This window comes from Camelus bactrianus, chromosome 8, assembly GCF_048773025.1.
Source record: "Camelus bactrianus isolate YW-2024 breed Bactrian camel chromosome 8, ASM4877302v1, whole genome shotgun sequence".
NCBI classification, from domain to species: Eukaryota; Metazoa; Chordata; class Mammalia; order Artiodactyla; family Camelidae; genus Camelus; species Camelus bactrianus.
The window spans coordinates 60,675,677-60,819,855 of NC_133546.1; the positions used below are offsets into that span (position 1 = coordinate 60,675,677).

Consider the following 144,179-nt stretch of genomic DNA (forward strand, 5'->3'; position numbering starts at 1 on the left):
CTGATGCTGCCGGTTGGAGAGCACCTTTTGAGAGCCACCAACCTAGAAAATGACCAACTCTGTGTGCACTTCCAAACCACCACGGACTTTTCAGACTGTTCTTTAAGAGGTGCACTGGAACATCTAGCCTGTGCTCAGCTATCTTATTTCCTAATTCTTTATCTTCACGCCACGTTTTCTGAATAGTTTCGGTTCCTCCATCCTGTTCAGGATATCATAATTGTATCACACAAACCCTGATTCAAGATCCAACTCTTGAACGGCTACAATAGAACTACCTCGTGCCTTCAATGGCATAAAAATTCTGTACTTGCATCCAATTTGTCACTGCATTTCCAAAGCATATTTTAAATCTTTACCAAATCCAAGTTCCTCTAGTTTGGTTTTTTACATTACTATTTGCATATTGAAAGCATATTTTTCTGTTTATATCTTGCATTGTTAGTACACACTGAAAATTTTTCAGTAAGGGAGGTGACCTTCAACTATAGTAGGTGATAGGTAAGTACCTAGTTTTTAAAATCATGTATAAAGGGAACCCTGAACTTACACAACAATAAAAACACTGAAAATTGTTCCAGGGAGTAAACGGTAGGAAGGAAGTGGAATTACCTAGAAACCTGTATCCTTACCTTGTATGAGTATTTGAACAAATATTAACTTCTTTTGTGAAATATTCCATTTTAGCCTCTGTAATAATAGAAAATAATTTTCCATTCTTTCTCGTCACAGAGTTATGACCTGTGTTGGTGATTTTGTATTTGAAAATTGGAAAGCCAAATGTTTCATAAAACAGAAATGAGTTGAGTTTGTTATTAGAATTGATTTTGGGCTCCTGAGACATTCCCTTCTTACTTTTGGCATCTCTTAGCATAAACATGTAATTTGTTTTCAGTATAACTACTTTTCTTTACTCACTCTTAATGACTTTCTTGAGGCAGAATTCCAAATACTCACAATTAATTTTTACCAATATATTAAATTTTCTCAACACCCTTTTGCCTCAGAAAAGCAATTAGAAATTTCATTTTTGTAGGCAATCGTAATAACCCATTTTAACCCTCCGTAGCATCTTTTCTTATTTATGTTGAAATTAATTCAGTTGTAAAATGCATAAAATGTTGCAGCAGGAGAAGAAGTCGCTCAACCAAAGCAAGAACTATGTCCATTAAATAGAGTAACAAATTGATTCCTGAGGGCTTATAAAAGCCACTCCATCTAGTGGTTGAACTTTCACATAACTTCTCATGACAAGTTGTTTTGAAAACACTTGCCCACGGAGAAACCCATTTGGGAAAGGTCAGTGCGTAAGAGCGTGCATTTGAGGGAAGGAAAAAGTCCAATATAGTCATAATTTCATATATTGTCTTTAAAGATCTATCAGGATTCAGATTCGTTCATGGTTTTGCATCTCAAAAAGATCTCTTTGTATACCGTTGTTATGTGGCAAAACATTGAGGTTCACAATACCCACCCAGGCTGCACAAGGATAGGAATAAAAAGTAAATACCTGTTCTTTGTCCGTACCTTCCACTTGCCATCAGTATAACTTCTGTGGGATACTGAGCTTGAAGATGCTGGGAGAAATAGTTGTTGATGCCTTTCATGTAAGTTTTATGTCTGGGCAGTTTTTTTCAGATGGATATTTGTATGAGACCAAGACTCAGGTTTACTTCCCTAATGATCAGCTGGCTTTATCCACAGTTAAAAGTCATTCTGTTAGGATAGCTCTGCCCTATTGCTGATGGACACCAGTGTTCATTTAGTAAACAAGTATTAAGTACCTACCCTGTGTGAGGCGCTGTGCCAGGCAGAGGACATACAAGACCATGTAAGATAGGTCCCTACTCTCTAGGTGTTCATGATCTGAAGGGTTTAGACACAAGAATGACAGCATTGCCCATCATCTCTCCAGGGAGAAAACCTGAAAGCCCACGTAGGAAGGGGATTTACCCAAGCCAATACAATTTGATGATGAATATCATGTGCCTATTACATGTATTCATTTCCTACTGGATTCTTCCTTCCACAGAAGGGGAAGGGCTGATGAGTGGGCTTTGTTTGATGGGTTGGTTGGGATGGAGAATCATTTCCTTTGCTTCCTTGACCCATATCCCTCACCCAGGTAGGAAACAAGGATATATAATGTCTGCAGCACTCAACGCGGAGCACGCGCCCAATAAAAACGTGTTACCCAAAGCACGTAAGGGGCCTGTGACTTAATCGCCATCTGCCATGTTGCTGTAGTCACACAGCTCTGTGCTCTTCAGGCACCAAGAGCTGGTCATCAACACTCCCTTGTTGGAGCCCTACTAAGGTTTACTTGGTTTATTCTGCCTTGATCCCAGGCAGGATCTTGGGAACTAGCCACAGAGAAGTACCCTACCTCCAGGCCTAAGAAGACCACACTGCTCGTGGTGGGGAGTTGGGTGATTTCAGCTGAGTTCGAATTTCTCCGTATGGGGAATGGGTGTTTCAAGCTTTTGTCTAGTAATCACCATTATGCCTCATTCAGACCTAAAGAAAGCACCCCCTCCATTCCTCACTGGTGTTGTGGCGACTGTCATGACCGTCTGCAATCCTTACAATTGATGCTGGAAGAAAAAAAAAAATCTGTGTAATTTTTTTAAATAGTGGCAAAGACAAGTTAGACTTTATTTATCATTTGCCGACAGACACTGCAAATAAGGTGCTAATCCAGGGCTAGGATTTATAGCTTACAGTTAATTGTCATACTTTGTCCCTGAAGACTATGGGACAAGGATGATTTGCAAGTACTCTAGGCAATCTTTTTACTGTCAACAGATTATTCCTTCAGATTTTAGTTGTTCATTGTGTAAAATTATTACATACTATTGATTACCTCCTCTTTCAAAATCAATTCTTTCCCCTTCCTTAGAAACGGTAAAAAGAGTGTCATTAAATGGTTCTTGGGCCTTGAAGTTAAGAGCAGGGAAGCTGAGTTATGCAGACCTGGGTTGAAGTTCCAACTCCATCCTCTTTTGGTGGAAACCTTGGGCAAAGCATTTTACCTCTCTAAGCCTCAGTTTTCTTGAATGTAGGATGGGGTTTGTAATGGCACCTAATTCATGTAAAGATGAAATAAAAATAATACATATCCTTAGCATGATGCCCAGCACAAAACATAGAGATCTTTTTTATTGAAATTATTTGGGTGTTGGAATGTTCTCTGTTGTGCATTTAACCACCCAGATCACCCAGTCACTCTGAGATTTGAACCTGGGGAAACAAGACTTGGTTTTCAGTTGGGCTTCATTTGTCTGTTCATGGATTCAAAAAGAATATACTTTTTTGTTGCAAGATGAATGAAGAAACGTAGAAGTATGCTGCACCAAAGGCCAACATGCAGCACACTTTAAACCATCGCTGTCCTTGGCGATGAGCTGTAAAAATAAGCTACCTTCTGGGTTCCACGTATTGCTTTTGGCCTTTATTGATCACACCTCACATGCAAGATAAAGACAGCCTTAGGGAGTATTTTTACGTGGACCAGGGCTTCTGTGGAACTGAAAACTTTGCAAATTCTATTTTAAGGGAAAGCCGCTCCATTTATGCTCTTTACAGATTCTACAGAAACAGTATCTCCTCCACCCCCATCCCACCCCCCAAAAAGCAAGGGCACCTGGTAGGAGGAAACATCAAAACAGCAGAGCAAAATTAAGTGGGTAATGAAATTGGTTATAAAAGTCAACAAGTCTAACAAATCACTTTATTTATCTCATTAATTTGCCTTTGTGATAGGCTTTCCTTGTAGTAGCATCACCTAATAGTGCTTAATCTGATGTAGTTCAAAGGCATCATTTCTTGAGCCTTAAAATTCTTTATGTTTTAACAAGCCTTTAAATGTTAAATAATTAGGCATACTTCAGGTTAAATTAGACCAGAAATATAGCCTTCTAAGTGTCCTAATGTCTGTTTAGTTCACATTAATTGATATATTTTTATGAAAAATCTAACACTTTGTTAGTAAGAATAGACCAGAGAAAAGGGTGCATTTCATAACTTAAGCTGTATGTACATTACAAAGTAGAAGAATAATAGCAAAGGCTTTCAAAATCAACCAAGCATGACCAGCATAATGGAATTTTCTTTTATGTATGGGAAAGAGAGCAAGCATTATCAACAAGAAAGAAGGATTATGTGTGTTTGCCTGTATTATCAGGATTATTAAGTCAGTCTTTGATTTCATCATGGAAGATGATGCAGTAAGTGACCAGACTACTTGAATAATTCCAAACCTCGACTGGTTAGGTAAGAGTTCGAAAAGACTCGGTTGCCTGCTCAACTTTAGCAGAAGCATCCTTCATCGATGTTGGCAATGTTGGCCCGTGAGATCTGGCTTGTATATTAAGGACATGCCTTAGACATAATGCAGTTATGAGTCAACTACAGTTTTCCCTACTAACGTTAGAGAAATACATTAGCAAGTTATTTTTCTTGATCAATTTAACAGAAACCAGACTTGTTCCCAGAAATGAATGGAAAATAACAAACAAATATATCCACTGGCACCTTCTTTCTCTTGAACCATTCACAAGGCTCTTTTATAAGGTTAGCCAAGCAGAGCAATGCAGAACCAGCAAACGAAAACAACACGATTAATAAAAGGCCTGGGACTCCTGCATTTGATATCCTGGACGCCTATCAATCTAGACAAAATTAGCTCGGCACTGTCTCCTTAAAGCATTTGTAAATTTAGAACACTAGAGAAGGAGCCTGGTGGGCTGACACAGTCTGTGATTATATGGGGAACACCAGTGCTTCTGGTGCTTCTGGAAGGTTTTCTGCCTTCCGGGCCATGACATCCTGCGGGAAGCAAGTACTATCCCCTGCCTGTTCCCTGGGAGATGCTGCAAAGATTTTGATTCCAGAATCAAAAATGACAAATATCTAAATTATTGAAATGTCTCTCTCAAACAAAGAATGTCTTTGGTGGGGTAAGGAAGACTAAAATACCCTGCTATTGAAGTCACAAAGAGAAAGATAAATATATGATATCACCTATATGTGGAATCTAAAATATACAAAAGAACTTATTTACAAAACAGAAACAGACTCACAGGAGCAGAAAACAAACTTATGGTTACCAGAGGGATAGGGGGTGTGGGAGGGATAAGTCAGGAGTTTGGGATTAGCAGATACAAACTACTATTATATAAAATAAACAACCAAGTCCTACTGTATAGCGCAGGGAACTATATTCAATATTCTGTAATAAGCCATAATGGAAACGAATAAGAAAAAATTATATATATATATATATGAATCGCTTTGTGGTACACCAGAAACTAACACAACTAGACTTGAACAACAACAACAAAAGAATCCTGCTATTAAATTACACTGGTATAGCAATGACTCTATTTGAAGTCCTGTCTGAGAACGTACTCCATACTCACCCTAATCAGAACATGGACACTTTATACCCTTAATGGGTATAGAAACAAATATATGGACTCTGGGTGGACTTTAAAAACAAAAACAAAAACAAAACTCCATGCTGCTACCAAACCATAAAAATTTCTTGATGATACTAAAACCTGGTAGTTGACATATATGTTTGGAGGGGTGTGTGCAGAAGCAGGTGTGCACAGAGAGAGATGGGTAAAAAGAACAAGTGATGTTAATCTAAAAAAACTGAAGTTTTAAAAAAATAATAGGTTCAACGTATTACAATATTTTTATTGTTATTACTATGAAGGTGCGATTTAGAGCCCAAATTGTTAGAGTTGTTTATATTTTTAAAAGCAGAATTCTAGGAAGATCCCCTTAAATGTCATTCAATCATTCTTTTACTATAATGCTAATAAAAAACCAACTGCTTCTTTAATAGGTGCATCTACGCTTCTCGCTGGAAGTTTCCAATTATGATTTTCCCAGTAGCAGACAAAAACAAAATTAAAGACAGCTGCATCCCCCAAAGCCTCAACTATATTACTAATGAACTCTCCAAGAAAACTCTCAATGCAAAAAAAATTATCAGGTGGAAATTGCTGTAATAATCCAAATGTAGAAATAAAGGAAAGAATTATTGAAATGCAGAGAACAGTCTTCCTGCCATGATCCCATTAATTGTTAAAGTAGCCTGTGCACAGTGGTATTTTGACATTACTAAGATCCTTGAACTGCACAAAATCTATGTACATTTTTTAACTGTATTTTTTAATTAAAGTTGGCTTGTATTGGGCAGAAATTACTGTGTATTTCATAACCACACCATGCCCTGGCTCAGGTTTTAACAAGTAGTTTGTTTTAATGAAACTGCTTGGTCACATTAAAATGGGAAATTGTGATCACATATGTGGTGATCTTAATATAGAGTCAATCACAGGCACACGTTTTGCATTACTGAAATAAGATCTGTGATCCTTTGTCTTTACTGAAGAAGCTTTATAGCTCTTCCAAATACTAAAATTTTCGCTCTTGAGGACATGCCAGTAGGCAGATTTACCTAGATGGGCTGGGATAGGAAAGAGGGATTTATTTGGTGGGAGGTAGTCTTAATTACTATTGGCAAAATGCCTTAATTCGCGCTGGTAAGAAGCTGGAAGACTTGAATAAACTATAAGATGCAAGATGGCTTTATACTACTGTTAATCCTTAAAACATGGCATAAAGTCCAAATGCAGAAACTCTGGAGTCTGAGAGACAAGGGTTCAGCTACATATTCTGGACGATTTATTTAAAATCTAATGGTCTCCATTTCCTTATCTGTGAAATGGGGATTATAAATAAGCACCTGATAGAGTTGTCATGGCAATTTAATGATAGAATGCATGCAAAGTCTCTCAAATACCTAGAATGTAATAGACATTCAATAAAGTTTCCTTCTCCCTCACCCATGTGTAATATCTTCTATTTCCTTCATGTTTTAAGTGCTGAGACAAAAATTAAAATTTAATTAGCATCCTATGATCTAATTAAGGCAATGAGTTATCTTGAAGTGTAATTAATAATATATGGCAAAGAGCCTTTATACTAAGTAATGATAATAATTAATATTTATTGAAGACTTAAATTTTGTGCCAGGTACCAAGTTAAGTACTTTACATGCACTTTTTTTTCATTTAATTTTCAGAACAGTTCTATGGTTGAGGCATCCGCCTTCTCCTCCTCCTCCTTCTCCTCCCCATTTTACAGGTGAAATACTGAGTCTTAGAAAGATTAACTACTTACCTAAATACAGATCTGACACTAATCTGGGTTTGCTAACTCCTGATTCAGCATTCTCTCCATTACTAGTGCTTTGACTTTTTGGAATCAGTAGGGGGGAAGAAGGTAGTAGCATCCCTGCCTTAGGTTAGGGAGAAGATGTATCATAAAGGTTAAAAGCAGCTCCAGGCCTACAGTGTCCAATATGGTAGCCACTAGCCACATGTGGCTATTATGCACTTGAAGTGTGGCTGTTTCCACATGTTGAAGCAATAATATTTCGGATGCATTGGGTTAAATGAAATATATTATTAAAATTAATTTCAACTTTTACCTTTTCCTTTTTACCTAGATACTGGAAACTTTAAAGTTGCATATATGGCTTGCATTTCATTTTTATTGGGCAGCGCTGCTCTAGAACCAAACATCTGAGTTCATTCTGGCTCTGCCACCTATAGCCCTGTGAATGGCAAATTACTTATCCTCTAAGTGCCTTTCATCTGTAGGGTGGGTTTAATGATGGCATCTACCACACAGGGTTCCTGTGAAAATCAACAATTTGATATACATCAGAGGCTTAGAGCACCACCCACACATAATAGGCTCTGCATAAGTGCTTCAGAAGGGAAAATCAGCAAGGTTTACCTGATCGTAGAGGCCAAGAAGGAGGGGAATCCAGGGTAAGTCCGGGGTGTGAGCGTGGACAACTTGAAAGATCATTCACAATACTGTAAGAAATGTGAAAAACGACATGGCCACATTATTTGTAATAGCAAGAGATGATAAATAACCCAAACCTGCATCTGTAGGAGGCTGGTCACATTCATCTAAGAGATACCTAAGGCAGCTACTAAATGAGAAGGGAGGTTTTGTGTACTGATGTGGAACTGCCTTCATGTATGCTTTTAGGTGGAAAAGCAAGGTGCAGAACAGTGTGTATATTAGTGTTAAAAAGAAAATGGAGAGTGACTAAATGCACACATATTTGCTTGAATATACATTGGAATATCTCTGGAAGGAGTAATAAGAAATTTCTTGCCTCTGAGGAAGAAAACTGATCAGAATGGGAGAGATCTGCTGTATATCCTTCTGTACATGTTGAATTGCACGAATGGTATATATGCATATAAATAATCAAAATGTCAAATAAATTAGTATTTAATTGGCAGTGTGAAGGGTGAATTAGTAACTCGAGAGAAGGTGACTTATGGGATGCAGGTCATGGACTGGCTCCCAGTAGCTACTTGAAAATATTGGGCTCAAGCTTTGGTCTTCAGGCCAAATGTCCATTGAATTAATTACCCTTCTCTCTTTTAATTTTAAGAAAAGGCAAATATGTATTATTAAAGGACTACTTTAACCCATCAGTTAATAAAATTCAACTGCCACTTTATTAGGTTCATGGGGACGTTTCTAAGGGATCCCAGCCTTCCCTGCCACCCTCTTTTGCTATCATGTTATCAGGCCAATGAGTCACATGAGAAAAAAAAAAGACACCGTTCCTGTGCTTGGAAACCACATTCTAGCTATGGGAATAAACATGTAAACTCATGATTAAATGCTAGGGTGAGGCTCATCATAGAGGAGAAAAATTGGTGGGAAGGGCACGTCAAGGAGGTCTCAGAAATGGCTTTAGGCCTTGGAAGCTAAATTCAATAGAGAGCTTGGAAATGAATGTTTCAGACGGGGGGAGTTGGGTAAAGGGAGAGGAAGAAGGGATGCAAAGATGATTCAAGGAGCAGAGAGTCATCTCCTGGGCCGATAAGCTCTGTGTTTAAGCATGGGTGGGCATTGAGAATCAAAGTAAGATTTGAGGAGATGCTGGGACCATTAGCAGCTCTCACAGATTGTGGCTGTCTTCTGTTTCCCTTCTATTACATGAAAACTTTTGTATGTAAATGGTGGTGTTTCACGAATGTAAGTTTGCACAAAGAGCAAGGCTGACCCAGGAGAGTCGAAGCCAATGGTGGGGTGCATGTAGGACATCTCCTGGAAGAGCCGAGGATGTGAGAAAGGATGTAACAGACACTGGGGAGAGATGTTTATAACCAGGGAAGCATCCTGGCTGTCGGACTTTGGTCTTTCATTTCTGCATCCTTTATTTCTGCATCCTCGGCAACTGGCCTGGGACACTTCGCTGGGCTTGCCAGGCTCTCGGGGCTCACTGGGTGTCTGTATGGTTGGTGCCCTCGTATTCCTGCCTCTGGTTAAGCAGTTCCCAGCCCCTATGAGAACGCAGGAGGGTGTGCAGAAGTGGCTCAAGAACCCTGACTAAGGGAAGAAGCTGTGATTTCCTGAGTGATGACAGAAGTTACCCATGCAGGTTTCAGGGCCTTTGGTCTGGTGTCAGTAGAGGCCACACCGATCTTGCAAAAGGGCTACGGGGCCATGAAGGGGCGCAGGGGGCCCTCCTGGCTTACTTGTACTTGCTTTGTTCACCATCTGGTAAAACGTTGCCGATATTCTTTTTCATCTCTGTCCAGCCAAAGTTGCCTGTGCCATGTGGCTTGTTCCACGAGTCTTTAGGCTAGGTAACCAATAACTCCATCTAAGTAGAGCATTTTTTTTTTTTCTAGCACGAATGGATTGGGCAACTAGGCTAGATACTTTGATTCAAGCTACGTGCTTCTTTATTCCCATTATGATTGGGAGAATCCCTTCTCCACCTTGGATAGAAAAGGAATTTTTTTCCAATGTTGAAATACATATATTCAATCAACCATCTTCTTTAGGGCCCCCTTCTCTATGCCAGGCAATCCACTAAATGCTCTGAATACACATGAAGATAAACAATGCTCCTTCCTTCAGTGAGCTACCATCCAGTGGGTGAGTGGAAGGGGCAAAACCGACACAAACATAGAGAAATACCAATATGTTTAGTAAGTGCTGTGAGAGAACTCCATTTGGATATTCTAGGAGCCCCAAAGAGGGTACTTCGTCTGACCATGGGAGCAGGGGAACTAGAGGAGGTGATGACTTCAGGCTGAGGGGATGGAATTGACCAGGTCGAGGAAGGGAAAGGGTGTTCGATCAGAGCAGTCGGAGCAAAGGTACCAAGATGAAAAGCAATGGGTTTGGTGTGTTCGGGGAACTCTATCTGGTACAGCCCAAGTGGTAAGTCCAGGGGTGGTGAGAGGAGGGTTGGAGAGACAGGCAGGGGCTAGCTCCCCGCAGGAAGCCCTTTACTGGACTTCATCCCGTGGGGGTGGGGGTAGAGTTGGAGAGCTTCCTGCTGGGGGAGAAGAGAATGTGGAGCACAGAGAATGTGACAAGGGTCGGATCTGAAAGGCGTTCCGCTGGGCTGACCCGGGAAGCAAAGAAAAGGGCTGCCTGTGACAGTCTGGAGAGCATGGGTCCGAAAGGGAAACCTCGTGGACGAATTTGAACTCGGTCTCTCGGGCCAAGAGGTTGAAACATGGGAGTCACCTCCTCAGCCACATACTTTATGAGGACCACTGCAGCAGCTGTTTGGCAAGTGATCAAAAGGAGATACAGGTCCAGGGAAGCAGGAAAACCGGCCATGAGGCGGGTGCTCTGGCTCCAGGGAGCTGTGATGATGGCCTGGACTTAGAGGTGGCAGAATGTGGGAAGTTGGTCACATTTTGCACATTGTACCTATTCCAAGTTACTAAACAAACAGAACAAAAACCACATCATGACACTTAAGGTATTCATTACATTTTTTTCTATGCCTCCGTGTCCTGTCTCCACCCACACTAATTCTACATACTCCTGGCATAAACATTCTTTTCGGAGGGAAGCCTCCTTCAACGCCTCAGACTGGCAGCTCCCACAGCATCCTGTGTGTCCCTGATTATAGCTGTGACCACATTTTCTCGCACTTAAAGGGTCAGCTGCCTGTCTTCTCTGTTACACTGCACTTCTTGTGGTCAGGGACTCTTCCCTGCAACTGTTGTGTTCCTAGTGCGGAGTACAGTGCCTGACACATAATGGATACCCTATAATGTATTGAATTGATGAGTAAATGAATTATTAATTCAGGTAGATAGGACCTCTGTATTTTAGCAAGAGGATTCAGAACATTTTAATTGGGTCCAAGGTAATGACTATCCTTTCTCTGCTCCCTCCCCCCAGTCCTGTGTGATATGTTTAGGAATATCAAAAGGACAATTAGTAAATAAAATATTGGGTTTTGTGCTTTTAAAAATTATTGTAGCTATCACTCAGTACTTCTAATATGATTTATTTATGTATGTATTTATATTGAGGTAATTGACATCTGACACATGTTAGTTTTAGGTGTAAAATCATGATCTAGTATTTGTGTGCACTGTGGAATGACCACCACTGTAGGCCAACTTAGCATCCATCCCCACACAGAGTTACAAACCTTTTTTTCTTGTGATGAGAATTATTAAGACGTACTCTCTTAGCAATTTTCAAGTATGCAAAACAATATGATTGACTATAGTCACCATGCTGTACCTTACATTTCCATGACTTATTTTATTTTATTTTATGACTGGAAGTTGGTACCTCTTGACCCCTTTAACCCATTTCACCCACTCCACAACTCCCCTACCTGGATATCTGTTTCCTTCCCTGGGTTTGGGAAGTTTTCTTATTTCTTCAAATACATTTTCTTCTCTTTTCTTTCTCTCCGTTCCTCTGGGACCCCCATAGTGCAAATGGGATTCCACTCGATGTTGTCCCATAGGTTTCTTAAGCTAGCTTTCCTTTTTAAAGTTGGTTTGTTGGTTTGTTTGTTTGCTGTTCTGTTTAGGTGAGTTCCACGGTCCTGTGTTTTAGATCACTGACTCTCCTGCTCCATCCAATCTGCTATTGAATCCCTTTAGTGGATTTTTCAGTTCCATATTATTGCATTCTTAAGCTCTGTAACTTCTGTTTGATACTTTCCTCTATTTTTTATCTCTTTGTTGAATTTCTCACTGTGTTCATCCATTCTTCTTGGCAAGCATCTTTATGACCATTACTTTGAACTCTTTATCAGGTAAATTACTTATCTCCATTTCAAAGATGGCACTTGCCAGTGCCTCTGTTCCCTGAGATAGAGTCCCAAGGGCACCTGTTCCTCCAGCAGATCAGCAAATGAATCTCCTTCACATTTACTCCAGGTGCTTTTCAAATTACTGCTTTTGGCTGAGCCTCGGAGCAAGTGAATCTGCACGTGAGCCCTTTAAGGGCAGTATCTCAGTTCCCTACAGCCCTTTGGGTCTTTTGGATTTAAGCTCCGTTGGTTTTCAAAGCAGACATTTTGGGGGCTTGTCTCTCAGGTGCAGGTCCCAGGGGTTGGAGTGCCTAATGTGGGGGGCACACCCCTTGCTCCTCAGAGAGAAGCTCCAGATTCTGTGACATCCCTGCTGATTGCGGGTCACCAGGCCAGGTGTGGGGTCTTGGTGAGACCATGTCTCTGCCTCTCCCACCCGTCTTGATGTGACCCTTTTATCCTTTGTTGTGAAGTGCTGTTCAGCTAGTTTTTAGGTCTTTTTCAGAGGGAATTGTTCCATTTGTAACTGTAGACTAGGTATGCCTGCGGGAGGAGGTGAGTTCGGGGCTTCCTACACTGCCATCTTGGACTGCCCTTGGTATTTCTAATATTTTTTTTATAAGCTAAAGACCCTAATAGCCACATTTTGAACAAACATTTCTAAATAGTAAATCCAGTTCTATGGCTGTTTATTTTCAAACAGAACCAAATTACTTAGCTTAGAATTGAAGAGCCCTTAAAATTTTGCCCCCTTCTCAGTCCTTATTTCCAGTGCCGTCCACTTGGAAAGCCTTGGATGCTCAAGCCTGTCTCCTGTCTTCCAGAGTGCCTGTGTCCCTTCACCACTCGTGGGGGATGCTATCAAGATGCACTGTCCATCATGTCACCCGTTTCCAGTGGTAAAGTTCTTGGTCTTCCCATGATCCTCAGGGCAAGTAAAACATTTTTCTTGGCTGGTGTAGACTTTCCAGAAGTTCATCTCAGCCATGGCTGAGTTCAAACATCTCCTGTGGGTGAGGAAACTTGGCTGACAGAGTCAGGTCTAGCACCTAGATCTTCTCACCAAGGCCAAGGGCTTCTTATAATTCTCAGCAGCCTCTTCCCCCTGCTTCGTACTCAACACATAGGCCACCCAACTCAACCTACTCAACCTCTGATTCCACACTGTCTCATTCTTTAGTTGTCATATGCTTGGCCTTACCTGTGTGACAAGGTGGGAAAGAGCAGAGATTGGGTGACATGGGGTTGCTTAGGACTTGGGAAGGGGATGGTGTGTGGTGGTGCATACAGCTCAGTGGTAGAGCGCCTGCTTAGCATGCATGAGGTAGGTCCTGGGTTCAATCCCCAGTACCGCCATTCAAATTTTTTAAAAAAAGGATCCGGTGTGTGTGTATGTGTGTGTGTTTGTGCGCACGCATGCACGTGCTAGTAGTAGAAGCCAGGTGGCAAACACTCCCTAACACAACTATGAAATGCATGCCCTGCCCAAGATACACTGCCTTCACTTGACCAGCAGACCATGGACATCCATGCAGGACACACACAATGACTTACGTCCAGAGGGCAAAAAAAAAAAAAAAGAAGAAAGAAACACATGTTTTTCGTATGTGCCACTACATCACCAACTTTGGGAAGCTCTTCTTTAAGAGACTCATTTTGTGGACTGAATCAGACAAGGATTTTACCTATATTCAGAGACAGGAATGAAATAACATAAGGGTACATATTTGGGATGTTTACAATAGTTCTTCAGGGTTTTTTGTTTGTGTGTTTTAATTCTCCTGGTTTTCTCACCATCCAGCTTATTTGTGTTCCCTCCTGTCAGGATTCCCTGCTGCGGGGCTCCTTCTCAGTCACTTTGAGTGCGGCCTAACCCAAGACAGAGGGTATGAAGTCGATCCTCGATGGCCTTGCAGATACCACCTTCCGCACCATCACCACGGACCTCCTCTATGTGGGCGCCAATGATATTCAGTACGAAGACATCAAAGGCGACATGGCCTCCAAATTAGGGTACTTCCCACAGAAATTTCCTTTAACTTCCTTTAGGGGAAGCCCCTTCCAAGAAAAGATGACTGCCGGCGACAACACCCAGTTAGTCCCCGCAGACCAGGTGAACATCACCGAATTCTACAACAAGTCTCTCTCGTCCTACAAAGAGAATGAGGAGAACATTCAGTGTGGGGAGAACTTCATGGACATGGAGTGCTTCATGATTCTCAACCCCAGCCAGCAGCTGGCCATCGCCGTGCTGTCCCTCACGCTGGGCACCTTCACGGTCCTGGAGAATCTGCTGGTGCTGTGCGTCATCCTGCACTCACGCAGCCTCCGCTGCCGGCCTTCCTACCACTTCATCGGTAGCCTGGCCGTCGCTGACCTCCTGGGCAGCGTCATCTTCGTCTACAGCTTCGTGGACTTCCATGTGTTCCACCGCAAAGACAGCCCCAACGTGTTTCTGTTCAAACTGGGCGGGGTCACGGCCTCCTTCACCGCCTCGGTAGGCAGCCTGTTCCTCACGGCCATAGACAGGTACATATCTATTCACAGGCCCCTGGCCTATAAGAGGATCGTCACCAGGCCCAAGGCCGTGGTGGCCTTTTGCCTGATGTGGACCATTGCAATCGTGATAGCTGTGCTGCCTCTCCTGGGCTGGAACTGCAAGAAACTGCAGTCCGTGTGCTCGGACATTTTCCCTCTCATCGATGAAACCTACCTGATGTTCTGGATCGGGGTGACCAGTGTGCTGCTGCTGTTCATCGTCTACGCCTACATGTACATTCTCTGGAAGGCTCACAGCCATGCCGTCCGCATGATCCAGCGCGGGACCCAGAAGAGCATCATCATCCACACATCAGAGGACGGCAAGGTGCAGGTGACCCGGCCGGACCAAGCCCGCATGGACATCAGGTTGGCCAAGACCCTGGTCCTGATCCTGGTGGTTCTGATCATCTGCTGGGGCCCTCTGCTCGCCATCATGGTGTACGATGTCTTTGGGAAGATGAACAAGCTCATTAAGACGGTGTTTGCCTTCTGTAGCATGCTCTGCCTGCTAAATTCTACCGTGAACCCCATCATCTACGCTCTGCGGAGCAAGGACCTGAGACATGCTTTCCGGAGCATGTTCCCCTCATGTGAAGGCACCGCGCAGCCTCTCGACAACAGCATGGGGGACTCAGACTGCCTGCACAAACACGCCAACAATGCAGCCAGCGTCCACAGGGCGGCAGAGAGCTGCATCAAGAGCACGGTCAAGATCGCCAAGGTGACCATGTCTGTCTCCACGGACACGTCCGCTGAGGCGCTGTGAGCCTGCCGCCTTCCTGGCAGCGCAGGAAAACAAATTCTTCTTCTCCTTCTTCTTCTTTTTCTTTTTAAAGCTCAAAATCTGGATGAGTCTGTCGTCTCATTGGTTATACTTTTTTAAGTTTACCATGCTCAGTGCAAAGGTGATTATCACTGTCATCAGCTCTCAGTTCTCTAACGGTTCAATAGTGTAGTCCTAAAACTCAGTTCTCCAGGGATTTACAGTGAAGAAAGCCTGTTGTTTAAAGGACTGGAAGGAAGGTCCTTCAAAGTCTCAATGAAATAGGAGAGAAAGCTTTGGGTACACAGTTTGAAGCCTAAGTACCCATAGAAAAAGGCCATCAAATTTGTAATGCCTTTGTAACCACAACTTTTCTTATCATGTGAAATGTATTTGTCTGGAAGTATCAGAGATGTCCACTTTTACAGCAGTTCTAGTACTATAGTAGAGAGATTTTGTAAAATGTATTGTGTCCTGTGAGATGTGTATCAGTGTTCTACTCTGTGTTATTTATATCTGTCTAGTTCAGCAGAACTGAAAGGTGGACTCCGATGAGAACAATGGAACATAAGTAGTGGATATATGCCAATGGGACCACTTTTTAAAACAATTATTGCCCACGATGTAACTTTAGAAACCTTAATATTTTTTCAAATATCTCTCTTTAAATTTGACATCGAAGTAACCATAAAGGTTTATTTTTCTGTTAATGCAACAAGAAGAATTTGAAAGTCTTGAGCAGAATTCATTGACACAAATTTATTAGTCCTGCATTTTCATATGAGGACAATGTATTATCTTCTGGACTATAGCTGTTCTGTTGAGTGATGGATTACAATCAGAACAGAAGAGAGACGGCATATTGACTTTTGGCTGGCACCTCTGACTTTCTTTAGTCTTTAGCTATTACTGGACCTCTTAAGACAGCATGTGTCAATCTTAATGTATGTTGTTATCACTGTGCAGTCGCTGTTTACTTGAAGAGTATTGCATTCCTTTAGTCCAGGTTTAAGTAAATTTCATGCCTGGGTGGCCAAACAACAGTCTTCATTTTTTTTCTTAATTGAGAAGAAGTATTGTCTGGATCAGTAAAATTATATTGTGTGTGAGTGTGAATATAAATATGTGTATGTTTGTGTTTCTATCCTGTGACTGTTCTAAAGTGATGTCATAAAGTGAGCAAACTGTGACCACGTGTAAACTGTACCATTGCTGCACTCTGGCCCATGGATTCAGTTTCTAAAATTGAGTTCTTCCGGAAATCTTGTTGATAAAAATACTGACCATAAACCTTCAGAACCCTCCCCTTTTGAGACTGCCTCCAGTGATTACTAAACTGACCTTTAGGTATTTCATAAGAGCAGTGTTTAGCAAGGAATCATTAATCATGAACATTCAAGTTCAGGTCTGTATTTACAGTGTTCATGTCAGAAAATGGGAGTGTTTTGGTTTCTGAGCACCTAATATCGATCAAGTCCATGGAGATGTAAGTCATTATAAGGGAAGTGGTTCTAAAAAACCCCCAGTGGTAACATTTTAGTTGCAGGTGTAGGCAGTGTGATTCCAGTGTAAGTAGCACTAGACACAGTTCGCTGCAGTAGGACTACCAGATCCGGCTCATGTGGTGAGAAGGCTGAGCAGACAGTAGGTGAGACAGAAAAGGGCAGTGAGGAGCCGACACGCTCGTGATTGAGACCTGGATGTCATATGGCTGCTTCTGGGCTTCGCCCAGATCCCCTTGGTGATACCTTGGCACCAACTTTGTCTGGATAAGTTTGGGCCAAGGAAGAGGCCTCTCCTTTGCTTCTGGGTAGCAAGATGTGCTAAAGCATAATGATGAGCTTGGCCTGCTTTCTTCTTCTGCCCCATTTCATACTCCTGAGTGGTGCCGTGGGTGCTCTGAATGAGGCCCTCTCCCAGGAAGCATCGACAATGCTAAAGAAGACACTTGACTCTGAAAAGTTTACTTACAAACTATCTTCTCCCTAAAAACAGATAAAGCCTGGCTTTTGCAGGACCCGGAGGCCTGTGTACCAGAATGTAAAGTGGAGAGCTAGCATTTAGCTGGTGATTTCTAGCTAACTGGTACCCCAGCAGCCTGATGGGGCAGTGCCCTTTCTAACAGCGTGAGGCTGAATGTGGCCTGTGGTCCAAGCTGGGATACTTTTAATTGTCTGTCTATGCAGCTTGAATCTGCCTGCTGGTTCCCTCACTTTACCTCTCTGTGAAATGCAGATGCAGATGAAGGCTCAGTGTGCTCGGGGATGAAGAAGGAGAAAAGACTATTTATGAACAAAACTCACCAGGGTCTAGTTTTCATTTAAGAGTTGCCACTCTTTTGTTCCCAATTACCCCGAATGTTAATCCACACATCTCAGAGCTCACCAGGCAGTACCTCTGAAGACCTGGTGAAGATATAATTCTTGTTAGTGGTAGGTAAATTCTAGGATTCATTTTTGAAACTGTATTTGTGTATATGCAATGTAGATTTTATAGTGTGTTGTGCTTTCAAGAGCTAACTCATATATAATAAATTAAGGGACAATGGGGCTGATAGCACTAAACTTGGTGCTTATTGATATTCTACGAAATATCTGTGAAATATCATCATGGATGTGTTACACCACCTTCATTCCAAAATGTTTAAATGAGTTTGATCCACTCTGACACTTATAATATCATTTCCTAACCCAAGTGACTCAAATGTTCTCCCCAGTGAATATACTCATTAGAATCATTATTTATTAGTATCATTCATTAATTAGTCCCTTAATTAGACTCATTGGTTTAAATATAATTTAGATTTCAGTAAGTTCTGTGGGGTCTGAATTCAGAATCATCCACTTTCCTCTGAGGCTGACGTATGTGTCTGGACCATGCATTTCACCATCACATATGTCTTCAGCAAGGGCCAGATTGCCAACCTGTTCAATTTCTTCAGAGTGATGATGAATCGTTCAATCCCAGACCAACAGTTTCATTTAGATAAGGAAGGCTGCCTCCAAGAACCTCTGATTTTCTATTACATATGAAAGATCTGTAAAAGAGAGATGGAGCTGGAAGAAGCTACAGACCATACCCACACTTGAGATGATAACCAAGCATCCCCATCACCTTGAGTCAGGTCTGTCTGGCATTAAGTGTCATGGCCATCTAAACCCACACTGCAGGAAATAAGCCCAACCACCAGATGAGAATTAGGCCCTTGGTGAGCGGCATTCTAATTCCTGTCCTGTTGATTAATTTCTGCCATTCCATGTTTGTAAAAGAGACCACCAATATCATGCGCAAAATTAGATTTCTCATAATCTAACTGTATATTTGTATATTTGAAAATCTCCTAAATGCTGGGCAATGGCTATTAACAATTGTCTTGCCCTGGCCTTCTGATGAAATGTTAACAATGCCTACTATAATATAGACAAAACATTTTATCTACTGATTTGGGCTGAATGTATGTAAATAGGTTTTAAAAAAAAGGTCAGATGTTTAAGCAGTGGCCTACAAATCAGTAATTTTCAGATAGGAGAGTTTCTCTACACTGCTGTGGCATCCTAAAAGCTAGCTTCACGTAAATTTAGTACACTAGGCCTGCTGGGGATCTGGGTCCCCAAGAAAGGAAAGCTTTTGTGTAACAATATGAATCAAGAGACCAGATTATCTGGATTCTTATTTCCAATGTTTCAAGTGGAAAACATAACTCTTTATTGTCTGTAAATCTAACATGATTACTTTTCCTCTTAGAAGACTATCGTATTGTTAGATGTTTGTTGAGCTGGTAACATCCTTGCAACTGCTGCAATATCTTTGTTAGTAATAAAATTTTGTACACAAGTACTAGTAAGGTTGTTATTCAATGTAGCTTCAGTCATTAAATTGCTATAGCAAAGTAGTACTTCTGTAATATTTACAATGTATTAAGCCCACACTATATTTTATTTTAATGATGTAATTAAATTGTTATTTATTCAAAGAGAAAACATCCCATCATGTCTATTGTCCAAAGTTACCTGGAATCAAATAAAAATTCTAGATTACCATCAAGAAAATATGTCTTTGAATTCTGCCTTATTTCACAGTCTGATGTTAAAACACTTGGGGTTTCAGTTCTAAGTTTGATTTGTTCCCCAAAAGCACTTCAGACTTTATTTAAGAAATGGGGACAGATTGGATTAATATATTTATTTTTAACATAGGAAAAACATGAAAAATGTCAAAAAAAAGCCTGCCATACCTTTTTAAAGCATTGTTTCCATGAAGAGCTTAATGATTTTGCAGTAAATTAAAACAAAGGTACTATTCACAATGTATAAATTAAATTGGAACTTAGCAGTTTTAGTAAAAGTATATAAATCTAAAGAATTTATAACATCTTATATTCTGAACCATGTGAAAGAGATAATCACTTTTCAACATAACTCATAAAAATACATAATTTTCATTTGAACAATAAGAGAAAATAGTTTGCAAATTTTATAATGAAGTAAAAAAGCATTACAATTAAGTTTACGCATCATTACTATCTGAAATAAAAGTTGTGTTTGCAGTCAATTTTGAAAGAAGGCTTTAAATTTTCCAAATGATGAATTGGCAAATATTTGAAAATAGATTATTTTTTAGTAACGATAATTAAAACTCTTCATCTTCTTTTTAGTAAACACTGTATTTAACCACATAAGCTGAATGTGTCTAACAAAGAGCAAATGACATGTTCTTAGTTTTTAAATTTTATATTAGGAAATGAAAGGGAATAAAATATTTATTTCAATATCTTCATGTAGTTTCTTGAAACTCAAAACTGATCCCCAAGCAATAATATATGTTCCCATCTATAGTTAAACATACATTAAGAATGATGTAGAAACAGAAAATCAGCTGAGGTATGCAAGAAGCTCCAAGTATCTCCTGTTGATGGTTCCAACTGGAAGAATTTTACCCTCCCCTCTAGAATATTCTAGGATAAAAGTTTCTCCTGGATTGAAGGTGGTAATGTGTGAAGATCTTGGCTCCACCGTGGAATATAGAAAGTGAACAATATGTGTCATCATTGTTCCTCAACTCCCTGTCTGTGGAATGCTGTTAAGGGAAATTTGGAGTGTACATATCTGATTAGTTTAGGAGGTGATGAAATGTGCAGAGTGGGCGGGTCTCTGAACATCTCAGAAGCACAGGTCGTTGGGCTACTTCTAAACCAGTTCACACGTTTCTGGGTAAGGCTGAGTAATGAACATAGAGGATTCTAGGATACAGGGTTCTCTGTGACATATCCAAAGGGAAAGAGAGTGACAGGAAGGAATGACAAATGGGATGAGTAATTAAAACAATACAGTTTCTGTCTAGGATTAAGAGACAAATGAAATGCTGGGACTCCTCATTATTAAGTGCAGCACCTTATTAATTGCTTTGAACATGGGTGTTCAAATGTTTGTAGAGCAACTGAATAATTTTAGCCCTAAGAAATTAGATGACTAATGCAGGACTTCAGTTATTTATTTATAATAATAATAATAAAAATAGAATTCCTAACATTGTCGAGTAAGCCTGATCCATTTGAAAATGTTCAAATGTTTCTTGTCCAGTACACAATCTTTTTGGCTAACAACAGAACCATGACAAATGTCAAAAATACCCAGCTCTGACTGACAGCGGCAGCTATTGTGCTGGAAAGAACTCTGGAGAAGCAACTATTAGACTCAGGATATAGTTCTGAACCAGTCCCTTTCTAGCTGTTTGGCCCTGGACAAGCTACAACCTCTGATTTGGTTTTCTCATCAGCAAAAATGCCAGCTCTGAAAAAATCAGTAGCATCAGATGATGTAAAGTGTTTTGAAGAGCTTTGAAAACTCTGAAGGGCTATACCAATGTAACATATTAGAATTAATCCACATTTAAATAATTTATTTTATCTTACTCAGTCAATGTCTATACCAGTCCTTTAGCTAATAATTAGAAATAAAGAAGCTGCATTTTTTTGTGTCTACTGAGTGTCGGGCATTGTACCAGTCCTCTACATTGGCACTTTATATATACATTAATTTATTGTATATAATGTATTATAGATATATTATATTATTTATTATATATTTATCCATGATTTAATATATGTTGACACTTTATATATTAATTTATTATATGATATAATAAATAATAATAATAAATTAATAATAAATAGTAAATTAATAATTTATCATATAATTTATATATTTATATAATTTATAAATATAATATAAACATATTATGATAATTATAATAATATTATATACTTATATTATTATAAATTATAATATTGTATAAAATATATAAATAAATAATTATATTTATAAATTACATATATAATGTATTATATCCAAAGAATATATATTATATAATTTGCTATATATTTATATAAGTTAATATACATTGTCACTTATATATATTTAATTCATCATATATATATATAATTTAACCCTCAACAACCCTATTATGTGTATATTATTAACTTCATGTTATAGGTGAGATGAAAGCTCAGTGGGGTAAAGACTACATAGCTAAGGCTAGAACCTAGGCCTTCTTGATTCCAAAACCCATATTACTTTTATTTAACCACAGCACCTCCATTAGCTCATCCATTATTCATTTAAAGTCATACATTCCAGAAGTATTTATCAAAAACTTTCCCTGTGCTAGGAAATGCAATGATGAACGTACTTGACTTACCAGAATGCCCAGTACAAGTAATGTCCAAAGTTCTTGTGTTTTACAGCACATTTCCTGATACGTAGGCCTAAGAACCTTGCTCGAGTTTACATGGATCGTTAATTCACTCTCGAGCTCAAACCCAGGTCCTTCGGCTCTGAACTCAGGATATTTCATCACACCACTTTGCCAGGTTGCACGGGGTGTGCTGAGGTGCAGGGCTGTAGCCAGATACCTGTGTTTCCCTTCCTTCCTTCTCCAGGCAGCAGTGATTTGCAACTTTATCAAACTCATTCTGAATGTCAAAATAAATTAAATTTGTGTTCTTTATTGCTTGCCTAGTCTGAATCATCACTCACCTTGGGTAGCTGAAACAGTGGCTGAGAAGTTTCATTTATTTTTATCTCCAGAGCTGGGTGCTACAAATATATTCCTGATCCCACTTATAGTATCTGTTTCTCCTCAGCTCTATGACTATTGCTACCACAAACTTTTCATTTTAATTCTTTTAATTAAAAAAAAAGCTTGCTTTATTTTTAACTTGTATATAGAACAAGGCATCTAGGAAATAATACTCTACTAGTCAATGAAATATAGCTATTAAAATTGTAAAATACATTTTAGCAAATTTTTACTGAGAACCTATGTCATACTTAGCATTGATAGTGATGGTTAGCATTATTTAATTTATTTTGAGGTGCATCATCTCATTCAAACCTCTCAACCAGCCTGTAAAGTATTATCATACCCATTTGACAGACAGTAAGCTTACCCAACAGCCATTAAGTGGTAGAGTTCAGATTTGCTCTGAGTGAACTAATGTTACTGAGTTGATAACCTCAAGCCAATCTCCTTTTAGCAAACTGTACTGTGTGTTTATTCTGTTCAATTCAACCAACATTTGTTAAGTATCTACCATGATGAGACTTTGAGATCTAATGAAAGGAGATGAATACTTAAGCAGATCATCTCAGTGCAACACAATCAATGCTAAAATAGACAAGACTATGGGAAACCAGAAAGGGCACAAGTAGGTGACTATGGAAAAAGAAGTGACATCTAAAATGAATATTGAAGACCACATGGGAGCTAGCCAAGAAAAAAGGAAAGGGGAAAACTAGAGATAAGGCATGTTACAAGGAGAGAAATACGAGTGGAGACAGGTGAGAGATTTAAGAGAGTGTGATATATCCAGAGAATGATACACAGTCTGATGCAGCTGGGATGTGGTATCCGTAGGAGAGTCAGGAGGATGAGGGCCAGGGACCAGATTCCCCAAGGGCCGCAGATGCTAAGGAGATTCATTGTTCTTGGTGTATCTCACACATGATTCACAGAGACCTGAGCAGATTCATAGTATTAGTCCAAAAAAGTCAAACTTTACATAGCCTTTTCCCCAGTTCTGCTGGTTCAAAGGGATTTTTCACAAAGCATGGTATAAATATATATATATAAACACACACACACACATTAAAGTATCATTTCTTGCTTGGCCCAGTAGAGTACCCAAGGGTGGGGGTTGGGGCTCTGTATCCTGGTTCCTCATTAGCTGGCCACATATCTTCCCTCCTGATGACATTACTGTCAGTACTAGAAAGAGCATTATTCACCAGGAACTGAAGGACATCAATTAGCTCTGAAGCAGAGCAGTCATCAGTCACAAAGTGTTCCTGGTCATTAGTCACCTGGGCTGGGGCAAGCCCTCTGATCTCAGGATGACAGGGACGATATTGAACGCCAGCCCTTAGGGCCTCCAACCTTGTGCCCTCTTGCCCCCTTTGTAAATAAGATGATTGCTGCTGCTACTGCCTGGTTTGCCCGAACAGATACAGAAATCCTTCAGGGAGCAGATAGTTAAGGACTAAGGGGGAGAATCTTTCACAACTGTCCAGAGCAACCCAGCCCTACACCTGACCCAAGTGTAATGACTTCATTCATATTGAATAACGTAGACTTTTTTAAAGAAGGGTTTGAGTTTACACAGGGAAGGAAAAAAATGAAAACATCTTTGAATTATGCAGTGGCAAGGGAAATAAAGCTCATTCTGGCATTAATTCTTTTCCAAATTAATTGCATATTTCACAGTTTTTGTAAAGATTTCACTATACCTACATTCACAAAATCTACACAAAGAAATTTTGTGTCTTTTTAAGGGAGGGGGAGCTTCGCCCTAAATTTTTTGATAGATTTTATTACTTGCACTTATAAACCTAACAACAATTTTTCTGGTTTGTGCCTCATTTAAGTCTCTGATTTTTCTAGAAAGGGACAGAGGCCCTTTAGCAGTTCAGTTCAGCCTCTGATTGCTTGTCTTGTCAAATCCCAATCTTTCTCGCATGGGTGGCTATGAACAGTTTGTCTTACTTAGTCATCCAATGCAAATATTTTCAAGTATTAATCCCTTCCCACTGGTTGAGGAATTAGAGATACAAAACCTTCATAAATGCCCCCTGTTTCCTACCAGAGGGAAAGCCCCTGTGTATTTCAGTGTTATTTACTGACATCAGATAAATCCAAATATCCCTTTGAATGACCCAGAATAGGTCACACTTACTACAGAATGCCACAAGTTCCCAGGGACAGCCTTCAAGGAGAGAGGATCAAGACTGGACATGTGGCTGTTACAGCAAATATGAGTCAATGAAGGTCTCGGCACTGGTTGCCCCTTTGAGAGGCCCCTCCAAGAAGGAGTTGGGGGCACATTTGCTCCCCCTAGAAGCCTAGTTCCAAGGCTTCCGGGTTGAGCTCCCCTACTCCCATGGCCATTGGCACGTTCATGTGGAAAGGGGAAAACCAGAGTTCACACATGCAAGAAGGACAGCTGGACAGTGTTTCTTTAGCAACAATTCTGTTAAGTCCCAAAGCATGAGCGCTCTTTGGTCTAATCACATTATGTCCAAGCAGAGGGAAATAGGAAAAGGAATACTGATTCTGAGAAACTGATTATGAAAGTAAATTCTTTAACTAGGTGGCCCCAGGAGACGCCTGCAGTAGAACAGGAAGCTTCTTGAGGCTTTGCGTGCTTGTGAGCAAACCACCCTGGACAGTTTGAAGCTAAAAGCAAACAATAACAGTGGTTCAAAGGCAGTGTCCACCAATGGAATCAGCTTCCCTTACAAGAACTTGGACTTCTTAAGGTTAAAGGACAACCAAAAGCACTTCTGGGTCTGCTTCTAAGGATGATTCAGCATGTAACCAACACAGGACTTTTCATCTTAGACACAAAGATGAGAATGAATACCAAAGCCAGGGAACAGTCACGAACCAAGGGACTTGGCAACCAAACTTAATTCTCAGTGCTATCATCTCTGAGAGTAAATAGATAACAAACCAGCTGAAAAGTCAACCTCTTTCCTTTGTGTCTAGGGCTAGAATATGCAGATGTTAGGCATTGAGAAATGAAAACTGTGGGCAAAATCAGCTTCACTGTACTTTAAGTACACATTTGGGGGCTTGTTTTTCATGGCACTGTATGTTTGTGTTGGGATTCTGAAGCCATTTGCACAAAGGAGGCAAAGACAGCAATTATCTGGAAAATGCAAGCTAAAAACACTAGCTTTTATTTCCAACAGATAAGAGAGTAAGGAGAAAGTATAAAGAGCAGAAAAGAGTATGAAATTTATAAACAAAAATGAGCTTATTCCAGCTCTTCGGGTCTAATGGAAATTCTGTAAGTGATTAAAGTGTTTGCAAAGATAATAGATTTAGAAACTTAAAAACAAGTAAGTCTTTCCTACCCAAATATATGTAAACACGATAACCAATAGATTTAACATTACATAAAGCACAGGGTTCTAAACCTGGCTATATAAATAGGTCCATTTGTTTTTCTCCCATAGGTGGAGTGAGTGTTCAGAAGGTGTAGGAACTTAACCAGGTGTGGCCCATTAGAAATCTTATGTCCAATTTACAATAAGCGCTTCCCACCTTTGAAAGTGGAAACAGCAAAACAGCTTCTCAAATACCCAGGAGAGAATGAGTTCGTTCATCTACCAGGCAGTCAATGGAAAGCATCTTGGCAGATTTAGCTATACAGGTGTTTTAAGACAACTTGATAGATTCAAATGTAAGTTCATAAAAAGACAAATGGGAAGGGAATTATTTCCTCACAGAAACAGTTTCCACCTGCAAAATTGTTTGTACCAGGGTGTGCCTTGAGTTGTCAACTCCTCTGGTGGATTTAGCATGTAACTAAATGTTCATAAATTCAATTTTTAATAACTTTTCAGAAATAGCTCTATGGTGCAAAGTGAGATGTTCCTGTAGTTTAAAACTTTCTCAACCCTCCTACCCTCTAATCCTACACAAGTGTTTCTTGCATCCTGTATTCTTGTAACCCGGAAGTGTTTGCCGTGGATGGATGTGATGAAATGAACGTGTTCCGTTCCTCAGGGCATTGGGCCTCTCTGCAAACTCGAAATTGTGTTGGGGATATAGGCAAACCTCAGCTCTTCCCAATAATGGTGAATGGACTAAAGTGAGTAATGAAATCCATAAATAATCCCTGGATGTCCGAATCCTCCAGGGCCAAATATGAAACATTCTGCAAAGATTTTTCAACTGATGCTAACAAGTGGGAGAAGAGGCTGATTAAAGTCTGATGCCTTCTCTCACTGACCTCTGTCTGCTGACAGAAATAATAGGCAGGGGCAAATGTCTGGAGAACGGGCAGTGCGAGGCCCAGGAGCAGACACTCAGCAGACTGCATAATCAGCTCCTAAGGAACGGGGCGACGACCATCAACAAGGCAGCAGCAAGCCAGAGGGGATTCTGCTTCCACATAGCAGTGATTTTGTCTGTGTTCCCTGGGTGCTGAGAGTAAGCACTCAGCCTGGGACCTCTCCAAGGCTCCAGAATGGCCATCAGCGGCAGCTGTCCCCTCACTCAGGGGCTCCCTAAGGCTGCAGAGTCTCCCTTAGCTACTGTGCCATTGCAGAAAGGACACCATGCCCAGGTTCAAGGCCTGACTGAATAGCCGAGTTTGATCCTGGCTGTACTTCTTTCCTGCCCCATATATGATGTCCCAATAATTAATCCCCTGGCTGCTTGGCAGAACCAATGGGCTAGAATTGGGATTAAAAAGGATCACTTTCATGACTACCTGTTAAGTCTGTAACATGCTGTATTAGTGTCAGGTTTTATTCAGGAGGACTTAAAAAATGAGACAGCAGTGTAGGTAATGTCAGATGGACTGGGTGTCCTCACTAAGATCCAATCCCTTTCTTCTGTCCCACCTTCCCTACCTCCAAGAAATCTGACAGCCTGAAGGGGAGTGTGGGGTTTGCTGCCAACACTGTAAAGAAATGTGGCAAATCCATGCTGTATTGCTGAATTGCTGGGAGAATTCTTTTAAAAATATGATTCTGTCTTCAGTGATCAAATTCTGTGCCACCTGGCTCTCCCCAGAGCCTTGTGGGTGACTCAGTAGCAGTCAATCTCTGTGCACAGAATTCATATATAAAGTCAAACCCTTTGCAATATAAATTTTTCCCCAAAAATCATATATATGCAAAAATTTGAAGGTGCTGAAAATAAATAAAATAGATGATTCCCAGTGGGCTAAGAGTTATACTTGAAACTTCTCTGTGTAATTGATAACACTATTTTAGTATCAGTTTTAGATCTAATTTGGGAAATGAATTTTAGGAATACAGATTGAAAAACTTAGCTTGTCCATTTGACTTTCAAAAACAGGATTGGATCATGATTCCCAGCTCTGATATGTCCCATTATGATGTTTTAGAGTAACTGTTTATGGCTACATTGTTCTTGACTTTTTAACCAGGCTGAAGCACTGTGTAAAGACCAAATTATTTTACTCTGTTCCTTAACGAGTGTTGACATGAATCAACCGAATCTGACCATTTGTTGATTTATATGTTATTCATTCAACAAACACTTGTTGTGCAAATTTGTTGCGGATGATGGGAAAACAACTCAAAGCCCCTTAGAGGTTATATGATTCTATGATGACTTGTATATAAATGATCCTCTGATTCCTTAAAAAACTGAAAATTGACTTACCATGTGATCCAGCAATCCCACTCCTGGGCAAATATCCAGAGGAAACTCTATAAAGATACATGCACCCCAATGTTCATAGCAGCACTATTCACAATAGTCAAGACATAGAAGCAATCTAAATGTCCAACAACAGATGACCGGATAAAGAAGTTGCAGTATATATATATATTCTGCACAATGGAATACTACTCATCCATATAAAAAGAATAAAATAATACCATTTATAGCAACATGGATGGACCTGGAGATTGTCACACCAAGTGACATAAGCCAGAAAAAGAAAGAAAAAAAACCTTATGATATCATCTATATGTGAAATCTAAAAAAATGACACCAATCAACTTATTTCTAAAATAGAAACAGACTCACAGATATAAAAAAACAAACTTTTGGTTACCAGGCAGGGAGAGGGGTGGAGGAATAAATCTAGAGTTCAGGACTTGCAGATACACACTACTATATATAAAATAGATAAACAGCAAGGTCCTACTGTATAGTTCAGGGGACTGTATTCAATATCTTACAATAGCCATAATGAAAAAGAATATGAAAAGGAATAGATATGTATGTGTATGACTGAATCACTATGCTGTACGCCAGAAATTAAAACAACATTGTAAACCGATTATACTTCAATTTTTAAAAAAGGGATCCTCAGCAGTTATGGATTTACAATTTCTTGGATTGTGAATATCTATTAGGTTCATGCCAACATTCACTTCTCCCTCCAAGATGACTATTTGTGCCAAGTCTCATGAGCTATGAAGTCACCTGTAAGGATGTTAGGATAGAGAGGATGTAGAGGTGACACGAGACTTCCTGCTAAGAAACAGTATTGATTCTCTGCATTTGACAGCAGTTGGGACTAGTTTGCAAGGCAGGGAAAGGTGGAGGATGTTGACCCCACGGATGAGATGAGGGAAATGAGTGGTTGCTAGGGGAAGACAAACTGATTTCTCCAATTAGAAATGAATTCAGATTAACAAGATCCTTTATTGGACTGCAAATGTCCTCATGACATATTGAGCTGATTAGTGGTGTATACCTTAGTGTAAATGTTCTAAAATAATAGCTTCAATTATATGTGCTTTTTAATAAGCCCGCTTACCTCACTTACTCTGTGGTGGGCACTATTCTAATGATAATAGTAAATGATGACCTGTGATATTACAAAGCTTATGTTTTAAATAATATATATCTACTCTTTGGCTTCTGATCTATAGTCAATTTCTCCTTTAGATAAGACGTTGGCTTTTCTGGTAATTCTCCTGGGCACATCTTGATGTCATTTGTAAGAAGGCCAGTAGGCTGCTGTCACCACCTCAGTCTAATAATGCCTTTTAAGTTTCCAGAGTTCCATCAATGAAATAAGTGCTTATTCTGCACTGGGAATTTCAGTTTCTAAATAAACATTGTAGTAGGTCATTAATCCTGAATATAAATGCTTGAGAGATGATTTTGATAGGCTGCAATGTGAGATGTTTTGTATCCTCTTAAAATTAGTAAATAATGCTGCTACTCATATATATGACATTTTCTTCTTTTTGAAAAGTGTTTTCCAATAATTTATTAGTTTCCTTCAATGGAAAGCATTTACCCTTTGAGCTCCATGGTTCTTACTGTAGGCATGTTCTTTTGTTTCCCAGTAATAACTGGTGTTATGTCAGAGTCCTTCTGATATAATTCTTTGACCCAAAGAAGCCAGAAGTCATTTACAAACACATTGCTTTTTAAAAACCTATCAGGCAATAGCCGTTACCTGCTATTTGCAGATGTAGATACTTCTATTTACAAATGTTTATAGGAGACTCACTTGAGAATTCCTTCCCTTTAAAGTCATGTACAAATATGTGGTAGATCTGCAAATTAAAGTATTCTAGCCCCTGTAATGTCTTTTTTAAATGATACAGACATGGAGAGGTAGGAAGAGTGAGTGGAGATCAGTGGTGGGAGAAATAGTCTAACAGAATTCTTCCAAATTAGACCAATACATTGAAAATTCCCTCAATCTTACTGCATGCATATCTGATCTCGTAGAATAATTGAGCTTAAGTATAAATTTCAGAGTACAAAGTCCTCCACCTGTGACAGGTTAGACTGCAAACGACTGGTCCATCCTTTTGTCCATAAATCCAGAGACTCAGAGGCAGTTAAGTTTATGGAAGTTTAACTGATTAAGAATAGAGGTTCTGGAATCAGAGTGCCGGGTTCAAAACCCAGCTCTACCATTTGTGAGCTGGGGCAAGTGACTTAACCTCTCTCTACCTCCAGCTCTCTCCATTTGTACCATTTTCAGAGTTCATCAGAAACTATACGTCAAGGGCAATGGGTCAACCACTTGAAGCTTAAAGACGAATCATTCTCATCTTTGCTTATTATCTTCAGCATCTGTTTTCAAAATAACCAGTTTTCTGTACTGAAAAATCTGCCTTCCACCTTGATGACTTCCACCTGTGTGGTGGGGTGCTTCTTGGTTCTGTGGCAACCGACCTCTATCCTTGTTGCCTCCAACGTGGTCTAACCTTGGGCCTGTGGAATCCTCCACTTTTGTGGACACTTTGCCATGTTATCACGAATGCTTTTATCACAGTTTGGTACTAAAACAAACTCCAGGAGTACTACTGAATTTACATTCAAATATGAGTGATCCTATGTGGGTTCCAATATTCTGGCCACACCCACAAAACGTTTCCCATCTGTCAATCACTTTCTTGTTCTTCATCTAAAGAAAAGGTTAATGTCTCCATTTGGGAATGTACTTTAGGGCCACATATAAATGTTGCCAAACAGGCAGCCCCACCCCTGCCCGTTGGCTTTAAAATGACCCAGAGTCCAATCTACCCCTCCACCTCTGTCTACCCATCAAAATGCCAGCAGTCCCCAGTGCAGAACACTAAGAGAGGCCTTCTTATATTTGATACAGGGCATTTTCTTCCTCTCTAGAGATGTAGAAGTGTATAAAAGCACTGTACCCTTTTTTTTTTAATTTATTGAAGTATAGTTAGGTACAATGTATCAATTTCTGATGTACAGCATAATATTTCAGTCATACATACACATACCTATATTTGTTTTCATATTCTTTTTCATTGGAGGTTACTACAAGATATTGAATATAGTTCTCTGTGTTATACAGAAGAAATCTATTTTTTATCTATTTGATATATAATAGTTACTATTTGCAAATCTCGAACTCCCAATTTAGTCCTTCCTACCCTCTTTACCCCCGGTAACCGTAAGTTTGTTTACTATGTCTGTGAATCTGTTTCTCCTTTGTAGATAAATTCATTAGTGTCTTCTTTTATCTCTCTCTTTTTTTTTTTAGATTCCACATATAAGTGATAACATACGGTATTCTTCTTTCTCTTTCTGTCTTACTTCACTTAGAATGATGATCTTCAGATCCATCCATGTTGATGCAAATGGCATTATTTTATTTTTTATGGCAGAGTAGTATTCCATTATATATATACTGTGATATATATATATATAATATATATATATATATCACAGCTTCTTTATCCAGTCATCTGTTGATGGACATTTAGGTTGCTTCCTTCCATGTCTTATCTATTGTATATAATGCTGCTATGAACATTGGGGTGTACTACATCCTTAATGAAGGTACACATCTTCCTTTCTCTTTTCCCACCTTTCCCCCAACCCGGTACTGATGACGAAATGTTGCTTTCAGTGACCCTACCATTATGAGAGAGAGATGTATCCTTGGCATCAAAAAGCATTCCTCCTTGTCCTTTATAGCTAGGAATTAGTACTAGTTAAAAGCAGCACTATTAACACTATTCTAGGGGCACAACGTGGGTTGATTTGGCTACATAAGGACCATAGATAACAAGGTGTCTGTAGAAAAATTTCCTCCAAATACTAAACAGTCATGCTACAACTTGAGGGATGAAAATTACCTCTAGGCTAAAAAGATGCTGTGTTTAACCTCAGAGATGCTCTGTTTATCTGGAAGAGTTGCTTTTCCAGTGAGATCAGCAGGCTGATGCCTCTGAGGCAGACAGTCCCTGCTGTGGACCAAGAACACACCACCATTCTGTTTCTCAACACCTGTGACATAGAACATCTGCTCCCACCTGACCTGGACCCAGGCTAGCCCTAGGCCGGCTAATCATTTGGCATCCTTTGAAACAAATTTTTACTGAATATTTCTTCAACATATATTCAAAATGAAGGTTGAGCATTACTTGGGAGGAGGGTCAAGAAGGAAGGAAGCATTGTCCCAACTTGTATGCCCAGTCACAAATTAAAAGCCCTACAGCTAACTGAATCTACTTTCTTTATAAAGTACTTTAGGACCGATCGTTACTGCTCCAAGTAGCTTCCCAGAGGCCGGACAGTGTGCACGATCCACAGAACGTATTCTTGTCAATCAGCCAGTGTGTATGGCTGGCCGTCACTCTCCCTCTTGAGTAGGGATCCTCATCTTGCTCCTTTGCATGATCGTAGAGCCCCCTGCTGGAGACAACAGGCCCATGTGCTATTTCCCTGACCATAGTCGAGAGGGAAAATCCAACAGACTATAATTAGCTATTGATTTCTTTCTTCCGATTTCACCAAGATTCAATTTAAAACACAGGGTCTCTTAAACCTAAATTAATCCTCAGAAAAACCCATGAAAAACTGAAGGCACGATAAGGGTACCTAAGGAATTTTCAATGGCTCCATTCCAGGGGCTGTTAGACTGTTTCCAACGACAATAAAGAGCTCCTTGCATTAAACTTAAGGAAATAAAATTCTAGCCCAGTGGTTCTCAAACTCTAGCTTGCAGCAGAATCAGCTGGAGTATTTGTTAAAACATAGATTTCTGGGCCCTCTTCACAGTTTTCAGTTCAGTAAGTCCGGGATAGAATCTGAGAAATGACATTTATAACAGGTCCCGAGGTGAGACTCCTGAATACAATGCATTTTCTCTTCCTCTTTTTAATGTTTTAATCTTCTCTGCCTCTTTTCATATTTGTCTTCCCCTTTAGAATGCAAGTTTCTTGAGGGAAGGAACTGAGTTTGTCATGTTCGTTACAATAACCATAGTTCCTTACAGAGCATCTCAATTATTTGTCAACTGAAAACATTCCGTGATATTTAACTTTGCTGTTTGTGTCCATCTCTCTCAAAATCCTCTCTATTTGACTTTAATAAGAATAGTAGTTACAATAACAAGGGCTAGTGTTCATTAAGTGCTTAAAACACAGTAGAAACTGTGCCAGGTGTTGACATACATAACCTCATTTAATGATCGCAACAATCTTCTAAAGATTTTGTATTAGCCTTCTCTATTTCATAGTTGAAGAAACTGTTACAGAAAGAGATGAAATAACGTGAGACAGGTTACACTACTAGTGAATTGCAGACCCACAAGATTTAGACAAGGAAGTCTGACTCCAGATTCCTCACTATAATATTACTGTGCTTTCCTTTTCTCTCTCTGTAAAAAAAAATCATGATCCTCCCCTGACAGCTTCTCTACCATTTCCTTCATCTTCACACCCAGTAGTCCAGACGTACCATGTTATTTTTACCAGGCACCTTCTACTTTCAGTGGCTTTCCCTCTTTATGGGTCTGGAAAACACTCACCCATCTTTCAAGCCTCAACTCAAGGATCTGCAACTCTACAAACTTTCTAATAGACCTCCCTTCAACCCCCAGGAGATAGTCTTGATCACTCCCTCCTTTAAACTCTTGTTGTACCTGATTATTCACCTATAATAGTTTATTGCCTTTTTTGCACTGCTGTGGTCTATCCTAGACTATGAGTCCCCAAAGTCATGCATCTGAACTGGTTTTGATATCTTCAGGACTTAATATAGATCCTCATAGTGGACATTAATACATATTACATAAAATGTCCTTATTCTTATAGTATTTTCCATGATTGTATAAATTGAAAAAAAATCTATTTCTGATATATTATCTCTCATCATACTAACACTTATCCTTTTTTGCATTTAAAAATTTTAATCTTTAATGTTTTCATCTCTTGAAGTTCTATTTGATTCTTTCAAAATCGACATAGTCTCAGATTTGTTATGTTCAAACTTGGGTGGCTGGTTTTCATTCGTTTTTATGACTTGACTCTCCTTCATGGTGATTCATTTCCTCGTGTGGTTTGTAATTTTTAATTTGTGAGCTCATCTTCTGCAGAGCCTATTTTTCCCTAGAGGTCCTGATTGCTCTGAATGCAGGAGGAAAAAATAAAACACTTCTGAGTCCTTTCAGATGTGTTGTCACTGGGGATTTCAAGTCATTCGATAGTCCAAAATCAGCTTCTAATGCTAATTTCATGGTTTAAGTTTTCTGTACCATCCTAGCAGAATACATTCAGGCAACATCTGCATTTGGCACAACCCATACATGGCTTTAGAGTTCTCATAAGCAACTCTTTCCTCTTTCCCCAAAGCCTTGGACAAATAATAAGCTTTATTTCCGTTTTTCCAAACTGATAGAAAAGGTTTTTCTAGATCTTCTTTGAACAAACAGGGCAGCATTGTAAGACTCCAGGCTCTATGCACAGAGCTCTTTTTGAGTCCTCCAACTTCACACAAACCCAGAGCTGTCTCTGGTCCCCAATGTTTGGACTCTAGATACATATCTGATCTGAAATCCGCTTGGGCAAGTGATATCAGCTCCTACCTACTGCTCTGATTTTGGTTTCTCTCTTAATTTCTGCCACAACCTTTCCTTTTCATTTTTTGAGCTTAGCTATCTTCTAAATATTTGGTGGAGAAATATTTTTTCCAGTGCTTGAATTTGCATCTTTGCTTTCTCACTCTTCCATGTTGTTGGAAGTACCCATTTGAATTTTTAGAATACATTCATATGTTCGCTTATGTGCTCCACTAGTAACTCTTGAGAAAGATTAGCCGGGTAGTAGGCCCTCTTACACTAGGTAACTTTGTAGATTGAAATAGTTTAAGAGACTTACCTAAGTGCTCATGGATAATAAGTCACCTTTTCAGTTTGAAAAATTCAGTTCTTCTAGCTTTAGCCTGATGCTCTGCAAACTGAGGTCCAAAGATTGAATCAATACCCAGTGAAGGCAAAGGTGGCCTTTTGACAGGTAGCCCAAAAAATACCACCAGCTTGCTCATTTGTAGGCTCTAGATCTAATTTTCTTGGATCTTACCTTGCCCCACACCTCTCTTCCATACCTCCATCCTTCCTCTTGAGTATTTTGATAAATATCTACCATTCTCAAATACACTAAGTGATCTTGTCCACCCACCTATCTTCTGAGCTGTCTCTCAAACCTCATAAATTTCCCCAAAGCCTTCTTTGACCACAGGACTCATTCTCCCTTGCCCAATACAGTGATGATGTTCACTTCCTCCCTATAGCTTTCCACCTCAACTCATACATCATCTCCCCACCCAGTGAAAAGGGTAATTAGGAAGATAGGTTAAATTTAAATTATGAGAGAGTGATTTAAAGACCTGTGAGTCTACTGAAGAATTGCACACCCATCACAGAAATTATGTACCTTTTCGGTCTTTGTTGATCATATTATTAGCCTCTGGGCTTTCCATGGGGTGAAAACTGTCTCCAAATGCAGTGTGCCAGATCTGAGATGTCTGGGTCCCACTTAAAAGAAACAAGACACTGATGAGCTTATCTACAAAACAGGAACAGACTCATAAACATAGTAAACAAACTTATGGTTACCAGGGGGTAAGGGAATGGGAAGGGATAAATTGGGAGTTGGAGATTTGCAAATATTAACTCCCTATAAAATAGGTAAATAACACATTTCTTCTGTATAGCACAGAAAACTACATTCAGTATCTTATAGTAACCTCTAATGAAAAAATATGAAAACAAATGTGTGTATGTGTATGTTGAGTGAAACATTATGCTGTACACCAGAAATTGATACATTGTAAACTGACTATACTTCAACTTTTTAAAAAGTCTAAATAAATAAATAATAATGAAGCCCACGTACGTAAGACAGTCATGTTGTCCACTTGGAATTGGCCCTTTCCAGGCCGGGGGCCAGCAGGACCCTAAAAGAGCAGGAGTGAGGATCAGAATCCTAAATCAGAGGACCTTCCTCTTCTTCAGATCTTTTCTCTCACTGAACCCTGTCGGTTCCTGAAATGTCTGGCTTTGCATCTTGACTTTTTTTGTTTGTTTTTATTTTTTGTTTTTTGTTTTCATTTAGACTTGTTTAGATTAGTTAGTAGCCTCCAACAGTTTCACTTGGTCCTGACTACCATCCCTTGGGGACCACATTCTGGAAATTTCTTGTCATCTTGAAGACGTCAAGTGAAAATTAGAAACACTTTGTTTGTTGGACCTCAAAAGGCCTCATCCCCATCTTCCACATGAGAAAGGAGATCAAAACCTTTTGATCCTTGATCATCAGTGAAATACTGATAGACTAGGTAGGACAAGTGTATAATAAATCCCACACCAAACATTTTACTGCATATTCTACATAAACTAATGTCAGATCCGCACACTAGATTGAGAGAAATTCTATCCCCTCAAAAACCTCCTAAAGCCAATAAAAAGTCTTACTAGCTTCAAATTTCATTACAAGCAGAGAAAGAAGAAAATATTTACAAGTGGAAATTGGAAGGATAGGCACTCCTGAGTATTGGCTTCAAAACGTCTTGTTAATTAGTCAGCCTTCACTGTCTCCTGACCTTAGGTCAGGGGATGTAAGGGAAATCTATGTAGAAGCACTTGCTTTTCTGAAATTGCTCATTGCTAGTAAAAGATATTTGTGCCAAAACTGAATGTTTAAGGTTATCTTCTTGTTGAAGATGACACTTGTCACAGCATGATTGCCAGCAACAAGGGAGCGTTAATGCACGTAGTTTAATATTGCCATGGCTGCGATGTATCCCATTAATGTCACAGAGTGTTGGGTTAAATACATTCTCCTAGCATGTTATATCTCTACTGCCCCTTCATGCTGGTGCACTGCTGCACCAAGAAGAAGGAAAAGGTCACCCACCTGGAATCGGAAGAAACATTAGGATAGGAAGCTATTCTTTTACCCTGTGATCATCATTCTGACTTTTCCCAGTGAAAAGCACTCAAAAAGCTCAGATGAAGCAACTGACAGTTCAACTGTTGACAATATACAGTGCTCAGGGAGCAAAGGTGTCTTAGATGACTCCCTCCTGTTGTCATCATCTTCCCAATGCTCTACATTATGTGGTTCCTTCAGATGGAAGTTGTTAAGGAAACTAGTTTGGGACACAAGGTTGTTTTCTTCTTCTTTGGCTCCTACACAGAGTGATTTCCTTCTGACAAATTGACGTCTTTGGGGGCTCGCTGGCTGTGGTCAGGAAGTGCTGTCTGAGAACCCAACACTTGTGTGGAGAGGAAACTAGAGGTCGCAGAACATGACAATCTCATCCAGCAGGAGTCCACTAACAAGCACCTACCGGGGCAGTGAAGGGTGTTGCTGATGAATGTTAGCACGGCTGCTCCTGAAATCAAATGCTTTCATTGGGCTGTAACATCACTTTACTCTGAGACTCCACAGGGTTTCTGTGGCACTGGGCTTTGTTTGAAAATTCAAAGAATTCTCCAATGGCAAGCTTGGCTGTTCTCAAAATAATCAATTAAAACCCCAAGTGCTTTAGACACTCTGAAAGCAAGTCACAAATGTCCCTGTTTTGTATCTTAAAAAAAATGAAGAGAGATTGAATGTTACTTGAGTATCAAGGACAGCTGTCACCTAATGGGGTGAATTCTTTCCACAAAGAAGCTATAAGCAATGGAAAATGCCAAGGTCTAGTATTGTGTTAGCAGGTTAAACTAAATAATATGGTTTAAATATTTTATTGTGTAATTGGTTTGGTTTTATTGCTTTATCAGTGCTGCAGGGATGTGGAGAGAAATAAACTGCCTTTCTTTGGGGGCTGTAGTCCTATCAATTATGTTAGTATTTCTACCACTTGGTCACACTGATTTCCCAGAGAGATTTTCCCCAAGTGTGATATGTTTTGCTCTTACTTATGCATTGGATACATCATCCTCCTCTGGCTGTCTCATTCACCATGTCACCCGCTTTATCAATATCTGAAAATAACATTACCCACACAGCACAGTCATGTTTCTGGAGTCTGCTCTGGATGTCAATGGTCAGAAATAGTCTTCCTGGCAAATCTCCTCAGGAAATAAGTACGGGATATAGCATCTCTGCCCAGAAGTTGAAAGAGAGGGAAGAGGATCCTGGCCGGACCTTTGAATCAAGCCTTGATGCTGCCATAAGAGGTGAGGATGCCCCGACGCCCTGGGAGGATGACAGCCCTTGCCCGGAGCAGGGAATGTGGTCCAGGAGCTCCAGGATTCAGAGCCTCCCTACACACTTTGCACAGCCCAGCTCTGTTTCCTCACCAGGCAGAGAGAAGAGTCAACAACAATAATAATAGCTGACAGTTATCAAGTGCTAAGGCATTCTAAGTATCCGTGAAGTTGATGAACCCATCTGATCCTCACAACAACCTGTCTATAGATGAAGCAACTGAGGCAAAGAGAAATATAGACACGTGTCCGAGGCTACCGAGCTGGCAACAGCACAAAAGGAATTTGAGTCCAAGCAGTGTGTCTCATGCTCAGTACTCCTTGAATCGGATTGAATCTGCATTGAACGTCATCGTTGCCGATGCAGAACACACAGCTACTAAAAAGAAGAAGGGTTGTAAATTGAGCTGGTGTTTGGAAACACACAAAGATACTGCGACAGACAGCAGCGCCTAAGAAAAAAAGATAATGATCCCGATGCCTAAGAGCAGCTGTTTAGCAGAACAAGTCAGGTGGGAGCAAATAATATTGCCATGATTGGTGATGGTGGTGGTGTTGGTGGTGTGTATGTGTGTGTGTGTGTGTGTGTTTAAAAGAGAAGGACATAGTTCAGTTCTTGTCAGATTTGTTTTCCCGTAGAGCCCCAGCTTTTGCCCCACATTGGGCCCTTAAGTAACAGATGACAATTGACATTTCAATCAGTTTCATACTCGTGGGAGACCTTCCCCATCTCCACTCACCTCGTTTTGCATACTTGTTTGCATGTATCTTCTTAAGTGATGAACATGGGCCTCTTCCTTAGACCCAGTTAGTTTTTGATTCCTGTTAATACTCTTACCATCCTCTAACTCTTCCCTTCAAGGCCCTCATGTCCTTCTTCCGTCCATAGCCTACCTCTTGGTGGTTGTTCCTTCCAGACATCATCTCAGTCACCATCAGGAAAGCTGTTTTCTGGCTGTGCTGAATATTTGAGCCCAGACTTCAGGTCTAGAGATTCTTAGGCACCAGATTCAGTGTCCTTGCCACTGAAGCACTGAGTTGTGTCAGCCCCAGTCTCCCAATGGGGACAAGTCACCTGAAGGTGGAAGAGGATGAGACCAAGTTCAGATGGGGAGTCCTAGGAGGAGAAAAACTGAGGATGAAGCCTGGGGAGAAGAATGTGTTGGTATAAAAGTCTCCAGATGATCTAGGAGACTCAGAAGAGACACTCTCAGAGGAGGTGAACGGGATGGTAGAAAGTGGTGAGGGAAAAATACTTCATCTTTGTCCTTGATAGTAACACACATGGAGGGGCCAGTCTGACCTCTTCAACTTTACACGGGGTCTCAGGATCTGTAAAAAAAAGGAAGAAGCAAATACTACCAAGGAAGCAGGACTGACTGCGTAATTGTGGTGCTTGGTGCAAAATGAAATACAGGTCCCTTGTTAAAAAGTTACTAAGAATTCCAACAAAGCGTTAAACCAAGCAAGGGGCCTTTCTAAGAGCAGGACCCTGTGCAACCTCACAAGTCACATGCCCATGAAGGCAACCCTGCTGGGGAGTTCCTATGAAAGCAGAGAGGGTCTCTCTCTGCTGGAGAGCTTTTTTTTTTTTCAACATTTTTTATTGCATTATAATCATTTTACAATGTTGTGTCAAATTCCAGTGAAGAGCACAATTGTCAGTTATACATGAGCATATATATATTCATTGTCACATTTTTTTCTCTGTGAGCTACCATAAGATCTTGTGTATATTTCCCTGTGCTATACAGTATAATCTTGTTTATCTATTCTACATTTTGAAATCCCAATCTGCCCCTTCCCAACCCCTGCCCCCTTGGCAACCACAAGTTTGTATTCTACGTCTATGAGTCTGTTTTTGATTTATATTTATGTTTTGTTTTGTTTTGTTTTTAAGATTCCACATATGAGTGATCTCATATGGTATTTTTCTTTCTCTTTCTGGCTCACTTCACTTAGAATGACATTCTCCACGGACATCCATGTTGCTGCAAATGGCATTATGTTGTTGGTTTTTATGGCTGAGTACTATTCCATTGTATAAATATACCACATCATCTTTAACCAGTCATCTGTTGATGGACATTTAGTCTGTTTCCATGTCTTGGCTCTTGTAAATAGTGCTGCTATGAACACTGGGGTGCAGGTGTCATTCTGAAGTGGAGTTCCTTCTGGATATATACCCAGGAGCAGGATTCCTGGATCATACGGTAAGTCTATTCCTAGTCTTTTGAGGACTCTCCATACTGTTTTCCACAGTGGCTGCACCAAACTGCATTCCCACCAGCAGTGTAGGAGTGTTCCCTTTTCTCTCTTTGCTGGAGAGCTTTTTATTTCACAATTAATGATTGAGTTTTGTCAGTGGGCCTGTGAAAGCCAAAGTCATATGATGATGATGAAAATGTGGTTGGAGAACTTGAGTAAAAATATAATTTTTACCAGCAACTGTCAGACAAACTCACAAAATCTGTGATAAAGTCGTATGAGCAGTTAATAATCTCCCCGGCAGAAGAAAGCCATCATCTCTGTCTGTGTGTGTATTTGGAGATAACTTCAAATTGAAAGATCTCACCCTTGAGGCCATTGAGTTAAATTCAAAGGTAGTAAAAAAAAAAAAAAAGAAGAAGAAGAAGAAGAAAGGCGTAATTTTGAGAGACAGGATGAGAAAGGACTTGCTAGAGAGATGAAAAAGATATGGTGTGTATGCGTTTATGTCACGTGCCCATAGGTTTTGTGGGAGAGGAAGGAAGAGAACAGAGAGGTGTGAAAAATGAAGACATATAAGCAAATGGAAAATGAGTACAGGCTAAAGAATCAAAACAAACATTTAACTACAAATGACATTCTTAGGAAGAGAAATGGCTGCTTGGTTGAGTGCCTGGGAGCTGGGGGTGGTGGATGAGGCGAATGGACTAGAGGAACACTGATTAACCAGCTTGGAAATCCTTAAATTAGTAACTAATGAAAAACAAATTTGCTTTTTTCTCTCCTCATTAATTCATATTATGTGAAGGAAATTACATTGACAATAAACAGTGAAGAACTGAACATTTTGTTAAGACAGAAGATACAACTGTATTATTAAATAAATACCCCGCAGTCCCTCTCCAATTAGTTACTGTTTGTAAAGTGCAAGGAGATTCCTGGATGAAGAGTGCTATCAAATTGTATATTAGTATAGTTCTGATCACTAGTAAAACGGCCACAAATGAAAAAGGTAGATGTGTGCCACAGGAATGCACGCAAGAGAAAACTACCACGTAAAGGAAAAAAGATGATACAGATGATTGTTTCCTGCTTCATAGGGTCTGAAAATCTCCTCCAGGAGAAAGACTAATGCATAGGTTAGTTCTGCAGGATGTGTCTCTATGGACAGTGTGCTGGGATCAGTCAGGACCAATATGGGTCAGAAAGCACGAGTTAACAGCTGTGCTTCACGCAGGACTTCTTCTCCCTCTGGCCCAGCACCTGAATGAAACTGACAGATTCTCCAATAAATACACCAGGAGGACAGGAAGGCTTCAGTGTCAATGGGCTGCTGGTCACCTGGGGAGGCTCATAAAAGAAAATCCTGTAGGTTCCTGGAATCTGGGCTTTGAGAGACCTTGGAAAGACCCTGGGTCTTCCTGGAATGGGCTCTTAAGTGTGCATCTCCAGTGAAGCATCAAGAGGGGCAAAGGGAGTGGGGTGAAGAAGACAGACACAGGCAGACGCCAGGGGCTCCGGAAGCAAGCAGACATAAAGGCATTTTTGCCTTTGGAGAGAAGTATCATCTGGGAATTGGAGTGTGTGTGTGTGTGTGTGTGTAGTGGGATTTTGGCAAGAACTTGCCTTCCTTGGAAACCTGGCGTAAGGATGACGTGACAGGAGACTTGGCCTGTTTCATTAAAAAAAAATGGAAACAGAGAAATGAAAGCACAAAGTTGAATGTACAGGGGGAGCCACCTTGGAGTACCTGGAGAGCAAAGAGTTCAGCAGCTGTCAGCAACCGAGACAAGGAATCAATAATCAGGACTTTTTACAGGCGGAATGATTCTGTACCGATGGCTTCAGGGTCAGAAGGCATCACAAAGCTATTGGCTCACATGGTGGCCCCCCTAACCCTTTCTTTTTCTATCTGGGTAAATGGCTCCCTTTTGGCTGGCTTGAGCCCATACTGGTTTTGCTTTGGGAAACCTGGTCGCTGTGATCAAGAATGGTTTCATTTTGGATTAACACTGGCAGGGCTCTAAGCACTGCAGGCGGTCACTGACACGGCTGAGCCAACAGGCAGGCCTCTGCCAGGCGCTGGGTCCCAGGGTTTGGCACCTCACGATGGGCCGGCTTTGGGGGTCCTCTGGGTATCTAGATAGAGAAATGTACCCCCGGTGCAATGTGATGCTCAAACTAAGAATGTAAAGGAGGCAGCTTTAAAAATGTGGTTGGAAGGAGGAATTCGCAAAGTGCACAGGATCTCGAAACGGCAACTAACTGTAGGGATAGGCAGTGCCACTGGGTTACCCTTAGGGGTCCTCTGCTCTGCGATTTCATACGGTATGATTTCCTGGGGAAGAATGAGATAAACAGAAGAGTGTGAGAAAAAGCAAAAAAAAAAAAAAAAAGTGAAACTTAAGAATAGCTAATATTTAATTCACATGTTCTGTAAACCAGGCACTGGACTAAAAACTCAGTATGATTTTTATTCTTGGATTCTTACCACAACGTCACGGGAGCAGATCTCCAATAATAAAGTACTGTGAGATAGGTACTAATCTTCTCTCCTTTTTACAGGTTATACAAACTGGAGCTAAGAGAAAGTCAGCCACTCACCCCAGGATGTAAAGCTGGACCGAAAAAACCCTGAATCTGGCCAACTCAGGAGTCTTCACCTCTTCACCCCTACCACAACGTGGCACTATCTCCTCCAGGTAATGGACTGGAGAAGGAATGGACGACTCATGTAAGTTAGAAGGTCCAGAGCGAAGGGGATGAGGAGGTGCATGTTCTCAGGCCCTGAGTTTGAGAGAGTGGAATTTGTGCAAGTCCAACAAAAATTAGGAAAACCCAGATCCGATCTGCACTTTTCATCTCTCTAGCCCTGTTCTTCACTTTCTGTTGACTCAACTGATTGAGACCCTCATCTTCAAGGCACCCTTCCTTCCTCCATGCTCTGACTGACCAGAATGTTTGCTAGAAGAGGGGGTTGATTCATAACACATCTATTAGGCTGTCTAAGTGCACTTCTCCCTCATTCCATTCACAGATATGTGGGGACGGGTTAGAGTAGACTCTGGAAGAATCGAGTCTAGAAATCTAGACAAAGCAAACAGAGACAGCCTGTGGATATTATGATAGAGGATGTTCTGAGAGTAAGGAGCCATCTGGCAGGAAAGGCAAGGCAAGGAATGGAATGGGGCTATGGAACAGAAGATCTAGATTCAAATCCTGGCCTTTTGCCTTGGGTGTTGGGTAGCCTTGAGCCAGTAAGTTGCCTGCGTCATGCCTCAGTTCCCTCATTGGTAACAAAAGATTAATAATGCTTACACTGAAGGCGTGTCCTCAGGATTGGAAGGATTAGAAGGGCCAGCACCTGGCACATAGTAATTATCGCTGGTGCAGGGAGGGAACAGCCAAAGGTGAAAGAACTGCAAAAGGAAAGCTTCTTTCAATGGAGATCTGCTGGGGGGAAACAGGAAAGCCAAAGGAAAAAAAGAAAAGAAAGACCATGGTTTCCACAAAATTTAGGGCACATTTTATGTAGGAGACAATAGGAGAATCCAATGACATGTCTAGAAGAGTAGAAAAAGATTGTCATAAAAGCAAGTGCTAAAATACAATCGGAGGTTCTGAGAAATCTGGCTAGAGATTGCTTTTAAATAATTTGTATGCTGTTAAATTATTTGTAAATGGTTGAGACAACAAAAGTGTTTTGGCGCTTGCATTCATACGCATTTGGCAAACACGCCACGACTTTCTGAAGGAGGGCAGGATGCGCACAAGGAGGGCTAAGAGGAAAAGTTTAGTGTCCAGATGTGTGACCCCCCAGGGCACAGAAAGATAGGGTAGCCATGAGCAAGGAGAGACAGGGAATGGAAGCACGTTGATTCAAGCTGGAGCATCTATCTTGATTATGAACCTCAAAGAACTTGGGAGACAATGAGTCACCACATCCTATTTAATATGCACAGGAGACCTGGAACATAATCAATTCAGTGGTGGAAACTGGCTGGTCACCTGGAGAATCATGAAGTGAGGGATGATTCTTATTCAAAAAGCAGCTGATGTTATTCTCCAAATCCAGGCACAGGCAAAAAGAGGCAATTAAATTTTTCTCAACCCTCTGGAGACTCCTGTGAACTCTTTGGCTACCTTATGCCCGTAATTTGTTGAAACCATGGCTAATGTATTCTGCTTATAACTGACCATGGACAGCTCCAACAGTGGGCTTTGCATAATACTCACACAGACACACAGGTGCACAGACACACACCAGGTTGCACACACGTGTGTATCCCATGTGCACTGTAGATGAGCTAGGAATATACTTTGGAAAGATGGGGCAGGGATTTGGAATGTGCAGAAGGGAGATGGAACAAGGGGCTCTCTTCTTTTTCTTGCACCATATCCCCTTTTCCCCATCTAAGTGGATGTCCTATCCCCACCCTAATGTGGCTTAATGAAGTGGCTTGGTGAGGTGTGGAAGGGTCCAGAGGGTCCTTCTCCTTGAATTATTGCTAACCACAGAGATGGTGACTACCCTGTTCACACCAACTGATTCTCAAGAGTGATCCATTCAGCCAATATCCACCACCCCTGCCTTCACTCCCACGCGTCAGTACCGATCATGCCTGGGGACACACGTTCACATAGGCTGGATCTAATACTACCTTGACTGGGCAGGCAGACAACTCGTGATTTTTAATCTTTGGCGATCTTAGCACATCTTGTGACCTTGAAAGGAGCCATGGCCAACCTCAGGACATCATTCACTGGTTGTCACATGGGTACCAAGGGCCTGGGACAGAAATACTTCAAAGAGCATCTACAGCAAAGATGTCCTGTCTTGGAAAGAGTAATGATATTTAACAACAACAACAGTAGTTTTACTCAAAGCTGAAGTCATTATAATGGTCTGTGATGCTCTATGAGATCCGGCCCCTTCAGCTGTGCTACTGCGACCTCTCACACAACCTACTGTTCTTTGAACCGAGCACATCTGGCCCGGCTGTTTCCTCTTCCTGAAATGCTCTTCCCCTAGATATCCAGCAGCTAAACCCCATTTGCCCTCTTCAAGCATTTTCTCAAATTTCACCTGCTCAGTGAGACCCACCCCAACCACTTCACTTGCTGCAAACTTCTTGGCCCCTGCTGCCACCTGGACTTCCCTAACCCTACTCTGCTTGTTCCTTTTCCCAAAGTTTCCAAGATCTTCTGACATATAAGGCTTATTTATTGTGTTTATTGTTTATCTCCTTGGCTACAACATAAGTAAACTTTACTAGGGCAGGAATCCTTGTTTTATCTACTGATGTAGCCAAGTGCCCAGATAGTCCCTGGCACATAGTTGGTGCTCAAAAAATAATAACTGAATAAATGAAAGTACCTAACATTATGTCAGGTACAATTCAATCTCACAAAAACTTGTATAGTTGTTATTCTGAGTTTACAGATGAGGAAATTGAGGCACAGACAGTTTAATTACCGGCCAAAGGCAACCCTACAACTAAGTAACATGGCCAGAATTCAAAGCCATCCCATGTGATTCCAGAGCCCACACTGAACTGTCTCTCAGGGAGCCTACCCAGGGGGTCATGCCTAAAAGGAAAAGGTTGTCTCCAAAAGGAGAGCTTATATGTTCCTGTTTGCTCTATGGCAGAATGATCTTAACCACTCACAGAGGTTCTGTTACTGCCATGGGATTTTAATAATGCTTTCAGAGTCTTGTAGCTAGGATGAAGATTGAATATGGTAATAACTGTAAATAGCAATTCCATTTACTAAGCATATTAGTGAGTCTCTAGATTCAACAGGTATTAAAATATGCTAATATGGTTACTGAAGAAATTGTTGACCCCAGAGGGTTCAATTTGGAGCAGCAAACCAATTATCTCAACCAAAAGTTACCTGCAATTGCCCTGGCTGCTTTTTGATATGTTGATGACTTAAAATGTGAACCATCCATTTATTAATTTCAGCTTGTTAAACTTGAAAAAATCTGTGCCATATTATTTTTAATTGCATCAATTAAAATGAGAGTCACATACATAGCATGGATGTCATTGTGTGCATGTAATTAATCAGATGCTGACAAAAAAGGCTACTAAAGTATTAACATTATAAAGCATATCAGTGAATAAGGGAATAGTCTGGATTTTTAAGCCTCATACTGTAAAATAATAAATATCCTCACATATGTGATCACCCAACAATTTAGATCATGATTAAGGAGAGGAAAATGCAAATGAACTGTTCCTTATTTTTCTCAAGTTATAGTACAAAATATTTCATTTTCCACTCATTTTTATAGTTTATACTCTGGGCTGCATGTTATTGCCCCCTATGACAATACAGTACCAATACTGTGATGTAGGAATCCAGTGAATTAAGCAAGGTGTGTATTTTTATATCTGGCTTCTTAAACTCAACATTATACTTGCAAGATCCATCCATGTTGCTATATTTAGTGACAGTTCATTCATTCACTATGATGCATCGTATTCCATTTTGTGAATATACCACCAACTATTTATCCATCTCGTGGTTGATGAACAGTTGTTTCCGACTTGGAGCATAATGAATATGCATCTAGAGATATTTTTGTACACGTTATGTGGCATCTATTTGTATGCATGTCCGTTGTATATATACTCAGGATAGGGAATTGCTGGGTCACAGGTTATACCAATTATTAGTTTTAGTTGATGACATTTATGCCCCAGAAACAGTCCCAGAGACAAAAATCTGAACGTCACTAGATTAGGCAGTCATCCTAGGAAGCACTAGCAGTGGAAATGGACACACAGGAAATGAAAGAAAGCCTTAAAGAGTAAGTAATCAAATGAGTTACCACTGGGAGCAACTGGAGCTTAATAGAATATGTCAGAGTTATCCCAAATGAGGGGTGAGGGAACTAGGGTATTTTCCTACCAAATCCCCATCTGTCATTGGTTGAGAAATGTGTTGGGGGTCATTAACTCCCTGGCATTTCTAGCTTGCCCTGCCTGCATGTTAAGTGTGCTTAGAGCTCATATAAAGACCTCAGGCAGAAAGTCAGAGGTGAAGGAATTAGACAGTCTTTCCCATGTGAAGCTGGTTCTGAAAAGAGGTGGGCCAACAGTATCTACTATCAAAGCTGAACTCAAAAGAGAAAATAAAATCTGTGTGTGGCAAAATGAAGAGAGAAATTAAAGCCAGAGCTTCAGTCTTTTGTTTGATGCAGTCCCACTTGTTTATTTTTAGCTGCCCATAGATGGCTTGGATTTTTTTCCAGGCTCCTGATTCTGATCTATTTGTCTACATGTCTGTTTTTATGCTTGTACCACATTGTTTTGATGACTGCAGTTTGATAATATAGCTTGAAATCAGAGAGTGTGATGCCTCCTACTGTGTTCTTCTTTCTTAGGATTTCTTTGGCTATTCAGGGCCTTTTGTGGTTCCATATAAATTTCAGGAGTATTTTTCTATATCTATAAAAAATGCCATTGAAATCTTTTTTTTAAATTTTTTTTGGGGGGTGGGTAATTAGGTTTATTTATTTTGTTATTTATTAGTGGAGGTACCAGAGATTGAACCCAGGACCTTGTGCTTGCTAAGCAGACACTCTACCACTGAGCTATACCCCACGTCCTGCCATTGGAGTCTTGATAGCGATCGTATGAAATCTATAGCTGGCCTTTGGTGTTACTGACATTTTAACAATAGAAATTCTTCTAATGCATGAATACAGGATACCTTTCCATTTATTTGTGTCTCCTTTGATTCTGTCATCAATGTTGTACACTTTCCAAAGTAGAGATCTTTCACCTCCATGGTTATATTTATTCTATATATATATTATATTGGTTTTGATACTACACTGTAAATTATTTCTTTTTCAGAAAATTCACTGTTAGTGTATAAAAATGCTACTGATTTTTATATGTTAATTTTGTATCCTGCAACTTTACTAAATTCATGGACTAGATTTAACAGTTTTTTGGTTGAATCTTTAGGATTTTCTCTATATAAAATCATGTCATCTGCAAGTAGGGGTAATGTTACTTCTTTCTTTCCAATTCTGATACTGTTTATTTCTTTTTCTTGCCCAGTTGTTCTGGTTAGAACTTCCACTACTGCGTTGAACAGGAGTGGTGAGAGTGGGCACCCATGTCTTATTGCTGATCTTAGAGGAAATGCTTTCAACCTTTCACCATTGAGTATGTTAGCTGTGGATTTGTCATATGTGGCCTTTATTATGTTGTATATATTTTTTCTATGCCTAATTTGTTAAGATTTTTTATCATGAATAGATATTGAATTTTGTCAGATGCTTTTTCTATGTCTGTTGAGGTGATTATATGATTCTTTTATTCTACTGATGTGATGCATCACACTGATTGATTTGTATATGTTGAACCATCCTTGAATCCCAGGGATAAATCCCATTTGATCATGGTGAACTACTCTTTTAACGTGCTGCTGAATTTGGTTTGTTAGAATTTTATTGAGAATTTTTGCATCTGTATTCATCAGGGATACTGACCTGTACTAGCTGTTTTTAATGTTATCTCTACCTTTGATTTTCAGCAATCTTACTGTGAGGTACTTGATATAGTTTCCCTTATATTTACTTTATATTCACACTGCAAATTTAGATGATGTTATATACATCTGAGGAGAATTTTTTTTTCAGTTTGTGGCAGACAGAGTAGGAAACAATCACCTTAATCCAATCAAGGGCAGAGCTAATTGAGGCTAGGTTTTATTCTTTATAATGTCTGGTCTATTTCCAGTTTGGCCATATTCAAAAGTCATTCTCCTTCAGGGTCAATTGAAAGCCTGGATGTTTTCCAGGGTTCCTCTCTCCTGGCTAGCTTTGGATACCAATTCTTATCTTCTTAGTCCTGTAAGACTGCTGACAACTCTACTCATATTCTCAGCCCCTCAGCAGCTACTTTCTATTTATCTTTTTATTCTCCCCACCAGTGCCACTTATGAATCAGCAAATTCCTCAAGGGGAAAACAATGTGGAATGTTGAATTCGCCTTGGGTTTTCCTTTTCTCCATGATCTTGATCTCTAAACTCTGGCTACCTTGGTAACTTTTTGGCAACTTTCTTTCTCTCTCTTTTTTTTTAATTGAAGTACAGTCAGTTACAATGTGTCAGTTTCTGGTGTAGAGCACAATGTAGAGCACAGTCATGAATATACATACATATATTCATTTTTATATTCTTTTTCATTAAAGGTTATTACAAGATATTGAATATAATTCCCTGTGCTATTCAGAAAAAAAATTGTTTTTTTAATCTGTTTATATATATAGTGGCTAACATTTGCAAATCTCAAGCTCCCAAATTTATCCCTTCCCACCTTTTCCCCCCTGGTAACCATAAGATTGTTTACTATGTCTGCGAGTCTTTTTCTGTTCTGTAGATAAGTTCATCAGTGTTCTCTTTTTTTCTCTTTTTTAGATTCCACATATAAGTGATATCATATGGTATTTTTCTTTCTCTTTCTGGCTTACTTCACTTAGAATAAGTCTCTAGGTCCATACATGTTGCTGCAAATGGCATTATTTTATTCTTTTTTTTTGGCTGAGTGGTATTCCATTGTATAAATATACCACAATTTCTTTATCCAGTCATCTGTCGATGGACATTTAGATTATTTCCATGTCTTGGCTATTGTATATATTGCTGCTATGGTGACTTTCAAATGGATTTTTAAAAAATTTTATTCAGCTTTTCTATTTGTTCTTGGTGGAAGAATTGATCTCATGCAAGCTAGTTCCTTATGGCCAGAAACAAAAGTGTTAGTGGTATTTTATACAGCAAACTTTGTTAACAGACATTTTAAACCAGCATTGTCATGCAATTTCAACGTAATAGCTGATGTTCATAATACCAACATTCTTATGTGAATATGTCTTCTGAATCATCAATGATTAAATTAAAATCAGAATAACTTTAGTATTTAAGATATTTAATAAGCTTTAATTCACTTCACAGGTAATCTGTGAACATCATGTATGATAATTTACCTTTAAAATAGTCCTGTCAAAGTCTTCTCTTCTTTGCCTTATGTGGCACAGCCCTGAAGCATTCATATTTCCACCAGTATGAACATTTGAGCAAGTCTAAAGCTACTTCTTAAGAAATGTCTTGGTCTTTCTCTTGCACTCCAGAACTTTCATGAGGAAAAGGGACACTTTCCATCTGGCTCAACAAGAACTCATGGCAGAAATTTAATTTTTATGCAAAAATATCATCTTTGCTAACAAGATGCTTGGAACCTAAAATGTATGACTCACCTAGTCTTGAATTTTTTGCTTTAGAGCTCTTGTCCAAAACCCAGCTGAGACAACTGATATTCAGGAGGAATTATCTAGGGACATCTTGCCAATTATTTATTTCTAGCTGCATGGTAGAGTACAAATAATATATTTGTATACATATAAAGCATATATATATATATATATATGTGTGTGTGTGTGTGTGTGTGTGTGTGTGTGTGTGTGTGTGTATATAATTAATGGGGGCCCCTACTCCAAACTAATTGGAAGCTCTTGGAATTTTTCAGAAGTACTTGTGGTGATTCTAATCAGCAGCCAGCTATTTTAAAATACTTTCAGATGACTAGAAAATTATACATCTAAATTTTATTACATTAGCTCCTAGGAGAAATATCTTTATACAACTATGATTTAATGTTCTGCTGCCACCTTTTTTTAAGGTGACCGTAGGAATACAAGTGTGGCCAACAGTTTTATACCATCTGTGAAACCATTTTTGGCACTATTGTCCATCACGTGGTTCAATGTTGCCTGTACAAAATAAATTCACCAGCAGTCACTCACACAACTTCAATGACCACCTGCCTGTTAACTGATGCACATCTTGGGTCCAGGTCAGTCTCCTGAGCCAGCCTTGCCTGGTTGTGCCACTGTCATGTCAAGCACAACAGAGTGGACTTAACTCACTGTTAATACTCCTGCTCTCCTGGATCTGATGCACCTTTTGATTCAGTGAATGGCATCTCCAATTACCCAAGATAGAAGCTCTACACCATCCACATTCTCACCTCTAACCAGCTGGATCTCTAAATTTTGCTTCTTTGTTCTCACATCCACCCCTTTCTCTACCAACTTCTAGCTCCTGAGTTCAGTCTCATCATTTCTCATCTGGATTTTTGCAAAAATCCTATAACTGGATTTTGGAGGCTTCACTCTCCTTAATCCGTTTTCATGCTATTTCCAAAATCAGCTTTCTAAAGCAAAAGCCTGATTATTCACTCTCCCCTGACCTTCCAATGGCTCCCCCAGTGCCATTAGAGTAAGACCTACACTTTGGATAACATTAAAAGCTCTTTATAATCTGCTTCCTACCCACCACCCATACTCATCTCATACCTTGCTTCTGCCATGTTCTAGTATGAGTTACAGTCTCAAATGCAGGCCTTCTCACCTGGGCTTTTCTGCTTGAAATGTTCTTCCTTCTTTTCTTTGCCTCGAAAATCCAACTGGTTGTCATAATTTGACAAAGGGATCACCTCTTCCTGAAAACTTTCCTGACTCCTCCAGGATGGCCTATGACTTCCTATTCCATGTACCCCGGACACCAGCACTTGTCTTATCACATTATACTGATATTGTCTGTTTACATAATTCTCTTTTTCTTAATCTATAAACTTATTTAAACCAGGAAACTTAATCTTATAGTCTCACTGCCCCACCAGATAATAGGCATGGTACAGGCTCACAGATAACTTGTCTGGATGAATAAAAATTTTAATGTGCTTTTTGGGCTTTTGTCAGTTAAATAAAGAGAGCTTCCCCTGAAAAGAAAAAGAATAATGATTTCTTTTTTACTTCATTGCCAGGAAGGTTAGAATTAAGATTTGTCTTAATTGTAGTACCTAGTCTGAGACCAAGGTTTCTAACCACACATCCCATTCCCATCCCCTTCCCCCAACCATATTCATCACCTGACCCCTGTTCTTTAACCCCACTATAACTAGCCTGGAGCCTACTGGTTGACGTATTACCCTGTGGCAGTCGGAAGCAGCATAGAATGGGTTTTGCAATCAAATAGACCTTGGGTTCAAGTTTTAGACTCCTATTTACTAGCTGTGCAACATTAGGTAATTTATTAAACATCTCTCAGCCTCAGTTTCCTCATCTGCAAAGTGGGGCTAACAGGAGTACCTGCTTTACTGGTGGACCTGGGTGATGGCATTATGATTAAATAAGATAATGCACAGTACTTAACTCATCGTAAAAGTTCAGTAAACATCAATAATTAGTATTGTTATTAATATTACCAGCACATTAACAGGAGAGAAGCTGTTATAGGCAGCCAGAGTTAACATTTCCTGCTTGATCCTGAAGGTAGCAAATAATGCCTGCCACACTGGCAACTGCTGATGAAGTAATTGTTAATATTATCAATTCTTAAGGGCTCCAGATAGCTGAAGTTTTGTTCTGTTCTTATGACACCATGAGGTTTTTTAGTTTTTGTTTTCTTGTCCCATGTGGTCAGTTATCCTGCCTTATTATTATAAGTTCCCCAGAGTTTACATACACTGGTTTTCTAGTATCATGATCAAGATCATGATCATCAGTGATCATCGTCATCATGATCATCCCACCACCATCACCACCATGGGCACAGGGTCAGACACAGGCCCTCGTGCCTCCCTTTCTCCAGGACTGTTCCTGACTGTTCCTTTTCTTATCCCCAAACTAACAGACTCTGCAGCCTCTCTGCTTAAGCCCTACGGGGAGACATGGGGGCAAGAATGTGTGAAGCTAGCATTCCAGTCAGGTCAGTGCAAGAGATGAAATGTGATCTAAAATGGGAGATGGTAAGATTGTGCTGTAAAGCTGACCAGAACTGTCACAAGGAAATCCAGGAGGGAGTATGAGTACCTGGAAGTCAGAACTGAGCATGGGGTAAAAGCAGTAAGAAGAATGAATCAAGGAAAGAGAGAGACTGAGAGCTGATTGGTCCTTTCTACTTGGCTTCCTCAGTCCCTGTAAAGCTTCAACTTTCCAAGCCAATTGTAGGGCTGATTGGCTTGAAAAGGCACCTCAGCACTTTCCAGTAAGAAGAATTACTTTAAACAAGTTCCAAAATTTTTTATTCTACAGATAAAGGATTTAATATGCAGAACTATGTGACCACTGGTGTGAACATGAGATGGTGAAGATGTAAGTACCTTGATACCTGTCCCTGTTTGGATAGAAAGAGGATCTATACAGTAGGAAGACACTAAAGACCTAAATTCTTGGGGGAGGCAGTACAGTTAGAAGAAATACCGACAAGGGAGAAAAGAGGCAGAAACTGAAGGTTGAACTTTTATTTATTTGATGAACTGAGCTTGCCTGGAGTCACAACATAAATTCTGAGTTCAGCTACAAGCACTGTCCCTGGCAGATCACAAAAACTCAAGGGTCAGGATAACACTGGCTTAAAGCAGCCAGGACAGGGTTTATGCAATGGGAGCAGAGGAAGCCCCAGGGGATGGTGTAGGGAGACAGGAGGTGAAATAGGGTAGAAATTAAGTAGCAGCACAGAGAGAAATTGAGTAAAAAATCTTTGTGACCTCAAAAGAAGTGAAGGGAAAAGAGTAACGTATTTTTTTTTTTAACCTTCTAGCCCTCAAGTGCAGCCTGTTGCTTGAATGAGCTCCCAAACTCTAATCCAATAATTCCTAAGACCGTGCTCATAAAGGGAAATATTTTAAGGTAAAAGGGAATGGGTGGTCAGAGCTTTTTATATCTCTATTAACTTGAAAAGTTTATACATCATTTATATCTAATAGGTTTAAATGTGTAGACCAGGTTTTGTTTTACCTGACTTCAAACACAGTGACTCTACATCACTCCACAATTCCTTCTAGCACACCACCGATTATTGATATGAGGCTGATGTTTTATAAATAATGGATAATAGCCAGGAAAATGAGCTAAGCTTGTTTTTGCCATAACATTAACATTACTGCAGTACATTTTAACATATTAATCGTGGGACAGGATCTGATTATTCAGTATTTGCCAGAAGCACCCCAAAGCATTTATGAACTTATTTTTCAAGTCTCTATTTTTTTTTCATTCTATTGAGACTTTCTTTGAAATTTTGAGTGAATTCAGAGTTATATACATAAATTTTTTAAATTATGCATAATTTTGTTTATGATGTGATTTGCACATATTCCTAGCCATGTATTTTATTTTACTGGAGGAAAATATACTGACTTTCCATTTACTTGTCTGTATTATACAGAAGCTAGATTAGATTATTACTAATGCTGCTTATTGCTTTAAAAGTGTATGACTTTATATGAGATTTTAAAAATTCTTGGATAAATGTAATTCCTCTCTCAAGGAAATGTAATTTTAATCAACATATTATAATGACTTCCTTGTAGTGGCCATTTACAACATTCACATTTCTAGAGGGGAAAAATGATAATAAGTAACACAGAAGAATATTCAAATGTATGATAAATGTATGAAACCCTTTGAAAAGACTCCTACAAGTGACAAATAGGTTATAAACAAAAATCATTGAGCACTATAAGGAGATATATAAAGGAAAACATGTAGCCAACTTAATGACAATATTTCCAATGGCTTTCTATCAAACATAATTCAGTTTTAGCATGTACTTCTCAGGGTTTTCAGTACTATGAATACTACAAAAAAGTATAAGCTGTGTTCTCCTTCCTCATCATACTTACTGCATTAGAGAAACAAAGCTAACTCATAAGAAATAATTAGAAGAAAAATGTAACAATGAATTCTTGTACTGTTTTGTTTAGTGCTTTCCATAAGATTTAATGGTTTTCAGAGAAAAGTTAAAAGAAAATAAGACACAAAATTATAATTCTCTTACAAGAAAATTAAGAATCCCTGAGAATTCTCACAGTAAACTTCAAGACGTGTTCCAGAAGCATCCCTGTCAGGTTGTCATCTAAGTCAGTTCTGTATCTACCTCCATCTCCTTTTCAATATCTGAATGACAAACATAAAATAAAAGAACAACAATAACATTTAAAATTTAAAAATTTACTTAGAACTTGCTACTCTGGATCTAATGTTGATTAATAAAGGGTATTAGGTTAGGTTCAACTCCATGTAATAGAGACTCAAAATAATGGTGGTTTTAACAAAACAGACGTTTTTCACTCTAAACTGTTAATGGAAGTTCAAAGGTTTGAAGGCATACTAATATGCTACATAAAATTTTCAGGGACCCATGCTGTCTCCGGTTTTGTAGTCTATCATCACCATGGGGACCTTGTGATCCAGGCAGTCACAAATCTAGCCCAGTTTCAAGGGGCTTGAGAAAGAAATCCCACCCACATCTTGGAGGTATTGACAAATAATTTACAGTCATATTTAACTACCACAAATGTAAAGAAGGCAAAATACTGAAATGAGCTGAGTCTTGCTGGTATTGTTTGTGATAGCCAAAAAGACTGTTTAAAGTTGTATGTGAAGCAAGAAGACAAAGTAAAACACTGTTTCATTGATTTGGATGAATGACATGAAATACCATGAAATAACATGAATGAGAGAAAGAAAGTAAAATGTCTCAACTCCTATTTTACTTCTGTCTTTTCTGTCAAGAAGAAATGCCAATCAGATGGGAAAGGGCAAAATTAACATTGATATGAGGGAATGCAGTCCGAATAAGCAAACTGACACAAAGAGAAGAAATTAATTGCTCTGAATAATATTTTCCCCTGCCTTGAATCTTGAGCCTTCAGAGTTCGTAAATAAACAACATTTACTGAGCACATACTGTGTGTTTGGTACTTTCAGAGGCACTGGGGATTTATTTTAAGTGCAATGTGATTTATGATAGGACAAGACTGAAAAAAAAACAAAAAAAAAAACAAGGTAATGAAATCCTAAATTATATTTACTTGTAACTAGAGTCTGGAATATGGAAGAAGACAGTCCTACTCTGCCTGGATATAATGAGAGCAGACCTGTAGCATTCTGTTCAGTGTTGAGGCTGCACTTGAAGTTGATTGCCAATAACCTGGAGGGGTACCTAAAGGAATGTCTAGAAAGAGGACAATTGGGGGAAAAGGACTAATAAGGAAAGAATAATCTTTTAGTCTGGAAAAGAGAAAGCTTTTAATAGCCTTGGTAAATTGTCTTCAAATCTTTAAAGGGTTTTCAAGTGACTCTGACTCATACTCAGAGGAACTTTTTAATATTTAGACCTATTTGGTGAACAAATTTATTTATTTATTTAGTCTCATGATTTAGAGTGTTCCGTAGGTCTTCTCCAAAGAATGAATTTGACAAGGAGAGAAACGGAAATTTAAAAAAAAAAAATTGGAGAGATAAAAAACACAGCATCTGAAATTAAAAAATAATATACTTGATAAAATAAATGCTGTAGATTAAACACTGTCCAAGACAAGATCAGTGAAGCTAAAAACTAACAATAGTAACTATCCAACATAAAGCAGAGAAAAAAAAAATAAATGAAAATAAAAATAACCTGTAGGACATTATCAAGTAGTCAAATACACATGTAATTGAAGTCAAAAAAAAAAAAAGGGAGAGGAGAATATGGGAGTAGAAAAAATATTTGACACAATAATAGCTGAAGATTTTCCAAATGTCTTAAAAACAGTAAATCCAAAGATCAAAAAGCCAATAAACCTTTAACAAAAGAAATATAAAGAAAACCACACTAAGTCACATCATAATCAAATTGCTAAACATCAGTGTTAAAGAGAAAGTCTTAAATTCGGACAGAGATGAACACGTTATGTACAGGGGAACAAAGTGAAGAAAGATAACAGACATCTTATCAGGAGCTAATTAAACTAGGAGCTAATGGAGCAACATCTTTAAAGTATCGAAGAAAAAAACCCTGTCAACTGAGAATTTTATATCACAGAAAATATATTTCAAAAGTGAAGGCAAAATAAAGATTTTTCAGGTGAAATCTGAGAGAATTCACTGGAATCAGATATGCATTACACAAGATGATAAAGGAAGTTCTTTTGGCAAAAGAAAAATGATACAAGATGGATCTACACAGAGGAATAGAAAATATATGGGTTTTTTTTTTCATGTAGTGTCTCTTTAATAGACATTGTTGAAACTAAAACAAAATAACAATGTATGATAGAGTTTATAAAAACATATAGATGTAAAAGATATGACAACAAAAGCATAAAGGATGGGAGGGGAAGTGACAGTGTACTGTTACAAGGTTTTTACACTGTATGTGAAGTGATATAGTATTATTTGAATATAGATTATGATAAAGTTAAAAATGTATACTGTAAATCCTAAAATAACAACTAAAAAAGTAAATAAGACAAAGAGCTATGGATAATAGGCAACCAAAGAGATAAAATGAAGTTATTAAAAAAGTTCACTTAATCCAAAAAAAAAAACCACACAAAAAATTTAAACCTTAAGGAGCAAATAAAAAGCAAACAGTATAGGACAAACACTATATGATTCCTCTCATAAGAAGTATCTAAAATAGTCAAAAACACAGAAACAGAATGTAGCAGAACGGTGGTTGCCAAGGGCTGGAGGAAGTGGGAGGGAGAATTAGGGTTTAGTGGGTATAGAGTTTCAGGGTTGTAAGATGAAAGAGTTTGAGAGACCTGTCATACAACAACGTCAATATAGCTAAGACTACTGAATTGTACACTTAAAAATGGTTAAGATGGTAAACTTCGTGTTATGTGGGGTTTTTTTTACCACAATAAAACAATAAAATAAAAAACCAAGATGGTAAATTTAAACTCAACCATAAAAGAATTACATTGAATGTTAATGGTCTAAATATTCCAATTAAATAGCAGATATTGTAACATTGGATACGAAGTAAAACCCAATTATAAACTACCTATAAAAATACAGCAAACTAGAAAGACATGGATAGAATCAATGTGACAAAAAGACATACCATGCAAATACTAATCAAAGGACAGTAGGAGTGGCTATATTGATATCATACAAATTAGATTTCAAAAAAAGAAGAAATATAACAGAGATAAAGACACTTTATAATGGTGAAAGTGTCAATTCACCAAGAGAACATAATAATCCTAACTGTGTATGCACCTAATAACAGGGTTTCGAATTACATGAGCCCCAAACTAATAGAATAGATAGGAAAAAAATAGAAAATTTACAAATATGATTATACATTTCAACACTCCTTGTTCAGTAAGTGATAGAATAGATAGAAAATTATTAAAATATAGAAGACTTTAGCAATACTATCAACTGACATTGCCTATCAATTGATTTTTGAATGTTAAACCAACTTTGCATTATTGGGATCAACCCTGCGTTGTCATGATATATTACCCTTTATTATAGATCATTGGATTTAATTTGCTAATATTTTTTAAAATATTTCTATTTTACCTGATAAGAGAAGGATCCACATTCTTTTCAAGTATGTATGGAACATTCAGCATGATAGAACATAGTCTGGTGACGGCTGTATCTGCATTCATTTGTCAAAAAACTCATCAAACAGTATATTTAAAATCAGTACCTTTAAGCAATGACATTGTCATTAAATTGACTAAAGCTTTCTTTTTTCCTTCTGTCACTACTAGCCCACATTCAGGCAGTTGGTTGGCTTGCTTTCACCTAGAGGTTTAAAAAAAAATTGGTACTCGTTATTATATGAAAATTAAATTTCAACACAGATAACTTAAAAACAGAACTACTATAACAACAAAAAATTACAGATCATTTACCACGGATGCTAAAGAAAGAATGCCTGCACAGGGAAGAATGTTGAGCTAAATCAATTATTCTCCATCCTCACTGCACTTTAGAGTCATCTAGGCATCTAGGCATTTGTAAAGTATCAAATATCAAAGCCCTGACTCCACCTCCAGAGGTTCTGAAAGTTCATGTGATGCTACCAGACTAAACTAGAAGAATTCAAAAGTGTCTTCTAATACTAAGCACTGAAGTTTCAATGCCTTTGCGTGTTTTTTTAAACTTTAAATGGAGTTTATTTGGTAGCTTTATTGTTCCCAACCTCACCCAGCCACCTGGTTGCCTTGCCAAGTGTATTTTCAAAACCATTAGGCAGTATGCTGCATAGTTTAGCAATTATAACTTTAAAATGTAGGTTATAAACAGAAATACTTTAGACTACAGCTGAGCTACAGTACCCCAAGAACATATGTGAGTTTCCCAGATGGCTTAATCCCAAGGGAACATATATATATATATAGACGTATACTTATTATGAACCATCAGAAAGCCCTGAAAATTAATCAGTTTTCACAAAGAGAGAGAGACAGAATGAGTTTTTATTATTCAAGATATTCTCTTTAAATCTTATTTTCTATGCCTTAATGATTGTCTGGAGACCGAGATTATTTTACAGAATGTCTTACTAGACTCACCGTGTGACTTTGAGGAACTAAGCCTTTCTTTGGATGTAAGTGGGAAACTAAGGGGCATGTTTTCTCTAAAGTTGTGTCAAAAGGGCTCTAAATTTCAAAGTCAAGAAATATATAAGCAGATAAATTAAAAATACCTCAGTGGGCTTGGTTTTCTTGATTTAGCTTTTCAAATGTAAATGTCTTCTCTTGCTTTTCCAAATGCTCCTTGAATTCTTTTTATTTTCTCCATTAGTGACAGCATTTCAATACTATAACTAGTATGACTGGTTTTTTTGGTTATTACAGTCAGATGAGTCTTTGTTTTTCTAAGTGATTCATTGCTTATATCTATCTAATCAAATAGATTTTGTTTCTTATATGCCCATCCCATTTATAATATTTTTTTATTCTAAAAATACATTTTTTTCACTTTTGAACATTTCTGAAGCAAGGATATATCTTATAATCCATACATTTATTTAATGTAATATTCTTAACATCTCCTAAGAAAACTAATTGAGGAACACTGTACATTTAGAGAAAGATAGAATTTTTTACTGGTTACTTATGGTCTGTGTAAAATCTGTAAAGTCCACCTTCATATCAATGAGTTATCCCCATATCAGTTGAGTTTATATGCATGTGCTTCACTAGCAAGACATTAGTAGGAATAATGTACAGACTATGTCGGCTGAAATAAATGCACAGCCTAAAAGTTGAGAGTTATGTTTTATTTGGCGGATATTTCTGAATACTCGAACCCCTTCAAGTCAGGGATGACAGCCTCTCAGATCGCTCTGAGGGACTGCTCCGAAGAGGTAGGGGAGGAGCTAGGCTATATAGGAGCTTTACAACAAAGACCAGGTAGTTGGAACAATAAAAGATTACTTGTTACCCAAAGAAAACCAGGCATCTCAAGTTAAAGAATCTAGTGCTTTTGTATGGATGGGAGGAAGCAAACACTTGGGCTCATTGAATTCATTCCTTTGACAAGCACGTAGCTATCCAAGGCCAGTATCCTGTCCTTTCTTATTCAGAATCCCCTCAGGGTGCACCATTGTGAGTGGCTGCAGAGGCTGGGCTGCAGGCTTGTCTTCACTGGGGGGTGGCGGCAGCCTCTGATGACTTGATGGGTTCAGCATTCTTTGTTTACTGATATGGTTTGCAGTATTTTTTGTTCACAGCTAGTAGTAGCAAATATGGACATCTCCACCTTAGTAAGCAAGTTTTCTTCTTTCCATGGGATTGAACGACCTCAGATAATTGCCAGTTTAATTATTAACGCCAGATGATTATAAAAAAGGGGAACAACTGAGAAGTTATTTCTTTAACAAATTAAAATATTTAAACCTACCCTAAATTATAAGCAAAAACAGATCTACAATCCCTATTTCCCAAATTCCTGACAGCCTTCTATCTGCCACAATATGCCATTAATGTCTCCAGCCAGTGACACGAGTGTGGGCTAATAGTGTTGCTTTATATCTGGAAGGACTTTAATCAAAACTGAATATGCAGTAAATGAATCTTATGCTTATGAAACCAGAGTGTTTACAAAATGGCTTGTCATGCTCAGCACAACAACTTGAGGACAACAGATATGGAGTCCCTCTAAATGTCTTTCTGTGTATTTAATTATAGTTTGATATGCTATAACTGTGCACAACTTTATTTGAGAAAGAACAAAATCATACTAGTGGTTGGGTGGAAATGTTTTTAGATATTAGAAAAGAAATGAAGCTTATCTAATTATCCATCATATTGCCAGAGATACACTGCAGATGTGTACTTCAGGATTAGATGTTGATTTCTTTCCTTCGTCTCAGGTCTTTTACACTCCAGTTTTATTTACTATTCAAAGTGAACTCCATTAACGTCAATATGTTAAACCAGGGTAGCTTCTCATCACTTTAATCTATTATAACCCTTCCTAGATACTCTCAGGGAAGAACAAATAGACGAATGGAGGAAGTTCTAAGATATCCTGAAGGCTCCACTGAAATGTACATGATTCAAAGAATAAATATAAATTTGGGGTTTTTTCCTCCAGTATCTGAATTTTGCTTTTCAGACCAAGTGACATTTTTGAGCACTGGATGCCTCATGGCTAAAATTTGCATTCGTATTGGGCAAAAAATGCGAAGATACAATCCAGAAAAAAACACTAGAGTAAAGGACAAAGAGTGGCAATAAATATCCAATCTGAAGATTTGAAAGTGACCTCCAATCTGCCTTTTATGAATTAGAACTTATTTCTTCTCTTATCTAGCCGCTTAAGTTCCTTGCTTTGGCTGAGTTTAATCAGGAAGAGGACAAAGGGTTACCTTCTGGGTATCCAGTTAAGTGGATGCTACATTTTCAAGATGTTACTGTTTTCTTTTATCCAAAGTAAACATGAAAGCTAATGTAAGTAAATAAACACATAAATTTTTAGCTTGAAAATATTTCTAACTTCAGATATTTCAGGAAACTTCTTTTTAAAAAAAAAAAGCCAGGGTGAGGTTAATGATAAAAGCTGACCCTTGCACTAGGCATCATCATTTGTTTAGATAACAAATGCTTTATAGGGTTTTTCCACCTGGGCAGGTCTTGGAAATAATTCACTTAAATATTAATGGACATTGAGGAGAGGAAAGGATGGGAAAAGAATGGAAGAGATTTCCAGGTGCCCTCTGTGGCTGATGAAGATGGCTTGCTTGTCCTTTGATGAGAAACCCGGCAGCTGTTAAGGAAAAGGTCACTTCCAGAGACACAGAGAGGATACAGTTGGTGGTAGAGATAGACTGACAGACAGGCAGAGGAAAGGTAGGTACGTTAGAGATGCAATTCTTCAGGGAACCATCCTCTCCATCTCCATCGGAAGCTGGGGTTGAAACAATCACGTTCTCTGGCAGAATCTCCCCTCCAGAATTAGAAATGAGCAGACGGTGAGGGTTGGAGTCCCCTTTAGAGACAAGAACTTGAAACAGAAATTGAGGGCTGAGGAAGCTGGCATTCCCTGTCATTGGCGGTGAAACAGGAATGAAAGTTTCACATAAAGAAAGTGACATTCCTGACTGGGGAGTCCTCTGCTCTAAAGCTGCTTCTTTTGACATTGTCTTGGCCAGGAAAGTTATTAAGAAAGATAAAATAGTTTTGCCTCCTCTTCTGAGAATCATTTGGCATTCTCAGAAGATTATTGTCATTTGGGGAGCCTATGCCTAATCTTAAAGCATTCCTAAGAATGAGGCTTGCCTCTCCTTGCCCCGCCTCCCATTTCCCACCTGCCTTTGCCATGGCAGTCCTGGAAGAAAGAAGGAACCCCCTAGATCTTCAGCTGTCCCTTCTCCTGCCCAGCTTCTCCTGAGAGAGGATTTGGAGGTGGTCATGGCCAGAATGGGGTGATGTGGGAGCCATGGCCAGTCTGCTTGGCGCTTCATGAAGACAATGGGAAATGCTTGGTTCCTGGGTTCCACCTGGTTTCAGGTTTCTTCAGGCTCAGAGTTAGCGCCTACAAAAAAAAATGGTAATGTAGAGACAGATTGAATGTGACTAGACTGGACCGCAAGTAGGCACTGGTCTTTAGAAAACTTGGCAAGGAAAATTCAAGCATAGAGTCTGTGTGTCCAACCTCAGTCCTGCTTCCCTTGCCTCTGTTTGGTCCAGCTCTCCAGAGGAGAACCCACTGAGCTGTTCCTCCCCACCCCCCCGCCCTGTTCTCCCCTACCCCTGAGACTTCCACCTGACTTGATACCTGCTGTGGAATTTAAAGCAGGAAGAATTTCACAGCACTCCCACGAAAACATTCTTGGATTATCCTGAGCTTTACTTCTACATTCCTTTTGAGGGTTTTCGTTTTCAATAGAAAAGTCTGGGGCTGAGGTTGAAAATTCAGTAACAGCAGACAATCATAATCTGAAAAAGGCTTGGCTTTATGACTTGTGAGTAAAGGCTCTAACTACTTCTCCAGGGTAAAATTCCCACCAATCACTTATTGATGAATCAGTTGCCCTGAATGCCAGTTACCGTTATAAGATGTTACCAAGAGATATGCTAATTCCTTTCCAGAACATTTCTGCTTTACGTCCATTGTTAATTGTAGCAGGAGAAAGCGTTGCTCATTTCTAAGATAAAAATAATCCAAATCAAGACATATAATAATCCTTGCCCTGTAAATTCCACTTTAATATTCACTTGTGCTCATGATAATAGAGTTTGAAGATATATTTTAACCTGCCAAAGAGAGTTCCAAACCACATACATAAATATGAACTAGATATTATGAGCTATTTCCTCAATGTAAGTCAGGCATCTTTTGAAGCAGAATGAACACCTTTGGATCCCTAGTGTTGGAATACAGCATTGCAACCTGAATTTAATGACTAGCATTGGAATAACATGAAGAAATGAATGTAACCTCTGAATCTATCTAAGGGTTGAGGAAAGTTTTGCTGGCATTTTGATAAGGGCAGGATGTGAGACCTGTCAGCCTAGGGTATTGTGAGATGGGCTATCTCCTGGGGCGATGAGCCCTGCCAGGGTAAGCATTCATCAAGAGATGCTTTCATCCTGCAGAAATGCAGCTTGGGGAGTAGTGCTGCAGTAGGGAGTGGGGGTTAAGGTGTCAGTGGCTCCAGGCACACATAGAGCCCAGGAGTGTGGGTTTTATGACTCCAGAGAGTGCCAGTCGGCTCCACACTAACCTTATCCTGGGGATAATTTTACTTCAAATAAAATAATTTAAAATAAAGATTTTTTTTCCCATGATAAAAAGAAAAAAGCTCTCTTGTAGTTCTACCCCTGGATTTTTTAATCAACTACCCATATTTTATATTTAATTATTAATCCTTTCATTCAAGAGCCACATATTGAGCACTGTCCCTGACAGATCTCACAACCAATGAGATATCTTTGCACAAATTGATCCTGCGGCCCCTACTCCTGTCTGCACAGCCTCCTCCCCCCAATAGAAGACCCTGCGTGGCCACCCTTGGGGATTACACAGGCACCTCTCGTCCACGTGGCCCACTGTTGTCTATGGCAGTGTACCCTATAAACTCATTTCCTATTCTCATCCTTTGCCGTTGGTAAATTCTTTTACCAACCCACCTCACTGGCCCACGGTGTGTCCCACAACAGTTAGCTGTCATGGAAAGGAATGGATTGGGATAAAGACCCTGTTCCAGCCATAGGTGGTCCATTCTGTTACTCTTCAATTATTCTGTGGTTCCCAAATATCTCTATTGTACACCGTCACTTCCATTGAACATTTCTAGAAGGAGAACAAGAATTCTATTCAGTAGGTTGCTTTGTGCTTTAATACAAAGCTCTTGCCCTGAAAGTATTACTTTTTCTTACAAAGAAAATCACAGCTATTACTAAAAATCACAGAGATAGAGCAAATGAGGACTTTGATCTATGATTACTTTGCCTGGAATGTTACAATGAAAAGAAATAGAAAATTTTCACTGGGACATTTCAGTGCACATACCATGGTCTGGGGCATCCAAGGTAAGCTTGGCATTTGTTGCCCTGTAGCTACCTGAACTGTTTGGCATATTTCTAGGTGAACTTCCTACTGAGCTGAAACACCAGTCACTCAGTGCATGCCCAGGTGAGATAGACGAAGATCAAATTGCCACATTTTTTTGTCAGGATGGTTTTAATCTGGAAGTGCCAGAAAACTCAACATATTTAAACAATGAGGAAATATATTGGCACTGATGGGAACACAAAAGTCCAAAGGTAGGGTGAGCATGAGAATTAGCATAATTTAGTGCATCCAATTTCTTTGGCCTTAAGTTTCTGTCTCTGAATCTACCGTGTGTCAGTCCCATCCTCAAGATGAGAGCAAGGAGGCGGTATCACTTCTGAGCCCCACATCCATGCAGGACACTAACAGAGGAGCAGAAATCTATCCTCTTCTGTGTTCCCTCTTAAGATGGAAGATTTGCATCTCACATCTCACAGTCACATGCCCAGCCTTAAACTGGTCTCTTAATTGGGGATTATGCCACATTTTGACACTGTCATCTCCCCAATCACATGACTTCTATACAAAGTAGGGGCACATAGCAGGCATCAAGGAGAAAACTCTCATTTCAACCACACCGTCACTGTGTCGGGACTATATAACAACTAATAAAACAACTCTGAAGCTTTTTGCTAAAGGTGAAATTTCTTTCTTTTGAAACTTACCCGAAATAACAAAAAGGTTACAAGGACAGGGGCAACAATCCCGAATCACATACTCTAGAATGCCTGCAAAATATTATAAAATTGGGGTCAAAATAAATGAGATTGAGAGAGAACACGTCCTTCCTTAGACCGCTAGCAAAATACAGACGAGCTAAACACAAGTGTTACTTCCAAAAAGGCTTATCCAAGGATGTGGTGATTAGAAGAACAAGACTTGGCTACATGACAGGCCGTGGGGAGTGGCTTTGGGAAGAGCAGGTAATGTGATTTGACAGACGTTGGTAGACCTAAGAGCCAGACTGCCAAACTGAGGAGATCCAACACGCACACGAATGGAATTTCTGAAGAATGGAACGGAACATGAGAAACAGGGCAAAACATTCAGCAGTGAGACAGAGGAAAACTCTTCTGGAATAATGGGCAGGATTGAATCTACAGGCTGAAAGGAAAAATCTCAACACAGAAAAAAATGACACAGAATAATCAATACCAAGCTGTATCCTGGCAAGCATACTGATCTTCAAGAACAACAACAACAAAAAAAGTTTTAAGTTTCCAAAGAAGAAGAAATAATCCGGTTGACCTCAGAGACTTCTCTTCAGTAACAATTAATACCATTTAGCAACAGCTCAGTGTCCACGAACTTCTAGAGGACATAAAGTATATTCAAGAATTAGAGGAGATTGGAAGGAAGGGGGGGCTTTTCTTTGGACTGAATGCTGTCAGGAAGCAGCAAGTAGCAGTAATTTTGTGACTGGGTACCTAATAATTCTTAAAGGTGAGAAGAAGCCAGGCTAGAGTTGTGATTGGTAAAGAATCAACAGTCACTCAGATTTTACAGAATAGGGGGATGTTTGATTCATTTTTATGGTTTGGACAATGTTCTTGTTTTTGTCTGAAAATAGTTTTCTATGTTTATGTTTATGTTCAGCAGCAAAAACGCCATAGCCTTGTTGTGAGGGTCAGGCCAGCTCCTGGTGTTCGGGGCTGCCTCCTCTCACTCCACTGTCTGCAGTAGAATATGACTGTCTACGTGCTGTGTTTGGGGAATTCTAATATTCCCTAGGAACCCGAATTATGCAAATAAAATTGATCCTTATAAGTTGCTATAATGGACAAGCGTGATTCGAAGATTTTGTTATGCTATGTGTCTGCTGTTCCATTGGTGAGTGTGGGGTCTGTGCTGCAGTAGATACAAAAATTACAGTATCACAGACATAGTAAACAATCTTATGGTTACCAGGGGAAAGGGAGTGGGAAAGCATAAATTTGGGAGTTTAAGATTTGCAAATGTTAACCATTTTATATATAAAAATAGATAAAAAAAATAAATTTCTTCTATATAGCACAGGAAACGATATTCAATATCTTGTAATAACCTTTAATGAAAAAGAATGTGAAAACGAATATATGTATATTTATTCATGAGTGGGACATTATGCTGTACACCAGAAATTGACACATTGTAACTGACTGTATTTCAATTTTTTTTAAAGTGAAAAAAATTATAGTAGTCATAGTAATAACAGCTGCCATTTATCATGTCTGATCTGCGCCAGACAGCACAGTAAGTGATCTGTACTCGGGTCTCTTTCACCTGTCTCAAAATGCAGTGAGGGATGGTGGGTAGAGCTCAGTGAGAGTGTGTGCTTAGCATGCACAAGGTCCTGGGTTCAATCCCCAGTGCCTCCATTTAAAAAAAAAATTAAAAAATAAACCTAATTACCTCCCCCCACCAGAAAAGCCCCCCCAAAACAGTAAGGTAGGTATAATTATAGATAATGAAAGATAAGCTTCCCGAGGTCACACACAAAATAACTGACAGAGACATAATACCTTTCCATGACTCTCTAACCTCAAATCCCATATCATTTCTGTTGATAAATGTTAATAAGTTTTCAGAAGCCTATTATTTTCTATTATCAAAACAGAGCGGGAAATGCTAAAAACAACAGCAGCAGCAGTGGCAGTAATAGCATTGGAAGTAAGTTTTCGTTAAAAAAAAAATGAGACTGCCTTCTTCCCCAAGATAAGGTTTTTGTTTTTTTTAAATCTCAAATTTATTGGATTACCTGATATTTCTGTAATGACTTTCCTCCCATCACCTGGTTCTTTCAACTGATTCTAAGTAATTGGTTTAGAACGACTTTCTTCTTTTCTCGATTTCTGGTTCCACGGGTGGGTAAAAGTTAGGTAATAAGTTTCTTCAGAGCACAGTGAGGAACCCATCTGTGATGATATCAACCACAGAGGATCACAGAAAGAGAAGCTGCTGACCTCGGTAAAACATCAGACAGCCTCCCTTTGGTACTGGACTGAGGAACTGGGAGACGAAGGCAAAATACAGTCACATTTTGGGCTGACACTTCTTTCAGAAGACTTTCCCTTTTTTGAGTTGCCCTTGAACTAGAACATTTCATGAAAGAGGCCACATAGCCAATAAAATTTCCCAAGAATTAGCTCACCAAGGAAGTTTTATCTTTCATCAAAGTTTACCCAGGTTCCTCAAAAGGGTCATTGCTACCAAGTGATGGGTGAGTCCTTAAAGTTGCAGCGCCTTCCCACACTGTCTCCCCTGGGTTATCGTGTCTGGTTGCCCCCTAAGATGTTGAGAAAATGGCAGAGGAGAGATTAGGGGTGGTATTGGTTCAGGGCTTGTGATGAGGGGAAGCTTGCTTCAGAGGTCTCAGCTTTGCAAGTGTCTGTTTTGACCTCAGGGAAACCCATCATTTCCAGTGGAAGATGCTCCCGGCTGCAGAGGAAGAGCTGGTTGTCTGACCTCAGTCAATGCCTGAATGAGCCCTTTGGTTTGAACAGAGCAGAATAAAGAAAAAGAATGGGAAATGAGCTGGCTCAAGACATTGTGTGAGCCAGTCAACAGGAACAAATAATTATTCATATTTATTTAATCGTTGATTTAGAATTAATATTTATGTGTAAAATTTGTGTAGAGGGGAAAGGTTTTTTTTAATCAAGTATCTAATCCACCTGTCCCTTGTCCTTCTGTGTGTCAGTGAAAGCTCTTCTTCCTGAGGCCTGGACAGTGATAATAAAGCACCCAACACACGTGACTGCAGAAGTCCTGCCCTTTAGTAGGCTTCCTTCATTGATTATTTCTAGAACCTACAAGGAGTGCTTGCAAGTTCCACGGAGCTGTCCCCACTGTCCCTGATGACCTTTTGACTCCTCACCAACCCGTGTGTCTCCTCACGCTGCGGCCCCCATCCTTCCCCTGCTTCTCCTGGGTGGGGCATGGATCAGGCTCTCAATTCTCCAAAGCGTGGCTACAACCAGACAATCAAATTTAACCAAATCTTATTGCTGGTTTAGGAATCTCAAAAGGGAATTAAAATACAGAAAACTTTAAAGTTGATATAAAAGTAGGTTATGCCTAAGTTCCCTAGACTATGCCCCTATAGGGGCCTTTCTTGGTGTGTCTCTCCTTAGGTCATGACCTCTCTCCAGGTGCCAGAGTCAAGCTGACCTTCCTTTCTCACCCAACCCATGCCCTCAACCCCTCAGAGGCTTCCTCTCACTCCCAGGCTCAGAGCAGCAAGTGTTGGGATATTATTCCTTTTGTAAGGGGACAAACTCATCACTGACATATGGAACTCAGCCCCCTGACTTTTACCACTGTAAAAAATAAACTTTTTTTGTCCATCATTGGTTAACCATAAAGCTAAAATAGCTGTATTCTTAATACAAAAAAGGACAATTTTCTCTAAAGTTGAACTCATATCCACACCTAGTAGAAGTTTCAGGCTTTCATCCTCCATCCTGTTGGAGGATGTGGAAGGAGCATCCAGTTTCAGGGATAGCATCCTGGAAAATGAGACAGAGACAGTATATTGTCAACATTACCATAGTGTTATCATAGCCATTGTTAAGACAAACGGCAGTTGATTCTATCAATTTTTCAAAAAAAAAAAAAGTTAATGGTTGTATTTTCCCCAATATTCTCCTTTCTGGAAAGAAAAGTCTCTGTGGGAGATCTTTTGGACTCGAATAATGTCAGATTTCTGACATCATTATGGAATTATATCAGTAAGTTAATAAACAATTTAATAATATAAAGGCATTTTTTCCTACTGAAAAAAACTGAAGCATCCTTTCAACCATGTGTAATCACACAGTGGACGGCTCTGGGTCCCCCACCAACACAGCAGAAGAACTGGGATCCAGTTGTGTCTCCTCAGTGAAATCAGCACCATTGGAAGATATAGTCCCTTGTTGAAAATTCCTAGCTCAAAAACTTCTTTTTTTAAAATTTGTGTTCTTTTTTACTGAAGTATAGTCCGTTTACAATGTTGTGTCAATTTCTGGTGTACAGCATAATGTTTCAGTCATACCTACACATACCTATATTCCTTTTCATATTCTTTTTCATTATAGGTTACTACAGGATATTGAATACAGTCCCCTGTGCTATACAGTAGGGCCTTGTTGTTTATCTATTCTATATATAGTAGTCAAAAACTTCTTTTGATATGCAGCCTCTTCTGACCCCTCCATTGGCCAGAAGCCTTTAAACTATTAAGTGATTATCTCTGTAACACATGTTTCTTTTACTTCTTTATGAAATGAGCTTGGAGTTTGGCTTTGTCAATTTCATTCACTGTGGTAGTGCTTATTAATGATATAAACAGTTTCTTGGCCATCTACAGTTCTTTTCTCATGCTCTTAGCTTCCGTTTTCCTTGTTGAGAAGGTCACTTCTTCCTATTTATGTGACCCCTTTCCACACACACCCTGTCCTTTCTCTGTAGGCTTTTACATCCTGACCTAGTCCCTTACCAACAAGATGACAGCCTCCCAACTATTCACATGTAATCCTTTCTTTCTTTATTTCTGAAATCCTCCTGTCCTCACCCTGCTCCCAAGGCAATCTTGCACTGCTCATTTTAGCTTTGCTGATAGCTGGACAGTCAATGTATTGGTCTGAATTTTGTCTCTAGCAATTTATCAACTAAAGTCATGACATTTAGCCTTTTGAAGTAATGGAGAGTTTTTACTCTGTTTGCATTAAAATCCTACAGCATGGCTTCTGTTAGGTCTCACCCAATTTCTCACGTAAGAGTGAAGTTGGCTGTATGATCTCATCGGTTTCCATGGGTTTGTCTATTAAATTCTGCCTTCCTTTTTAAAAACATCACCCCTATTCATGTTCAGAATTCCGGCTTGTCCTTTGTCCTCTTTAATGTAGCACACTCATAAATTGGTAATAGGTACGAAGGGAGCTGGACTTGAGGTCAGCAAAAACAGAGTTAAAACCTATCACTTAACACACACATAGTATTGAGTAAGTTCTTTAACTTCTTCTAAGCCTTAGTTGTCTCAACTTTAAAAGGAGACTCTTACCAATCCCACGCAGATGTTAAAAGGACTCGGCGGGGCCATAAGCCCGGGTGAGAGCTCCTCAGGACTGTTGATTGGCACTCCACTCGCACAGAAGGAGCCGAATGATGCCGAGGCACATTCAGGTAGAACTTGAACGTGTGCGCGAAGTATAACGCCTTACAATCAGATCTTTCTCATCCCCCTGTAACCCTCCCACCGACGGCGTTTGGGAAAGCTCTTTGTTTATCTGAGCGTGATAACTCTAGAGCTTCTGTAAAAGCAGGAGTCAGGGGCAGCGTGCTAGTCTGGTAGGGGGCTAAGGAGAGCTACCTTTGCATACCTCGGAAGTCTCTTACTATTCATATCAAAAATTTGATGAGGCTGTGGAGTTTATGAGGATCTAAAAGTCCCACTGCCCACCTCCTCCCCAGTCTTCCCCTTGATGCTGCCACTGGCTGGGTACAAAGGAGAAAACCAGGTACCTCTACTTTGTGAAGACAGTCATTAAACAGACATTCAATGCAGTCTTTGGGTTGGACATGGCAGCCAAAATTGTACATTACGTTTGCACTTTCTAAGTGTGTAGAAAAATCTTCCCCGTGAGCACAGGGAAACTGAGAAGAGAATTTTGAGTCCCACCATTTTCCATTTTAAGCCTCCTTATTTGAGAGCACTCACTTCTAGAGAGTAACAGCATACCCAGCCTTCAGCTCTCTCGGAGTTTGCCATGCTCTTCCTACCAAAAAGTCTTAACATACCATTCAGAACAGCTTCTTCTCGCTCAGCTTGCACCACAAATATCAATCACATTCAGATCCAAAAGGCATCGTCATCACCATAATTTGCACGCATGATCATTTCTACACACTGTGTACCAGGTACTGGTTGAGGTAGGCAGACAAAGATTAGATCATGCAGTTAGAGTCCTCAAGGAGTTTACATTTTAGGTGGAGTGGTAAGAAAAATGTAAAAGAAGAAATAAAGAAAGGCGCATATATTCAATGTAAGCACGTCAGTACAGAAGATTAGAGTCAGTAAAGCTCCTTGTGGGCTTGGTGGTTGTAGCACAGGACGTTAATTGCCCCTGTTCTCCCCACAACACTCTCTGCACCTCCCCACTGTCCCCGTCCCCACCGCATTTCCCCTTCTTCCCTTTAGAAGTAAGATTCTGAATTTTACCTGGGGTCAGACTCCCAGACTCCCTTGCAGCTAGGTGCGGTCCTGTGACTAAGGGCTGCCTGGTGAGATGTGAATGGTAAATGGTGTGTACAACATTCAAGTCACACTCTTCAAAGGAAGCTGCTTTAGCCTCAGCTTTCCCTTTTGCCTTTTCTGTAGGCTAGAACTGTGCCTTTTGCCCTGACTGAAGCTCTCATCACGTGAGTGAGCAGAGCAACAATAGAAAGTCTCTGAATCATCTTATAGACAAGGATGACCTAGCCCTCCCAGACTGCCTAACTTCCTCTAGATTATTATGTAGGAGAGGAAAGTAAATCTCTTCTCTGAGTTATTAAATGCTTTGGTCTCTTTATTATGGCAGCTTAGCCTGCACAGAGGTAAAAGGGGAGCTTCATGACGGCTTGAAGGGTGGTTAGGGTTTAGATTAAAGGGAAGTGAAAATGAAGGCTGGATAAAGGAAGAAAATCAGAATTCCCACCTGAAGAAGGAAAACAAGAGCAAAGATGTGGATGTTGCACACGACATGCTTGAGGGGGAGTTGATGGATGGAGTTTGTTGAAGCTAAAGATATACATTCAGGAGGGATAAAAAACAAAGTTCAAGTTGGGTTTGGGCCAGATTGTGAAAGCACTTGAATAACTAAAGTAAAATTCTTCCCATAGGAAATGGGACCGATGTTTTCATAGAAAACCTGTCTGAAGGGCACTAAATGTCCAGAGGCTCCTGAGAGAGATGCCTCTAGGAAGGTTAGGGAAAGGTGGGTTTGAACTGGGATGAAAAGGAGCGACAGATTCTAGGGAGATGTTTGCTGGCCGTGGAGACTATGTGGATCCACAGAGGTGAGGTTTTGAGCCTGGATGACTGGAGGACAGAGATATCACAGAGGAGCTACTTTTAAAAATATGCATATAAAGAAACCTTCAGTTCTATGTATTCTGAGATAATAGTGGTGCAACCATGAGGAAATAGCCAACAGCAGAAATACAAAATTAAAACTCTGGCGATCTGTTCAGGGTGGAGATATATAATTAGAGGCATCCAAAAGAGAGATGGAGAAGGCTAAGAAGACTAAAAGATTAAGCCAGAAGAAAGGGGATGACAGGGAGGTGGATGAAAAGTGGTGTTACTGAAGGTAAAGGGGGATCCTTGATAAAATAGGGGTTAAAAGACACCGAGTAAGTGAGGAGGATGGTAACAGTAGAGAAAGGTGTTAAACTTGGCTTCTGGGTTCCTGTTCTCTTTATCTGTATATCTTCATTTCTAGATTTACTTAAAATCTTTTCCCCCGAAATCTGTTCTTTTTTATTTCTCTCTGCTGCCAAGACATTCATCACATCCTGCCTTGATTTACACAAACTCCTTCTCACTGGCCTCTTTCTCATCAGTTCCCCACTCCAATCTTTGCCAAATGTGACTGCCAAGTCCATTTTCCTTTCCTGCTGTTCAGACTATGTTTCTCCCACTCTGCTTTGGCTTCTCTTCACCTCTCAGCCTCCCTGCAACTCTGCACCTGCTTACAACTCTTTCTCATTCTTCCTGCAGCCCCCAGCCCGCACCCCACCCCCACTCCTTCCTCTGGCCCTGACATCTCCTCTGGCATCTTTAACCATCAGATTCAGGCACTCGTCACTTCAGGCCAACACCCTACGTCATCCTCCCCCACAGACCTCCCAACTCGTGCACATCAACACCGCTCCTATTTCTGTGCAGAGAAGCCCAGCATATCCACTTCCTTTACAGCGCTTGCTAGCTCTAATAACTATGCTGTGAGCTGCTTTTCCCCAGAGTATACAAAAGAGTATTGCTTGTACTGTACTCTTTCCTGTCCCTGTTACCTCTAGGGCCTTATATTGTTTGTTCTGGAAGAACATGATTTCATTACTGTCAGATGATTTCTGTTCCTTGTAAAGCAGTTATTGGTGCTACCTTGGGGGTACTGCATAATAATACAAATCTCACTGCGCCTTTCGGATGAGAGGGCTTAAACCCAAGCAGGTTGTCCAAAAGCACCTTGAGTTTTATCTCAGTAATACCTAGAAGAAAACCATATCTGTCAGGAAAAGGGAGAAGATTAATGTACAAAAAGGAAGCTATGATGTTTCTATTGTCCTCGACAACTAATGCAAACCAAAAACATGCATTGGGGTGAAAAAAGAAACTCAGTGGACGTTATAGGCGGCTGTGCATAACTCCTCTATAGCTATGGAAACATTTCTGGAGGACATATCCTACTGTCATCATATAAAGCAACAATTTACACTGGCACCTTTGAACTTTTGCTCATGCAAATTTCACTTAGCAGAGAGAGTAACGTACTCCATTTTTGGTGAAAATACTACAGAGCCTAGAGGAGTAATTTCAAAAAGATCTATATTTATAAGTACATGGACAGGCACAAAAAATAACAAAGTAGCATACATGTCTCTAATTTATGATCTAAATAATTGTTGCTTAATCCTAAATTTCCCTCTTAACAAGAAAAAAAAACAAACTTGAATACCTGGCATTTATTTAAATGCACTTGATATTTTCACAAGATGTAGAAGTTGAATATCAAAGAAAGATGTGTTCCTTTTTTGCATTTTATTTCCTTTAAATGGTGAAGAAAAAAACCTTGATATTCAACATCCTTGTTTCATTTTCAGCAAGAATCAGAAAACTGTCGAAGACAAACTGTCTTCCATCACACAAATGACTTGATCACAGATAATAAAATTGCACAGACCTCAAAAGCCTAAATAACCATGTAAATGGGTTCTATGTTTTTTAAAACAGATGGTGGATCACGACAGTGATGGGCTATGAATTTCAGAAAGATGGTCCTCCAGAATCTAACCAAAAAAATGACTGGAGAAGTAGTTTTGAAATATAAAGTAAAACAACAACAACAAAAAAGCACATCAATTTTCAAGAGATCAAGAAGATAGAAACAGAGAACATACAGATTATATTAGAACCACTCTGGGAAGAAAGCCATTTTGAATTGAAACATAATGTGTATGTTAACTGAAGAAAATTGAAATGTATTTCAACAGGATGAGTAATTCCATGTCATGTTCAAGATCATAGAAAACTGCAGCCTATGCTACTGTGTTGATAGACTGCTTATCTCTGGCAGCTGGCCCTGAGGTATGCCCACTAACCCTGGTCATTGTCAACTCTGTCTTCTGTATCAAGCTCTTAGCTACATAATATGACAGTGAGCTGGGAACCATTATGGAAGAGAATCAAGGTCTAATTAATGAGATCTTGCATTTCAGTAGGACTCAAAGGAATCCAGATTAAAGTATAAACTACCCTATCTAGGTAAGGATTAACAGTCACTGTTTGTCAAAAGCCCAATAATAAATGAATTCCAGGAACGCACGGGTAAATATGGTGTGGCCAAAAAAATCAGAAGTGCCAACTTCAACACTGACTCCCTCGATATGTATTCTCAAGTCATTTAGCTATATTTTTTGTATGTATTGTTAAACACACACACGCACACACACACACCCATTATCACCTGCTGCTGCATACATGTCCAGCCTCTTCTACAACTTTGTTCCTCTCTCTACACTCCATCTCAGCTGACCCTTTTTCAGGATGTATCAGGTTCTTTCCTGACTCGGAGTCTTCACACATACTGCTCCTCTGCCTCGACCATCTTCCCCATTAACCAGGGTAACTCCTGCAGAGGCTTTGTGTCTCCTTTAAATATCATTTCCCTGACTACAGCTTCACAGAAACTTGCGGGTTTCCTTCAATATATTCATCCCAGTTGTGGTTAATTGTACAGTCTGTGTCTTGGGTAAATGACCAGGTCCAAGAGAAAAAGGATCTTTTTTTTGTTTTTTTGTACAAACTGTATTCCCAGTGCCTAGTTCAGTATCTGGCCCCAAGGAGTAGCCCAATGAGTGTTAGTTGACTGAAAGAACAAACCAAAGATTCTCCTGGGGAGTAGGGTGTTATTTCACAAAATCCAGCTGCTGCATATGCAGAAGCCAATGCCTTAGGGTTTGAACAGAAGGCCTCTTTTTGGTACATAATTTCTTGGCATTTTTATCTCCTGGATCCAGATGCAACTTTAAGGTTTTCCCTGCGGATATTTTGGTGACCAGGAAAAGTAATAAATACCTGGAATTTAGGCATAGACGGGAACTAGAAGATGCCTCTAGCCTAGTATGCCTGGAGAGGAAAGTGACTGGCCCCATTAAATTTTACTGGTGTGCAATGGAGACTCCCTGGACCTTGGCAGGGAGACATCTCCCTTACACACAAGACAATGACCAAATGGCAAATGACAGAGGGCCTTCGTGAGACTTGGAGTGATTTCATGGAGACCTGGAGCATATTATAATCTACTTCAATATAAGGTTTGTTGATTATTGTAACTTAACACACTGTGAGCATAGTACTTGAGAGGAGCTGTGGTCATGGCAGTAGGATGATTTCAAGAAAGGCCATCAAGGTGAACTGGACCCGCGTAAGGTCCAAGTAACACTCAGAGATCTAAGAGGGGAGGCACTGCTGTTGTCAAGGTGCATTGCTGACTTGCCGTGTGCTACACATTATGAAGGTCGAGCTCACTGAATCCTGACTCCTCCGAGACAGACCTATCAGACGGTCCTGCTCAAAAGCATTAACTCTGAGTTGGTAGGGTATGAACACTTATGCATGCTTTCATTTTTGTTCCACAGACCACCAAGAAGTTAGGGAAATATTGTGCCTATACCCCTTTCTTAGCCAGTCCCATTGTGCCTAGCACAGTGATGGGAAGTCCTGCACTAAAGAAATCTTCAACTCATTTGACCACGAAAACTTATTTTTCAAAAGCATTTATCTTTTGAATAGTCTTACTAAAGCTGCTTTATCAAATAGCCTCTAATCCTCAGTGGCTTCAAATAGCAAGGTTTATTTCTCTCTCACATTACATATCTATTGCTGGTTGACTGAATATCTTTTACCATGTGGTCCTCACTCTGGAATCCAAACTGTCAGAGCAGTCACCATCTAAGAATTTCTGATTGTTCTAACAGAGAGAAGGTGAGCTCTGGATCTTTTCACAGTGAAATGGTCTGCAAGTGATGTTTGGAATTTTGGCTCATAACCCATTGGCCAGAACTAGTCACATGACCCCACTCAATCACAAGGGGCTGAGGAGGTACTACTAGATCACATGCCCAGAAAGGAGACAGCCAGAAATATTCAGCAAACAACGCCGATGACTAAACCTGTTAACCTGCCAGAACACTAATGGTGATTAAAGTATAGTTGGAAATCTCTGCTGTTTATGGTTTTAAAAATAAGGATTGATAATAATTACTCTTCAAGAATGTTTAGCACCTATGCTAAAGTTACATCACCATACTTAATCAGCAATAAGAAATGGAAGGCTTATTTTTTTCACACTTATCTGGAGGAAGGAGGGGTGTCACAAAAAAAAAAATTCTTTTGGAAGATTTTTTGAAAACAATTGCTTTTCACTTAAAAGTCTCTAGTGGAATTCCCACAACAGATAACAAAATCATTTTCCAACCAATTCTTCATTGCTTCTCACAAATACAAATGTTGTCTATCAGAAAGCATGGATAATTCCACAACACAGCCACCTTCTAGGCTACCAGAGGGAGATGTACCATAAATGCCCATTTACAGTGTCTTCTTCACCAATGTACAGAGTTAATGCTTTCATCAGATAAATCTCATAATAATAGCAATAAAGTTGGCATAGAATTCATCTAAACAAAAAAATAAGTGTATTTTGTGCTACGGTCATAGCCTCTGAAAATTAATTTCTGATGAAGTCTACCAAATCAAATTATCTAACGTCTTGGTATCTTGACACTCGGCCACAACTGTATCACGTAACGACACAACACAAAAAGGCAGTGATGATATCCAGAAATAAGTTTTGAGATGTTATCACCTGCATACCTACCACAACAAAGGTACTTATCAGTGGTCATGCAAAACTCCTTAGTTCACTGTTTTTGTGAGAAATGCAGGACTTTTTTGGGGGGGGGAGGGGTAATTAAGTTGATTGATTGATTGATTGATTGATTGATTGAGGTACCGGGGATTGAACCTAGGACATTCTGCATACTAAGCACACACTCTACCACTGAGCTATACCCTGCTTCCGGAGGCCTGTTAAATTCATGTCATTTCTCAGCCAACTCCAAGTTCCTTCCCAGTTCTTCCTTACATATTTCCTTTAACAATCATAATTAAGTTACTTAATACATGTAAAACGCTTTGAGCACTGCATGGCACATAGTACTGAAGTATTGGGTGTTATAGTTACTATTTCATGTCTTAAAGTGATGCTTTGTATGTATGTCACACGCCCTGCAGAGATGCTGAAGTATGGTTTGCTTTAAGCAAGTTCAATCCAGGGCCCCCAGCAAGGAGAAAGTCTAATATGCAGGTATCTTCTATATTATATTTTTATTGTGTGGGGCATAACAGGCAAATCACTTCAGAAGCGATCAAAGTGATCAAAAATGTGTTTAAAAGATTTTGTGTGTATGTGTACGTACCTCTAAATAAAAGTTATCAAGTAATTACCTGAAATGGTAAATGAAGTTACCATTCAACATTTTAAAATTTAAAATTTTAAATTTTAAAAATTTTGGTAACTCCACCACAAAGATGCACTGATTAGAACAGCCCCTTCTCATACTGCATTACCTTCAGACTATAATAAATCACTTGCAATATTGTTAAACCATTTAGTGAAATACATTTTATTTTTATAATAATAAGTCTGATAACATTCTCGTCTCCTTTGGTTTCTTATACATCATCCATACATCATTCATTCCATTCACTTAAAGCATCCTCTTCATGTCCAGGTATTTCTGTTGGTGATTGGTCAAGAGAAGTTGACTCTTTGTATCTCATTGAACTCAGCTCAGACTGTACCTCGGTTGTTGAGGCTTTTGCCCCCCAGAAATCTTTGACTGCCGCCCTGGAAGAAAAAAAAATTCTTTTATGAAATGAAAACTAAAACTAGATAGATTTATATTTAGTTTTCTATATATAGAAGTGCCTCTTTAGTCACGACTTATTTTTAGTGTGTGCTGCATCAGCTGCATGGTGATTGTAGACGAGCCCTCAGATGTACCAGGGGGTGATACTCATGGAGGCGTTAGAAATATTCTCATACAAATGAATTAGTAGGTTACAATAACCAAGCTTTAAAGTTGTGATAACTACACCTAGAAAACACAAATATTAATTTAATAAAGTTTTTCTTTAGCAACTAATATGCAAAACTGTAAAAACCGCATTTAAAGGTTTTCTCATGGCTGGGATCAAGTCAGAGGTTAAGGAGCTTGAACTAGGGATAGTTTCAGGAGGGGTGGGGAGAGCTGGACAGTTTCACGACCCATGTAAGAAGCTTCATGGACAGGGTTTTGGATTCACCGGACAACGGAGGGGCAGACGAGGAGGAAAGCAATCAAGGGTGATGGCTCAGTTTCAGTCCTCCACCTACCAGTTTACAATTATGAAGATCAGTACGAAGATCACGAATATACAGATAACAACTCCTATGGTCAGCACGAAAACTAGAACCGCATCAGTGTCTGGTCGGTTCGATCTTTTCATCTGCAGTTCTAGAGAAAAAAAACACACACCTGATGATTATCATTACTACTGGGGAAAAAAAAAAAGGAAATGGATATCTAAATGGAAACTTCATACCAGAAAAACAACTCTAGAAAAGTACAGAAAGAATTAGTGGAAAGAAAGTTATTAATGAACTTTCTCTGCATGTTAGAAATGTTCCTTTCAAACACACAGAAAAGTTGAAAGAATTTGACAATAAACATTCTGTATTCCTACCACCTAGTTACTACCATCAACATTTTAACTATCCCTCTATCCATGCTTCTATCAATCCATTGATCCATCTTAATTTTTTGGTGTACTTCAACATAATTTGCTAATGTGCACACACTTCCTGCAAAACTCTTCAACAGACATATCATTAACTAGGGTTCAACATTTGTTTATATTTTTTTTCTTTTGGGGTAAAATTTACAGACACCGAACTGCACAACAACCTTAAATGTACATTTATTTAGTTTTGGTAAATGCAAATACACATATGTAATTCAAACCCCTGTCAAGACACAGAATATTACTATATCCCAGAAAGTTTTCTTGAGCTCCCCCTCATAATCCCTGCCCCATCCTCCAGGGGCAACTACTGTCCTGACTTTGCCCCCATAGATTAGTTCTGCCTGTTCTAGAACTTCATAGAATGGAAACATGCATTATATATTCTTTTGTGTAAGGCTTTTTCACTCAGCATCATGTTTCAGAGATTCAACTGTGTTGTTGCATTTATTAATAGTTTTTCTTCTTTTTTATTACTGGGTAGTATACCTCAATTAGTTTATTCAATCTCTTACTGATGGACACCTAGGCTGTTCCAGTTTGGGGCTATAAAAACATTAACTGCTATGAACACTCTTGTACAAGTCATTTTGTGAATATATATTTTCATTTCTCTTAAATACCTAGGAGTGGAACTGCTAGGTCATAGGGTAAAGGTATGCTTAGTTTTCCAAGAAACTGCAAGATCTTTTCCTAAACTCATCAAACTTGTTTACATGTTTTGTAAATTTTTTTCTCCCAGATTTTGGCTTGTCTATTCATTTTTCTAAAGATTTCTTTTAATGAGTTGGAGTTTTAATTTTTTAATGTAAGTTTCCAGTGTACAGCATTATAATTTGACATCAGTATACACTACAGAGTGATCACTACGACAAGTCTAGTTACCATCCATCACCATACAGTTGCCCACTTCACCCATTTCACCCACCCTTAACTCCCTTCCCCTCGGGTAACCAGTAATCTATTCTCTATGTCTATGAGTTTGTTTTTATCATTTGCTTTGGTTTTTTTAGATTCCACATATGAATGAAAACATATAGTATTTGTCTTTCTTCATCTGACTTATTTCACTTAAGTGTGATACCCTTTAGGTTCATCCATGTTGTTGCAAATGGCAGGATTTCATTCTTTATGGCTAAGTAGTGTTCCATTGTATGTATACACATATATAATATACACATACATATATATATATATATATATGTGTGTGTGTGTGTACACACACACACACACACCATATCTACTTTACCCATTCATTCATCAATGGGCACTTAGGTGATTTCCATATCTCAGCTACTGTAAATAATGCTGCAGTGAACATACAGGTGCATCTATCTTTTTGAATTAGGGTTTTCATGTTAAACATTTCATGTTTAAATATCCAGAAGTGGAATAGCTGGGTCCTATGGTAGTTCTATCCTCAATTTTTTGAGGAATCTCCATACTGATTTCCATAGTGGCTGCTCCAATTTACAGTCTCCACCATCAGTGCACAAGGGCTCCCTTTTCTCCACATCCTCTCCAATATTTGTTATTTCTCATCTTTTTGATGATAGCCATTCTGACAGGTGTGAGGTGATATCTCATCGTAGTTTTAATTTACATTTCTCTGATGATTAACTATGTTGAGCATCTTTTCATGTGCTTGTTGGCCATCTGTACGTCTTCCTTGAAAAAAAATCTACTCAGATTCTCTGCTCATTTTTTAATCAGGTTTTTTTTTATTAGTATGAGTTCTTTATATATTTTGGCTATTAATCCCTTATCAGAGATTTCATTTACAAATGTCTTCTCCCATACCATAGGTTGTCTCTTTGTTTTGATAATGGTTTCCTTTGCTGTGCAAAAGCTTTTTAGTTTGACGTAGTCCAATTGTCTATTTTTGCTTTTATTTTCCTTGCCTTTGTAGTCAGATTGACAAAAATATCGCTGAGACCTATATCAATAAGGCTGGTTTTTTCCTAGGAAATTTATGGTTTTAGGTCTTACATTCAAGTCTTTAATCCATTTTGAATTAATTTTTGTGTATGGTGTGAGTTAGTGGCCTACTTTCATTCTTTTGCATGTGGTTGTAGTTTTCCCAACATCATTTTTTGAGGACAAAAATTTAATTTTGATGAAGCCTAATTTATCAATCTTTCCTGTTACGGTGATTGTTTTCTGAGTTATGTCTAAGAAGAAACCCAGGCCTATTCCTGAATCATACATATATCCTCTTATATCTCCTTTTTAAAGCTTGACAGTTTTAGCTTTTACATTTAGGACTGTAATACATCTCTAATTTTTGTACATGTTGTGAGATAGGGGTAAAAGCTCACCCTTCTTCATACAAATATCCAAACACCACATTAAAATCAGCATTCTCTCCCATATCTTTCTGCTCTTTCTGTAAATAGGCTATTAAGGAGGTAAAGTCAGTCTACCATATGTATTATAATAATGCTAAATTGCAAACTGATAAAAACCCAATTTGTATCAAATATTATTTTGTGAATTATATATAGCCTTCTTGTGACTCTTCCTGGTCCCTAAGTCATACAATCATAAAAGATTCACGTGGGCAAGGACCAGAGAGATCATCTGATGCAACTATTATACAGATAAGTAAACCAACATCCAGGAGGATTTAATATTTGTGCAAACTAGGTCTTATGAATTTTAATATTTCAATTTTGGTAATTACCAGTCTAACAGAAGTAGTCTCCTACATGGGCGATCTCAACTGCTTATTCATCTAGATTTTCTTACTGTTCTTTAAACACCCATGGAGTATAATTTTCCATTTTCCTTAGAGCTATAAACTCAATTTAGTGATCTTACTAAATAGTTCCAAGTATGATAATTTGTCATATTTAAATTCTAACATTGTTGGATTTAAAAAATCATTTTATTTTTGATACTTTTAGATTTTCAGAAGCAGTGGGATTTTTTAAGCTCAAATGAAAAACACCTTTTAGGATTAAAATTTGAGAAGACAAAATGCAAAATGCCTTTCCATTTATCCACTACTGCACAATGCTAGCCAAGAGAAGGTGGAGAAAGAGAGGTATACAGATTTTGGTTAATTTCAGTGGTAGTTTTCTTGCAAGGGTCACTTAGATTATTTTAATATCTAATAAAAAATAGTCCACATTTCTATTGAAATTTTCTAATGAAAACCAGGATGAATTTCAATGCTCTCACTTTTTAGAAAAACTAAGTTTATGCTTGTATTAGTTTCCTAGGGCCACCATAACAAAATACCACTAACTAGGAGACTTAAAAACAACAGAAATGTATTATCTCACAGTTCTGGAGGACAACCATCTGAATACAAGGCATTGGTAAGTCCATGCTCTCTCCAATGGCTCTGGAGAAGGATCCTTCTCTTCCTCTTCTAGCTTCTGGGGGCCCCAGGTGTTTCTTGGCTTGTGACAGCATAACTCAGTCTCTGTCTGTTTTCACACGGCTCTTGTCTCCCTGTGTGTTTTTGAGTCTTCATGTGACATTCTCCTCTCTGTGTCTCTGTGTCCAAATTTTCTTCTTCTTATGAGGATACCAGTTATACTGGCGTAAAGGCCCACTCTCCTCTAGTATGTATGACCTTGTCTTAACTGAACTAATTATACCTGAAAAAACCCTATTTCTAAACACAGTCACATTCTGAGGTTCTAGGATTTAGGACTTGAAAGTTTCTTTTTAGGGGAACATAATTCAATCAAAACAATGCCCAACTATGAAGGACAACTATTGTGGAAGAGAAAAATATGATATATAAAGGGAATGGATGGGATATTTTCATTAATTAAACCATATTTACCCTAAAAATATTCCAAGTATGTATTTGTTTCAAGCCATTACCATACTGTGTGGACATTTATAACCAAAACATTCATTTGATGTCTAAACAGCCAAAAGGATCTGTCACCATGGTGTACCCAATTATCCTTTTTAAAAGAAACTAAGAGATACCAAGTTTTCTGAAAACATTTTTTCATTTAACAAGCACATGTGCTGAGATGGCAGAGTCACCCCACCATCCTTGAATAGCTACAAGAAAGAAAAGTCAGCTTTTTTCTAATTTGCTGATGTTGGGGTCTGTGTTCCAGCTCTTAGCTCACATGCTATCAAATTCATGTTGCTTTCTAATCATAGGCAGAGCTAACCACTGAGCATTCTCAACAAGGATCAAGCTGTGGGGACAAAAACTGAGAATGCCTCTTTAAACCTTGAATATCCTGAACTATGACTCATTGAGGCATTTTTTAACTGGTAATGGTTGGCACTGTTTTTTGCCTTTTATAGCACTTTATTGAAATCCTTTTAATAAAACACCTGATATCCCAACACAGGAGTAAGATTATTAGCTGTCGTTATAAAGATATCTTTTAAAGACACTAAACAGCACCAAAGAAAGTTATAAACAGTTTATTTTTAAAGTCGCCCTTAAAAGACTTTAGCTTGTCTCTAGTTCAATAAAGGGTGTTACATTTTATGGTACCTCTAGAACGCAGCTTAAATTCTTTACTGGGGATTGAGAAACAGCTTCAAGAAATCCATGAATTCCCTTAAAATTACAGGTAACTGGTATGTTTGTACATGTGGGCATTTTCTGGGAAAAGCCTCCTGAGTCTTGACTGGTTTCTCAAAACAACTGTGACCAAAGCCCTCATACCTCCAACAACAGAGATGACGACAATAAAAATGGCTAAGAGCAACTCAACAAAATGAAACAATTATTTGGATATAGAAGACTTCATAATTTAAACTGAAAGGACATGCACATGGATCCTTTCTGCAAGGGAGGCACAGTTTCTAACAGGTAAAATTATATTCAGGTCAAGATTTGCCTTTTGTGACATACACTGAGGACTGTATTATTATTTCATAAAAAATTTTCTTCAAGTAAATAATTTTTAAAAAGATACACTTTGACATAATGTTTCTTATTTATTTTATTGTATCGAAATTTTTGTTAAGCATCCATGAGAATTCCACGTACCCATTTTCACTTCTGTGATAGAAGTAGGAGTAAGAACACAATTCAAGCTAAAGGACTGTTCTTTGGTGACACTTCATAGTTTCCCAAAGTGACTCCACTTTGTGGGAAAGAAGTAAGAATTAAATACTACCTTGTAGAAAAGTCTTTACACCACTTATGGTATAAAACCAGTGACTCTCAAAATGTGACCTCTGGACCAACAGTATCTGAGAACTTGTTAGAAATGAAAATTCTTGTGCCAGCCCTATTCAAGGTCTACAGAATCAGGAACTCTGGGGCTGGGACTAGTGATTTGTGTTTCAACAAGTCCTCCACTGATGCTCTAAATTTAAAGTTTGGGATATAAGAAAACCAAAACATTGCTGGGTACTTACCAGCTGTTGTATAGATTGTGAATTTAACAGATGCTATTATTTCATCATTCTCCAACGTTTCACACTCGTAAGCCATGGGGTGAATGTCCCTGTGAACCTCCAGGATTGCTGAATCGTTTGGAAGTATAATGGCTTGCTATTAATAATAATAAAAAAAAGGTATCAACATGCTTCAGAGGTGGTCGGTACAGCTCACGTGGAAGAGCATGTGCTTAGCATCCACGAGGTCCTGGGTTCAATCCCCAGCCCCTCCATTAAAAAAAATAATAATAATTAAATAAATAAAACTATTACCTACACCCCCCCCAAAAAAAAATTTTAAAAATCCCATTCTTCATGTAAACCTAAGATCAGGAAACAATTTATTTCTTGTAACAAAATAAGAGTCACTTTCTCTCTCAGTCTAGGACAATAATTAATTATGCACATGGATTTTAAAGTCAGACAATCCAGATAACCAGTACCAACTTTCTGCCTGTGTGAAGCAGGACAAGTTACTCTCTGCATCTCAGCTACAGCTAGTCCTCTGTATCACTGGGTTCCACATCAGCAGATTCAACCAAGAGTGGAATAAATGTATTCAGGAAAAAAAATTTCCAGAAAGTTCCAAAAAGCAAAACTTGAATCTGCTGCATGGCGGTAACTATTTACACAGCATTTACATTGTATTCACAACTATTTACATAGCATTTATACTGTATTAGGTGTTACAAGTAATCTAATGATAATTTAAGGTACATGAGAGTATGTACTTACATTATATGCAAATGTTACACCATTTTATATAAGGGACTTTAGCATCTTCGATTTTGGTGTCTGAAGGGGTCCTGAAATCAGTCCCCTGAGGACACCAAGAAATGACTGTACTTATCTGTAAAACATTAGGAATTACCTCATAGATTGTTATGTAAGTAAAAGAAACTAGCACTTAGCATGTGTCTGGCACTTAATAACCTTCAGTTAATGTTATGAGACACCTATATATACAAATGAAAATCTTGCTTCCAAAACAGAACACTTTATGTAAAGTAGATGTTTTTAAGTTTTGACAATAGCTGACTCTAAAATTTATATAAAGTCTTATCCCCACTAAATAATGAAAAATTTTAAATCCCAATATTCTGAGAGTCACCAAGCACTGGGAAACAAATTTTAGCACTCAGTAGAAAGCACCAAATTACATATATTCATTACTTACTTGGTTTGGCCTTATAAGTCTCCAAACATATTTGAAACGGTTTACAGGAGATATATGAACACATGCCAGTCTAACACTTTCAAGACTTTCTGAAAGTGGCTTACCCCCTGAAAAAAAAGAAAAATTAAACACTTATATACCAATGGGTATTATAGATTGCTTTATACATAATACTACTTTTAAAAGCCAACTCCAATATTAAAACCAATTACATGCGGGAAATTATCAAATGTATTACGGAAAGTTTGATTGTAGAGGAGCAGAGAGGCATCATGGATGCAAAGATAAAGTCACCTAAAGAAGCAGGTAGGAAACCCCGTAGCTAACTGTTCCTACAGCAGAATAAATTATGGAGAAGAGACAGCAAGGGCAAACTACTCTGTGATCTATTAAACTTTGAGATCTACTAGTGGCTTCCAATTTACTGCTTAGGAACACTCTCCCACACTATCTGCCCCACACTGAGACATAACAAAATCTCAAACTAGTGAAATTTGATACAGAACAGCTCTCAAAAGTTCCCAATGTTGGGTTCCCAAACTACTGATAAGCTATCATGACCAAAAGCATTTCACTAGAGGACAGCCTCGACCACAAACCCTGAGTGCAATAAGGTTCCAGCGTATTACAGAGAATATATGTTAAATTTAGACATCACTGAAAAATGTAAAGCAAATGTAGAAAGAGTTCTAATTGTCTAGAGAAGAGGAATTTTAAGTTGTGACTTCTTTTCAGTATATCATTTGATCATCTCCATCCATTCATGGCAACCTGAGGTTAAGGACATTTCCCCAGAGTAAACTCTTCCCTCTGCAGTTTCCCTCCAATACAGAGCCCAACTCACAGCCACAATCTACTGGTCCACGGCACTCTTCCACCCGGACGACACACTTGGATTCACCGCCAGGGCATCCATTGGTTAATATAACTTCTCTAATACCAATACCTTTAGTAAAAGAAATCAACTGGTAAGAAAAATGAACTCCAGAGTTTCTTTACTTTCCACCTATGTCTTTTTTGAGATTTTTCTAATTTCAGAAATTGAATTCCTAAATTCAGGGTGATAACATTTTAGAAATTTTTTAGGTCCCTTATTTTGAATTATTTCATCAAACAGCATTTTCCAAAGTGAGTTACATGAAACACTAGCTCCTCTGGTTGTTACCATAAGAAAAAGGATACCATGATTATATACATTTGAAAATTATACATTAAATAAATGAAAGAAACTTCTTTATTGCAGAATTTTAGGGAAACTTTTAATATGATAGTAAATGTGCCATTGTGTGTAAACTTTCATTGACCTAAGATGTAAAATTTTCTCATTTCAACATCTTTGAAATCAGAATGCATCTCAGAATTGAAAATGTGTCAAGACTGGCAGCATTTTTTATTTTTAGAGATGCATAAAATGTGCTTCTGACAGCCAATAAAGTCTTAGACTTGATGAAATACAGTAGTACATATAGGATCTTCCAAAATTACTTGACCTTGGAACTTTTAAGGTAGAATGGTAGGAACTTGTAGAGGAAATTACAAAATTACATTTTAATATGAATTATCCTTTTTTAATATCTAGATTGGTAAAATCTCTGTATTAAATACATCAGGACAGACTATTAATGACCAAATCTCCGTTTCCAAAAAGGTACTCTCTTTAGAATTACCACACATTTCATAACAGGAAATCAAGTCTTTACTGAGCAATCTCAGATGTCCACTGAGTTTGCCCTACCATCACCAGAACTGAGGAAATGCTGGTTCAGTGACAGGCTGAACATATCCTGTGATAAATGATCTGTGATAAGATTGTGTTGCCACAGGCTAAAGAACCGTCCATCTTGATTTCCTTATGTACCAGATTACCTCTTTCAGTCCCTACAAGATGTTAATCATAAAACTCATTCTCAACAGCAAGTTTCCACTGTATAGCACAGGGAACTGTATTCAGTATCTTATAACAGCCTATAATGAAAAAGAATATGGAAAGGAATAGAAATATGACTGAAACATTGTGCTGTGCACAAGAAGTTGACACAACATTGTAAACTGACTATACTTCAATTAAAAAAATTAAATAAGTAAAACCCATTCTCAAGGACAAGGGAAAGTTGAAGTCTCGAGATGGCTTATAACAGTGCTTCTCAAACTTCAGAGTGCATGCAAAACACCTGGAGATCTTACTAACATGCAAATTCTAATTCAGAAAGTAGGTCTGCAGTAGATCCTGAGATTCTTCATTTCTAACAAGCTTTCAGGGAATGCTGATGTAGCTGGTCTGTGGACTAAACTTTGAGTAGCAGCAAGGAAGAGGACTCCGTATGAGATAAAGAGACAGAAAGTTGGAGGAGGAACGGTCTTTTCTGATTAAAAGAGATTCTTAGGAATGGCTGCGGTATGGCTCCACTTGAATTTCTGAATGGTACTTCTCTAGAGACACAGTCTTATTCTGAAATGCATAAATATTTTCCAAGCAGGTATTTTATATATTTATTTATTTAGCCAAATACAATTCATTGCAATGATGTGTGTAGATGTGAGAGTCTCCCCAAGTCCCTACTTTAAAATCTGCCTGTGTATTCCAGGAATAGAAAACTTTTTGACTGCTAAAATACTGTTCCAGGAGTTCAACAGAATTTTTGCTAAAACATTTTTTTTCTTTAAATAGTTGTTATAAATTGAAGAGATTTTTTTAAAATATGAAAAAATTATAGATATGAAATATTGCCTTTTCTGGTTTATTTTTCATTTTAGAACCTATCGCTATCTGACATATTGCATGTCCTACACCCTATTTATCTCTTTGCCCCTACTGAAAAGTACACTCCACGAAGACAGTGAGTTTCCTCTGCTCTGTTCACTGCTGTATTCCTAGCACCTTTAACAACATCTGGCATGTAGTAGGCAAAAACTCAAAAAACAAAACAAAAAACTGTTGAATAAACAAATATATAATCTCTGAAGCATATCTTCAAATATTAGAGTAAGACAGTATCAATTACTAGAATTGTCATAAAAATAATTCTCCACCTGTGAAAATTTCTCAAGTAAGCAGCAGAAAGATATAAATTGCAAATGAATAATCACAGGTTTATTACACAGATTCCTCTCATTTTTCTGACTCTGACTCACTAATTTAAAGTAAAATATAGGTTTAAAACTATCTCAAGAGACAGAAGGTAGAATAATGGTTGCAAAGGGCTGGAGGAAGTGGGGAATTCGTGTTTAACCGTGCAGAGGATTCAGTTTGGGATGATGAAAAAGTTCTGGAGTGGATCGTGGTAATGATTACATGACAATGTGAATGTGCTTAATGTTACTGAATTGTATATTTTAAAAAATGGTTAAAGTAGTAAACTTTATGTTAGGTCTATTGTAGTATAATTTTTTTAAATGCTATCTCAAATAAAAACAATTCAGGTATAATTTTTGACAAAAAAAATATATATATTGTTCTGATCTATAACTGCATAGACTTTGTCTTCTCACCCTCAGATTTTTGTCCTTCCATCCTGTCAGTGTCTTTTTTCCAAGGCAGATTCTATTTAGAATAAATTTAATTTCATCGTGAATTATTTACTGTCTTCTCAGCATGCTAGTCTATAGTGATTCTCAAAAGATGGTCTTTTAAAAAGCAGCATCAGCTTCAGTTGTGAACTTGTTTAGAAATACAAATCCTTGGCCCCTTCGGAAGGCCTGGCAAGTTAGAAACTTTTAAAGAGGCCCAGAAATTCATGTTTTAATAAGCCTTCAGACACTTGGGGTGAATGCAAGTTTGAGAAACACTGGTCTATTACAGCACAGGAAGTCTTAATCCCATCCCCATGTAAGAGATTTTATATCCAATTTCTATTTAAGGAATGATCAAGTAAGTCATAGTCTTTGAATACTATCTTCACCCAAAAGCCAATACCTCTTTTCTCCAAGACATGACATATAAATTGGAAAAAAGTATAGAATCTAGAATAGCCTACTGCAAATAAGGAAATTTCTTGCTAGATTTGCCAACACAGTAAGTGGGAAGACATCTGTGAGATGCACTGGAAGATCTTTCATCTTCTGAACATCTGTGAAATAAACTTACTTTGGTGAAAGCAGTTTATGTGCCAAAAAATATATAGGGAGCTGGCTTAATGTTAAGATTTTTATGAACTGAAAATATCCTACCTTGTAAAGCAATCAGTTTGAGTTTTGTGTGAAATCACAGTTATTAGAATACAAACCAGTGAGGCATGAGAGTACACAGTTTTTACCTCCCCCCAACTGAAATATTTTTTATTTACCTGCTTTATGGTACTTACCACATGTAACGGTGCACATCCCAAATTCTACTTCTTTGACTATTGTCCCATTTGAAACTAAACATAAAATGCAAAAATACATTATTTAATCATAGGAAAACTTTTCTAAGTGCAAAACTCTTGGAGATGGAGGAGACAAGCACTTATCATATGGGAAGCAGGCATTATAAGTTTTATTAAATCAGAAAATCAATGCCATTCCTAGTATATCTTCTGTTACTGTTTAATTCAGAAGAAAAGTAAATCTTTAATATAAAAAGTTAATTAGGAAATAACTTGCAAAGATTTATATTTAAACTTCTATATAATTTTTAAATTACTTTTTTCATCAGTTTAATACATAGTGAGTTAAAGTTATAAGAAGGCCAGAAAAACACAAAAAGCCTGCCAATTGTAGGGCCCAATTTTCTCTCTTCTCTATTTTCCAAAAAATTTAAGGGTATGATTTCTATCCAAAAAGAAGTCATTAACCAAAGTATTCATTAAGATTATGTTTCAGTTTGGTCCTACTCATTCTCAGGTTAAGATGGTAAATTATTCCTAAGAATTTATTTCAACACGTTATTTAGCAGGGTAATATAGGGATATACAAGTGTTTGAGTAGTTGAGTACTGTTGACTTTAGATCTCATAGTAAGATGTTCTTTTTCTAATTGCTCTGAAATTTCACATGTATTCCACTAGCTGTAGTATATAATAAATTCTTAATAGCTCAGATGAGGACTAAAATCTCAATAAAAAGAAATATTAAGTGAGGTGTTAGTAATTTTTATAAAGCATTATATCCTGAGGCAACAATATTACATGGGAAAATGCATCAAAGTTGGAGTCCAATTGCTACTTCTACCAATAATTAGCTATTTTGAGTTTGGGCAAATTACTTAAAACTCTGTCAGGCCTAATTAACCCCTCTGTAAAATTTGGAAAGGAGAACATATCTCATTGATTATTGTAAGAATTACATGTGACGATATACGGGCAAGCATTCTGAAACCTGTTTAGCGCTATAAACATGCTTAAGATATAACCTCATTCACACTTCATTAGTTTACTATGTACTTCTAAATTTCATATGATTCTAAGATTTTTCCTATTTGATTACTGTAATTTTTCATAAACACTTCTATAATTATAAGCACCAAATACAATGCCTTGGGTACATAATAAGCAAATATATACTTGATATATATAAGTAAATCAATACTGACCTTGTTAAATTGAACTATAATAATGATCAGTTCTGAATTGACATTTTTGTTTGAAATGCTTGGATACCTTCTGCTGGTACATTATGAAATATAAATTAAAATCCAAATCTTAAACAGAAAACACGGAGAATGAGTACTAGACTACTTTTAAATATAACCAAAAACCATTCAAAAAACAATTACTTAATCAACTCTAATGCTACTTCAGGAAAGTTACTTAGTTCTCCTAACTTTATTAAAAAATGAGATTTAACCTGATGGCCTCTAAAGTTCCTTTTGGCTTGGAGTATTGAATGTCAATTAGGTCATTCAATGACTTTCTTTTTTGGTGGAAAAACTATAATCTTAGATCAGGGAAATGATAGTATCTAGACTTGAGTGCTATTTGTCAAAATTTCCTATTATATACTTATGAAGAAAAAATGTAGTCTGAATGTCAGTTAAGTTTTATGTGTAACTTGTTAAACAGTAAGATCCACTGATGCTAATTAATCGATTGGTGTCATGTGTTATGAATGATGTATCACAGGGCTCTGTCCTCTTCCACATTTTTATTAATGATTTGGAAAATATTGATACCATGCTGACTGGATTCAGGGATCATGCAAAACTAGGGAGGATAGCAAATATGTCTGAAGATAAATCTGAATGTAAAACTGACATGGGGGAATAATGGGCAAATCTAACAAAATGAAACCTTGGAGAATTGACAAGCACGGCACACAGGACTGTGAAGTCAGTGTCCCCAGCATACTGTACAGGCTGTCTTAATCTGATGCAAGAACAGGTGAAAATGAGTGGGAAGTTCAACAGTGAGTCATGAGAGTCAAGAGTGTGATGAAGCTTCCCTAAAAAATCTACTGGGTCTTAGACTGTGCTGATGAAAGCCTGGCATCCACGATGATGCAGATGATTGTGATCTTTTTTGTTCTGGCCAGATTCTGAAACGTTCTCTTCAGTTCTGGACAGCACATTTTAACTGTTGGTATATATCATCAGAAACCAATTTTAATTTTGAGTTTCTTTTTTGAGAGTTGATTTGTAAGGTTGATATTTCATGAATTTTATTCTTTGAGGTCTTCTAAAAAGAAAAGGAGAGAGACAAAATATAGTTATATAGGATAAAGCCCATTTGATAGAAAAAAACTCATTCTATTTTGCAATTGTTATGTAGGTCTATGGTTGGTCCCGTCCATAAATTGAAGAGTATACCTTTCTAGAAGGTATGTGGTTATATATAAAAGGTATAGGGGTATAAAAGGTTATCAGTATAAATCTAAAATAATAGCTTAGAGATTTTTCCTGTATTTTGAAACATTTTGTTATTTCATCATTCATAATGATGGACTTCATTATTACTCATCAATTATTCCCACTGTATTTTTTAAAAAGACTAAAATAATAAAATGGAAAAATGGTGGGAATCACCTAGAAAGATGATGTCATTGTGAAATAAATCAGTTATTACATCATCCTTTGTTTTCTTACTGCTTTGCCCCAAAGTACTGCATCTTTCAAGATACAAAAATAGTCCAGGCACCTTTCTCATACTCTATTTTCAACTTTCATTGAACACAGTTGAGATTTTAGAATTTTTCTCTTTCCTTTGTTTTTGGTCTATAATGGCAGAGAAGAAAATTGGCAGAGATACAATTCACAATTATTAGATAAATCAGAAGATAAATAGAGAGAGACAGATAGCAGCATTTTAGAGGCTAGTGGTGAAAATGATTCCATAAGCAAAATGAGAGATGATGGTATCTTAGATGAATATTCTAGATGAATTTTCTCTAACTCAAGTATCAATGAATGAACATTATATTTTGAAGGATGAAAAGGATATATTGTATTCCCATCCAGTTAGTCTTTCAATGGTAAAGACTCGATCCTGAAATATTTTGTGAAAATAAGCTAGACCATACTATTTTGCTAAAAGGATATGGACAGTATTCTTTTTTAAGCTGCTATACATTAACATTTACTTGATAAGGCTTGTAAATGAACAAATCATATCAGGTCTTTATATAAAGGTGATCAAAGGCAAGAGAAGATGTAGAAATGAACAAAATTCATTGGACCAATCATTCTAATTGGTATTTATAAATCTAAAATGCAAACCTTTGCAATTATGGAGCAAAGAAGATGATGATATTTTTCAACAAGATGATGATATTTTTCAACAAAAATACATGACTTCACAGTTTTCAAAGATCCTGTGCTTTGACAATGCAAGTGCAAACAGAACCAGAGTAATGATAAACTAGAATCTGATGAGGATGTATTTGAAATCTGGAATCAGTATTTACAAGATGGGTACATTCCAGATTCTAGCATTAACAGCTGATGAGCATTTAGATGCATTTAGAGTACTTTGCCCACTTTTGGTATATACTTCTTCAAAACCAGGAAATATGGAATAAAAACTTGGGATTTTCCATATTTAAATTCTTATTAAAATTTCAAATAAGTTGTTTTCACTATCCCTTTACTCATACTTTTGCATGTTATTTGTAAAATACCTTCAAAGTAAAAAAAAAAAAAAAGTAAAAGAGCCCATTATATAGTAAATGGTGATGACTATTTTTACTGGTCCAGTGAGGGTTAAGAGGGGCTCTGCCAAATTTTATAATGATTCTGGAAACTTCTAGATCCCAGACACCTCCAATTGTTTAAAGTCCTGGATTCTCACTCTCCCCAGGAAAAAGCAGCTACAATGAAATTGTATACATTAAATGGTACAGGGAAGGTACGTGGTACATAGAAGGTACGTGGTACATGGGCTTCCTGAAGTTCACAGAAGGGGAGAGAGACTGAGAGAGTAAGTAGCTTTCCTACATTTGAACTGGAATCTAAGGCATTATAATTCCATCACCGTGGTTTAGTCTAAACTCTAGCATTTTACAGCTAGAATTATCCCTTGACCAGTGTAATACTAAAATTGTTAATTCAATTACTTTTAAAACTAGAGGAAAGCAACAGCTACTATGCTTCAAAACATGTTCTTTTCTACTCTAGTCCTCTTTCTTTTTCATCTTTCTAAAGTCAAGGTCCTCTCCAAGTTCTCTGAAATGTAATATTATCAAGGTAGTACAAACCTCAATTCTACCATTAACCCCAGATAGCCAATTTCTTTATGTCGCTGAGGGTCACTATCTGTCATCAGGAAATTTAAAAAAGGCTGATAAATACAGCACCTACTTTATATGTACAGGAGACATGAAACTGCCAAGAATATTAAAAGAATCTCAACTGGGCCATTTATGGGGGGAAGGGAATCATTCTTCTTTAGACGGCTGCAAACCTGCCACTGACCTTTTACCTACCAGCACATGAGTCATTAATCAACTCAATTGTATAACATGTACAACAGCTTGTCAAGTTTTACTGCTTAATGAGCCAGGAGAATAAGGCAAATTTATGTACCAAACACAGGCTCATTCTTCCTTGGTTAACATGTATATCACCTAACAAAGCCTCCAGTTGGATCCTTTGGTAGGTGTTTTCTACTGTCACCGTTCCTTTGTGTTCAAAGTTGAACTACAAATAAAACACTGCCACAATGCAGATGTGCTCAAGAGTTGGGGCTGAATGAAGCTGAATGGGCTTTGTCAGCATATTGGTCTATCCAGATGTGTCACAGTGAGGGGAATTCAGAACTCCCTCGAGTTCCAATGCCAAGTGCAAATATGAAAAGGAGGAAGACCTCAAGCAATTTGGAACTTATAAAAAAAAAAATCTACAATGGGAAGGAAAAGAAACATAAGAGCAAGGAGAGTCAAAATAATTTCCCCTTGGTGGGAGGCTATGACTCCTACTCCTTAAAAAAAAAAAAAAAAAAAGCATCTTTTCATCTTTTCCCTGGTCCAGGTCAATACTTAGTATTTCTGTAGCATTTTTTATATAAGTGCTTGTTTATCTTGCTGTCATCTTGGAGAATTAGCACATCTTTTTTTCCAAGGCCACTATGTATGCGACAATGTATAAATTGGGAGCTGTTTTCTAGAGAACTCTACAGATGTTAACATGAGCAGGAAAGGCCTGGCCCTCAACAGGTGCCTCCCGGACCCCGCCAAGGCACCTCCCGCCCTCACCATCCTCCTCAGCCTCATCCTGGGGCTCGTTCTCGGCCTCGCTGTCGGTCCCAGCCTCCTCCTCGCCCTCGTTCTCGCCCTCGCCCTCGCGGTCCAAGCCGGGATCCCGGAAGGCGGTGACGTTGGTCCCGCACGTCGACTGGAGGCGTGCCAGCAGCAGCCAGCCAACCGTCAGCAGCAGCCTGGCGGAGCAGCCCGCGCCCCCGGGGCTCATGGTTCTCGGCCCCGACGGCCGCCGAGGCGCAGTCGCAGCCGCCGTCTCCCGACCAGAGGCGCGTCGAAGAGAGGAGCCGCCCAACTCCGAATCCCCGCACCGTGCCCTGGCAACCACTGAGGCGTCACAGATCGTCACCGGCGCACGGAGGCCACAGAACACGCTCACGCCCGTCTGCCTGATGCACCGCGGGCCACTTCCGACGGCGCTCGGGCCACGCCCCCCCACTGCCGGCGTTCCAGGCCATCCCGGCGCGCTGGGCGGAGCTCCGCCGCTGGCGCTTCCTTGGTGGATGAGCAGCCGGCCAAGCTGTATCAAGAAGGATTTGTCGAAGCCTTATTAAGTAGATCTGTATCTGCAGGTGAGGCTTTATTTGTAGAGGATATAGGGGTGCCCTTTCTTTCTTTGATCTAAACACTACTGTTAATGCAGCTCAAGCATGAACTCATGTTTTAAGATTTTGTGCAATACCATCAGCTCTGCGCAGTGCTTCATTGAGCCAGAATGGGAGGCGGGAGGAAAAGAAGGGAGAGGGGAAGATGCAACTACTGTCAGACTAGTTCTCCATTCTATATTTGGATAGCTGATGTTTTGGGAACCAAATATAGTACTTAACTTTTGTCCCTTGTGGATGTCGATCTTCATGCTTTTGGCCTATTTTAAACGTCTCATTGAGATCCTCTTGACTCTGGATTCTGTTGCTTTAATATGGTAGTTATTTCTCTCAAGTTTGATTTGGAAAATACATTTCCTTCAGATCACTAACAAAAATGTTTAAAAGGGCAACAGGCAAAAATAGAGCACTAAGAGGTCAGTGTCTGACAACAATCCACTAATCCACATGTTAATTTAACTCAATAATCTAATTCTTTTACCAAAAAGGAGTCGTGTCTTTACTAAGATTGAATCAGACTAGAAGCAAGAATACCATGGCATTCCCACTTGAATCACTGCCCTCTTGTCGGTATTTAATATCAGTATGTCCAGTTTTGTCATAGAAAAACATGAAATTCGTTAAGTTCCTTCATTTGATGGTATTAATTTCAAGAAGTCAGCTCTAATTAATTAAGATTTTTTAAGAATAGACTCATAGGCTTTTTGAGTCAGAAAGAAGCTTAGAAATAATCTAACACTCCAAATTCCTCATTTTTAGGGGAAGAAATTAAGAACTGGAGAGATTAAATGACTCACTCAAGATCCTCCAGAAACTTATTGACAGTGCAGGGTCTCACAACCACATTTCCTGAATGCTCATTCAATGCTCAGTGATTCATATAACCTAAAGGTAGCAGTGAAGAAGGGTAGTCAAGAGTTCAAACACTGAAAACAAGTTAGTGTTGACATTTTTTGATCTTGTTATTCCACGTTTGATTTTATTTAATAGCTACAATGTGATATTAAGAAAACATTGATGGATAGATGGTTTGATTGATTTATATCTGGGATTTGAAACAAAACTCATGTGGCTATGTTTCTACATGATATCGCCTACCTTGAGGTTTAATGTCAAAATTCCTATGACACATGGGCTGAAGAGTATCTTACTACAGAGTGAGCTTAAGGCTAAACTGGCTTTTGGAACATATGTACATCGAGTCTCAGCAGACTAACAGTTAAGCAAGTAACTGAGAAACCTATTAGGAGGGTCTTCAGAGCCATTTATTTGTAACAAAAGTAGGTTACTTAAAACAAAAATAAAATTTTTAATTCAAATTTTTCTTTCAAAAAGACTTCTAGTTTTGAAAATAGTGAAAGACAAGAACTGCTAAAAATGGTCAATATTAAAGTTCAAATTGGTATTGGTAAGGAATCTGATAATATTTTATATCAACTGAAATACCATAAAATATGATAGCACCTCACAAGATTATGAGAGAAATTAATATGGGAAGTTAAGAGATGATCTTGAGACACAAAGACATTTGTTTCATGGCCAAGTGAATCAGAATTTTTCTTTTTTAAATACTGAGAGAGATAAGTAACACGTTATGTTTTCAGACACAAACTTTAAGAAGAAAATCTATAGTATTTCATGGCAACATTGTTGAATTCTTCATAAGTCAATTTAGGGCATATCTTCCTGAAATGCTATCTTTTGAGGGCAGATGTGGGTTCGTCACCAGTTGTGGGTTCTGGCCAGCAGAAGTCCCACCGAGACGGAATGAATTACTCAAGACTCTGGGGAAAAGTCAAGAGAGCGAGAGGGAGTCGAGAGCCAACTCCACGAACCTCTCAAATGCCCTCACATGTATTGTGTACAATCAAAGGAGAAATCATTGACAATTGTGTGATGGAATGCAGGAATTTAGGGAAACACAGGGTGGGATCAAGATTGTAGATTCTGGCTCAAGGTCAGAAGACCCTTTATCTTTTGGTAAGTCATGTTCGTGTTAACATCAGCAAGCTTTACAGCTTATCAGGGCGGAACGTCTGAGAAGAAGCTGCTTAACATTTTTCTTGGACTCAGGCGGCTGTGCCTGTCTTAGGCTGCCCTCCTCTGGGGGTCTTGCCCATCATTGGCTAACCAGCCTCCTCACCTCTGAGTCTGCAGCTTTTTATAACTTGTTTACCATTCCAGCCCAAGACTCGTTCCTTTGGGGGCCTACAGTTTACCTTTAGGGAATTCATGGGAAGAGGGGAGCAAGATACATTCTTACAGATATGTTAAAGGAGACCACCAGCCCAGCCAGTTCCTTGCTTTGGGCATAGTAGACTATCTAACAGCAGGCACGCCCAGCGCTTATAGCCGAGGGCCTGGGTCATTGCTTTGCAAGGAGCAGAGTGCTATCTAAAACCTCAACTATGCAAGCAAGGCAGTTACTAAGCACATTTGCTCTTCTTTAAGGAGACAAGCGGCTGGGGTCTGTTACAATTTGTTAACCCAATCGTGGGCTCCCACAGGCAGAGGAATTCCCATGAACTCTAAGGTAAATAATTCAACTCAAGGAAACATTAATGACCAAATGAACAGCTCCAGAGAGAATCCAGATGGAAATTAAGGGCCTCAAAGAGGAGCTGAAAGACTTGACTCTTAAATAAAGAATATTCAAATAATATCTGTAATAGTAACAATACTAATCACTTATAAAATATTGTGTTACTCATATAAGTTATAAGAAAAGTGTAATATCTGTCCTCAACAAATTTATACCATCTCTAGTTGAAGCACAAATAAGTGAAAGGTAAGTATTGAAGGCATAGTATCAAGGGGGGTTGACCCTATTCCGACCTTGGGTGAAATTCCCAAGGACCTGGTTTACACTTCTGACGGCCTCACCTCAGTTCACTTAGCTTCCGTCACCCTGCCAGGCAGTAAGTACCTCCAGTTTCCAAGGAGCAGGGATGACAGCCACTGTTCTGTGACTCTTCTGCCCCATTCCACCCCGAAATAACTCACCTGTGTGTGAGCATACTTGGCCTGTCTGGAGGCAGTTAAATTATTCCTTTATCCAGTCTCCACTCTTATATACCCTAGAGGACCTCATGCTCTGAAAAGGAAGACCAATTTGAATACTTGTGATATAAACATAAGATAATAAAGCCCTGAATAAAGGATTGCCATAAAAAAGAAAAAAGAAATGAATGAGAGAAATTACAAAGGAAGGATTAACAAAATGGAGCGACTGCCTGCCTAAGCAAATGAGGGAGAGGAGCAAGTAAAGGGAATTAGGGAAGTCAGTAGATGTTTTGTTTAAATAGGTTAAGTTGGAGATCAAAAGGTCAAGGTTAAAATTAAGTTAGAGATATCAAAAAAAGTCAAGTGGAATTGTCCAATGGGCAGCTTGAGATTACCCCACACATGCACACAGCCAGAAGATGAAAAAACCACTGCCAGTGAAAAAACATGCATGCAAAATACATATGTACATCCAGTTAACACAATATTCTAAGTACTGCTGTAACATTATATTACTTTACAAAGTTATCAACATTACTTTAGTATTTATGACAATAGGTGTCCGGGAGACAAATTGATTTTGGCTTTAATATGTTTGAATTTGTAAAAAGCATTCTTCGTAATAGTCCCCTAGAGAGAAGGCCCTCAAACTGTTTTATCCTATTTCCAATCTTTACGGGAAGAGAGTTTTGTCTTCCTGGAACAAGTGTCTAGGAGCAGAAGTTCTCCCCTCTCCCCTGTCTTTTTGTTAAATCACCCATATGCCTGGTTGTGCCCTCATTCTCTGTACATCACTTAAAACTGTATTGCTACACAATGGAGGAGTTTTCTGGTAGATACTAGGAAGCCCCCCTGGATTTTGTACATAGGGATAGTGTTTTCAAATAGTCATAGTACATCCTCTCAATCTATCACATCTTCAGTAGTTTCTTTGCTCTTATTCCAGCCTCAGCCTCTCCTACCCCATTATTTTCTCATCTAATGCAGCTACCCACAAAGGCTCTTCTTTTTTGAAGGCCTCCTTAAAGCAATGAAAATTTACAAGGTGAAAGGGAAGAATAGTATCCAAAAGATGTTCTTCCTCTATTTTAATAACAAGAATTGAAAAGGTCATTGAAAATTAAATAGTATTCTAGAAAAACTGTGGCCAGCATTTTGTAGAAAGAGGAAGTGTCACATTGGGAATAAGTCTTGATAGAAGACATATACTACTCTGAAATTTCTCTATTTGTAGGGCTAAGCCACATTTCCTAAGGCTGAGTAAGGTGCTCTTTTGGTGGTTATTAAGGTTGTAGGTGCACAGCCCCACTCAGCTATATGTGCCCCAGATTAATACATAAAATAGAATTTTAGAATTTGCCTCTATTTTTTGGCTTTCCCTGCAATTTTTGTGGTCCTGTATTGTGCTTCCTTATTTTACTTTTGAGTCCATGGTAAAAACAAATAACTCTCATTTCCCGTGGTTACTGAGACACCAGATCTATCCCACAATCCAATTTCAATACTACTCTACCCACAATCACTCCAAACCCAACTTAATTGCTTTCCTGTTTTGTTCATCTAATTCCTCCAAAATAGATGTGCCCCTCACCCTGTGTTCTAAACACGGATTCCCAGGTGATAAGCCTAAATTGTCCTTATTTCTGAACTCAAAAGTTCCCCCAAATCTCAAGTTTCTTTATAGTTCTACCTTGAGCTCTACTCCCTACCACTATCATACCACAAGCCCCATAGGGTATTACAACTCCCATAGTTTTAGGATATATATTTAGGGTAAAAGTCTTTTATCAGATAAGCATTTTGCATTTTTTATTTATTTAGTTCAGTTTGTCCATTTGTTCTTTTACGGGTCGAGTTTGGTGTCTTATCTAGAAAATCTTCACAAGGCTGCAAAGATTTGCTCATACGTTGCCTTCTAGAAATTTTAGGTTTTATATTTAGGTTTATGATGCATTTTAAGTTAATTTTTGTATATGGGCAGAAGTCTAGACTAAATTTCATTTTTTAACATGGATTCAATTGTCCTAGCACCATTTGCTGAAAAAAAAAAAAGCTTGCCACTGAATTGCTTTTGCACTATTGTCACAAATCCGTTTTTCATATGTGTAAGTCTTTTTCAGGACTCTATACTATTCCATTGATCTGTCAGTTTTTACTCTATTACACTGTTTTAATTACTGTAGCTTTATTGTAAGTCTTGAAATCAGGTGGTTTTAGTCTCCCAATTTTGTTCTACTGTTGCAAAATTATTTTAACTATTCTTGGTCTTTGCATCTCCGTATGAATTTGAGAGTCAGCATGTAAGTTCCAGCAATACGTCTGCTAAGATTTTAATTGCTCTTGCACTGAATTTACTAGTTAAGTTAGGCATAAAAGACCTCTTATCATTGTGAGTCTTCAGAATCATGAAGAAGGTAAAACTCTTTTGATCTTTAAAATTTTCAGCAATGTTTTGTAGTCTTTAGCATATGGATCTTTTATATCTTTTATCAGAATTACCCCTAAGTAGTTCATATATAATGATTTTGTTAATGGTATTATTTTTAATTTCAGTTTCTGATTGTTCATTGCTAATATATAAAAATAAAAATTTATATATTGATCTTGTATCCTGAGACCTTGCCAAACTCACTTATCAATTCTAACAGATTTTTTTGTGTATTCCTTTGGATTTTCTACATAGACATCTGTGAATAAGGACATTTTTATTTTTTTCCATTCTAATCTGGGCATATTTTATTTATTTTTCTTACTTATTGCAATGGCTACAATCCCCAGTCTAAGGTTAAATAGAAGTGGTGAAGGCAGACTTTGTCTTTTTCATGATCTTAGAGGGACAGAATTTAGTCTTTTACCATTAAGTATAATATTAGCTGTAGATTTTTTGCAGTTGTTCTTTATCAGGTTAAAGTTCTATTCTATTCCTAGTTTTGTTTTGTTTTTTAAATCAGGAGTGGATGTTGGATTTTGTCAAATGTTTTTTTCTGCGTCTATTTTTCTGTGTCTATTGAGATGATTTTTTTATTCATTAATATGATGAATTACATTGATTATCTAATGTTAACCAAACCCTACTCTCCTAGGATGAATCTCCTTGGCCATGGTGATTTATCTTTTTTATGTATTATTTCATTCACTTGGCTAAAATTTGTTTAAAATTTTTACATCTATATTCACGAAGGATATTGGCCTATTGTTTTCTTTTCTTGTAATATTTTTGTCTTGTTTGGGTATCAGTGCAAAACGCTGGCCTCATAGAATGAATTGGGGAGTATTTTTTCCTCTTCAGTGTTCTGGAAAAGTTCATTTGAATTGTCATTATTGCCTTTTTAAAATTTGATTCTTGGTTCAATTCACCTGTAAATTGTCTTGAATATTTCTTCATGGAAAGATTTTTAACTACAAATTCCATCTCTTTAATAGATATAAGTCTGTTCAGGTTATCTGTTTCTTTCAGAGTGAATTTTGGTCATTTGTGTCTTCCAAGGAATTTGTCTATTATCATCTTAGTTGTCAAATTCACAGGAATAACAGTGTTTATAAAATTTCCTTATTATCCATTTAATATCTGTGAAATTCATAGTGATGTCACCTCTCTCATTTCTGATATTTGTGATTTATACCCTCTCTCTCAATCAGGCTGAAAGCTTATTGCTTTTATTGATATATTCTCAAAGAGTCAGCTGTTGATTCCAGTGACTTTATTGTTTTTATACTTTCTATTTCATTGATTTCTGCTTTGATTTTTATTTGCTTTCTTGTGTCTAATTTGTATTTAATTTGCTCTTCTTTTTTGAGTTCCTTAAGATAAAAGATAAGGTCATTGATTGGAGACCTTTCTTAATTTTAATATAGGTTTTCAGTGCTGTAAATGTCTTCCTAAGTACCACTTTGCATTAGTTCAGTTTCTAATATGCTGTTGTGTCATTTTCATTCAATTTCCAGATATTTTCTAATTTCCAACTCATGAGTTGTTTAGAAGTATGACATTTAGTTTTCAAATATTTGGGAATTTTTCAAATATTTTCCTATTGGTTTCTAATTTAATTGTATTATGGTCAGGGAACATATTTTACATGACTTGAACCTTTTAAAACTTATTAAGATTAGCTTTATAATCTAGAATATGGTCTATACTGGTAAATGTTCCATGTGCTCATAAAAAGAATGTGTATCCTGCTCTTATTTGATGCTGTGTTCTATAAATGTCAGGTCAAGTTGGTTGATAGTGTTTGTCAGGTCAACTATATCCCTGCTAATTTTATGTTCACTTAGTCTATTGATTATTGAAAGAGATGTGTTAAAATCTCTAACCATAATTGTGAATTTGTTTATTGTTCCTTGCAGCTCTATCAACTTTTGCTCCATGTATGTTGAAATTCCATTTTTAGGAGCATACATATTTAAGATTCATATATTCTCATGATTAATGACCCATTTATCTTCTGAAATAAACTTCTTTATCCCCAGTAATGTTCTTTTCTCAGAAATCTGCTTTTTCAATATTAAAATAGCTAATCCAGCTCTGCTTTGACTAATGTTAGCATGGTATGTCTTTTTCTATTCTTTTACTTTTAACCTAATTGTGGTTTTACTTTTAAATTTTGGTTTCGATAGGCAACACATACTTGCTGTTTGTTAAACTTTACATTTTGAGACAATTGTAGATTCACATGCAGTTGTAAGAAGTAATACAGAGAAGTCCAGTTTTCCCCAATAGCAACATCTTACAAAACTATAGTAAAATATCAACCAGGATTCAACATTCACAGTCAAGGTACAGAACATTTGCTTCGCCTCAAAGACCCCTCATGTTGCCCTTTTATAGCTACCCCCACTTCTACTCAAACTCTTCCTTCACCCTGGCAACCACTAATCTGTTTTCCATTTCTATGATTTTTGTCGATTCAAAAATGTTATATAAATGGAATCATTCAGTGTGTTATCTTTTTACTAAGTATAACATGTACATCAAGAGTTGACTCCTTTTTGTGGTTTAGTATTGTGTGACAGTTTAGTTAACCGTTTACCCATTGAAGGACACTTGGTTTGTTTCTAGTTATTGTCTGTTACAAATAAAGTTGCTACAAACATTTGTGTATGGATATTTGTGTTAACGTAAGTTTTACTTCTCTGGAATAAATGCCAGGAGCACAGTTGTTGGGTTGTATGCTAAGTGTGTATTTAGTTTTTAAAGAAACTTCCAAACTGTTTTCCAGAGTAACTGTACCATCTTACTTTCCTACTAGCAAGGTATGAATGATGCAGTTTCTCCACATCCTCACCAACAGTTAGTATCATCACTTTAGAAAAAAATTTTTTAGCCATTTTTATACATGTGTTATATGTTCTAGCTACTAGTCCAATGTCTGATTGTGATTTGGAAATATTTTCTCTCAGTGTAGAGCTTGTGTTTTCTGCCCGTTAACAGAGTCTTACACAGGGCAAAAGTATTTAATTATAAGGAAGTCCAATTTAACAGTTTTCCTTTGATTGATCAGGCGTTGTTGATGTCAAGTCTTAAGAACTCTCTGCCTAGCCCTATCCTGAAGATTTCTCCTATTTTTTTCAAAAAATTTTACAGTTTTACATTTTATTTTTAAGTCTGTGATCTATTTTGACTTAATTTTTATAAAAGGTGTGAGACTTAGAGTTTTTGTTTTGTTTTGTTTTCAGAGGGGGCGGGTTTGCCAATAGATACTCAATTATTCTGGCATAGTCTGTTGAAAAAGCTGTTCTTCCTCCTTTGAATGGCATTGGCACCTTTGTCAAAGATCGGTTGGCCATATTTGTGTAGGTTTATTTCTCAGTTCTCTGTTCTGTTCCATTCACCTATGTGTCTACCCCTCTGCCAACACTACAGTCTTGATGACTGTAGTTACATAATGAATCTTGAAATTATGTAGATTGTTTTTTTCACTTTATTTTTAAAAAATGTTTAGCCATTCTAGTTCCTCTACCTTTTCCTATAAATTCTAGAATAATCTGTCTGTATAAGAAATTTTGATAGGAATGATGTATATCAGTTTGAGGAGAATTGACATCTTTACTATGTGACTCTTCCAATCATGAACATGATACTCTCTCCAAATAAATAATAACTTATTTATTTTGTGGCTTTTATCATTTGTGTTGTACACATTTTGTTAGATTTATACCTTAGTATTTTTTTCCAGTGATTTTAAATGATATTGTATTTTAAATCACGTTTCTGTGTGCTCATTGTTTGTACATAGAGATACAGTTGATTTTTGTATGTTTATCTTGTATCCCATGAACTTGCTGAACTCATTTATTCTAGATTTTGTGCAGCTTTCCTGGAATTTTCCATACAAACAATCATGTCATATGTAAATAAGGACAGTTTTATTTCTTCCTTTTCAATCTGAATGCCTTCTATTTTCTTTTCTCGCCTTTCTGCACTGGCCAGAACTTCTAGTACTAGGATAAATAAAAGTGGCGAGAGCAGACATCTTTGCCTTGTTCCTGACTTTGGGAGGAAAGTGTGCAGTCTTTCACTGTTAAGAATGATGTTAGCCATTGGTTTTTGTAGATGTTCTTTAACAAGTTGATCCTCCTTATTCCTATTCTTCTGGAATTTTTATCATGAACAGACATTGAATTTTGTCAAATGTTTTTTCTGCATCAGTTGATATAATAACATGATTTTTCTTTTTAGCCTGTTAATATGATGGATTACATTGATTGCTTTTTGAATATCAAACTTAGCTTTGCATCCCTGGAATAAACCCTACCTGATCGTAGTATATAATTTTTTTTTATATTTTGCTAAATCCTATTTGCTAATATCTTGTTAAGAATTTGAAATCCTGGTGGGATTTTGGTCTGTAGTTTTCTTTCCCCGTGCTTCCGTTTCTTTTTGTGGGTATCAGGGTAAAGCTGGCCTCATAGAATGAATTGAAAAGTATTTCCCTTCTATTTTCTATACAATATTCTATATTGTATAGAATTGGTGTTAATTCTTTAAACACTTGGTAGAATTCTCCAGTGAAACCATTTGTGCCTCAATATTTCTTTTGAGGGAATTTTTAAATTAAAAAATCAATTTTCTTAATAGTTGTAGGGCTATTCAAATGATCTGTTCCATGTTGGGTCAATTTTAGTATTTGTGCTTTTTGAGGAATTGGTCCCTTTTGTCTAAGTTGTCATGGTTATGGGTGTAGAGTTCTTTGTAGTATTCCCTTATCTTTTTGATGTCTGAAGTATCTGTAATGACACCCCTTGTTTTACTCCTGATGTTGATAATTTGTGTCTTCTGGTTTTTTTTTTTTTTTCTTTGTCAGCCTTGCTAGAAGTTTGTCAATTTTATTGATCTTCCCAAAGAGTGAGCTTTTTGTTTCATTAATTTTCTCTGTTTTCTGTTTTTAATTTTGTTGAATTTTACTCATATGATATTTCTTTTCTTCTGCTTGCTTTAGGTTTATTTCCCTCTTCTTTTTTTAAGTTCTTGAGGTACAAGCTTAGAGTATTGATATGGGACTTTTCCTCTTTTCTGATGTAAGCATTTAGTGCTGTAAATATTCATCTCAACTTTAAGTGTGTCCCAGAAATTTTGATATATTGTATTTTCATTTAGTTTAAATTCTTTTAAAATTTCTTTTGAGTTTTTTTCTTTGACCCATAGATTATTTTATAACACTTAGTTTCCACGTGTTTGGAGATTTTACTGTTATATCTCTGTGACTGAGTCGTAATTTGATTCCATTGTACAGGTCAGAGACCACATTCTGTATGATTTCAGTTCTTTTAAATTTGTTGAGGTTTGTTCCATGGCCCAGGATATGGATTATTTTTGGTATGTTCCATTGGCACCTGGAAATAATTTGTGAATAGCTGTTGTTGTGTGGAACATTCTAGAAATGTCAGTTACATCCTGTTGCTTGATGATGCTGTTGAGTTCTTCTATATCTTTGCTGATTTTTCTATCTAGTTGTTCTGTCTATTGCTAAGAGAGTGGTGTGGGAGTCTCCAACTATAATTTTGGATTTTTCTGTTTCTCCTTTCAGTTCTATCAGTTTTTGCTTCACACATTTTGCAGCTCTTGTTTGGTGCATACCCGTTTGGAATTGCAGTGTCTTCTTGATGGATTGACCTGCTTATCATTATGTAATGTCAGCTCCACCTCCTCAACTCAGACAGTCCATCAGGTTCTGCCTGGCTTTATCCTCCCTGTGCCACAGACTGGAAACTCTCTCAAGACAATATATGGGAAATAATGTAGATTCACTTCATTTGTTTCCCATCATTCAGCGATAACTGCACTTCATTGCCTGATGGCTAGTGTCTTGAAAACTACTGTTTCTTTTTTTTTTTTTTTTTCTTTTTGGTGGGGGAGTTCGTGGTGGTAGGAGTTTCTAGAGGTAACAGGTAAAACTGGCCCCTCTTACTCCATCTTTGTTATAAGCCAAAGTCTCAATATGAGTTGTATTAGTATTGGATGTAGTGGACTCCTTCCCTGTGCTCCTGTTCTCTAAATGACAGTCTAGGAAATTCAGACCTTCAGAAAGCTCCGACTGAATATTATAAATAAGGAGTTAGTCCAACTTTGCATTACAGTGTAATGATATAGTTAGATCTCTGGAATTTCTCTTGAGAGCCAAGTTTTGTAGCTGCTCTGAATTCACATTTTCTGTATCTCAAATACCACTTCTAGAGCTTCTCTGAATGTCTATTATTAATAGACTAGTAGGTAGAGTAGTTTCCTAATAAGAGCCAAGTATTTAGGGGGAAGTAGCCAATAGACATCATTATTAGACATCATTTCTAGACATTAGATTACTTTCCCAAGTTTGAAATGGCTTTTTCCCCAGTGTATCTGGGCTATACAGGCTTTTATGCAATTACTGTGTGATAATCAATTCTAAGTACCTTTAAAATAAATGAATCATGTACATTTATAGTCCGAGTTTTACATTAACATTTGATTTAATAAAGATGCCTTTATTTGTAGAGGGAGCATCATAACACCAGTCTCTGCCCGATCAGTGTAACCTCTCAGACCATTGTATAAGAGTGATAGGGGCACTATCCCTTCTTTCCACATGTTTCACAAGAAATTCTTCACACCAAACTTAGGATCAGTTGATTCAAATAGTGATACAATTCCTCTTTTCCTTTTTTCCCATAGAATGCAATTGATGGAATTGTGACCATTATTTTGAGGTTGTAGATGAAAGGTCATCTTATGTTTGATTTGTTAAATTTTGAATTAATCTTACACAGTTACTCGTGACTTGCTAGTTAGAATATATTTATATCCAAGAAGTCATAACCATCCTAAGCTTGTATGCACCTAGCAACAGGGTGTCAAAATATATGAGGAAAAAAATTGTTGGAAGTAAAGAATAAATAGTCAAATCCACTGTTATAGTTAAATACTCTAACACCCCTCTTTCAAGTAATTGAGAGATCAAGTAAGCAGAATTTAAGTAAAGATACAGTTGACCTGAATAGCACTATCAATTAATTGGTTCTAATTGACATTCGACAGCAACAGAATACACATTCTTCTCAAGGTAACCTGAAACATTCATCAAGGTAGATCACACTCTGAGCCATAAGACCCACCTTCAGAGATATTTAAAAACAGAAATCATGCAAATATGTTCTCAGACCACAATCAAATCAGTAAATTATAGTTGGAGAATCACCCAGATATTTGGACATTGAACAACACACTTCCAAATAACACATGAATCAAGGAATAAATCTCAGGGAGAAACTCAGAAATATCTTGAAGTAAATGAAGATGAAAATACTACTTAACAAGATTTTGTGGGATGTAACAAAAGCAATGCTTAAAAAGAATTTTATAGCATTTAATGTATGTATTAGAAGAGAAAATAGATCTAAAAATCAATAATCTAGGCTTCTACCTTAAGGACCTAGAAAAAAAGTAAACCTAAAGTAAGCAGAAGAATATAAACAATAAAAATTAGAACAGAAATCAATGAAATTGAAAATAGTAAGTCAGTATAGAAAATCAACAAAACCAAAAGCTTTGAAAAGATCAATAAAATCAAACCTTTAGGTATGCCAATTAAGAAAGAAGGAAAGAAGACACATAACTAATATCAGAAAGGAAAGAGGGGCCATCACTAATAATCCCATGGGCTTTAAAAGGATAATAAAGGAATATTATGAACAACTCTATGCTTTCAAATTATACAACCAAGATGAAATGGGTCAGTTCTTTGAAAGACAATCTACCAAAATTTACACAAGGAGAAACAGACAATCTGAAGAGGCCTATATCTATTAAGAAAATTAAATCAGTTATCAATAACCTGCCAAACCCAAAAGCATCAGGACTAGATGAGTTCACTGGCAGACTCTACCAAACATTTAAGGAAGAAATTATACCAGTTCTCCACAATGTCTTCCAGAAAATAGAAGCAGAGAGAATACTTCCTCACTCATTCTACAAGACCAGAATTACTCTAATACTAAAATCAGACAAAGATACTACAAAAAAAAAAAGGAAAAGTATAGACCAGTAGCTCTCATAAACATAGGTGAAAACATTTTCAACAAAATATTAGTAAGTCAAATCAAACAATGTATAAAAAGTATTATAAACCATGACCAAGTGAGATTTATTCCAAGTATGCAAGGCTATTTCAGCATTCAAAAATGAGTCAATATCAATAGATGCAGAAAATCAATTGACAAAATCTAACTTATTCATGATAAAAAGTCTGACCAAACTAAGAATAAAAGATAATTTCCTCAACTTAATATAAAAAATCTGCAAAAACTCTACAGCTAACAAATTACTTAATGGTGAAAAAACTAGATGCTTTCTTCTTAAGGTCAGGAAGAAAGCAAGGACGTCTGCTGTCACTGCTGACATCCTAGTCTGCATTGTATTGGAAGTCCTAACTAGTGTGATAAGACAAGAAAAGGAAATAAAAAATACTCAGATTGGGAAAAAAGAAATGAAACTATCTTTGTTCATAGATGATATGATTGTCTATATAAAAAATATGAAAGAATAGAACAAACAAAAAAAACCTTTGGGAACTAATAAGCAATTATAGCAAGGTTGTAGGAGACAAAGTTAATATGCAGAAGTCAATTGCTTCCTTATATATCAGTAATGAAAAGTTGGAATTTGAAATAAAAGCATAGTATCATTTAGCACCCAAAAAAAAAAGAAAGAAACCCTAAGTATAGACCTAACAAAATATGATATAAACTACACAACTTTGACGAAAGAAATCAAAGATACCTAAATATATGGAGAGAGATTTTATTTACACAAATAAGAAGACTTAATATTTTCAGCTTGTCAGTTTTTCTCAACTTGATCTGTAAATTTAATACAATTCCAATCAAAATCCTAGTTTGTTGATGCTAACACTCTGAGTCTAAAGTTTACATGGAAAGGTAAAAGAATCAGTGTAGCCAACACAATGTTTAAAAGAGAACAAAGTCAGAGGCTACTACCTGACTTTGAGATTTAATATAAAGCTACAGTAATCAAGTGTATGCATCTATTGATATATTATATCAATGTGATATTGCCCCCCCACCAAACAAAATAGTTCAGTGGTACAGCAGAGAGCCCAGAAATAGAGCCCAACAAATATAGTCAATAGCTCTTTGACAGAGGAGCAAAGGCAATCCAGTGGAGAAAAGATAATCTTTTCAATAAATGGTGCTGTAATAGCAGGTTATTACATACAAAAAAAATTAATTCAAAGCAGATCTTAGATTTAAATGTAAAATGCATACTATAAAACTACTAGAAGATAACATGGGAGAAAATCTAGGGAACCTTGGGATTGGCAGTAATTTCTTACATACAACACCAAAAGTCGGATCCATGAAAGAGAAGAAAAGTAATTAATTAAAAACAAACAAACAAACAAAACAAAAAAACCTGCTCTGTGAAAGACACGTTAAGAGACTAAAAAGACAAGCCATAGCCTGGGAGAAAATACTTGCAAAACACATATCTGATAAAGGACTGGTATCCAAAATATACAAAGAACTCTTAACACTCAACAATAAGACAAACAACCCGATTTTAAAATGGGCAAAAGATTTGAATAGACATCTCATCAGAGAGGATATATAGGTGGCAAATAAGCATACAAAAAGCTGTTCAACACTAAATATCATTAGAGAATTGTGAATTAAAACAATGATATATCACTACATACCCCTAAAATTCAAAATATCAAATGTTAATGAGTGTGTGGAGCAACAGGAACTAACTCACGGCCAGTGGAAATGCAAAGAAGACAGTTTGGCAGTATTTCTAAAACTAAACATAGTCTTCACATACTGTCAAACAAGGAGCAGTTGAGGTCCTTGATATTTACTCAAAATGGGTTGAAAACCTAAGACCACGCAAAAACCTGCACACAAATATTTATAGCAGCTTTATTCATAATTGCTATAACTTGGAAGCAACAAAGAGGTGAATGGATAAACAAATTGTGGTACATCCATACAACAAGAATATTATTCAGCAGTTTTAAAGAAATGAACTATCAAGCAGTGAAAAGACACTGAGGATCCTTAAATGCATATGGCTTAGTGGAAGAAGCCAATCTGAAAGACTACTTACTGGATGATTCCAACTATACAACATTCTGGAAAAGGCAAAACTATGTAGACAATAAAAATATTAATGGTGCTAGAGATTCAGAGAAAGGAAGAGATGAGGTGGAGCACAGGTGGTTTTTAGGGCAGGGAAACTGTTCCGTATGCTATGGTAATCGTATATATTATCATTATTTATCAAAACTCACAGAACGTACAACATAAAGGGTGAATCCTAATGTAAACTATGGACTTTGGTTCATAAAAATGTGTCAGTATTGGTTCATTAATTGTTTTAACAAATGCACCACACTAACACAAGATGTTAATAATAGGGGGAACTGGGGGTGGAGGGCAGGGGAAAGGGTGGAGTGTCCCAAATACCATATGATAACTCTCTACTTTCTGCTCAATTTTTCTGTCAACCTAAAATTGCTCAAAAAGTAAAATATATTAATTTTTTAATTAAAAAAAGACAGAAAGAGCTGAAGCAGGGAAAACATGAGCATAAGGCTAACACTTCCCCAACTTTTCCAGCTTATTCGCGGTGGGGCATGACCATCCAGGAGGCTTTAGCTACCTCCAGCCCTACACAGAAGATTACAGAGCACATGTATCAACACATCCGCAGCCCATTTATGGCTTGGGCTGCAGAACACCTGTTGGGAAATTTGCTCTGAGAAAACAAAGAGAAAAAGTGAATTTTAATGATAGTTTTAGTTATTTTCATTGTGAATAATCATGAGCTGTATACTGATTAATTGGCAAATTGGAAATAATTATTTCTGTTGCTGGCACTATGTGGTGAACTTGAAATGCTCTAACAATGCAGTTTTCAAAATAAATTGTTATAGGCCTTTTCAAAAACAACTTATCCATAAGTTTTCAAATTACATATACTTGAATCTAATAATTCATTATTGGTAATTTATGCCATGGAAATGAATTTCATGAATTAAGTTATTGTGCAAAGCTGTACATTACTACATTACTTACAATAACAAAACATGGAAATCAAATATCCATATAATAGGGAAATGATGAAATAATCTTTGTGCATCAACTCAATGGGATGTGATGCAGCCATTACAAATCATGATTAGGAAGTTTGATTACAGTTTGAATTGTTGTTAATAATCATGATTACAGTTAGCTCAACATAGCACTGTAGGAAAAAGAATGACTACAAAAGCTTCAGACATTGCATTCTTTCCTTTTTACCTCCACAAGTTTGTCCATGCTTGCTCCTTAACTTGAAATAAATGAACCGGTATACAAATACAACTATGTAAACATCATATGGGAATATACAGATTCTGGCAAGAAACTGAAATTAAAAAGCCACATGGTGAGATTTAGGATTTTCTGGTTTAATTTTTAAATTCCTACCATTGTTTATATAACAGTTCATCTTTTAATGACAAGCAACGCTTTGCCTCTTTTAATTCGGTCGGGATTTGAGAGACTTCAGTAATCACCCTTGAATAGTCATCACAGCAGTTCCTACACTGGCAGAAAAATTTGAGAATTGAGATGCTTATCTACAGAATTCAATGTCCTGACCATCGTCTTCTCTACTCCCCCAAATAATCACTTTTTAAAAATCATACAGAAAATTGAAACCGGTTTTTTTCCTTCAGATAAGACTGTTTCAACTCTCAGCTCACTTTGCTGGTTACAACCTGTTACAGCAATGCTTCTCAAAGTTTAATTGCATACGAGTCACTGGGGGATCTTGTTAAAAGGCGGACTTTGATTTGGTAGATTTAGGGCGGGGCCTGAGAGTCTTCATTTCTAACAAGCTCCCGGGTGATGCCTACACTCCTGGTTCAAGTACCTGAGTAACGTCAGATAGCATTTGAACTATTTACTTACCTAGTGAATCTCAATAATTCACATACTTATATCTGTATGCATACATATGCATGCATAGTATGTATACACATATAAACATATCCAAAGTATTCTGTCAGGTTTGACCATCAAAATCAAGCAATGTTTGGAAATTGCCCAGTTTACACTGTAATTTATGCTACATGGACAGTCCAGTTTCCTTAGTTTTCTCATTTTTGAAACAAAGATGATAAATGGTGGGTTACATCCTGTTCCTCAATTCTGTGGAAGAAAGAAATGTTGAATTAGATCATTCTTGGCAGAGGTTTGACTTGGTCGGTGGTAAAAGCAAAAACTGGTTGTAAATGTTCAAAAAGCATCAGTAGGGTCCTGTAACTCTTGCTGATGAAACAACATCTAGCACTCTTCTTTCTCATAGACGGGGTTCAACAAGTATTTGTTCACTGAACTAATTCATGAACACCTACAGCTATATCTTTGTAATGCATCCTATGCAGCAATTTTCAGCTACTGGCTGAAAATCTTATCATTTTTTTCATGGTGTCTTCAAATGATAAGCTGATTGGCGTCAACTGTGATGAAAGTATTCATTTTGTGGAAAATCTTAAATCAGTGAGATGCTGTTTTCTATGACATAGTGCTTGAATTGATAATATCTTCCAGAGGCCGTGAGTAACTATCAACAGATTTTATTTTCCAGACACTGTCCTCAGCAAAAATAATGCTGAGAGGTCAGGGCACATCTGCAGGGTGTAAAAAGGCAACATCCGAAATACTCTTCTCACCTCTTCCTTTGCACGGATAATGCATTGCTTTCTCCTACTGGATAGGAATTGTTGCCATAGTAATGTTTTAAAAACACTCCTAGATCAATATTAGAACTGCAGAAAATGTCTCAGATATGCTACACAATTTGTGAGTCAAAAGCCACACCCTCACTCCTGTGTATTTGCTCAGCTGTGGAATAAAGATTTGAGCAACTCCTCGTGACTGGTCAGTTCTGTGATGTGAAGAATTAGTCAGTCAACTAACAGGTGTCCTGTGAATGCTTCCCAAGCAGAGGACTATGCAAGGTGTTAAAAAAAAACAACAACAACATCAAATGCAGTGGCTGTGGATCTGCCAATCTAGAAAAAAGCTGTGCCGAATGAACCAGGGGCCAGGATCCCAGGTGTCCTTTAAAGTGCACACTCTGATATTTGGCATACTAGGTTTCAGAGTTCAGCTAAGAAAATTTAATATCTTTCTTTTTTCAATGTCCTATTCATCTTTAGCTTCCCATCACAATTCCCAACCTGTTTGCATAAATACCCTATAAGTACCCCACACCCACTGCACAAGGTATGAGAAATGAGTTGCAATTCCGTATATTACAGAATGTTTAGAAACATTCAGATGGTTTAGAATCAAGAGCTAGAAGAAGAAAATATACCAATTATGTGTCTGCTTCCTTTTGTAACAAAGCTACACACAGGCTGGCAGTGCTTATTATGCTAAGATGTAGACATTTATTCCAGAAGAGCCCATTATCTTCAAGTGCTATTACACAAAGCTCCTCACATTATCCCAGAAATGAACGTGCTGCTGAGAGGCTGGCTGAGAAGGGGCCTGGGTTCCGGCTGCAGCCCAGCTTCCAGCCGTGTGACCCTGAGCAAGTCATTTCGCCTTTCCTGAGCCTGGCCTCACATGTGTAAAAAATATGAAGTTGTACCTCACCATCTCTGAGTTCCCATCTGACCATAAAACTCCAGGGCTCCATGAAGCAATGTAAAATATGGGATGACTTCGTCATCCTTTGGTCTTTTGCTCCATCTTTATATTCCCTGCTGACATAGTGCAGTAGTAAGTACCTGTTCTCAGGGAGACTTGGCAGTCAACACAACCTGTCTGTCAAAAAGATTTGATTCAGTGTTTTCCCAGTCATGCATATTACCGGAATGAATTCAGGGATTCACTTTGGGAGCTATAACTTCAGAGAGGACACTTGTTATTTCAAATTTTTAATGTGTGTGTGTGTCTGTGTGTGTGTATGCATGTATACACACGTATGTTATTTATACATAACATCAAGTGAGCATTGTCAAGTGATCAAGTTGCCTTAATTTTCTAGATCTAAACTTAGAAATAAAATAAAGTCCTGCTATTTATGGCTTCTAGCCATCAGTCCTATATTATTCCCCCATTGTGGACTTGATTGAAATTGCATGAAGTTAGTCCACTGACCTGTAAAATAAGATTCAGTCTTTAAAGTGCAAGCTGTTCTCAATATAAACCATCCTTTGACTAGTTGTGACAGTCACTTTGGTTATATGAAAAGTGCTCCAAGTGTGGGCTCAGAAAACTAAATTATAATTTAAACATTATTTGGCATAGTGGTGACTGCGCCACTAAGAGAATTCTTGGTTATCTGCATTATGGCAAAGTGCCAGCTGCCCAGGTAATTGAAAATTGACTGTATTTTCATTAGTCTGAAATTTCTCTTGGCCTGCTCCCTTTCTCCCAGTCATCTCTGGCCACTTAAACTTTTCTCACCAGTGTCTATTTCTTCAGTTGGAAAAATTCAGAAGCAATATTGTTTGGGATCCCTAGATACCTAGGTGTTTGAGAAGTGGTGATGCTACATAAGATGCACATTCAGGATCTTTCTATTTGCTCAAATTAAATAGAATGCGTAATTGTGACAACTTCCATAATTACATGGAGCTTTCTGCTGCTCTGTGACCTTCAGGCAGCATGGCAGAATGGGCTGACGTGAGCAGGCTTCCTCCCCATCTCACCATCCTGACACAACTCCCAAAACATGGGAATTCTGGGTGAAATAGGATACCACCATAGTACAAGATGAGCACAAAAGAAAGGTGGACAGGTAGGAAGCGGATACAAGACAGAAACCAAAGCCAGTGTGCGTGGCAGTGTGATGTGTCAGTAGCCTAAAGGGACTGGCTGGGATGGAGGCCTTAGGGACTCAAGGACAGGAAGTCAGCCTGGGCCCTGAGGCTGGGAACCTAACTGGACCTTGGGCATGAAGGTCAGAGGCCTGAAGCACTGCCTGCTCTAGGGAAAAGGGGCCAGGATAACCCCACTAGTCTGGAGAAGGCTTGAGGAAGGTTACTGTCCTTCTGGGGCTTTGAGTTGGAAAATAATCACCAGAAATCAAAACCCAAGTTCTGTGACACATTTGGGTATGCAAATTGGATCTATACTATCTGCTTGGTGGGGAAGGCTCAGGCCTAGAAACAAGATAAAAATGGGCCCAAGTCCACTGAAACCCTAGGGCCCAAAGGAAGGGTTTCCAACTGGGGATCTGGGAGGGTTTTCTAGTAAAGATGTCTTGAGTCCCAGCCTTGAAGGATAAATAGAATTTCAGTAGGCAGAATTAAGGAAGAACCATTCCAGGGGGAGACCTACCTGGGCAGAGGCATGAGAGGGAGTATGTGGCATTAGGTAAGGAGTTTGTGAAGAGGGTAGAGTGAGAATAACTAAGTAGGGGTAGATTCGGGAGACCAAAGGGTCCAAGTTTTTCAGTGTAAAAATAACTAGTATCGTGTTCAAGTTGTTTGCAGATGTCAGAATGTGTAAGACAGGTAACCAAGGCTTGCTCCTTGCTGCTGTATAATGAGCAGTGTGAATAATGAATGGTGTGAATGAGAGAAAGGGTTATTTAATACTGGCCGACCTCCCCCTGAGGGTTCTTTCGGGCAAATTATTGCCTGTCATCAGGTAAACAAATCTTTGCTGTTATTACCCCCTTGCAGCTTGCTGTAGAGAAGACCAAATGAGAAGCAGCTCAGTCTTCATTTAATTTGGAGCATTGATTCTTATTATTTTCAGTTTGGGACTCATATTTACAACCATTGTTTGTCTGGTATCTCATATCTGCTGATACCTTCCCCAGAGTTTCCCTAAGATATATTTTATACAGTCTAGATAGCTTATACTTAAAGTCAAACTACACCAAAAAGAGCCTTGGAAAGACATAAGACTTGTTTTGCATGATGGGAGTGGGTGTCACATAGAGAGAAATTTTATGTACTTAATACAGATCAGACATAGGCAAACTTGTTCAATAAAGAGACTAATAGTAAATATGTTAGGATCTGTGGGCTACATACAGTCTCTCACATCTTCTTCATTGTTTTTGGTTTGCTTTTATAATACTTTCAAAAATGTAAAAATCAGTCTTAGCTCACAGGCCATGCAAAAAAAAGCTAAGACCAGATTTGGTCCACCAGCTGTAGTTTACCAAGCCCTAATATAGATTAATCCAAGCAATACAACATTTTTGGCATTTAATTATGAAGAAGTCCAGAGCTAGTGTGAGCAAATGACTGAAACCCTGAGGGATGACAGTTGGAGTGCTGAGACCAGCTAACAGAGAGTGTTAAGAACACAAGACCGTGCTTGCCTGAGCCACCAGAGCATCCACCAAAAGGAAATCATTTTCTAAGTGAAATCATGTTTGCATGATGAACAGCAGAGTATCAATTCAAACAGATGTATAGGAGGCAATGGAAAGTCAAAACCAGAGAAGAGTAGATTATTAAAAGCAAATGAAGTTAAGCACCAGAGAGGATATATGAAAGAGCCCAGAATGGAAGTCGAAGGAAGGCAATACATCAAAATGAAACAACCCTGCTGCGTCACCCCCTAGTCTCTAGGCACTTAAGGCCAGCTGACCACCTCTAATCTATCTGTTCTGATAATAAACTTCTATCTAAAATATAAAGCTCTTATTTTGGAGAACAGGGGAAGAGAGATGAGGAACAGGAGGTAGAAGAGGGGGAAAGGAGAGGAGAGAAAGGTGAAGGGACAAGGCAAGAACAAAAACATACCATCTGGTAAACTGTTAAATACATATAAGATGACCACTGGCATTTGTCTTAAGCCTAGAAATGCTGACAACACCAACAACAAAAGTATTATCTGATTTTCTTTCTCTTAATTTATTTCCCATGGGAGGTGACAACTTGTTCTCCAGGATTAATCACGTGGCCTCACCCAGCTGCCAGAAGGCTGAGAAATAGCTAAGTACCTCACTTCCTCTGATGATCAGGAGCGAAAGGACAGTCCTGCTGGGGCAGGCTAAGAGCCATTGCCACCCACAGCGAATGTGACTTTCACCATTCGTGGCGAGTGAATATTTTTCACCCAAGCCAGGGATCTGAAACCACAGGAAATTTAAGAAGCATTCAGAGCCAGTACGTGATTAGCCAAAGTATTTTGGTAGATGGACGGGCATTCATAAACACTAGTGCATTAGGTAGGAATGACACCATAAGATGCACTGCTCTTTAAAGCTATTCAAAAGAATGTGACAATGACCTTGAAAGAAGAGCAGTAGTCTTGAACTCATCAAAACCTAATTTATTAGAGGACCTCATTTGAAAACTGTTTAAAAAACAGACTACGACTTGGTTGTCTATATTCAATAGAACTTCAGTTTTCAAGGCCCTTCCCTTCCCAGAGTTCCTAAACATACTTAGATGGGTATGTATGTATGGCCTCCAGTCCCACTTGTGGCAGAGGCCTTGGTCCAGCCCCAGTCATGTTTCTCTTTAAAGCAGCTGAGTTCAGGGTCAAGGGACAGAGGGGACTTGGGAAGTACAGATGGAGGGAATGATTCTACACCAGTAATCAGGCTTTGCATTTGCCTTCGGTTTCAAGCAACCACCGGTGCAGCCCAACCAAATTAACATCTAATGGCTTTAGTCCATCTAAAACTCTCTGTTCTCATTGCTGACGCCATTTGTTTCCGCTTCAGGGATGCATTACCTCAGTAGCTACAGCCATACTATCTTTCGGTTCCGGCCCCATTGTTACTGTATTTCTTCTTCCCACCCAGAGGCAACTGAGCATCCAAAGCACCATTCAAGTGGCCTGTTTTATTCCTACCTCTCCTCACTCCTCCTCTAAACATACATTAACAGTAGGACAGTGAGGGACCCTTCCTAATCCCTTCACACACCTTGCTCACCATTGGGTAAGAGCATTTTCTATTGGATTCCAGGGAGTCATTTCATATTCCTTAACCTGGCCCCTGTGGTCCTCATCCCTTCTTTTCCAGAAAGCCTTGTCTCTATAAACATCTTATGCTCTCACCAAAAACTGCCAAACTATGAAGAGTCTGAGATTTTACCCTACTTGCAAACTAATAAAGTAGCCTACCACAATTTCATGGGTGCTGGCAGAAGACACAAGACTCCTAGTTTTGTAGACTGAATGTTTGTTCCCCTCCCAAAATTTCTATGTTGAAGCCTTACCCCAGCAAGGGGTCCTTGGGTAGTGATTAGGTCATGAGAGCAGAGCCCTTATGAATAGAATTATTACCCTTAGAAAAGATGCCCCAGAGAGCTCTCTCAGTTTCTGTCCTGTGAGGACTCAATGACCATCTGCAGGACCATTTATGAACAAGGAAGGGAGCACATCAGACACTGGGTCGCTGGAACCTTGATCCTGGACTTCCCAGCCTCCAGAACTATAAGAAATAAATTTCTGTTGTTTATAAGCCACCCAGTCTATGACGTTTTATCATAGCAGCCCAGGACTGACATACCTGGTTCAGAGACAGAGCACCTTAATACATTGCCCCCATCCCTTATCTGAGGTGAATATGTCCCAAGATCCCCAGGGGTACTTAAAACCACAGATAGTACCCAACCCTATATATATATATATATATATATATATATATATATATATACTATGTTTCTTCTTATGCATACATACCTATGATAATATTTAATTAATAAATTAGGCACAGTAAGAAATTAGCAACAATACCTTTATAAATAGAACAACTTATAGTGATACACTGCAATAAAGAGTTATGTGAATGTGGTCTCTCTTTCTGTCAAAATATGTTCTACAAATTTAATGTTTTTTCCACTTTGGGGTGGGGGGGCAGCAGGGGAAGGTAACTAGGTTTATTTATTTATTTTCAGAGTAGGTGCTGGGGATTGAAGCTAAGACCTTGTGCTTGCTGAGCATGCGCTCTACCACTTGAGCTATACCCTCCCCCAATGCCTTTTCCATCTTAGCGGAGCACTAACCACGTACTATGGTCAAAACTTTTGCCGTTTGAGGTGCAACAACAAAACTAGCGCGACTTTCTTTTTCCTTCTTCCCAATTTCACAGATAGATTTGTTCTTACCATAGATTTTATCAACCTCAGCATATGACCTTTTTTTCCCTTTTCTTATTAAGTTGAGAACGTTCACCTTTTCAACTAATGGAAGGACTGTATAGCTTCACTTTGTAATATCCGAATTGCCAGCATCTACTCTCAGGCTTTGGGGTCCTTATTAAATGAAATAAGGGTCACTTGAACCCAAGCACGGTGATGCTGTGACGGTCGATTTGATAACCCAGGTGGCTAAGTGACTAAAGCGCAGGATACGCTGGAGGAAGGGGTGATTCACGTGCACGGCTGATGGAGCTGTATTTCATCACGCTGCTCAGAATGGTGTGCAATTTAAAACTTATGAATTGTTTATTTCCAGGATTTTCCATTTAATGTTTTTGGACTGCAGTTGACCACGGGTAACTGAAACCGTGGAAAGTAAAACCTCGGATAAGGCGGGGACTGCTGTACTCGCACCCAGCAAATGGCAGGAGCTTCATGTTTGTGTCCCTCCTCCTTGCCTCTCAAATCCAGCGAGACCATTGTGGAGGGGCCCGGGTGAGCGCTGCACACACCTTGGGTTGTGTTACAACCAAAGGACCCTGGGCTTTTGTACTGGACAGTAAGCAAATCCCCTCTGCTCCAGAGGGGGACACCCTGTCTTCCAAGGCTGTTTGCTATACAAACATCCTGGAAAAAGACAGTTCAGAAGCAGAGGGCAGCTCAGCCTCTGCTCACAAAAAAAATGCAGAAATGCAAGACACCCACAGAGGATTGTCTCTGACATCCAGGACTTTTCTTCGTATTCTCTTATTTGTTCAGCATTTTATTGTCTTTTGCTTCCACCAGAACATAAGCTTCAGGAGAGCAGGACCTTCTGTCTTGGTCTCCTCTCGCATTGCCATACCAGCTAGAACAGCACTGGGCACAGAGTCGAAGTTCAGTAAATCCATGTTAAATAACTAAATCTCTCACAATCTTATTTGTCCTTCAAGACTCGGCTTAGATGACCTGCCTTTGGAAGAGCCGTACCAGATCCCTGGAATTGAGATGCAGTGTTTAGGCATCTGGGCTTTCATAATACCTCTTATAATTTAAGTGTGGCTCTTGGAGATGAACTTTTTGTGTTATAATTCTTTTCATTCCTGTTTGTTTGACTAGACTGAATGTTTTTTGCAGGCAGGGATGGAGTCTTACATATATAAGGCTTAGCCTAGGTTGAAGCAATTGAAGCACCTTGGGTGCAAAACTGAAGGAGGTGCTCACTCTCAGGTTCATGCACAGGTTCCCCAGGTGCCCTGCTTGCCTCCCTCTGGTCCAGCTCTGATTATTTGTCTTTATAGCCTCAGGACCCACTGAAGTGGCTCTCCTCTAATAGATGTTCCATCAATTTTTTTTTCCATTAAAATGAATAGAATTGAAAGGATCGCAGACAAGATGTGTTTGAGACTCATGAGCTTAGTACCTGTACCTGGTGTTTGCCCTTGGCCCCTTCAGAGTCAGGCTCTACCACTCCAGGTGTCACTCTGTGCCACAGAGGGCTGACTTGTATGAACTGCATCGAAAGGCACTCCTGCCTCTAGCTACTGGTTGGGTCACTGGGACTCCTGGTAGGAGATGGAAGGGCAAGAGGAGAATGGCCTCGGGGTATCCTCCCCCAGCTTCCTGCCTGCAAGGTCACCTTGGATTGACTTTGTCCCCAACAAAGATAGAGCTCTTGTTAGTGAGTCCCGTCTCTAGTCACAGTTGCTCTCTTCAGGTTCCAATACTGCTTCCTCCCCTTGCTCCTTCATGCCTAAGACGATAATGGCTCCCCACGGTGGCTCGCTCTGGGGTGCGTTCTCCATACCTTTTTGTTTCCCTCAACCCTGCCTGCACTTTTTTATGAGTTCATTTGTTAAAACTTCCAATTACTTTTTTTTTTCTCCTGGGTCTTAAAGACTATAATATTGGACACCAAGAGATACTTTATAATAAACATGGGAAAAACAAAGATACAAAATATACCACTATTTGAAAAGACTAACTACTGTATGTAAAATAGATAACAGGGTCATATTGTATAGCACAGGGAACTGTATTCAATACCTTGTAATAACCTATAATGAAAAAAATATGAAAAGGAATATGTATATATAATTGAGTCACTATGCTGTATACCAGAAATTAATACATTATAAACTGACTATACTTTAATAAAAATAAAATAAAGTAAAACATACCATTAAAATTTTTTTCATAAATGATGCCATTTTAAAAGAAAATTTGACAGTAACTGTATGGCATTGTATTGATTTCAACCCAATGGATTTAATTTCAATGGATCATGATACCTAAAATTGATGAAGTAATGAAATTAGGCCAAAGGGAAACTTGTTTGAAGGCTGGGAAGATTGGTGATTATGGTATTATGGTATTACGGATGATGGATGCTGGGAGGCGAGGGGGGTGTTTTCATAATTCACCTTTATGTCATCAACACGTTTAATAGCAAATCTATATATCAAAATTAAAATGTCCAATTATGAGATTACTAGGGCCTTAGATGATTCCAAGAATAATTAGGGCATAAAGACTTTAAAGAGCCTACAAACTAAAGGATGTTTTTCAAAACAGTTTTAATTATTTTAATGATTAACATTATAAGCATGAACAGTCTTAATACACAATGGCATAGATGCGCCTGGCTAGTAAAAGGAAAGCTTTAATTGAATAGAAAAGGGTTAAAGTTGATACACTATTTCATCTGGGAAACTCAATTACCAAAAAGAAGAAGAGCAATTTGATTAATAGATGGTTTTAACAATGGTTTTATGCTTTGGTCACTACAAATAGAGTGAGAGGTGATGGAAATTCCACTAATTAAATTCATAACATCTTCATAAACCCAGAGAATTTTGGATAATAATAGCAGGTTTATTTTGATGTGGGGCTGACATCTTACTTTAGATTCTGTCTCTTCTAATAGTGTCATTAAAAAAAAAAATCTTTGGATGAAATAGGAAAGGCAGTACCTTAACCCTTTTTTCCCTGCAAGTAATTACCTACAGAACAAATGTGATTGCTTGTTAAATTTTAAACTTGTAAAGAAGATACAGAACAGAATTGAATAATTATGCAAATGATTGAGTCCTGAGACTTTCTCCTTATGCAAGGAATCCAAGTATTGATGCAAGGATGAATTACCCAGTCTCATTTCTGGACTTCACTTTAAAGGAAATAATTGCAGATTCGAATTCAGTTGGCACTGATTGATCAGCAGCCCATTCCAAAGCTATTCCATGTGCTGACTCAGTTAATCGTCCTAACACTTTTGTAGTAAAGATATCAGTGGTGTCTTACAGATGAGGAAACTTAAGTTCAGAGAGGTTTATCACTTGCCATGGAGTTGGATTTGAACCCACACCCTGTTACTTTAAGTCCCGCACAGTTTCCTCTAAACTATATGGACAAATAAATGAGAAATGAAACTTGAGTATGGGTGTCAAAGCCACCAACTCCAGGAAAACACCAGCAGCCCAGGAATGAACTTGTGCCTCTAAGTTCTAAGCGAAATGCCTTGAATTTCACGAGGAGCCTGTGCTTGGGCCCTCAGAGCAGAGGGGAGAGGAAGTTTGCATTAAAATCATGTTGTTTTCCTCATCTGTTACCTGTCACTTTCTCTGGAAACTACTTTTTTTTTAACCTGATTTTTTGAAAAATAGAAGAACTATTATGACATTAAATGGTCAGCAGTTAAAAAGTAACCCATGGGTTATCTAAAGACTATGGAGAAGCTTTCCAGAAGACTCCATGTGCCTTTGCCAATGTTACAGATAAACATTTTGTTTTACATATAGATGATCAAAACTCTGAAAGGGAACAAACAACAATTTAAAATTCCAATGCCTGAGGAAAAAATGAGATAATTCCTCAGGCGTTTACTGTCTCCTATTCACAGAGAAAAGAATGCACACGATTGAAAATACATGAGAAAACTGGAAGAAGCAGGAGACAGAACAGAATAGCTGTTGTCTGGAAAAGAGCAGATGGTTCCCAGTTGGGAAGAATACCAATCGCATTCCAGTGGTGCGTGACTTAGTGGAACCAAAGTAAGTGACATATTGGGCCAGAGAGAAACTGCCCTAAGTAGAAGCTGGCCAGAGGAGTGAAGAGCGATAGAATTTGTTCCAGGAAACATGATTGCCATTTGTGTTTTCCCCTTGGTTTGATCTTGAACCTCCCAGCCTTAGTCTCCTGCACACTGAACAGTGAAATGAGCTGCTTTCTAGACCCTCACTCAGCAACCCACCCAAACATTATCTCAGTCAGTGCCCGACAGAAGCCCAGAAAACCCCAGAGAGGTTCATTATGGGATAGTTCTCTTTTCTTTAATTTTATTTTTTCTTGAAGTGTAGTTGATTTACAATGTTAGTTTCAAGTATACAGCAAAGCAGTTCAGTTATATATATACATATACATATATATGTATATTTTCAGATTCTTTTCCATTATAGCTTATTACAAGAAATTGAATATAGTTCCCTGTGTTGTACAAGAAGCCCTTGATAATTATCTATTTTATACGTAGTGATGTGTCTGCCAATCCCAACATTAGGGTGCCTTGCAGATAGGAACATCAGTATAAGATACAGCAGAAACATAGAAGTTTAAGAACTTTATAATGATTTAAAATACGCTTCATCAAATCGTGAAGATTTGATGGTGGAGATGTTTCTTGCAAATAAATGTGCTGCAAATCCAAACTGGGCTCTGGTTCCAGAGTGTTGCGTGCAACCCTCCCCTGTCCGTGATGCTGAGGTCACTCCTGGACGAAGTGAAAGCAGTCTCTGTCGTGGGGGTGGGTTTGGTAAGCAATGCTCCTATATAGTAAAGAAAAACTGCTTCTTACCTGACTCCCAGTTGTCACAGCCTCTTTCTAAGTCCCCTTGAATGTAGTAATGTAGTGGGGGTTTTTTTTAGGGCTGTTTAATGGGGGAAAACTCAAATTAGAAAAAAATGCCCACAAGTATTTGACACTAAGTGTACTGTAGTTTGTATTATATCCATGTCAGAGGGACCACAGGAGATGTGCAAGAATGAGGTCGTTTTTCTTTTTATTAAGCTCAAGAGAGTCCTGAAAGTGGCGACTCTTGAGCACACAGGAGAGAGATTTTCCTTCTTTCCCTAAATGGTTTCTCTTTCTGTTAAGCTTTCAAAGTGGCGAATGTAGCCCTCCACTGTCAGCACTAACCTCAAATCCAGGGTTAGCTATTGCTTCCCGGGAGGGAGGGACCATGGTGGGCGGGAAGCCGGAAGCAGGAGGTGGAGTCGCACTCAGCATCTCCTCCCTGAACCTTCCTCCCACCCGCTGCGGACGCGGCCATTAGCAGTATTCCCCTGCCTCTTCACTACCCGTTCATTCGACTTTCTCTGCCTTGTGCAAAGTCACAGAAGGTCACCAAGTGCATCATCCATCATGGCATTTTGACAGAATACCCTCAACCTCGCTGAAGGAAGACTTGGGGTCATTAAGGGCTTTCAACACAGAAGAGGAATCAGATTATATATGAACCAAATTACTTCCCTTGGCCATGAAGGATATTAATGTTGAAATAGATTTCCTAGAAGCTGCTGCAGGATCGTCCTGCCTGGACACCTTGGGGAAGAGAAGTGGTACTATCGTGTCTAATGCTTAATAAGGGGAGGAGAAGACCTAGGGGGTAAATAGCACAGCCCTCGATTTTCTACCTGCCTTTTTATTTTATTGAAGTATAATCACTTTACAATGTTGCATCAATTTCTGGTGTACAGCATAACATCTCAGTCATACATATGCATACATATATTCTTTTTCACATTCTTTTTCATTATAAACTGTTACAAGGTATTGACTATCGTTCCCTGTGCTGTACAGTAGGACCTTGCTGTTTATTTTACATATAGTGTCTACCAGCTTTGGAATTCTGTTACACTTCTGGTAGATATTGGTCACAAGTGCTTTTGAGGAAGTATTAGATGTGAAGTACAACAAATCACTGATCATTTACCTTCACTTAGATCACCTTTGGGTATCCATCAGCTGTTGATGAGAAATAACAAAATTAATGGACACTGTCTACTGCAGAGAAATTGCTCCCACCTCTCTGCTCCCTGTAGGCTTTCATAACCAGGAGAATCCATTACCAGAAAGCCCGCTGGGGAAGAGAAAGTTAAGGGACAGAAACAAGAAGAAATGATCTTTAAGTCAGTGACCCCATTTTATCCCCTTCTAAACAACCACAACCCCGCTCAACATTTCTATTGACTTAAGTGAAAATGTGAATTGGGCCCCTAGTTGCCATTGATTAATCACACTGAGAGACAAATCAGCCAAGAAACCAATTGAATTAAAAGGCCTCTTTATTTGCTGAGCAAGTTAAATAAAACCTAGGAACAATCCTTTCACGTAGACAGTTATGACTCAGTCGCGAACACTCAGCACAAAATGATCCTGAAACTATGGAGAGAAATGACAACTATCATTATTATTCCTACCATTATTAGTTACTATTATTACCACATTTTATAAAAAGGTCATGAAAAAAATAGATGTGCCACAGTAAAACCTATCTCAAGAATTTAAACTATAGTTAGAGAAAAAAAGTCAGGCTTCCACAGTTGTGCTTCAGTTAAATTAATGTTTAATACATTCTGCTGACATAATTTTTTGGCCTACAGCTGTAGCTAAAAGGCTAAAAGGACTTGTACATTTTCAGAAAAGGAAAAGGAGATAAGTCAGGATGCTGCAGCAGAATAAATCCCCTTCCAGTTGATAATTATCTATCACACAATACAGTAACTTTCAATTAACTTGGTCACAGTTTAATTAAAACCTAAGTTTTATTTGATCAGATCTCCAGGAAGCTAGTAATTTGCATTTGCATTGTGCTTAGGCTGTGTATTTGGTTCTCCTCCAGATGTTTTTACCAGGTAATTCAATAACGATTGCTTGTGACCAGGCGCTGATAGTTGCAGAATTTATCACCTCACTATAGAATGACCTCAGCTCGAGTCTCCTTCGGTTTCTCTAACTTGTTTTATTCATGAGGCACTCCTGTTCCAGGAGAACAAATACAGTTATCAATGGCAAAGGTCAGCGCCTGTCTTTAGATAGCTCCTAAGTTAGTGGTCCTACAAGGGGTTATTACATTGCATTATACGTTATGGACTGCGTGTATCAGGAAAAGCAAACAAGGAAACAAATGAAAAGCAGGGTACTGTCCTTTCCCTGATGAAGTCTGTTATCTGCTTTAGGAAGGCATATTGGTATCTTATCCCTTCACAAGGACCTCCCAGCCAATCTCGCTTCCTCTAGCCTCTGCTCGCTACCATAGATCTACTTGGTCCTCTTCCACCGGATCAACTTTTCTAAGAGTCTCTGGTTCTGTTACTCTTCCCCAGGATAGCTGGCTCCCAATTCTTCAGGCATCAGAATCTACACAGTATGGCTGCAGTCACCTAAATCGCTTCAGTAGCCTCACCCTCAACCCCATGATGATGCTGGCTCCAGCCTTTGTCCCCACCTGAGCCGTCACCTCCTCCTGCTTTGTTGAGATGTAGGCTGCCTGTACTTCAAGTTCAAGTTCTCCTCCTCTACAAGAGTTGTCAGAACAGCCTAGCCCTCAGCGCTCTCTCTCTCACTCCCTCTCCCTCTCTCTCTCTCTTTCCCATTCATGGGACTTCCTGCTTTGGCAAAGGTTTCACTGAGCAATCAGTCTGCCAAATTAAATCATTGGTTTCCTTTGTGGAGGGCAGGATTTATACCTTCTTGATATCCTCAGGTTCTATCCCAGCACTATTTTTCCCTGCCTAGGAGTCCTCAACAAATGATAGTAAGTCACGATGGAGGATGATTAAAATGGTAAAAAACTGATGATGTAATGCCTTAAAACACTCCTGGTATGTTAACACATGCAACCATTATATTTTAAACTTACTTATGTCTTGCCTCTCCCAACTACATTCTGTTATCTCTGAGAGTATAGAGCACGTCTTCTCTCATCTTCTACTTTTTTGTTTAATTCCAAATTTTTAGCACAGCACTGTGCAGACTGTAGAGATTTACTGAAAAATTGCTGGTTTAAATTAATTAATTTGGTATAGCAGACACAAATATCTACAGAATGAAATACAAATATCTGTGCCACTGCTGAAGAGTGTAAGTTAATTACCATTCTTCAACAATGCTAGACTGCCCTTGTATTGACAATTCACTTCTCAGTCTAATGGGTTATTTATCTAATTAATAGCTACTTGCCCATTAGAATTCATTAACATATCAAAATTGTTTTTTCTGAGACTTATCAAAAAGAATACATTGCACATGTGTTTACTCTATGATTCTTAATTACTTTAAAATTATTAAATCTGTTTGATGATCTAGGAGTCCTTAATAATATAACAAAGTATACAAAACATTAGATGTATAACTCCATTGTAAAAATAAGCATAATACATGAATTTGTTGACGTTTTAAATCTTTTCTGAAGTAAATCAAGGAGAAATAAATCAATTTGATTCTATAGGACTTTGTCTTGCTTATATAATAAATATAAAATGCAGGAAGATATACTTGGGTTAGTTGGGTCTCCAGGAGTTTCTAGGATTTAGTTATAGGTTGTTTACTTGTTTCTTAGAGTTTTTGTTGCTTGTTGCTTCTGGCACATCAGAGGAAGACTTTGCTTCATATGTCATTCTTGGCTGTCACTCTTTGGTTAATATGAGGTTCTGTGTTGGCATCATTTGGTTTCTATTCCCTACAAACAGTTCATTCTCCATTGAATCGAGAGCCTGCTAAGAAAAAAGAAAGCTAACTAGCAGCAGGCAAAATAGATCAATGCCCAAATCTCCCTAGTAAGCGAATGAACCAAACCATTGCCTTGGATCTGGGCAGAAGGAGCTTCAAATGGCTGCTCCGAGACACATTGAAGAACTGATGTCATTTGTCCTATTTCTGGGAATTCATTCACCGAAAGACTCACTTTATCTTGAAGCAAACAACATAGATAAACATGAACAAAGGAAACCGTGGTCTTGGTTTTTATATGAGGCGTAAATGCAGTCCACAGTCAGGTGTCTGACCACTCCTGTTTCACTTAGGACCAGATCTTTTAATGAAATTATTGAATTATTAAAGAAGCACTTCTCGCCAGCCCATCAGTCACTGTTTAGAGATTTATATTTCACAAACAAAATCAATAGTCTCGTGAGGACACTGCTGCTTATATTGCAGAGCAACACCATCTGTCAGCACTGAAATTTGGGAAACTTTTTATATGACACACTATGTAAGTATCTTATATGCACAGACCTATTTTTTTCTATGAGTGCCTCTTAACTACCCCAAATTTGACACATTTAACAGTCCAAGAAAAGGGCACAGTTAATAAAACTCAACTGTCACATTCTCAGCAGCCAACGCCATCACACATGCAGAGTACCCCTACCATCTGTGTCAGCCAAACCCAGGAAAACTGCAGTGCAGGTTCAGATTCTGCAGAGGGCCAGCCACCACCTACCCAATGCATGCATGCACACAAGTGTGCACATGCACGTTCTGTGTGCATTCCAGGCGATAGATCAAAGGTCCAGGAGTATATAATCATAGCACTCAACACCAGATGTTTTTCTTACTCCAATACCATAAACCATGGGAGATGAATCTTCCTCAGAGGGTGAAGAGAAGGTGCCTTGGGAGGCAGAATTTTTTCCACAGAAGTCGTGTGCAGGGTGGAAGCCAACTCTGGTGGTAGAATTTCTCAAAAAGGCAAAGATAACCTCCACAGAGCTTTTCCTCAAGATCCACTTGACAGGCTGTGTAAATTCTGTCATTCGAGGTAAGAGTGTTGCAGCAGATGGTTTTGGATACTGGGTTATAAAGAGTTGGTATGGAGCCCACATGAAAATGTTTCTCCTTTTCAACTCAAGGAGGTGATATAAAGGATGCAATCGACTGAATGTTTAGGTCCCTCCAAAATTTGTATGTTGAAACCTAAACCCCAATGTGATTTGGGGCAATGGGAGGTGGGGCCTTTGGAAGATGACTAGGTCCTGAGGATGGAGCCCTCATGGCCGGGATTGGTGCCCTAATCAGAGAGGCCCCAGAGAGCGCTTCTGCTTCTTCCAGCACGCGAGGACACGGTGAAGACAACCTGTGAACCAGGCTCACTGAAGGCTCTCAGCAGACACTGAATCTGCAGACACCTTAACCTTGGACTTCCAAACCTCCACAACTGTGAGAAATAAATGTTTGTTGTTTAAATCACCCAGTCTGTGATGCTAAGAGCAGCCCAAATGGACTAAGTCAGAAGGATTCTTGGGAAAGCATTTTACTCCACTGAGAATTTGTGGAAATCTCTCCAACCATGAGACCATTGCAGCTGCAGATGGGTTTCGACAGATATTCCAAACTCTCTTCTAAGAAAATACAAGTGTACAAGGTGAGCTAGTGCCCACTCTTCTGAACACGGTCATTAGATTAGTGTTCTCAGAGGAAAAAAGAGGTAATATTCTCAAATCACTCAGACCTACTCAGTGTACTGCATCAGTGTTTGCTAGCTGTAGATTACTCATTCTTTATGGATGTCTACAGTGTATCAGGCACCATTTCAGGTCTGATAACCCAGTGGTAAGCAAAGTAGACTAGATCCATGCCTTCTGGTTGGGGAAATGGGGAATAAGCATATAAATAAATAAATACAATACCACCTAATACTCATAAAAACTATTTAAAAAATAGAGTAATAAGGCATTGCAATGGCATTCTGAATTAAAAGAACTGAAAAAAAAAAGCAATAAAAGTTCTTTGAGAGCAAAACCCCTTGTCCTGTTTATCCTAAGACACTTGGGGTCTAATGCTATGCATGCCTGCTAGTTAGTAGGTGGGTAGGTGTGCACCATTTTTTTTTTTTTAGCATTTGTTGAATTAATTCCAAATGCATAAAAAATAAAGCATCAACCAAAGCAGGAACTTTGAAAGAAAGGATTAGAAATACACTAACAAAGCTTAAAATCCTTGGCTATCAAAATTCTAATGCAAATGGCCATGGCCCTAAGCACAAGGAAAGCACTTAGAGTTGCTCTCTGCCTGAGGGTAAAGCTTCTGGCCCTCCCCCTGCTCAGGGAACTTCATGAAAGCAGCCTCATTTGTCTAAACCCCAGTACACTTCGTGCTCACTGCAGAGAAGGGAGCATTGGCTTTACTTTGATTCAGATTTATTATGGCAGGACACACAATCGCTTCCTTACTGCAAGACACGAGGGAGACTCTAGGGTGGAACCTAGGTGTTAAAAGCCATTTGATGCTGCGCTTTCAGCCACACCTCGTGAGGGGTCAGCAAGAGACACCAAGTAGGGAAAGAAGCCACCCTCCCACAGACGGCAGGCTGCTGAACCAGTGTCTCTTCTAACTCGCTAGTCATTACAACTCATCAGCATATTACAGGATCTGACAGAAAGAGGCCACAGATTCAGGGAGGAGGTGTTAGGTCATTTATTCATTTCTCTGGGTTGTCAGTATTAGCTCCTAAATGCATGTTTATGAGAGGAAAGAGGGTTTTGTTGTTCTTAGTTGTAATAAGATGCTGTGTTTGAGTCGGGTCAATCTGTATCTATTTATAATTACAATTAAAAAAAAAAAACCTGTAGTACTTTTTGCAATAGCCAAGATGTAGAAGTAACTTAAATGTCCACGGACAGATGAGTGGGTAAAGAAGTTATATCTATATATCTACATATATCACACACACAATGGAACATGACCCAGCCATAAAAAAAAGAATAAAACAATGCCATTTGCAGTAACGTGGATGGACCTAGAGATTATCATATCAAGTAAAGTAAGTCAGTCAGAGACAAGCAAATATATTACTTATATATGTAATCTAGAAAAAATGACACAAACGAACTTATTTACAAAACAGAAACAGACTCACAGTCATAGAAAACAAACTTACATTTACCAGGGGAGGAAGGGGGAGGGGAGGGATAAACTGGGAGATGAGACTAACTGATAAAAACTGCTATGAACAGAATAGGTGAACAAAACAACAAGGTCCTACTGTATAGCACAGGGAACTATATTCAATGGCTTGTAGTAACCTGCAATGAAAAGAATGTGTGTATATACATACAACTGAATCACTATGCTGTACACCAGAATACATACCACATTGTACATACATACATAATACAACATTGTAAATCAAAAAAATGCAAAAACATAAAATAAAATGACCTAAAAAAAGGAAGTACAAACATTTTTTAATTTTTTCTAAAAATTAAAAAAAAAATTAAAAGCCTGCACTATCCGTAGAGCAGAGATAAATTTTTGCACACTCATGAATTAGGGCAACATTTATATTGCACTAGTAATAGAAATTGTTTATTACCGTTCAGGTTTCCTGCTTATTAGATCATTGGTAGGAAATAACTTCCTCATTTTTACTGGGCAACCCTCTGCCATAAAGCTCTGGACCCAGGGGCCTTTATGTGTTCTCTCATGCAGTGGCTCTGTGACCGCTGACTTCGTGGTCACACCTGGATTCCAGTTTTGGCTCTTTTCTCTCTTAACTGCATGATCCTGGGGAAATTACCTATCTTCTCTGAGTTTCTACTGCCTCCCCCATAAAATGAGGATGACAATATGTACATCAAAGATGACTAAATAGCAATGCATGTTCCTTTGCTAGGGCTGCCGTGACAAAACCCCGCAGACTGGGTGGCTTGAACAGTAGAAACCTCTCACAGCTCTGGAGGCTGGAAGTCCAAGATCTAGGTGCTAACAGAGCTGGATTCCTCTGAGACCTCTCTCTTTCTGGTTTGCAGATGGCCATCCTTTTGCTACCTCTTGGCATGGTCATTCCCCTCGACACATGTGGAGCCCCAGTATCTCTTCTGCATATAAGGACACTAGCCATATTGGATTAGGGCACCACCCTAATGGCCTCATTTTAACTTACATTCTGGGAATTGGGACTTCAACATATGAATTTGGGGGGACACAATTCAGTCCATAACACAATGTCTGTAAGGTACTGAATAAATATCAGACTCCTTCTGCTTCCCCTTTTCCAAATTAGGGGTTGTCCCAGATCAGCAGATCTCAAAGTGTGGCTGTGGATCCTGAGGTTTAACAAGCTTCTTTCAAGGGCATTTGTGAGATCAAAACTATTTTCATAGTAATACTAAGATTGAGACATTTTTTGCCTTTTTTAAGTGTTGAGTTTTGCACTGATGGTGTTAGAGCAATGATGGGTAAAACCATCAGCCCCCATACCATGCATCAAGGCAGTGGCACCAAACTTTGCTTGTAGGTAAAAACAGTTGCCAATTTCATTTAAGAATGGCCCTGATGAAGAAGTCAGAGTTATTACTCAAGCTCAACCCTAGAATACATGCATTTGTAACATTTTGTTTGATGAAATGGGACATGCTCATATCAAGTATGTCTGCCTCATACTAAAGGAGGGTGGCTGTCTTGTGCGGCTGACATGCGAGCTCACCTAGCTGCCATTTTCGTGGAGCACCAGCTTACACACTTGCAAGCTTTGATCTGATGATGTTTGACTTGCAGACAAACAATGGTTATTGGAACATTGATATTTGATGACGTTTTCTTGAAAATGAACAAGTAGACCTCTCAATTCAAGGCAGGAAAAAAACTGTGTTTTTCAGTATTTTTCACCAATGATCAAATTGGAACTATCAGGCAAAAATTGGAATTTTAGAAAACATATATCTCCTACCATGAGCTTAACAGTTTTCCATTGCAGAGACATTTTCCTGATGTGACTGGTGGTGATATTTAAAAATATGATTTTTAAAATATTATATAGGAAAATGTGCCAAAATTTGGAAGGTCTGCATAACTCAGTGAAATAATATTTTCCAAATGACCAATTTATGCATTCAAATCATGCATGGATAAAAAAATTATTTCAAAGTGGAAGGTGAACTCATAGATTATTTAAAGTTTTTAGAAGTTTATTGATTTAATTTCAGATTCTGTGTCTTGCTGACCTTCGGCGTGGTACGATTATGTGAAAAGACGATTAACATACACTTCTCTTTTCCAACTACGTATCTGTGCAAAGCCAGGCATTCTTCACATACTTCAACCAAAACAACATATCACAACAGTGAATGCAGACACAGGTGTGAGAACCCAACTGTCTTCTGTTAAGCAAGACATTAATTTATAGCAATGTAAAACAATGCCACTATCCTTCATACACTTGTTTTTTTTGTTTGTTTGTTAGCTTTGGAAAATAAAGTTGTTTTTAATAACAACTATGACATTATGTTACCACATGGGTTTATTATTATTTTTAAAAGAATTAACAAATGTATATTTTAAACACTTCATAGTTTTAACTTCTAATATAGCAAGTATTTATAGACATAACCCACATAAATATAATCTCTTTGAGGGTTCACAAAAATTTTTAAGAATATAAATGGTTCCTGAGTCATCTCTCACCACCTCTAAAAAATATTGATAACTACTGACCTAGGTCAGTGTTTCCCAAGACACAGCACACACACTGCTGATCAAACATGAGATAGTTCTAATGGTGACACAGGTAAACTTTTAGAAATTTTATAACTACAAATTTATTTTAATTTTTTATGGCAAGCAATACTGGCTTACCATTTTTCAAAATTTTAGTCACCAGTTCTTTGACTTTAATCTCACCTGCAAGCTATGTCAACCTCTGGGCTTCATTTGAACCAGGAAACATCCCAAACTCAGGTTTTAGAGATGGTGATACCACTGTTCACTACCTAACTCTAGGGAAGTGGTGTGGGAGTCAGTCTTGAGAAGCAGGGTGGGCTAGGGGCTGGAGTCCTGAAGCCAGCATCAGGAGACCTGGGTTCTTTTCCCGATCCTGACACAACTTTGTCCTGAGGCCCTGGACAAGTCACTTCATCTCTCCAGATCTCACTTTTCTTCTCTGCAAACAACGGGTTGAACCAAATGACCTTCCAGTTTGAACAGCCTGACTCAGAAGAAGACTGGAAATAGTTTCTGGGGGAGCTGGTTGTCTCCAGGACTCCAAAGGGATGAGAGCAGGCACCCCACGTGAGGTACCACTCAGGCCACCCAATTCCAGGCTCTGCCTTTATGGACACAGTCTCCATTTTCATTTCCACTGTGTGATTTCTTCTTAAGCTGTGACTCTGCAATGGCACCAGAACTTAACATAATTAAAGGAAGGGGGCGGACACATCAGATGGGTGAAAAGACGTGGCTGCCTGAGCCCCAGGACTGTGTATTCTCATCTTGGCTCCGCTGCTGTCTGAGGACACATCATGTACCCTTTCTAAAACCTAGACTATGCTTCTGGACAACTGCATTAGCCCATCTCCCAGGCCTGTTGTGAGAAATAACTTATAAAAATAGGCATGTAAAAGAGTTTGCAAAATGAAGTGCTAAAATGGAAACGGGCCACATGCTGAGTATTCTTATCCCACCCGGCTCACTAATAAATATAAATTTGCTATTAGTTGGAAAGTCCTTAAGAACATAACTACTTAATCGATACAACACCAGCAGCCTGGCAAATTAGCATGAAGCCACAGGCCTGAGACCCGAAAGAAATTAAATTGGCACTTGATAGAAATTGGACTGTGAGCAAGATTTCTGGAAATATAAAACCCAGCCCACGAAACCAGAACCACTTTCTACATGGTTAGGGCTAGGTGCCGGTAACGAGCAGGTCCACATTGTGACACAGTGACACATACCCATGAAATTTTAACATCTATCTGCAAGACTGACGTATGAAATGTGCTTTGCTAATGGACTTGAGAAGGAATTTCGCAAATGAAAAAATGGTATTGCTATTATTACTCTAAATAAATTTACCTTTTGAAAAAAATTCGTTTAAACTAGGCAATTTAAGAATTAATGAGAGGGAAGGAGGGAAGGCGGGGAGAGAGCAAGGGAGTTAGCTCAGTTTATTTGAATGCCAGGTTTTTTTTTTTTTTTCCTCTAAGTCCTGTATGAGATAACTTAGCAGGAGAATTGCAGTACCTACGGGGACAAAGGTGTATGTCTGTGTCTCTACAACACCCACATAAAACTCCGGAAAGGAAAACAACTGGAATGGTCAGTTGAGCTAGTTTTCTCTTGAGAGTTGTAGTCATTCCTCCAGTAGCTGGTGGTTCAGCTTTTCTCCTTCCCTTTTCTAGGCGATGAAAGCTGGCCACAGTTGTCTTTACGGCAGCCTCCTTAAAGGATGCTTCGATTCTGGCATAAGGAAAGGTCTGAATGAATACATTGTAAGAGTTTTTGTCACCTCTGTGTTCCCAAGTCCCCTCTCTCTGCCTGCCTAGCACATCTGGCAAACCGAGCAACAGTCCGTGCTCCTAGGACAGCAGCAGGCTTCTTTGATTGCCCTGTGTTCTTTTGCTGGATACAAAGGTTTAGTCATGGTCAGATTCCCTTGCCTCATTTCCATGGAGTTAAACTAAATGACAATCTGGCACTCCGTCTTGTCTCTCGGAGTCAGCAGGAAATGGCAGCTCCACTGAGACCAGTCTTGAAGAGAAAAGATACTTTTTGCTAGAACCAGCCAACCCAAAAATTTCTTATTCCCCAGGTAGTCCATAAAGTATTCATGACTTAGAGATTTAAAAGACCCAAAACGTTTGTCAGTTTGTTTTAATTTTTACCCTTCAGCCTTTTGGGGGGTGGGGTGGGAATTAGGTTGATTGGTTGGTTGATTGATTGATTTTTTTTTTCAATGGTGATACTGGAGATTGAACCCAGAACCTTGTGCGTGCTAAGCACACACTACCACTCACCCCTATAAAATTAGGGTTGAGGATTAACACATTACTATATATAAAATAGATAAACAACAAGGACCTACTGCATAGCACAGAGAACTATATTCAATTTCTTGTAATAACATTTAACAGAAAAGAATCTGAAAAGAAAAAATACATATGTATGAATATGCATAACTGAATCACTTTGCTGTACACCTTAAACTAACATTGTAAATCAAATACACTTCAATAAACATTAAAAAAAAAAAAAAGACCCAAAACAAAGATCATATTCCAGGCTCCACCCTCCAGGCTTGCACTGTAGAGTACTTTGTATCTACAGGCAAATGTAACTCAGGAAACAGACTCCAAATTCAGTTATCCCAAAGTCTGGGCCAGCTGAGCCCAGACTTGATGACACAAGAACCTTTCCAACATCTGTTCTACGCATCCAGCAAAGGACCAAAGATGACCGTTTATTTGATTTATTGATAGGGTACAGTCCTTTTGCCCATTATTCCACTGCAGTGAGCTGGAAAACAGCAGTTCTTTGCCACTTGCAAGCCTGCAATAAAATCAAAGAAAATCAGAGAGAGGAGGAGAAAGAGAAAGAGAGAAAGGAAAATCAAAGCCTCTGATTATCAACCAGGTATGCACACAAAGCTCTCTGTGGAAAGAGAGCTGTTAAATAGGATCGTTTTAACAGCTATTACTCTGACACTACTTGTTGCCATCTAAAAAATATGTCAGAAGCTGTCATATAGACCAGGGATGAAACTTCCATTTTTTCCCCAAATGTCTTCTCTTATCAAACCTGGTAACCCCAAAACGATAACTTAATTCCTTGAGCAATAAAATTAAAAGTAGAATTATTGTTCAGTACACTAAAACGTATCAAATGACTGAAAATATAGTTCAAAATTGTCAGAATTAGAGAAGATGACATACTTATATATAATTTTTGAAATGAGACAAATTATTTGCAGGAAGTACCACCCCGGCACAGTTAGTGAGTTTTGCTGGAGTGATGGAGGCAGTGAATAGGTCACCAGGGACTCGTAGTCAGGTGGTCTGTCTCTAAAACAGTACCCTGATCAAACTGCCACTCTTCCATCAAAAATGAATAAATAAATAAATAAAAAGTCAAAACCAAAGGAAGAATTCCTAAAAGTTAGGCAATTGAGTGTTTATTTTTGCTATTGTTTTCATACTAAAGAGGAACATGAAAGAAATCTCTCATTCAGCAGCTGCATCTAATTTAATATGAAGCTCCCAAAAGAGGAGCGAACAGGATGTGATGAGGAGCGGTTAAACATGGATGCTAATATTTTGTGAGGCATCTGGTACTGTTCTACCACCTAGAAATCTAAGAATCAAATTAGCAGATTCAATTCTGCCAGAGTTATCAAATTATTGTCAAAAGGATTTTTGCAAAGCAGGCTCCTCCCTCCCAACATCTGCTCTACCTACCCATCTAGTGAAGGACCAAAGACGACCATCTATTTGATTTGCTGATAGGATATATTTTACCAGCTGCTTGTCCGGCTAAATCCCACACCTTTTATCGTAAGAGCCTTCGGTTACTGAATCATTCAACAGAGAACGCTAATAAACTAGTGCACCCAGAGGTCCAAGTAGAGGTGATTTAAACATTTTATTTAATTCATAAAACATTGAATTGTAAAATATTTACATATTTTATAAATATGTTAAAAGTGTGTCAAGATTTAAGTGAACACCCAAACATCTCCATCAGCAAATAAATAAAAGCAGTTTATTTTGGGTGGGGAGGGGAGGCATGAAAGAAAGAGTAATAAAGATTACCCGAATGTTCTACTCAGAGCCTGTTAATCTGCTTGAGAAATATAATTTCATCCTAAAAAAATTGCAGAGGTTACTACCAAGTTTTGCTGCTCATCCTTGCTGTACTATTAGAATCAGATGACAGATTGCTGGGCAAAATCTGTTAGGCAAAGTTGCCAGGGACTTGACTTGCCAATGTCTTGCAAGAGGTGTGGAATGAAAGAGTATTTATTTGTCTGGGATGGGATATGTATGCCTTGGCCTTTTCATAGAGTCATTTCTCTTCCTTCCAACCAAAATGGAAGCCGGAGTTCCAGTGTGCATCAAACATACTGGATCCGGAGACAATTGACTGGAACCTGACTGCTGAGGATGTGGCTCGTGTAGCTCGAATTTATGACGGTGCATCTGCTGTGAGTGGTGTCTTGAATAGAGGCCAGGAACTCTTCCGTCAGCCACATCCATATGCTATGCATGTGTTCAGTGCTACGCACATTTTTTAAATTTAGCTCTTGTGGGTACATGTTCTACACTTTCCCCCTGTACGTGATTTTCTAAAATATGCTTTAGAAAATATACACAATCTTTTCAAAGTCTTTGCTGACTCACTGGGGGTTCTTTTGAATGTTTTCCTTTTGAAAGCCTTAAGTTAAGTAGTCAAAAGTGTACAACTCAAGCTACTCTTCATCTGCTAAGATTAAAACTTACTGCTTGGTCTAGCACAGCTGTTAGGTGATGACCAGTTAGGAAACTTCTCTTTTTCCATCTAGATGCAAACTCTAGCTCTTTTTGGTGGGCTGAAAATTGGTGAGGAAAAACTGGGGAGATGATCACCCTGGCCAGTTTGGGGCCAGCTTATTTGTGAATCTTCCACACGTGCTTCGTCTTAAAGTTTAGACAGAGTTCAACCTGTGTCAATACTGCATTTGTTGGTACTGCCTAGAAGGTATCTCCTTGAAGTCCGTGATTGAGGAGATGGGGACTCAGACATTGATGGCTAAAAATTCAAGCAGCTATGTTATCCAGCAGATTAACTTCCACTGCTCTTTTTTCAAATGATAAAGAAGTGAATCAAAGTCATCACCTAAGTCAGGCATTCCTGTTACAAGACTGAGAAATCCAAACTCTGTTGGTTGGCTACAGCATTCCTGGAGGCCTCGGCGTTCATCCAGCTAACATGTAGTGGTTACATTTTATCGTCTTTTTGTTCCTTGGAAAACAATACATCACCATTATCTGGATGTTTATAAAAATGTTCTTATTTAGCATTTATTTTTTTAACTCATTTTTAAAATTTTTTAAAAATCTTTTTAAAGGAGGTACTGGGGATTGAACCCAAGACCTCTTGCATGCTAAGTATGTGCTGTACCACTGAGCTGTATCCACCCCCCACCCCCGTTCTTATTTAGCATTTAAATGAACACTTTCAAAACATTCCATTTGTGTTTCACTTGACCCTGAAATCCAAGTTCTATTTTTCTTCTCCTTTATAGGCAGATAAGATACCTATGCTTACATCTTACTGTTATAAATTCTTGAGGGTCAAGACTATGCATTCTTTCATTTTGATTTTTTTTTCTTTCTTCTCCTTATTTTACTTTCTCCACGGCATCTACACTCCTGTGCATACAGAAAGCAGAAAACATTCTTAATTAGTTGTGTTTCCCTCTTCTCTCAGTACCAAACTACGCTGATAGCTTCCAAATTCATTTTCCTCTAATGTTTTAAATCATTTGAAAAATACATCTAATAATGTAATGTGAAATACAGGGTTTACATTTTTAGCATGTTTTTGCATTCTTAACTGCTCTGAGGCACCCCTTAAAAGACAGACTTCATCAAACTTTTCAAAGGAATTAGAAGTGTTATTTGAAAATGTAATCATTTTACAGTGGGTGACAGCAAAATAATTGGATGACAGCCACATAATTGATTAATTCAATATATTCAGCCTATAAAATGAGCCAGTTGGAATATTATATGGAACAAACATCTAAATATTTCATATTCATCTTCTTACCATCATACAGCCATCATGAATTAAAGGAGAAGAAAAGTTACCCTCAAGAAATAGCTTTGTAAAGTGTATTTCTAGATGTTTTTCTTCCCTGAGGAAGAATAACCTTCTACTCAATCTAGCTGATATTTTTATGGTCACTGCATTTGATGAAATGATAAAGTGAAAAACCACTATGGGATTTTACCCAAGGCTGGGAACCACTGAGAACTATGCTCTGAGACTGGATGAGATGACACTTTTCATGAATCTTTCTTAAGGCTGCTCTATGAACTCAACCATTTTCAAAGAAGCATTCAGAATAGTCTGAAACATCACATGCCTGACTTCCTGTAGGTCTCGTGACTCCCCCTAGACTCTTCCTAAGTCAGGCATAAATCCACAGTGTACATATTAACAGCCCCGGCCATCTCTCTTGCCCTTAAAAGTGGTAGCAATGCTGTATGTTTCCTCATGATAAAGCATGAGAGACCAAGTTATAATTCACTTAAAAATCTTACTCCGCTAGGAGGAAGTCATTCAGCTCCTCTAAACATCTGCAAACATTTGATCTTATTCCAATCCACCTAAAAATTAGCCTTTTTTCTCCTACCAGGGAAGGAGCATTATCACTCAATGCCAGCCTTTTCCTTGTGACAGCTCTATGTCCAGCCCATCCAGTCCGTCACTGAACCCTGCCTCTACTTGCTCTTAATCTCTCTCACCCACCCTCTTGTCTCTCTGCCCACGGCCACTGGCATATTTCAGACCCTCCTCGTCCTGGATTACTGTCATACCCCCTCCAGCCTACTTCATTACTTAATCCTCCACACTCCTGTCAGAAGGATATCTTTACTCTTCAATTTTGAAATAATTTTAGACTTACACAGAGAAGTTGTAAAATCAGTGCAGAATTTCCATAGACCAGCCAGCCAGCCTTCCCTAATACTAGCCTCCTACATGATCATAGTACAGTTACCAAAGAATATTTTTTAACCAGAATCTGATCACATTATTTCTTAGCTTAGAATGGGTCCTCAGCACCTTCAAGATAATGCAAATCCCTTGGCGTGATGACAGTGCCCTCCACGGTCCAATCCTCTCGGCTTCACTGCTTTTCTACCTGTGATGGTTAATTTTATGGTGACTTGACTGGGTCATGGGGTGCCCAGATATTTGGTTAAACATTATCTCTGGGTATGTCTGTGAGGGTGTGTCCAGATGAGAGTCACGTTTGCATCTGCAGACTGAGCAAAGCAGATTGCCCTCCCCACTCTGGGCATGCATCATCCAATCTGTTGGAGGCATGCTTCGAACAAAAAAGCAAAAGAAGGGAGAATTCACTGTCTCTGCCTGCCTGACTGTTGAGTTCTGACATTGGTATTCTCCTGCCCTCAGACTAGGATCCATACCATTGGCTTCCTAGGGCTTGCCGGTGGCAGAGTGTCGGACCTTTCAGCCTCCATAATCAAGTGAGCCAGTTCCTTATAAGAAACCTCTCTCTCTCTCTTTCACATGTGCACACACATACCTATGGTTCTGTTTTTCTGCAGAACCCTGACTAACATGCTACCTGAGCTCTACACACCTGTAGGAAACTACACATGGTTTCTCGAATTGTTCTGATTCTTCTGGGCCTTTGCACATACAGTTTTCTCTCCCTTGGATGCCGT

The 144,179-nt window shown here is 38.5% G+C and overlaps 2 protein-coding genes across 2 annotated transcripts in view; one reads left to right on the forward strand and one right to left on the reverse strand.

Annotated features, from left to right (window-relative positions):
* The window catches only part of CNR1 (cannabinoid receptor 1), a 26,501-nt gene extending 7,012 nt beyond the window's left edge, over positions 1–19,489 (forward strand). Inside the window, exon 2 of the mRNA XM_010948948.3 lies at positions 13,968–19,489. Coding sequence (XP_010947250.1) covers positions 14,031–15,449 — 1,419 coding nt within the window. The 5' untranslated portion in view covers positions 13,968–14,030 and the 3' untranslated portion in view covers positions 15,450–19,489. The remainder of the gene's footprint in view (positions 1–13,967) is intronic.
* A 59,945-nt stretch (positions 19,490–79,434) lies between these two features.
* SPACA1 (sperm acrosome associated 1) lies at positions 79,435–97,177 on the reverse strand. The gene is made up of 7 exons (XM_074368931.1): positions 96,752–97,177; positions 91,454–91,510; positions 87,997–88,098; positions 87,153–87,259; positions 85,955–86,090; positions 80,193–80,313; positions 79,435–79,664 (listed from the first exon to the last, which is right to left on the reverse strand). The coding sequence occupies exons 1-7, from the start codon at positions 96,963–96,965 to the stop codon at positions 79,508–79,510; spliced, it is 894 nt and encodes a 297-aa protein (XP_074225032.1). The 5' UTR covers positions 96,966–97,177; the 3' UTR covers positions 79,435–79,507.
* Positions 97,178–144,179: the final 47,002 nt, after the last annotated feature.

Excerpts from the sequence above, each read along its gene's own strand:
- SPACA1 (XM_074368931.1), bottom strand. The coding sequence starts at position 96,965 with ATGAGCCCCGGGGGCGCGGGCTGCTCCGCCAGGCTGCTGCTGACGGTT. Across the intron at positions 86,091-87,152 it reads GACTTATAAGGCCAAACCAA|CAAGCCATTATACTTCCAAA; the intron begins GTAAGTAATGAA and ends TATTATTAATAG. Across the intron at positions 79,665-80,192 it reads ATCTTCATAATTGTAAACTG|GGCGGCAGTCAAAGATTTCT; the intron begins GTAGGTGGAGGA and ends TTTTTCTTCCAG.